Source organism: Lacerta agilis, chromosome 6, assembly GCF_009819535.1.
Source record: "Lacerta agilis isolate rLacAgi1 chromosome 6, rLacAgi1.pri, whole genome shotgun sequence".
In the NCBI taxonomy this organism is placed as follows: Eukaryota; Metazoa; Chordata; class Lepidosauria; order Squamata; family Lacertidae; genus Lacerta; species Lacerta agilis.
The window spans coordinates 81922228-82053540 of record NC_046317.1 but is presented as its reverse complement, the minus strand read 5'-3'; the positions used below and the strand labels follow the sequence as shown (position 1 = coordinate 82053540).

The 131313-nt window shown below is 42.8% G+C and overlaps 4 protein-coding genes across 6 annotated transcripts; 2 read left to right on the top strand and 2 right to left on the bottom strand.

The window, feature by feature from the left end:
* Window positions 1-9670: 9670 nt before the first annotated feature.
* On the bottom strand, window positions 9671-25156 carry RAB22A (RAB22A, member RAS oncogene family). Its single transcript, XM_033153621.1, has 7 exons — window positions 24746-25156; window positions 20484-20563; window positions 18652-18733; window positions 13861-13932; window positions 13672-13778; window positions 12267-12376; window positions 9671-11063 (listed from the first exon to the last, which is right to left on the bottom strand). The coding sequence occupies exons 1-7, from the start codon at window positions 24779-24781 to the stop codon at window positions 10966-10968; spliced, it is 585 nt and encodes a 194-aa protein (XP_033009512.1). The 5' UTR covers window positions 24782-25156; the 3' UTR covers window positions 9671-10965.
* Window positions 25157-25378: 222 nt separating this feature from the next.
* Window positions 25379-62377, top strand: LOC117049036 (serine/threonine-protein phosphatase 4 regulatory subunit 1-like). Of its 3 annotated transcripts, none has more exons than XM_033153619.1 (20): window positions 25379-25473; window positions 25851-25895; window positions 36928-37060; window positions 38081-38187; window positions 38550-38692; window positions 40418-40564; window positions 43880-43987; window positions 44767-44832; window positions 46179-46337; window positions 47859-48013; window positions 49053-49489; window positions 50767-50984; window positions 53072-53161; window positions 53802-53987; window positions 54443-54604; window positions 56226-56326; window positions 57680-57800; window positions 57941-58075; window positions 60294-60435; window positions 61188-62377. In XM_033153619.1, exons 1-20 carry the CDS (start codon window positions 25467-25469, stop codon window positions 61340-61342), a joined length of 2817 nt encoding a protein of 938 aa, XP_033009510.1. In that variant the 5' UTR covers window positions 25379-25466; the 3' UTR covers window positions 61343-62377. The 3 variants fall into 3 exon arrangements, with proteins under 3 accessions (XP_033009510.1, XP_033009509.1, XP_033009511.1); XM_033153618.1 differs by having other exon boundaries at window positions 38072-38187; XM_033153620.1 differs by lacking the exon at window positions 25851-25895 and having other exon boundaries at window positions 38072-38187.
* Window positions 62378-65843: 3466 nt separating this feature from the next.
* On the top strand, window positions 65844-75710 carry ANKRD60 (ankyrin repeat domain 60). The gene is made up of 4 exons (XM_033153986.1): window positions 65844-66120; window positions 69085-69215; window positions 72470-72635; window positions 75436-75710. Exons 1-4 carry the CDS (start codon window positions 65844-65846, stop codon window positions 75708-75710), a joined length of 849 nt encoding a protein of 282 aa, XP_033009877.1.
* A 28487-nt stretch (window positions 75711-104197) lies between these two features.
* C6H20orf85 (chromosome 6 C20orf85 homolog) lies at window positions 104198-122976 on the bottom strand. Its single transcript, XM_033151033.1, has 4 exons — window positions 122913-122976; window positions 119358-119439; window positions 114702-114800; window positions 104198-104541 (listed from the first exon to the last, which is right to left on the bottom strand). Exons 1-4 carry the CDS (start codon window positions 122957-122959, stop codon window positions 104386-104388), a joined length of 384 nt encoding a protein of 127 aa, XP_033006924.1. The 5' UTR covers window positions 122960-122976; the 3' UTR covers window positions 104198-104385.
* Window positions 122977-131313: the final 8337 nt, after the last annotated feature.

Here is a 131313-nt window from a genome sequence, read left to right as displayed (position 1 = left end):
TGTAACTGGAACAATAGGGACAATGAAATTGCACAGGTATTGGATGGAGGTGATGCAATGCAATGTCCTTAAATGTGTGTTGAGATTTACCAGTACTTTTTGCAACGCATTTATAGTGCACCATTATTTTTCTTGAATGCACAGGAATGGTGAGTTTCGTAGTCTTGTTTCTGAAAGGGGGAGGGAACAGCCCTTTGTTTCCCTGTGGAATGAAATAATGAACACAGGAAAGATCTTGCTAAGACAGAAGGCCAAGATACTAAATTCTGGCACCAAATCAATCACGATAAAGCCATTGGGAACAGAAATGCCACCTTCCAATTTTAGTTTTTGTTGCAAGGAAGCTTACAACAAGATAAAGAAAGTAAGTGATTTTGTTTAGTTTACTGGCCCATCATATCTTTTAAGACAAGATACCAACAGAACATAAAGCCACTTCAAATTGCAGTTTTAAATTCACTGAATAAAAGCCAGACCGAACAGTTCAGTGTTGCTGAGACTTAGATTTTCATTCATTCATTCATTCAATCAATCAATAACAGAGTTGAAATCTTTGATTTTCACTGGCAATGCAGCATGGAGCAGAAGGGCAAATTCATTTCACCTTCAGTTCTGATCAGATTTGGACCTCTCTGCAACCAAAATTAATTAAAAAAATCAAGTAAGAGAGTTGCTGTTCATAGATCTTCATGGCTTTTGGATACCTGAATACCTTTTCAGCAGTTAGTTTATTCTACAGGTCAGCCTTTCGCAATCTTGGGTCCCCAGATGTTGTCGTAGTACAATTCCCATCATCTCTAGCTAGCAGGACCAGTGGTCAGGAGTGATGGGAGTTGTAGTCCAACATCTGGGGACCCAAGGTTGATAAAGGCTGGCATATATTAACATGGAACATATACAGGTGGGTAGCCGTGCTGGTCTGCCATAGTCGAAACAAAATAGAAAATTCTTTCCAGTAGCACCTTAGAGACCAACTGAGTTTGTTCTTGGTATGAGCTTTCGTGTGCATGCACACTTCTTCAGATACACTGAAACAGAAGTCACCAGATCCTTAAATATAGTGAGGGAGTGGGGAGGGGTATTACTCAGAAGGGTGGTGGGAATGGGTGATCAGCTGATAGGTGTGGAAAACCTGTTGACGACTCTTAAAGGCTGCAATTAGTCTTGCAGGGAAAGGCCATTCCCACCACCCTTCTGAGTAATACCCCTCCCCACTCCCTCACTATATTTAAGGATCTGGTGACTTCTGTTTCAGTGTATCTAAAGAAGTGTGCATGCACACGAAAGCTCATACCAAGAACAAACTCAGTTGGTCTCTAAGGTGCTACTGGAAAGAATTTTCTATTTTGTATGGAACATATAGACTCTTGTGAATGGCACAATACTTGGTCTGATCATTGCCCACAATTTGTTAGGCAAGCTTGAGAAAATGTACAGTTAAGAGAGTTAAAATTAATTATAAAGACTCAAGTCTTTATATCTCTTGGGAATGCTAATGCAAGACAGAAAGTGGAAAAGGGTCATTTAAATATAAAATGTAACGCCAGCCTATGAAGCTTTCTAATTTGGTTTATTTACATACATTGGAAATGCAAATATTCATGTTAGTAATTGTGAAAATGGAAACTATTTCTGAATGTCTAAACAACAGAAAACACTGAAATCAAAGTGGCATGTGTTACAAACAGACAATTTATTAAATCAATTACACCTTTATTTTGCACAATATATCCAGCTTGTGATTTAGCATGTTGTTGTGCTGCAAGAGTACATTTGTTCACTGGAAGTAGCACAAATGGGCAAACAGGTATGGTTCAACAGGTGAAATGGTCAAATTATGTGAATTGACCCCTGCCTCCCCCAAAATGATGTCCTTTATTGTGTATTAGAACCATTTTGATTTCAAACAGCTAGATATATTTATGTATTTGAACAATTAAAAAACAACACAAAAAATTGTTTAAGCTGAAACAGGGCTGTTTACTATGTTAAAACAATGACTCCTTAACAAAAGTATAAGTACAAAAAGGAATGAACAAAACCCCTACAAATACCATGAGATTTAAGTTATGAAACCCCACAATATCAGCCTTTACAAACCAACAATACAGACACACTTTTCACATAATCTTAGGACCAGCCCAAGAGCATTTAAAAAAAAAAGAAAAGAAAAAGAAATCAAGTCTTCGGACTTTCATATGCTTGGCTAATAAAGATTATTGTTTTACCAGTTCTGTATCAGGCTACATTTCATGCAAAGAAGTAACAGGCACAATCCATTGCAATGTCCAATATGTTTGGTGCAAGCCTCACCCAAAGAAAATCTGGAATTCAGCACTTTAGGATTACAGCAGCCCCTGTGTGGAGCTCTGTTCATATTGTTCAGGCTCATCTTTGCATGCATTTATTTCTAGACGAGGCTGCCTTAACACCCTTGAATTAGGTTTATATTAATCTAAGTGGTGTTTACGCAGGAGACGAACCCAGTGACTTATAACCCTTCAAAAGTTTAGGAGTGCTAGGAATGCTGTCTGCAACCGAATGGTTGTTGCTGTTTTTTTTAAGAGTAAAGTAAGAACATTACAATCTGATTAATTTGTGCTTACCCGAAAGCAAAAGGTAAACTTAAAATAGGAGTTGGAATGGGACTATGCTGCAAGGTTATTTCAGGGATGGCAAAGCTCAGCCTTGCTTTGCTTTCTCCTTGAGTGTCTTTGCCAGGATGGAATGTGTCTTTCAATGTGTTTATATACAATTTGCTTGTCTGGATGGAACATGGAGGGGAGTGCGTGTCTGTAGAAATTTGTCTATTGTACTAAGGTAGAACTTACATCCATTGCTCTGTCCACTTTTGCCTCTGGCCCTGCTGACCACTGGCATGTGGTCCTCAGAACTGGCATGTGGTCCTCAAAAAGTTTGCCCTTCCTTGCTGAACCTGAATATACGTACAGTGTTCATTTTAGGAACACTTTAATGGTTCGCACCGCAATCAATTCAATTGCTCCACTGATCTTATGGTCCAGCTCACTGAGTCTTTGGATTTAGCTGCTAACTATACACTGCCATTGCCAACAGACACCCACCACAACCAGACAGCACATTAGACATTGGGGGGGGGGGGAGAAGAGCCTGAAGCCTATGGTGCACTCCTGCCTGCTTCTCCTGCTCTGTCCTGCTACCAGCTCCCCAGCTGAGCAAACGTGAAGCAAAAGTCACCCCCAAGACATAAGGGATGTATGTATCATGCACTGCAGTACATATTAGGACGGCACTGTTTCATATTTAGCATTTCAATGAAGTTTAAACACAATTGCTCCTTTCCCTACCCTCTACGGACTGATCAACAACTGCTTCTCTTCTTCCTGGTGTCTTTTAAGTTCTGAGAATTCTCACATATCCCCACAACCCACTTCCTTAAACGTCTCTTCTCCAAGTATACCCAGTTCCCTTCGCTTGTTTTATCTTCTAGAAGCTGATAGCTCTTCTCCAAATTCCTTTCCAGCTGCACAACTTTCTTTCTTTCTTTTTTTAAATAGAAATTTATTGGATTTTCCAAATCTTTCTTCCTGATCTGCAGTAACCAGAACTGAGCACCAAGGTTTCAGGTGAGATTAGAGCCAACACCAAGTTGATTGGTACTTCCTGATTATTTGAACCACTCATCAAGACAACCCAAAATGTCATTGTGCCTTCATATTACAGCACCACACTGGACACAACTGTTTTGTTTGATTCTTCCTGCAAGCCTGAGATATCACTGATGTGTTGCTGCCTCCAGATTTGTCTCCCATTTTATATATGCCCCCCACTACATAGGTTTTCCTGAAGGTAAGTCAGCCAAAATAAAGCAGGATTATTATTATTTTGTACCAGTATATCACCAACTATGCTTTCCTAGCAAACTGCCCCCACAAATGTTGGATAAATATAATCTCAGGTTTAATGGTCTAAAACAGAATATCCTCCACCTTGGATCCCCAGATGTGCTTGAACTACAACTCTCATCATCCCCGACTACTGGGACACATATAACAATGTATTAAGACTCTTTTACTCCTGTCCCCTACTAGAACGAACACAAACACACACACACACACACACACACACACAGTCAATTTATTCTACAGTACCTTAAAATGTTATACCTGCTACAGCCAGTTTTCAACACTGGGCATCTGAATTTGAAACAGTAAAGTTTGTCGTGGGAGACACACAAAACCTCCAAGACGACAGAAAATATGGTGAATATAGCATATTGCCTTCTCAAAGCTGAGAAAAGCATTGCATGTCAGGTCCAAACTTACATGTGGGCTTTTGCAGCTGTGTACATATGTCAGGCAACTACAACCAACCATGGCTTCCTAGCATGTGGTCATTAAGCGTACTAGGGAAGGTCCATAGCTCACGGGTGCTGGTTAGCTCAGTTGGTTAGAGTGTGGTGCTAATAAGGCCAAGGCCATAGCTTTGATTCTTGTATGGGTGCATATTCCTGCTTTGCAGGGTATTGGACCAGATGATCCAAGGGATCCCTTCCAACTCTAGGATTCTACCATTCTATCATACAGAACATGAATACTTTGAGACCCTGGAACTTCTAGCTAAAGGATCTTTGGAAATATCTCAGGCCTTGGGAAGGACCTCTGCCTGAGATTTTGGAGAGCTGCCAGTCACAGTAAGTAACAATGGGCAAGATTAGGGATGTGGTCCAACAGATGATTTTGGATTGCAACTACCAGTATGGCCATTGGTTCCCCATTTCTGGGCAAGATGGAGCAATAGTCCAGCAGAATAGCAGGAACATAAAAAGATGCTGCTTTTTACCAGTTGACTATTTGTCCATCTACCTCAGTAAAAAGGCATCACCTCCTTCCTACCTGATCACTTTGTTACCTGGAGCCTTTTGCGTGCATATATGGCTGGCATGTTTTGCAATCTTGGTGCATTCTTCAAATCCTATACAACAAACTTGAGCAGATTTTGTTTTCCTCCCCCCTCCCCCCAGCTACATTTCTATATGCAACAGTGCTTTTGCTATGTAGTCAGAAAACACGCAGGTGGGAATGAGATGTGAATATCAATATCATTATGTTATCTTCAGGGTATTTTATGCTCAGCTTTTAAATAGCTTGGTTCCGGATGCATGGTTCTATAGCATGAAAAATTGAATATAGTTATATATGGATCTAGGAAGAAAGAGAAAGAGAATGCCCTATTGGTGATTTCAGATGAGAAAAATCAATTGCAGGCATTTATTTAGTGCTCCGTTCTTGCTACTCCCAAGCAAAAAAATGAATTATGATCAAATTTTGGAAGTTTCTAAGCACAAGCAAGGACAGCTTGACATTACACAATAATATCAATACAAGGGAGATTTTTTTTTTAAGTGACCGCACAAAAGCCAGCCAGTTGACATATTATTTGCTGGGATATTTCCTAAATTTTGTTTAGCCCGGCTTGCTGCTATTTATAAAGTGAAACTACAGACAAGGGAGTGGCAGGTTGTGCAGTTCAAATGGCAGCACGCCTGCTGTAAATCAGCAGTTCCCCCTAGTTCATCTAGAGGAAGGCTTGCTGATCTAAGAGGCTAAAAATAAGACACCTCTCCTTAATACACAGGAGGGACACCACCCCCAAAGACCCTTACCTATTGACAATGCCAGTTTTCACCATTGCAATATCTATGAAGCTTTATTCCAAGCTGTGGTAGGGCATGTTTGCACTGGCCCTTAAAGTCCACCCATGCCTTGAGGATAGGTATTGGCCAAGCTCCCCTCCCCTGCCTTTGGACCTGGTCAATATCACATTTAACATAATAAAATGAATCATCATCATGAAAAGCCTTTGGAAGACAGTTTTCAAAGCATCTGAGACATGCACTTTTCAAACATCATCATATTAAAGAGGTCAAGAAGCCTGATGGGAACTGGCTTATGAATGCAAAACCTTTGGTCTCTCTACCTATATAAAGGAATTAAGCTTCTACTATCATGTGTGTGCTATTCCAGCATCTCTGTCCTTCCCACAACTGCATTACCTTAATGCTGATAAAACAGTGGTACTGTGGGAATTAAAGAAATGACATAGCAGCCTTGTTAGGCAAAGGCATACAGTATTCTTATTTTATACTTACACCCTGTTCTTTGACAGTGGCTTACATCTAGCAGTTGTGCTTGGTTTGTGTTTACAGGTTCAAATCTTATGCTCTCCCTGGGATCAGCTGGGGCCAACATTTTATAGGAAAAAAGACCATACATTAATAGTGGAGTACATTAGAAAGCCTCAGGTTTAACCCCTGATTCATGGACAGCAGGGCTAAGATAGAATTCTACTCAAAGCTTTGAGCATTAGAATAGCTAACACTGGGCTAAGATAGGCTAAAAGTTTGACTCAGTCTAAGGCAGCTCTTTATGTATCTTGTGTTGTTACAACAGCTGCAAGGGAGAAAATGGTATCTTTAAGTACAGTACATAGTTTAGGATTTGTCAAAGGACTAATAAAATAGCTCCTTGATCATGCATGTGGCACAAAGTTGGATCAACCCTGTGGATAAGGATTAAAAACAACAACAGCAAAACAAGAATCTATGTGTGTGTATTTATTTTCTTTAAACTGAATTAACCCAGCAGTTGGACAGAATGCAGAAACACCTTAAAGACCAATCACTAATCTGAATCACAACAGAAGGATGACTCACATGACATGAGAGGCAGCCTTCCATATGTCCCTGGGGTTGTGCTTATAAACTCCACCACCAAACAAACAAAAAATTCCAGCAAAATAATGATGATGATGATATTCGCATTTGGACTACAATTTGCAACAAGCTCAGTATTTCCCTTCTCCCCTCCATTCCTGTTTTTCAGCCCATGTTAGGCAACATAGCTTTTTCAAGTACAGTGCCTGGAATGTTTTAGATATTCTAATAAGCAATAAGCTCCCAAGATGCATTTACAAGTTGCTGCAATTTCTAATCTAAAGGGTCGTTTTGCACGAAGGTGGAAATATCCTGCTTATTGCTAGGGACCATTACTCTGTTCACTTACAGAAACCCCAGAGGCTTTGCATGCACACTTAAGGCTGCAGTACTGCAACACTTATATAAGTCCAATTGAACTCAATGGGGCTTGCTCTTGAGAAGGCATACATACATACAATTGCTCTGTTAAAATGGTCTCCACTCTGTAGGAGTATTTTTGAAGCTCACCACATTAGTCTTGGACAGAACACAAATTCCTGACCTCTTTCCAAACAGTTGTCGGTGTTTAGTAGAATATAACCAGCTGGGTAACTTTTGGTTTCACATTGATCTGCATGCCCTCATTCCCAATCTCCCACATCTAATTTACATCTTATTTTTCACTTTGGCCACGTGTCAAATCCTGCTGGGGTAATGGATTGTACTATGGGATAGGTGTTAAGTCCAAGAATGTCACCCTTCCAGTACCAGATGCCTTTTTTGTTTAAGCTCTTGCAAGTTCTTTCACAATACAGGTATGGTGTGGAATGCAATGAATGACAGACCATAAGGCACACAAGGACGGAACAAAGATAACCCACACATTCCGCAGACGGCAACTACTATGACACAGAATGAATGCAAGATTTTTGTTGGCACATATTTCATTCCAACAACTAAATGAAGTGGTATAATTTGAACTGTTTTAAACCAGAGACAGATTTAAGCACAATAGCCGAGAGGCTAAAAAGACCCCCAGATGTTTACAGAGCAGATGTTGAAGCTCAAATATCTATTAATTCGCACAATTTGAGATAAGGAGACAGCAGTGATGCATTGCAGACAAGCCCCTTTGCTTGAAAATCTGTTAGGATTTATATTTAAATGATTTTAATGCAAATATTTGATTAAACAAGTCCAGTGAACTCTTAACACACTGGCAACGTACCTGATAACTTGGATAGGGAGATGCTTTGAAACACTGCCAAGGCCAACAGCTTGTGAGTTGAAGTGTCACGTTGCATAACCATGTGGTAACAGAAGACAAGGATATAGTAACAACTTTAAAAAGATGCTACTGGATGTATGTAAAGATATTCTCCTTTGCACATTAGGTGAAACAAACAAACAAACAAAAACCTAGTTATGCATAATTGAAAGAAGGGAGCTATTTGGCATCACAATGAAACCAGTGAACTGTGAAAGCCACACTGGAGGACGGTGACAAGATGCTATCACTGTGCAGAGGTAAATTAGGCTGTAATATCGGGGGGGGGGGGGCAACAGCCTACTGCTTTTCTTTCTTTGTACAAAACTTACTTTGACTAAGCAGTCAAGCACAGAAAAGTACTTCAGCACAGCAAAGGAACCCTCCCTCCAATTGGAAAAAGGCCATATGAACACAAATATAAAGCTTTAACAGCCACCAGTCTAGACCAGCATTTTTACAACTCGGCACTGGCACACTTATCCTATATTTATGCGCTACCACACTGGGATGGAATGGTGTGTCCTAAAGTATCTCCAGAGGCAACCTGCTAATGAACTCAAGTTTCATAACCTGTTATAAAAAAAAAATTAAGCACACTAACTGGGGACTATTAAGTACTAACAAAGGACCTGCATGCCTGTACCAGAGATTCTCATTCTCCCCTTCACAACAGAAGCTCATTGCACTACTATACTGAATGAGGTATCAGAATTTCAAGGGTGGTTTCTAATGAATGCACTGTAAGATGCTATCAGAAGAGGGAACTCTGAAGCTCTTGCTGAAGTCCAATACAGCTGTTTGAAATGGAGCCATAAGGTTCTCACTTCACTGGACTACACTAGCCAAGCTGCCTTGACGATGGCTATGTAGAAAAGTTGTTACCATTACATCCCTGACACACTTCCTTTCAGTCTAGTTTGTGCTACTGAATTGGCTGGCAGAATTACCTTTGCCAGAACCTTGAATAATCAAGGGTACAGTGCCAGTAAGACACCCTGAATCAACTTGTGATATCAATCTGCTCCAAGCTGTATTTGCCCAACCCTAGATGCATTCTGCCAGCTCAGAACTCTTCACACCAGATTACAAAGCAGAGTCAGCTGATTCTTGAAATTAAAATGAAGAGAAGATAGAAGCTGCAAGCTACTTGAGGTATGGAGTGTGCTGCAAATTTCAATGTTAACATATATGCACATTTCATTTGGAATAAATGCCATGCTTCAAGCTGGATTTGTTGCAAACAAGACCTTTAACATGCAAATTAGTATTTGCTAGCACTGTGCAGTGATGTTTACGCAATGCAATATAACCTTAGAACTTTGAACGCTAGGGAGAAGTTTCACTTACACTCCAAACCTTAAAAAGTTAGCTTGCTTATTCGGACAGAATAATTCCACTCACACAAGTTAACTATAGTAGTTCAGTTGTGTTAAGAATTGGTCTGAATAATATGGTCTAGTATTTTGAAGTGCAAGCTGTTTCATTTCCTATGTATCCTTTGAAATTTCCTTCTCAGCTGAAAACACTTAAGATGGTAAAATGCCAAGCTAGAGTTTGGGAACAAGCCACCATAGATGCCTCTAGGAACATCAAAAATCAAAGCCTTATGGCTTATTTTACACATCATGAGTTTATTAAAGTGGTTATATTCTCAAGGGGGAGAACACACACCTTTGCACTGGCAGGCTGCAACAAAAATAAATAATGAGAAATAGTATAATAGGGCAAGATTAATTTATAGTTTAATATAAAATGGAAACACAATACAAGGCCAAAAGATAATCTGCTTAAAAACAAGGTTTAAAAAGAGTTAAATATTCAGGATAGGCCCAAGAGCAAGGAGGCAACGATCTACACTGCCCTACACAACTTGGCTTTGGATCCCCGTTTCTGTTTTTATCATGCAGAAGTGATTTGTTCTGTAAGCAAAACTCAAACTATACGCACAGCAACCTCTACTGGACAGAGAGAAGAGTGTTTTCCAGTACCGTACTAGTAACAAGAGGATGCCTGATAAGGCAAGGCCATCTGTGTACAGGCTGGAGTCCAAAGCAATTCTGACCTGTGGACTGTCGTCCCCCCCCCCCACAGGTGAGGGACTGAAAGGAAAAGAGGTCATCTAACATAATTTATAATACTTTAGGCATTGGTCTCATAAATAAGAGAGTATAAAAACTTGCTCATGCTAATCAATTAGGAGTGCCCCCTATCCAACATGCTTGTTCTAAAATGACTGACAGCAACTGATGCCTGCCAGTTGTACTCAAGTTCATTTTGGTCAATTTCATCTAGGATTTTTAATGAGAAGCCTACTAAAAAAGGTTTCTATCTATTTTCTTCTATAGTAATTAAGCATAAAATGGCAAGATTGTCTAAGCTCCCCCCCCAAACCCCTTTTCTGAACACATCTTCAATATTATCAGTAAATAATAAAAGTGCAATTAAGGTTGGTGACTGGATGGGTTGATTTGGTCTTTTTATCAGCTTCATTATTTTTGCAGTTGTCTATTAAATCAGCTGCTCATTCTGTACTTTGGAGAAGCAACCATGAAAACAGTAAGGCTTATTATAGCAACAATGACGAGGAGTGTAGAACTGCATTAAGATCAGAGCTAACATTTCTATCCACAGGGCTTGCCCACTCCCACAAAGTGCTAGTTTCCCTTCCCCCCCCCCCCACGAAAAAACATTGCAAAGTTTTGTTTATAAAAACTATGAAATATTAAGTCTTACAATCTGTATTTTGGAGTTCCTTTCTCATGAGGCTAAAGAAGAAACTGAAGATGAATTCCCTTTGAGTACAAGAGATAATCCAGATGTTGTATGCAAGGAAGCAGTCCAACAGCAGGATGACTGCGGTCTCCTCAGTCTGTAAAAGCACGCCAGAACTGGCCCATTTCAGGGTCTATGAACACCAGGCAGATAGGAATCCAATACGAGTACGATATACCCAAAATAAACCCATAACTTCCAAGGCCAAATACTTTATAAAAGCAAGTCTGGTATATGATAGTATCAGTCAACAACAGCTGCGTTTTGTCACTGAAGGCTGTCTTCTAAGTTTGAAGCCCTTACCACTAGATGGGGGGTTGGTATCTGTTGATGGAATTCTACGACCTACAGAGAGCAAAAAAGCAGTGTGTTATAAGAGAGACTCTGAAACACCTTTCCACATTCCCCAGAGTTCCCTGTAGTTTAGCCTTATGAGTAGGCACAACTCATCACTAACTAAAAGACTGACAAGCTATAACCACTTGAAAGAAATTTGGTTGGTGACAATGCTAAAAAGTTATTAGTGAAAACCATTTGCGAGCAGTTCTGAAATTTGTTTGTTAAGAAAGATACAGTTTATACTGGTAGAAAAATTGTGATTTTTTTGCCTTAGGATTAGCATCTAGTCACTGTAATCAGAATCACTAAATGGAGGGGAGAAGAGAAACCAGATGTTCTATTGCTCAAGGAGATTTCCATTGTGCCAGTGGTTGAATAGCACAGGATGCCAAACTAAGTTTGTACATTTTCTGAGCTAAGTAAAGAATACCAATAGATAACTCTGCAGTTCTTTTTTCAGCTGTTTGAAATTCATCTTTTAAGCTGCACAATCACTGAATGGTTATGGAGCACACTTTTTGCTTGGAAGAAAAAAAATCACCTTCCATACAGAGGATTTAAATGTGGCACAATCAAACACTGAAAAGCCCAATCATCTTAATTCTATTAAATTATAAATAGTATTGAGAGGGTGGTATAGAAATGTTTATCATACAATCATTACTTAAACACAGAGTTATTCAGTTAAACCGAGTGGCGGCACCTTAAATGCAAAATTGTCTTGTTGAATTTATTAACACAAGTGGTCTATCCAAATATATTAACCACAATAACTAAATCAAGCCTTCACTTACTGTATTCTCTGTCCATGACAATGTGGAATCTAACCTGATCTGTATCTTTCAGGATTGTATGAACTGCACATGGCATTAACCGTTAACAAAGTATTTCTCTATGAATTTCCAGGCCTTTCTCCCCTTGCTGATTTCAAATGAACAAACTTTTTTTTGGTATCAGTGTACTTCTTGCTATTGATCCACCAAGCACAATAGAAGAATCTAGAAGGTTAACACACAAGCATACAGAAACTCTGACATGAATGACCCAAATAATATCATGTTGCACTTTCAGTCCCTATCAAATGGTGACATACGTGACATCACGTACAACTGGTAGAAACAGAACTTCAAGCCAAAATAATTGTCAGGTTTCTTTTTGTTGTCATTTATTGGAGATTGGCTAGCGAAATCCCAGTGCTTTGATACTTACTAATTTCTATGAACAGTTCATTTATGTTTATTGCATTTTTTGCACTGGTCTCTACAAATATTGCGTGGATGGAATCTGCATAGTCTTTAGCATCTTTTTCCATGACTTCCCTAAGGAGAAGAGAGAGAATACTATAAACAAGCCACACCAATTTTTAGAAAAGAAAAAGTAGGTGCAATTCAATGCAGCATTAAAATCTTCGTCAACAACTACGGGTAATCTAAACCATGCTTAAGACAATGTACTTGGGAAACATGCTAATAAAACCAAAGATTTTAGTTTTTTAACTTTTCACATGTTTTTAACTATTGTAATCTTCTTGATTTTATTGTTCTATATTTTTGTAAATCACTTTGAGGTCCCCCCCTTACAATCAAGCAGAGTATTAATTTATGAAATGAGTAAAATTCCAATATAACTTAAGTCCAGGTGTGAGCAGTGCTGAGACACAGTCCCCCATTAACACTTTCCCCTCAAATTTCACACCTGGAGCATAAACTTTGTTTCCAACATTACCAAACCATTAGAGGAGTTAATTCAGAGGGAAGGCAGAATGGTTAGAGACATTGCAACCACCCACGATCGCACTGGGGCTCACAGCCAAGTTCTCTAACATAAGCTTTACATTGTTGTAGATATTCAAAGGCAACCCTATTCCATCAGCAACTTAGACAGTCTCCCCTTACCCAGTTAAATCAGTCCAGAGTTATTGTCCCAGGCAGCTTTGTTCTGCAGCCTCCCTCTCCCAAGAGATCTTAATATGGTGCATGACCCCTGCCACCCTAGCTTGTTCATTCTAGATGCAGCCCAAACAGCACCCACTCCAGGACTTCCATCTCTTGAGCCACAGGCGGCAAGAGTAAAATTCATGTTGTGAGCCAGTTTCGGCAAGAGTAAAATTCATGTTGTGAGCCAGTTTCCCTGGGTAGACATTAATGATCTTGAGAATGTACCTGGTGTCATGTGACAAAGACACATGCGTGCAGAAGCAGCAAAGCAGGCTGGGAAGTGCTGGGATTGCACAATCATTCGGGTCTACTAAAGTTATTCAGGCCTAACTGCTAACTGTTGAGTCACTCTGACATGTGACTCATTCTCCTTATAAGTAGCAGCCATTTTCTCTGTGTGTTCTCAGTAAGATTTCAGTCCGAGTCAGTCTGCCTCAGTTGTGAGCGGAGTCAGTATGTAATCTGTCAAACTGTTTGGAACCATGTTGTTTATGAAGAAGTTTACTTTAACTCAGTAAAGCTCTTATTCTTTCACTGAAAAACTCTGCGTTATTAATTTACGCTGTGCGACACCTGGTTCAATAGTCAGCAATTTATAAAACCCAATTTCTGAAAATTTCTAACTACAAAGAATGACCGCAATAAAAGGCAGCGAGATAAGATGAGGGTTAATTTACCTTACATCGTTAAGATCACATTTATTTCCAGCAATAGCAACAACAATATTGGGAGGTCCATGCTGTCGAAGTTCTTTCACCCAGTTCTTTAATGTTGAAAATGTTTCCTATAATTAAAGTGATGGAATTAGCAAGCATGTTGCTATTGCCAACAGATAACTTTTTTCCCCCAAAAAATACTTTGGTTACCTCTTTTGTGATGTCATAAACTATAATAGCTGCTGCAGAACCTCGGTAGTACATCGGCGCTAGAGCACGGAACTGCAAAGAGAAGAAATATGTAAAAATGGCTTCTGGGTCATATTAAAGGTCATACAGTAAAAAATAACCTGCGTCTGGGACAAAGGACATAAATGCCTCATAATGAATGAATCATTTTTATTGTCACATTTTTATTTTACCCTTCCTCCGAGCTCAGTGTAGTGTGCATGACTCTCCCTCCCATTGTAACTTTACAACAACACAGGGTAGGCAGAGAAAGAAAGTGACTGGCTCATGGTCATTCAGCAGGATTCAAAGCCAAGTGGTTATTCAAACTTAGATCTCTCTGGTCCTAGTAGATCACAACAGATGGTCAACCCACAGCCTGTACATGGCAGCGAAAAATTACTTAGCAGCATGAGGTTAGTGATTTTTCAGCCACCCAGCATATTGGGTAAGGTAGGAAGTAGATGTGTGTGTGTGAGTGAGAGAGAGCAAGAAATAAAAGGGTCCTGCCCACCACCAGTGCCACTGCCATGTGTGGGCCTTTGGGGCAATGAAAATGCCCAACTGTGCTCTACTCACTATGCGACATAACTCTGAGCCATAACAGACACCTCAGCCAGCATTTGTATACCGAGGAAGGTGCGTAGAGGATGGCAAGGAGTAGATCTCTGCCTTGTGTTATATCCAACTATGCCCTAATAAGCAAAACATGGATACTTTACACCATCTGCGATAGTGAAGTTAAATCAGGCTTCCTAAACCTCGGCCCTCCAGATATTTCTGGCCTACAACTCCCATGATCCCTAGCTAGCAGGACCAGTGGTCAGGGATGATGGGAATTGTAGTCTCAAAACACCTGGAGGGCCGAGGTTGAGGAAGCCTGAGTTAAACTATACAATGATAGTAAGCAGAACCATTTACTTTAAGGTTAAGAGCCCAGGAACAAAGGTTGGATACCATTTAAACAAAGGAGCTTTCCCCATCCATGTTTCAGATCATGTGATGATTTTTCAAGCTCTCACTTGTCATTTTGCAAATGTTCTTACCATTTTTGGAATCTGAACTTGGAAGTATCCAAGAACACACCTTTGAGCCATACTTACATTCCCCCACTGCCATCTTTTTGTATACTCCATCCAGAATACTGAAACGCCATCTCTGCAGCATGATCCATGACATGGAGTGCATAGGGTTGTGGGTTTTTTTAAATCAATCTGTGAAACTGCTCTCAATAAAGGAGTGCAGCCATGAAGCAACTGGTATCTTCACTAGAGTTGTATGAATAGTTGCTTTCTTACTATTTGTAAGCCTTCAACAGTGTATACACACACTGTGCATATGTGATGTATAAACTTCAAACACCATTTTGAAACCTTAAAAAATAGTTTACTACAGCACTGGCATTTGTAAGTAAAGGTGTTCTTTGTGAAACTCATGAAGCAAACCTAAGTTTTCCTGGTTATGAAAGCTCACATAACAACTGTCCATGTTGTTTGGTAAATCATATGTATTCTGACTCAGCAAGTGTGCAGAGCACCTATAGAGGGACAGCATAAAATAGGAGTACAAGATATTGCGTCAGGGCTCATCCTAGTTGGACACAGGATAGCACTCTTATAGCCAGGTATAGGTCCAAATGTCTGTCCCTGGTCCTCAGTATAACATTCACCATTAAATATATTGCATATTTCAGCATGAGCTTTCATAAGCCACCCACTCCAAGGGTTAAAAACAGAGTGCTGAATGTGGTGACAGAGATGTAGTAAAAGTCTGCTCTTCATTCCTAATGTAAGCCCTCCCCTCCACACACATACTGTCCATCACAATAATGGGCATTTCGCTAGTACAGTTAGGGAAACTGCTTATCACATTAACTGGAACATGGAAGATATTAATTTGCACTTCCCTTTGTGTTCTGGTAAATATAAACTCTAGGACAACAAGCTCTAGAATGCATTATTTAAATTGATGCTCAATTAACAGGAAGAAAGAGAAACGATTTCGTAACTAAATTCATGTTTCAGACTTACTGCGAGCATGGTGACTAATAGAAGTAGTCGATGGAAACAGCAAGCAACTATTTCACATCCCAGTAGCTAAACTACTTTGAGGGGAGGAGTCCTGGAATACTAGGCACAGGTGTTTTAGAGCATGACAGAAGACCACACAGAAAGACAGAAAGGCATACAGATAAGCAATTTTCAGATGCACCTTTTACTTAGAGAAAGAGGGAATACTCTTGTTTGAAAGGGATTACACTGGGTAGAAAATGAAGCTGGAAATTATTTTGAAAAATACAGTGGTGCCCCGCTAGACGAATGCCTCGCAAGACGAAAAACTAGATAGACGAAGGCATTCGTCTAGCGGAAGGCTGCCCCGCAAGACAAAAAAGTCTATGGGGCTGCCTCGCAAGACGGAAAAAAAATTTTTTTGGCGCGAAAACCTCCGCGCTCCATTGCCGCTTCGGTAGACAAAAAATTCGCTCTACGAAAAAACTCGTAGAATGAATTATTTTCGTCTAGCGGGGCACCACTGTAATTAGAAGCTCAGTGAAGGCAAGGCTTCATCCATGACAGACTAGCAAGAAATGCACGGGAAAGCAGATGAAGGAATAAACTCAAAATCTATAGCAAAGCAACTAAAGATGTACTTCACAGAGCCAGTACCAAGGATGGCCTTTCAGGAATGAGAGAAATTGATATTAATGTGGATTCACTTTGAAGCAATTGTTTCCTTGTTCTCTGATTTCCCTGTTGGAATTGGATTGACACGTAAGTCACCAGACACTTAAATATAGTGAGGGAGTGGGGAGGGGTATTACTCAGAAGGGTGGTGGGAATGGGTGATCAGCTGATAGGTGTGGAAAACCTGTTGGCAACTCTTAACGACTGCAATTGGTCTTACAGGGAACCGCAAGGGGTGAGATGGCTAAAGATAGCTTTGTCATGTATAATGAGATAAGAATCCAATGTCTTTGTTCAGACCAGGTTTCTCCATGGTTTTAAGTTTGGTGATTAGTTGCAATTCAGATCTGTATAGTTAAAGCTATGGTTTTCCCAGTAGTAATGTATGGAAGTGAGAGCTGGACCATAAAGAAGGCTGGTTGCCGAAGAATTGATGCTTTTGAATTATGGTGCTGGAGGAGACTCTTGAGAGTCCCGTGGACTGCAAGAAGATCAAACCTATCCATTCTTAAGGAAATCAGCCCTGAGTGTTCATTGGAAGGACAGATCCTGAAGCTGAGGCTCCAATACTTTGGCCACCTCATGAGAAGACTCCCTGGAAAAGACCCTGATGTTGTGAAAGATGGAGGGCACAAGGAGAAGGGGACGACAGAGGACGAGATGGTTGGACAGTGTTCTCGAAGCTACCAACATGAGTCTGACCAAACTGCGGGAGGCAGTGGAAGACAGGAGTGCCTGGCATGCTCTGGTCCATGGGGTCATAAAGAGTCGGACACGACTAAACAACTAAACAACAACAGCGTAAAGGGAGAAGACTGCAGTGCTGAGTCAGAGCACTGACAAAGGATCATGTTATTTCCATTGCAAAAGTTGCAAGTTTTACTCCAAGAGTAAAAATAGAAAAGAGGATCCTGCTTTTTCCTCTCTTGAAAGTACTGCACAATCCAAGACAATTAGTTAACAGTACAAAGCCTGTGTTCTTGTGCTGCTTAAAGAGAATAAAAACAAAACTGAAGATTTTCAGTATTAAATGAAAATCCTTTGCCAAGCTGCTATTGGCCAAATGTTTGATTCCCCCCCCCCCCCAGCCCCTGACTCCATATCCAGTCAGCTATTAGCTTTCTTAGGAACATAGGAAGCTGTCTTATACTGAGTCAGACTATTGGTTTTCAAGCATCTCGGAATCCAAACAATTCAGAACCCAAACGTCGAAACCCCCTTTTTGAACGCACCTCGGAATTCAAACGGCTTCCAAGGCACATTTTTCATTTTCCCCCATTGAGATTGCAGCCAGTTCATTGATCCTCAATTTTTGAACATTTCGGAAGTCAAACCGTCTTCCGGAACGGATTATGTTCGAACCAAGGTTGCACTGTACCTGAAACAAAATGTGTACTTCAGATATTGGGTGACTTCCTTTGAATGGTTTTTCTTTTTCTTTTTCTTTTGAGGATTCCGAGATGCTTGAAAACCAATAGTCTGACTCAGTATAAGACAGATTCCTATGTTCCTAAGAAAGCTAATAGCTGACTGGATATGGAGTCAGGGGCTGGGGGGGGGGGTTAAGATGCAGCATGTACTAGCAAGACAGGACGCCTTATGGCAGCAGGACAGCTTAAGGAGTGGGGACATGGTATTGCAGATCTTCAGCTGGATGTGGGGGGTGGTGGAAAGAATGTCCCATCTCTACCTTCCAGCCCAACAAAATAGTTTGTGAGAGGCTTATGCTTGTCCCCAACAACTGCCCTTGATTTTTAACACTTCCATGAAAATGAAAGCTCTACCAACAATGTGTCAAATGACAAAGCTTGAAATGCAGAACGTTCAAGCTCCTATTGTATGCAAAAATATACACCCTACATTACTTTCAAGCTCTCATCAGTGTCACAGAAAAATTTAAAAATATATAGTTACGCAAGTCGGAAAAGAAGTAGACAAATTTAAATCTAGAATGTACAATATATGACTCCAGGCTTGTTTGGGTAATCAGAGGAACATGTATTATGGCCATCCATGGCACATTAATAAAGGCTTTATAAGGTTTCATCACAACTTTTTGCAAATAAAAAGTAATGGGTTATCTACTTACTCGTTCTTGCCCGGCTGTATCCCATATTAGGAATTTATGCAACTCATTCTGATACTGCACTGTCTTTGTCATAAAAGATGCTCTGAAAAATATGTAATGCATGAACGTGTGAGAAAAACCACCACCTTATAACCTTCCCCATTCATAAATATTAAGGATCATATTAACTCCATTGTACAGAATCCAGATAGGTACAACCCTCATATACTGGCTATATAGATCCATTATTTTAGACATGGAAGGAATAAAGTTTGTACATTTTATCTTTTCTCTATCTATTGATAAAAAAGCATTTATTTAGACAGGAAAATGCTTCAGGCAACAACAATCCAATTGCATCTTAGAAGGGCTAGTGTAGGAAGATAAGCTAGCTTACTCTCTTTTGGATCGTTGAGACAAACAAAATCAATTTGGTTTCAACAAGAGCAGGTCACAAACTGTACAAGAAAGTGAATAGCTGTATGCTTAAAATGTAACCTCACTGTACAATTATGTGTTACTGTTTTTAGAAGGCTATTGAGACATGATTTGGCTAAAATTGGGGGGAGAGTCAGGGATCAAAGCTTGAGGATTTCCTTAACAGTCTTCTTAACTCCCCCCCCCCCCCAATTCAAGCACTACACATTGTGCACTGAAACTGTAAAGGCCCTTCTACACCTTTTGCCTACTAGGACAAAATGTTCATTTTATGAAATGTAAAATAGTTTATTTGCAAGATCAAGGTGGGCAGTCATCCTACATGAGTCAAGAACAACAGCCTAAGCTGTACAAACAGTTGGTTTCATGTTTAGGGGGGCCAACTTTTCTACATGACAAATCTACTTACACTGATCTAAGAGTGATATGTGAAATGAAAGGAGTCTCAAATAAAAAGTGTAGCTTTTTGAATTCATTGATGCTATCAAATGGAGGAAAATACAAACTGCTGTGAGCTCCATTCTTGATCTGCTCAGGATTGTTTACTATTTAGAAGCCACTTTGAAATTTAACCTTTTACTTGATACACTGGCCATTAAAAAAGAAAGAAAGAATGAAACTAAAAGTTGTAGTTCTACATGATTCAGGTTCTGCATATCTATGAAAACTGTGACACATTTACTCAGGGAGAATCTCAGTATTATTGGCTGCCAGCAAACAAGGCAAAGTATATAGCTTTAGAAATGGATGTGGATCCAACTGCCTTTGTGGAAATGCTAAAATCCAAGTAAACTGTGTGTTGCATGGCATATAAGTGGGAAAGTAGAAGTCAGTGATTTGGGACCAGTATTGATCTAATGCTGAACCCCTTTTCACCACAGTTAAGAGATTGAGAGTACAGTTCCAGTACTATTCCTATATAACTTACAGACATGCCTGAGACCATGGGGAAAATTTAGCAGCAGCCCAGTTGGGAGAAGATTAAGTATTTCTTTAAGCCACTTTGCCTTTTATTAAAAGAGTGTTGTCCACAATTAATTGTATAGATTTTTTTCAGTAGAATCAGCAGCTCTTTTCTTTGAACAACCCTGTGAGTTTTTTAGTTTGCAGCTGGGAAACAGGGGCGGGGGTGGCATCTGGCAATTCCATTTGCATTGAACTTTATACTCCTACATGAGATGTTTCTATGCACAAAGTTCCTACATTGAACTGAGCTGGGATAGGATAGCCCAGATGGCAGAGCACAAGACTCTTAATTTCAGGGTTGTGGGTTCAAGCCCTACATTGGGCAAAAGATTCCTGCATTGCAAGGGGTTGGACTAGATGACCCTTGAAGTCCCTTCCAACTCTACATTCTATGATTCTATGTTTAGTGCTATATCTCCCTAAGTTGTTAGTTTTGTTCACTGTCTCACCCAATTGTTGGATTGATGTTGGGATCAAAGCTGTCTTCTACAAAGCGCCATACAATGCTTGACTTGCCCACACCAGTGTCCTGAAAGTAAAATCAGACAGACAATTTAAAGACCATTTAGGCATTGATAGTAGAACGTAAGTGATTTTTGAAGCAACTGCAGTACAACCCTAAATTTTGATGAAATTGTAGTTTCCTTTCTCCTCAATGTTGATATTGCGAAAAATAAAATCTTTTAATTTTATTTACAACAAGCAAAAATATCTGTTTAAAACTAAACTAAGCTGTTATGATTGAAACATATATAGGAAATAATCAAGATCTCAATCTCACATTTTAGGGTAGTAAGGTAAAGGTAAAGGGACCCCTGAACATTAGGTCCGGTCGTGTCCAACTCTGGGGTTGCGGCACTCACCTCGCATTACTGGCCAAGGGAGCTGGCGTACAGCTTCCGGGTCATGTGGCCAGCATGACTAAGCCGCTTCTGGCGAACCAGAGCAGCGCACAGAAATCTGTTTACCTTCCCACTGGAGCGGTACCTATTTATCTACTTGCACTTTTTGACGTGCTTTCGAACTGCTAGGTGGGCAGGAGCTGGGACGGAGCAACAGGAGCTCACCCCATCGCGGGGTTTCGAACCGCCGACCTGATCAGCAAGCCCTAGGCTCTGTGGTTTAACCCACAGCGCCACTTGCGTCCCTTAGGGTAGTAGCTAGAAGTTATTTTCCTCTCCTGAACTATGGGGTATTATAACACTTTGTTTTAACACTTAGTTTTATTAGAATGAACAGGGCAGAACATTTCCTTCCAACTTATCATACAATTGTAACATGCCTGAATGGTTCCACGACCACTCCCTATAATATAAATGTGCCACAAACAGAAAGGAGTGAAGAACTTCCCTGCCTGATAGATGGTGTAGTTTGGGTAAAAGCTATGTAACTCAAGCAACTAAGCCAAACAACACATTGAAATGAAGGGTGATCCTTCTCCAATTAACTGTCTATATGAAGGAGGTAATGTGAAAAAGAAAATTAACCATAAGATAAATTATTATTTATACCCAGAGAATGAAACAAAACTTCAAGTATTGCTGACTTCCTGGCAAAAGAACTCCTCACCCACATTTGATTTTCAGCTGCATCAGTCTGAGATAGTCCATGGATCAGCAAATGGCAATCCCTGGTCCAAATCAAGCCAACTGAAATGTGCTACCTGGCCTCTCCACTTGCCAAGCTACCACAGTTAAAAAGTAGTGTGGAGAGACAGATCTTGCCAGAAAGTTCCCATCTCCTTTTCTCAAGTGGCCCACTGATAAAGACTAGGGCTGATAAAGACAAGGGCTTCAGAACAGAAATGGCAAACTTTGATATAAATCTGTTTAAGTGTCATACAACTGTTTTTCTGTTTGTTGTAACAAAAAGTTAGTCCTCTTGAATTTACCTATGTTAACTTTGCTTAATAAAATCCCCCCTTTTTACTTGACTGAACAGGCAGTGGCTTTTCAACCTATGATACAGTTAAACAGAGTATGGAAAAATGTCAGTTATTTTACAAAAACTTTTCTACCAGTGGAGAAGGGGAAAATGTATCTTAACTATGAACAAAGAACACACCTAAGCTTTCTAACAAAGCAAACTCAGTCAACCCCAGCCTGCAGCAAAGCAGAATAGCAGATCTAGAACCACATCTGCAACCCTGCAGCTTGCACCAGTCCGGGTAGGTGTTCTAGCTTTTTTTTTTTTTTTGGTAACTGAACTCTAGGCTGGTGCAGCTGAGAATCAAGCCCCTTGTGGGATTCCTGAGGCTTTGAATCCTAGGATCCAAAGCAGCTGTGCACTTGCCTTGTTTTAAAATACTTATTTATGCATTTTCAAAAGTTTGTGCTTGCCTTGTTTTGGGGCTTTCTGATTGCTAGTGGTAGCTTCCTTCCCTGCTGGGTACAGCAGAGACCTCAGTTCCAGCACTCTGCCAACTGCCTTACCCTAAGCCCCTTCAGCAGCACAGGTTCAAGGATTAGGACTGAACTGAAAACATAGCTTGTGAGATAAAGAACTCTATACCTATTGAAAACAGGTCCTCATAATTTTAGGGTTACTATTCTGCACCTAAGTTTAACACAATAAATTGTGAGCTACTTCAAAGTTAAGTTCCACTCACATCAGTGAGACTTTCTTCTAAGTGACAAGTATTGAGCTGTAAATATATGACCAGGTGGTCATTGCCTACTCCAGTCCAACCAATGGCAGTGCTGGATTTTTCTATCTAAGACTGGACAGTATTTTGTACATGGATGCAATACTCATGGATGTTCAACTGAACATATGGAAAAACTTTCTGACAGTAAGACGACTTTGGCAGTGGAATGGTCTCCCTCCGGAGGTTGTGGACTCTCCTTCCTTGGAGGTTTTAAAGCAGATGGTGGATGGTCATCTGTAATGGATGCTATAGCTGAGATTCCTGCATTGCAGGGAGTTGGACTAGATGACCCTTGGGTCCCTTCCAACTCTACGATTCTGATTCTATGATCATATTAAAAAGCCAGCATTAGATAATGCCACGATGCTTCCATGCTTTCAGTGAATGTGCACCACTGCAGCAACATTTGCATGTTTAGGAGAAGCTCTCATTCTCTACTCTATGATGTGTATAGCAAAAGGTGCTAAACTAGTTGGAGAGTTTCTGCAATGCCTCTTACTCATACAGCCCCACCCTATTTAATGAAAGGCCATACGTAGTTCCAGTAACACACCTGGAAGAATACTAAGCAGCTATGAACAGACCAAGTTTGGCCAAATTGCGAGAGGCAGTGAAGGACAGGCGTGCCTGGCATGCTCTGTTCCATGGGGTCATGAAGAGTTGGACATGACTGAACAACATGAACAGACTAGATAGTTTGATCTGTTTCTTCTTTAGTATAAATAAGGACAAAGCAATCAACTAGGTAAAACTCAATAGTTTAAAGCACCACAGCCATGTATGGATCTTAAGCACATGCTTATATGGTTTCAGTGTGACAAATGGCAAATTTTGAGAGGAAGTGGTTTAAGGCTTGTGGACAGCCTGTGCCTTATAAAAATCCAGTAACAAGTCTACACATTCAAGCTGCTTAGTAATTTTAAAGTAGCCAAAGATTCTGTGAATGCTACTGTCAGAAAACATATGAAGACTGTACCTTTTCCAACATTCTTAAATTTTAACACTAGTTTGACATATACTGTACTACCAACCACAGAATGGATTGAAGGGGGGGGGGGGTAGCAGATGCTAATGTTATCTCATCAAGCCTCTTTTCTCCATCATATACAGAACAAAGCCTATTTCTGCAGCAGCAGCAGCAACAACAACAAAAATTCAGGAAGAAGGGAAAAACACACCCCACATTTGATTCAATGCTGCAAAAAAGTATTGTGAAAAGGGAGAAGTCTCTGAAACTTTGGTTTCTATCCTTTCTCCTACTAAGAGAAAAAGTATTTTATAGAGCAATCCTATGCACACATACTCAGAAATAAACTGGAGTTAGTCGGATGGAACTTTCTCTCAGGTAAGCATCTAGGGTTAAAGACTTCCTCTCTGTTTTACAGTAAAGGATGTTGTTTATACTTAGAAGATGTCAATAGAGGCTGTTTCTGTTTGCTGCCTTATAGGATTCCTGTCCCTATGTTTTGAAACTCAATTTGTTTTTTTTTTTTTAAAAAAAAAAACAAACCCAAGAAGTTTCTTGGTTTTTAACAAGGGGTAGGCACGGAGACCATCCAGCGAGGAGGATAAAGGAGCAACAGTTTTCATAACTACAAGCAAAATACGTTGGCAGGAAAAACAACACACCCACACCCAACCAATGTGTACACCTACTTGGAAGTAAGTCCTACTGAAGGACGTGAGGCTTATTTATACCTGGCTCGGAAACTACGAGTGGAATCGCAGCAAACAAAACACGAATAGCTGCAACCGAGTTCCAACCGATTCAAGGCCACAATCCCATGGTAGTGGTGGGGGAACTCGTATCACATTTGGACTTAACTTCCGAGTAGACATGAATGGGATGGTAGATACCTCAAGCGACGACCCCCATCTCCCCCGACACCAACCCCCTGGTAACTATAAATCTACAGGCATGTAGGAAACCCGCATTTGAAAGCCCTTTTGTGGAAAGTGGTAGCTGATGGAAAGAAGAAAAGGCCAAACCCTCTCTATATGGGGGTGTGTTAAGGGAGACCCTCGCCACCTCTCCAGCCCCAACTTCCCTCCCCTGTTACTTACCCCCAGCAGGCAAACTTTGAGCTCCCTCAGAGCCATGGCTGGGGAAGGAGAGACGGCTCTCTCGTCAGGAGCTCAGCAGGCACAGCCCGGGTAGCCCCTCCTCGGAAAAAGGCGCACATCGGGGAATTAAACAAGGGGAAAAAACAAAACACCGCCTCCTCCTCCTCCTTTTCAAGTCTACCCTTCAGGCGAAAGTCTCCCAGGGATAAAACGAAGGCGTGGGAGGATTTGACCCAAAAATAAAAAAATAAAATCAACTCCGAACCTCCTCCTCCCTCAGCTCCAAGTCACAGGTAAAAAAAAAAACAACCCTCCTCTTCAGGCTCCACAAACCGGGCGCCATCTTGGACGGCCCATTGACAATCACCTGACCCAGACTCCCCACCCCTTTCGGTGACACTCGGGGGGAGGAGGAGGAGGAGGAGAAGGGGGCCTGGGCTGTCACACCTCCCCACACCGCCTCTCTCGCTATTCTGCCCACCCCCCCCCCCGGGGCGAAAGGGGGAGCCGCTGTGTGGGGCTGGCGGCTGGGCTTGGGGCCTGGGGCTGAGGTGGGCCCAAGGGCACCGCGCTGGTTCAGCGGCGGGTCGGGCTGGAGCGCTGAGGCGGCTGAGGCGGCGGGCCACTGCCGCTGCTGCTGCTGCTCCTCCTCCTCGGCCCGGTCCCTCCTCTCCCTCCTCCGCCGCTCTCCTCCCTCCTCCTCGCCCAGGACCATTTCAAAATGGCCGGTAAGTGGCTTTCGCTCCTGCTGCTCCTTCGTGCGGGGTGTGAGGCGCGCAAGGGCTTTCTCTGGTTTATGTCGTTTTTAAAAATGGTTTTTTTCTTTATTATTATTATTATTGTCGTGTTCCTTGTCTTTCTTCTTTAAAAACACACATCAGAGGGTGCTTAAGCGCGGCGCAAGCGTCGGCCCTCTATTGCTGGTTTGTTTGTGGATGATGATGATCGTGTATATTTACTTATTTTTAAAATGTGTGTGTATATATATATATTTCCGACTCATCTCCAAGGGAAAGAAAAAGCACCAACCCCCTGTGTCTTCTCTCTCTCTCTCTTCTCTCTCTCTCTCTCTTTCTCCATCTCTCTCTTTTGTTTTTGTTTGTAGGGATCCCTTTGTATTTTGTGGATTTGCAGGATGACTTAGATGATTGTGAGTACGGTAACTGCTTTCATTTTGGTTTTTTTTTTTAAAGAAAAGGGGGGGGAGTAGGAATGAAATCGCCACGTATCTTTATTATCTTCCTTTTGAAAGGTCCCTTATCTTCCTCCTCACGTCCTTCCCAAGATTATGGGTACCGGGGGGAAAGGATGGCAAAGATGGTGATTTCCCGGCCCCTGGGACACCCCTCCCCCGGCTTTCACCGTTAAGGGGATTTGTTATTTTTAGAAGAAAAAATAAAAATGCATTTAAAAATAGGGAGCTTTGATTCGGTTCTGTCTTGAACGCTACGATCTGAAGTAAGCGCCTTGGCTAGACCACATTGGCGGAGGCAGTGTAGCAGTTCTGACAGGTAGACTGTCAAGTGTGGTTTTGTTTTGTTTTGTTTTGACCACTCGGAGGAGATGCAGATATATATATATATATATATATATTTGCTTTAATTATAAGGCTGTTAAAGAATATTTTTTAAATATATGCATATATTTAAGACATGGTGAGAGTTTGGCGGAATATTGATAGGGGAGGAGATGCAGCCTCCCCTCCCCCTTTTTAATGGCTGGTTAAAAAGTGGAGTTGGTTGGGTTTTTTGCTGTTCATGGAAACAAATGACTCAGAATTTTATTTTATTTTTAATATACTTTGTTAAAATACTTAGCATTTAGTGTGTATGGTGGTGATTGTGAACATACTGTATTAGGATTTCTGGATTTGGGGTGGGGGAGTACGCATTCATTCAGGTCAGCATAAGCCAAATAAGCAACATCATTGGAGTATTTAAGAAAACAAAGCTGCATGCACACCTGGACATGTTAGCATTGTAAAATGTGTGACAGAAAAAAATTATGCAGTAGCAAATCTATTAGAAGCAAACATGCAGCTGCAGCTGTTATTTGAAGGAGCTGTTCTTTGATGAATGCAAACCTAGCATAGCTTTGTTCCATCTTATTTTGCAGAAACTTCAGTTGGGCAATGTATAGTCTAGATTTTTGCAAGGACACTTATTGCTTAGGTAAATCAGCAGACATGATACAAGGATGCATGTACACATAGCTCTGAACTTGGCATTGTTCACTTTGTTTCCATTTGCACATGACTTTTGTTCAGAAATAGCTAGTCCTTGAGATTATTGTGCTTCCTTATTGATCATGCTGAATTCGGGAAAGCTTTCCTGTATGCTGTACAAAAGCACGGACCAAAGGGGATGAACAACTTCTTAAACATAACTCATTGACCGCCCAGTGTGGCTGGGGCAACCCAGACAGATGGGCAGAGTATAAATAATAAAATGAAAAGAAAAGAAATTGACTTCCTGCTACTGAAACTTGGCAGAGGTAATAAATACTGTAATGGTGATCTGCAAATTCTCCAGGACTAGGAGCATTTCTAGCATTTTAAAAAAGCACACAGGACAGGCTATAAGTTTAATGCTAATGTTCCCTAATGATTGATTCTTACATGAGAGCTCTGTTTGATAGCTGTAAAGTTGGGAGCTGGTCAACACATGGATAGTCTCCAAGCAGCTTTGGCATGGAAATAATACACATTATGTGGGAAAAAGTCATGTACTGAGCTGCTTCATTACATGACTAGGAAGACATGGTGTCAAATTTTGGCTGTCAGGAAGTTTAATGTATGGCCTTAAAACAAGTCATTCATCCAAGCCTACCTCATAGGGTTGCTGAAACAAAACAAGAAAAATTTCCTTCCAGTAGCACCTTAGTGACCAACTAAGTTTGTATGAGCTTTCGTGTGCATGCACATTTCTTCAGATAAGGGTTGCTGTGAGGATAAAATGTTGAAAGCCCCAAGCACTCAATCCTCAGCTCCTTAGGATAATAAAAGCTGTAGTTTCTACTTGATGGTAGTTATGTGCGAATCCACTCTTTATGAGTCGTTTTAGAGTCAGATTTGTTGAGGAGACTATGACCTTTAATTATTGCATTGTAACATACATGCTTTTTACGTTTGTCATGCAATATGATGCTTTCAAATGACAGTATTTCCACTGCATGCAATTTGAGTCCTGAGGTATATGTGCTGTGGCTCTATTAAAATTGTTAATCAATTAATTGTATGAGTTTTAGATGAGAAAGTAATTAATCAATCAGTTACATGCCACATTGATTCCACCCCTTGTGTCTACATCTGGTCTTAGGGGAGAAGGTAGCAAATATTGAAATAAGACTGCTTAAGTGCTAGGTAGGTATAGAGTAAGAAGCCCTACTGGGAACAAGATGGTGATGGTTGACCCTCATCCCCGGAACTGCAAAAAATTGCTGCAAAAAATTGTCTCCATCCTTAGGCCAAACACATAGGTAGAAAATGGGGATCAAGAGAAATTTGGCAATTGTACATTAGCAGAGCTGAAAATTAATGTTTGGTGGTGTGCTAGATAAAAAGTCATCACAAGCCAAATTAAGTAGCTTTACCTAACATTCCACCTCATGAGAAGGGAAGCTTTACCTAACATTCCACCTCATGAGAAGGGAAGACTCCCTGGAAAAGACCCTGATGTTGGGAAAGGTGGAGGGCACAAGGAGAAGGGGACGACAGAGGATGAGATGGTTGGACAGTGTTCTCGAAGCTACTAACATGAGTTTGGCCAAACTGCGAGAGGCAGTGAAGGATAGGCGTGCCTGGCGTGCTCTGGTCCATGGGGTCACGAAGAGTCGGACACGACTGAACTACTGAACAACAACAACAACAACCTAACATTTAGAGGGGACGTTCTCTTGGGGAATCTCATATTTGTGGTAATAATAGTAATTTTATTATTTGTACCCCACCCATCTGACTGGGTTGCCTCAGCCACTTTGGACAGTATAAAAACCCTCTTGCAGTTCAATGACTACCGTACATTAAGTATCTTTCAAGGCAAGGTATCTGTGTTAGCTGATAATAAAATTTCCAGATTCCATCTTAAAAGATAGCAACCAACTCTGCCAGTCCCCAACTGCCCTGGTTTATAATCCAGCCTGATGAAGAGTTACAGAGAATTTGAAAGACAGCACACTATTTTGTGATATTTTGGTTTGGCCTAATAAAGATTTTGGAACTTGTTTTGTAGGCCAGCATGGATATCTTTACTTTTTGTATGTATTGGATTGCATTCTGTGTTGTTTTCACCATTGCAGGAGGTTGGCCTAGATAACCCTTGGGGTCCCTTGCAACTCTGTAATTCTATGATTCCTTAATTTCTCTTTTAATGTGCTTTTTGTCTTGTCCAAAATTGCCAGCTCTTAGTCATTTGGAAGGAGAACTTGATTGTGAAATAATTTTTTTATTCTTCTTGTTTCCATTTATAATGACATACTTACTTACAGCAGAAAAGCTGCTAACTCTAGCTATTTTCATGAGAGTCTTGTGACTTGAAAAGTAAAAATAGTAGAAATCCTGGCTCCTGTTTGTTTCAATAGCATTTATATCCCCTAGTTACAATCAAAAACTTGACTTCAGTGTGCCACAGCCGTCAAATCTGAAGTGCTAAAAAGAACCTATCATTTGTTTGTAACATCAGTTTGTAACTTTATTAGATGGATACTGAAAGAACTTCTAAATGCAATCTCAGAATCTCTGTTTGCAATTTTGGGAAATTCTTGGAGAACAGGTGAAGGTCTATGAGACTGAAAGCAGACAAATGTCCCCATCTTCAAGGTGGGATGTGTGAAGGATGCAGGCAGCTGCTGACTAGACAGTTTGACATTGATACCTGAAAAGGTTCCTGAGTGAATCATTTAAGTAGTTAGTCTGCTAACATTTGGATGCTATGATTGCAAAACACTACCAGGGGTTTCTCAAGAATACATCACAACATACCAAGCTTTTTTTTGTTTTTTTGTAATTGTTACTAGCTTGCTAGACAAGGGAATGCTGTGGATGAAATATTAGCAAGGTTTTCAATGAAGTACAATATGATACTCGTGCTGGCAGTGGCGGAGGAATCCTCCGCGGCACCCGGGGCGCCAAACCCGAAGGCACCCCCCGGGGGCAGCGGCGTGCATCATGATGCGCGACGCACGGGTGCTACGAAAGGAAAGCAGGCACTTGTTTGCTCGGCCGGTGGCTGCTTTCCTACCCCCCCCCTTTAAAGGGCTTTCAAGCACGTGCTTTGCTTTTCTTTTTTCCCCTTTTCAGGGCTTTTTTCGCCGCTGGGCTCCCTGGACGGAGCTGCGGCATGGAGGTGAGGGGCGGGCCATCGAGTGTCACCCCCCAGGGCGGTACCCGAGGCAGACCGCCCCCTACACCCCCCTCACTCCGCCCCTGCTTGTTGGCAAGCTGGTAAAATCTGGACTAGATGATGCTACAGTTAGATGGATTTGTAGCTAGTTGAGAACTACAGGTAACTGACCATTGAGTGTACAGTATAAGCAAATTCCCTGAAATGGGTCCTCTGCAAGGTGGAGGGTTACTTGTCTGGCTTTGAGAAGGCAGTAGGAGGGCTCTGATGGGGTCATGCTACCTTCCCAAAGCAAAGTAAGGCCAATATCACAACTTTGCACAGGTGTGTGTGTGTGTGTGTGTGTAAGTAAGTAAGTAAGTAAGTAAGTAAATAAAGAGTGGGTTTCCTCCGCACTGCATTTATTTATTCCTGCCCCACTCAAAGCTGTGATTGTGTAAGTAAAATAAGCAAAACTTGTGAGTTACCTGTACTGTATATTGAAAGAGTGCTCAGCAATGGCTCCTCATAAGCCTGGGCAGAAGTGACAAGTGGGGTACTGCAAGGTTTTGTCCTAGGCCCAGAGTTGTTTAATATATTTATAAATTGGATTGATATCAGGAAAATAGTTGACAAGTATCCTGCTATTGGGCAAGGGATGGGGAACTTGGTTCATGGAAAGAAAGGGTAAAAGAACAGAGAATTTTGAACCCAGAGCAAGGAAAGGATGCATGGGACATTTCATTTAAAATATTAGGGCAAGAATTGTTCACTCACTGTTCTTTACTGAGGACAGAAGGAGGCTTAAATACAGAAAGATAAAATCCGTTCTGCATAATGGTATGACCAATTCTGCACAACGAAAAGCCATATTCTGCAAGGTGTATAAATTATTCAAGCTAAATACACACACACACACACACACACACACACACACACTATTGCTTTTATTTTACAGAATAAGGTACTGGTGGAGGTTATGGAATATCCTTTTATATTCCACAACCTCTCTCAAGTGATGGTTGCTGATTATTCTACATAAAATGTTTTTCGGACTGTCTTGGTTTGTCCTCTTAACTCTCCTAAATCACTGTTTTACACCTTTTACATATTGAGAATTGAGACTAGGAGGTCACTTACTCGCCACCTATTAAGTTCAGATTTGCTAGACATGAGCTGAGGATGCTTTAGGGAAGGGATGGACAGATGCAGCCCTTGAAGCTTCTGAAGGTTCTAACAAATGTTAACCAAGATAAGGTAAAAATATTTTCATTTGTAAGAAAAGGGGGGTCCTTTCTCTTTTAAAGATACCTGTATATCTTTAAATCTTGTGTTGGATTTTCTGCATAATACTCTGGCAATGCATACACATATACAGTATGTTCTGTACCATGCAGTGCATAGATCTGAGGCCAGATCACAGCATAAAAATACAATATATTAACAAGATTACTCATTTATTTACTTCTAAATTTACAAAAATGAACTTTCTTTATGACTGGTTCCAGATGTCTCGAAAAAAGTCATGCAGTGCAATCATATGCACATTTATTCTGAAATATAGTATGTCCCACTGTATTCAGTTCGGCTTACTCCCAGATAAGACTGTATAGAATTGCGGCAGGAAAGATTTTTTTATCCCAAGAGAGCACTCAGTTCATTACAGTTCTTATTTTGCTCTAATGCGTCTTGTTCCTGCAAAGCTGTCATATTTGTAAATGTTACCATCATTCAGCCAGTATTTTAAAAAGGTTGCATGAATTCATTTTAGTAAAAGGGAAATTGTCAAAGGTTGATATTCTTCTGATTTAAAATCAGTTAAAACAGTTTACAATCTTGTATTTTTACATTGTTATAACCCACCCCTGGGACCTTCCTGCTTTATGTACAGCTTCCACCGGCTTAATGTTTGTTTTATTTTTCCTTGTTTCTGGCTGCTTTCACCTGTGCTTTGGTTGCATTTCAACTAAGTTGTGGTCAGTATTGTGGAGCATGGGATTGCTATAGGCAGCAGTATACTGCTGTTTCCTCTTGGAGCTCCTGCTCTCTTTTGCATGATACCAGCTTACTTTTTCAGATGTTAGTAACAAAAGTAGGCTAATTTCCTTTCTCGGGCTGCAATCATATACCCAGTTACCTGGGAGTATGTCCCATTCAACTTAATTGGACTTACTCCTGACTAGACATGTAGAGAAGGGAAAAAGAACCTCAGGGCTGGGTGCCAAATACGTCCCTTGAGGGCACTCTGCTTGTCCCTTGGGTCTCTCCCAAGCCATGCCCCTCATTAGTCCTGCTGTGGACCCTCCTTGGGAGTTTTTAACTAGGAAGTATCCCTGAACTCTGGTAATACTTCGGGGGGGGGGGTAGAGCAGAATGTGTGAGTGCGTACAGAAACAAATTTAATGTACAAAGTTGTTCCATCCACTTCTGCTTCTGGCTGTACTCACTACTAGCATGTGGGCCCCAGAAGATTGCATAGAAGGCTGGGAAAATTTCCTCACCCCTTGCTTAATGCCTAGGACCTTGGCAAAAAAGAAAAAGAAAAAAGAGCTATCCTAAAACGGGACTGCATTTGTCACAAGGTTCTCCAGATGTTCACCAATATTGTTGTTGTTGTTCAGTCGTTCAGTCGTGTCCGACTCTTCGTGACCCCATGGACCAGAGCACGCCAGGCACGCCTATCCTTCACTGCCTCTCGCAGTTTGGCCAAACTCATGTTAGTAGCTTCAAGAACACTGTCCAACCATCTCATCCTCTGTCGTCCCCTTCTCCTTGTGCCCTCCATCTTTCCCAACATCAGGGTCTTTTCTAGGGAGTCTTCTCTTCTCATGAGGTGGCCAAAGTACTGGAGCCAATATTACTCTTTTTATTTCTTTTTTTGCATACTAATACTGTAGTGGTAATTTAGCAGTGAGGGGCTGAAAGGTGGGATATGCACGTTTTCACATATTTAATAAATAAGTATTTGTAGACAGCAGCTGTAGCAGCACAGTGTAGTACTAAGGCACCTGCCCTTAGAGATGGATTGAAACTGCCCATGGTTCGGAGTTCTACTAGACTCTCATTTTCTGCAAGGACAGAAAGAATGTATTTCCTTTCCTAGAGTGAAAGAGGAAAGAGTGAGAATGCAGGCAGGAGTGCCACACAGCTCTGCTGTTTTCAGCAGATTGCTATTGCTGGTTGCATTTGCTCTCTGCTTCCAGAGGCGCTTCCCCTAACTGCATGGAGGTAGTTTTGGCAAGCCTTCAGTACTGAAGGGTGGCAGGGAAAACCAAAACAGTTCTGCAGGATTTGTATGTTAGATTCTGGTTTTTCAGATGTGACATATGCTTGTTCTCTCCTCCCCACGCCCAGATTTCTCCATTCTTTTCTTTAAGGGAAATTAATATCTAAGGTAGCTTTCACCTTGGTCAGCCATTTTGGCAATATAGTTTGCAAAGATGCTTAGCTGTTGCATTTCACTCCTTTGTCCAGAGACATGGCAAAATCTCTGCTTTTCCTTCATAATTTTGCCAACTAACAGCTTTTCCACTTGGTGCCTGCTTTGAAAAAGGTGACTCATTATCTTTCATTTTTTAAAAATCACATTGCAGTGTGTATATCATACTTATCTCTAGTGATTGTATTGTCTTCTCTCACATACAACACATATTTCTGGCTTTCAGATCACTTACTCATCTGATCCACCCATCCTGTTGGCTCCTATTTAATACAATAAATTGGGTTGGGTAAAATTGGTTTCCAGCTTCTTAGGTTAGTTTCAAGGCATTAATTGTGTGTAGCTAGTTAAAAGATGACATAAGTTTGGGAAATATTTTCATTATCTAACACTGTTTCTTGGCCTAATCTGGGAGTTGTATTTAAATAGTTCAGTTCCTCATTTTGTAACTAGTTGAAGGCTTTGTATATCACCTAACAGATGTATATCTTTTAAAGATCTGAATCCTTTCCATTGCATCTAAGTGTTCTTATCTGTGTGCCATTGTGAGAGAACATATAGGCAGACATACTCATACATTCCAAACAGTATAGCATATCTCTCTTGTTTGGGAATTGCAATAGAGCACACCGGCTGGTACATCTGCATCTGGAACTCATTTTTAACTCTCCAGAGATGACAAAACAAGCATCTTATTTATTACATAGTTAACCAGGTATAATTGGCTAGTTTTGCCCTTTACAACGTGCACCTTTTTTTTGGTCATACACAATAGAGATGTTTAAGTAATAATCATTTCATTAGCAGCAGGAAACACATTCTTTCCCTCCATTCTATACTTCAATTGACAGTTTTCCCTCCCCTCCCCATAAATCAAAGCAAGAATCATGATATTTGCCTTCGTGAAAACTTCTAATGCAATTACAATAAGCAAACTTAAGTTATACAAGAGGGTAGTGGCTGATCAGTTACAAACAAGTTTTAAATATGGAGACCAGCAAGCAGAAACCTATTGTTAAAAATGTCAGCCTGAAGTTTTTCATCTGGCAACTCCCAAATGCACCTGCCTGACCAGCTTCAGATTCCCTGTTCCCTATTCCATTATTAATTGAGGTTTGGGTGGTATAAAGAGCAAGGCCTTTTCAGTGGTGGCACCAAAACTTGGGAATGCCCTCACTGATTAGACGTATCAGGCTTCCTCTCTTCCATCATTTAGGTGGCTTCTGAAAATTTATTTTACACAGGTTTTCAGGGTTTGCTATTTAGTTTGCATTGGCCAAAGCATTTATTTATTTATTTTGCATTAGTTGTGGATTTTGAAATTCTGTGTTGAATTCCCCCCCCCCATTTATTGCTTTGTTTGTATCTTTTTAAGTGTCTGTGGAAATAAATAAATAATCACAAGTTTGCTTGAGTAGGGGAGTTTCTCAGACAGAAATATACCAGTCAGACAGAGGATCCTTTAAGTGAGGGAGTGCTAGCGAAAAATGTGATCAGATAAATTCCTGGGTCAGATTTCACTTTAGCCAGGAGTTTATTACTTATGCAAACCATTATCTCCATTCCACACCTGCTGAATGGAGATAAAAATGCTTGCAGGTTTGTTGTAAGGATAGCTGAGGTTGTATATAAACTCCCCTGAACAGTCAAAAAGTACTATGCAAATACTGTTCTTAGCTCTTATAGTTCAAATCTGATTTGTGAATCAGTGTTCATGAATAAGCAGTGTTAGAAGCTGAGATATGAAAGCTAGGAGCTAAATGGCATCTTAAACCTACATTATGGGAGCATCCACGGAATGTCTAGGCATGCTTTTTTATAAAAAGAATGCAAAGCTGAGAATGAATGAACTGCAGCTAAAATAGTATGTTCATTTTTCACATGGTCTAGTCCAGTGGTGGCGAACCTATGGCACGGGTGCCAGAGTGGACATGCAGAGCCCTCTCTGTTGGCACGCGCCATCACGCCAGCAGTGCCGTTGTTTGGGGTTTTCAAATTGGGCAGCAGCTTCCCCCCACGCCTCCTTGTGAGTAAACTGCTCCCACCCGGGCCGGCAGCAGCTTAGAGGCAGTTTATCTCCCCAAAGCAGCTATATTCCTGCCTCCCCGCACCCCGCCCATTGGTGGGATTTTTTTACAGCCAGCAGGCTGTAGTTCATGTGATTGGTGGCTTTGTCAAGGGTTTTCGTTGATTGGTTGCTGCCTGCGATCCTTGAGACTATGTGTTGTTTCTGCTCCTTGTGCCATAGGAAGCGTTTATAATTCGTGTGAGTGTTCTTCTCCCCCCCAAAAAACAACTGTGATCCAAGCCCCCCCCCCAAAGCTCTTCTAGTCTTGGCAACCCCCCCAAAAAAACTCTGGGCAATGCCCCCCCCCAGCTCTATGTGTTGTTTCTGCTCCGCGTTTATAATGCGTGTGAGTGTTTTTCTCCCCACGAAAAAAAACTACTGTGATCCAACCCCCCCCCCAAAAAAAACTCTGGCAATGTCCCCAAAACTCTATGTGTTGTTTCTGCTCCACGTGCCATAGGAAGCGTTTATAAGGCATGTGAGTGTTTTTCTCCCCCCCAAAAAAACAACTGTGTTCCAAGCCCCCCCTCAACAACTCAGGGAATTACGGTATATTAATTATTATCCCATATTAAATTGCCGTGTTGGCACTTTGCGATAAATTAGTAGGTTTTGGGTTGCAGTTTGGGCACTTGGTCTCCAAAAGGTTCGCCACCACTGGTCTAGTCCTTCCCCTTCCCAGCCCCCTAATATTCTTAAGAGGTTTTTTCCTCCGGTCTTCAGAGAGTAGCTGGAAGTGGGAAGGCAGAAAAAAGGTCCTCCTTTCCTTCCACTCTGCAGTTTTAATCTGAAATCTAAGGCGCAGTACTGCACCCAGAGCTCAGAAACTGTTCATGCTAATGAAATTCCCTGTCGCAAAATGTGCCTAGAATGATGGGAGTTTTGAACACTGTGAAGAAGCTTTGGATATGTTTGGTCCAAATAAAGATATAAAACAAATGTAATAAGATAAATCAGGAGGATATTATGGTATCAGTATATTAGTAACTGAAAATGTATATATCTTTTAGTGCCTCACTGAACAACTTTTCCAACTGTCTGACTTTAGAGAATCCCCTTAAATTCAGACTTTAAAAAAGTTGTAAATTGTGTGTTGACCGCTTTATTTCCAAGTTCATTCCAGTCTTACCAAGCCAGTCTCTACACTAATATGAGCTAGTTACAGTATGAATTCCTTCAAAGTTTAATCACAAATCTCATTAGTTTAGGCTTTAAGAAGTGCCAAAGGTTGTGAAAATTGGCAACCTTGTTATTTTTTGTGGATTAGATTTAAAGACTCAAGGTTTCCCCACTAGATATATTTGGTGCTGATAATTTATTTTTTCCTTGCTTACATGCTACTTTTCTTCCCTTCAAGTTGGGTTTGAAGACTATGGACCAGATTGTGATAGCATGAGGATAACTGCATTCTTGGACATTCCAGGACAGGATAACTTGGCTCCGCTTGCACGTCTGGAAAAATATGCTTTTAGTGATAATATATTTAACAGGTAACAATGCAAATAATTATGCAAATGTTGTCATGTTCATTTTTCTCTCCTTTTCATAGATGTTCAGTGCAGGTAATATTCATATTATAGGATTTAACCACATATATTTTTAAGAATAATATTTTAAATAATATGTTTGTGTTCAGTAGGTTAAACTCCCCACATTCTTAGAATGGGGTAGTAAGCTTCTGCCACAACCTCAAATAATTTTTCTTTCTCCACATCCCAGTCTGACTTCATTCTCTTCCTTTTAATTTCCTCTTTTTAGCTGTTTCCCTGTAATTTGCTTTTTATTTACTTCGTAAATTGTATGCACTGCTTGATTGTAAAGAAAAAACCCTCAGATAGGTGGGGAGGTAAAACCTTAATTAAATCCATAAGTGCCTCCCCCCCCCGACTTCTGCTATCTTGGCACATTGTGCCCACTAACCAATAGCTTTCTTTTTTAAAAAAATAGCTAAGCGGATGTACCCCTCTGGCTCTCATGCAATTTGAACTCTGATCCCTTGGTATAATTTGCTTAGCTTTTTGAACAGTGTAGCTTCAAACGTTTTCTGTGGTCAGAGTGGGCCAGAAACGGAGAAGGGAATCAGGGCATTCTTTAGGGTTGCCGTATTTCAAAGAGTGAAAATCCGGACACAAAAGTTGCTGAGCTTTTTTCCCTTTTTATTTAAGTGATTTCTGCCCAGACATATGGCAACCCTACCATTCTCCAAACTCCAGTAGTGCCAGAGCAAAGTACCAGCCACAACAAGATGTTTTAAGACGTAATTATTGGTTATACTATGACATGTTTTCATATTTTTCTGAACAGTGAACATTGTGGCCAACGTTTGCTTCTGTTATGTAAATCTTCAAGCTGCACTATGTTGCATTACATTGTAAATATTTAAAATGTCACCTTACGTCAGTAGACCACCCACACATGGAACTGATCAGATTCCACTGTTTTATATTGCTCACAATGCTTGGGTTACATATTTCTTATTATTATTTTTTTAAAAAACATTGCCTTTACAGGCAAATCATTGCCAGGGGTCTACTTGATGTCTTTCGAGATTTCAGTCACAATGAAGAAGATTACTTGACAGTAATGGCAATAGTGGTCCGACTGGCTGAAGATACAGGTGAGAGTTCCAGTTCTTTCTTGATATACTAATGCATATGGTTGTGTGCATGGTCCATTTAGATTAGCCATGTTTTGGCTGCCAGTGGCTCTCTGGAGTTGCGAACAGGAAACTCTCAGAGCTCTACTTGAAGATAGCTGGATTGAATCTATGAGCTTCTGCATGTGAAGTATGTTCTTTAGCACACTTTGCTAAAAATGAATTTATTGCTCTGTGCCACTATTAAGTTCTGTCATTCCAAAAGATTTTGCTGCTTATATAGAAGTTGCTATATTCAAATGCATGACATTCTGTTCATTGAATGCATATGTTTACCACCTTCAAATCAACTAACATTGTTACTTTATTCTCTAAATCCCCAGAGCCTACTGTACGGACAGAATTAATGGAGCAGATACCACCCATTGCTATTTTTCTACAGGAGAGTAGACAAAACTTTCCTACCTCCTTTTCTGAATACCTTATGCCTATTGTGGTGAGATATCTCACAGATCCAAATAACCAGGTAAAAAGTTCTGGACTTAAGATTGTTATTCAGTGACTTCAGTTGGAGACCCTTAATTAGACAGTGGCAAACTGTGATTTAACAAGAATGAGCTGTGGTGAGCCTTAGGCTCATACGCTCCCCTGTCCTCCTCCAGCATAGCAGCGAGGAGCAGTTAATCAATTTATTGTGACATCCAAACCTGGACAAACTGTGGTTAATCTTAACTATGGTTTGTTGTGAAGCTAACTTGTTTCAATAAACAATAGTTCAGAGTTTGGATTGCCGTTAATCAAAAACAAAAGTTAAAGTTTCCAAGCTCATCCTTTCTGTGCAATGGAAGGAGAGTGCACTAGCCCAAGACTTGCTGTGGCTTCTTCTCATAAACTAAGGCATAATTTTGTCTTAATGTTTACATTTTAAAAAATCAGCAACTAAGCAAAACCAATACAGTTTTCAATGTCTGCTTAAAGAGAATTTTAAAGAAATGGGGCTATCAATGAAAAGGCCCTGTGTCTGGTACGTGCTAGTCTGCTTGGTGGTAGGCAACAGAGCAGGGCCTCCAAGGATAATCTCAAAACCCAAGGAGGTTCACATGGGAGCTGATTCTGTAGCACCCCCTTAGGGATTTAAAAGTCAAAACCACCACTTTAAATTGAGCTGAGAAACAAATAGGCAGTCAGTGCAACTGGCACAGTATTAAATATATTAGCAAGTTGGAATTCCTTCTCAGGTGGCAGCTGTTTCTGCAGATGTGAGTAAGAGGCTTGTTTATATCATTAGAGTACAGTATATGAGATAGTTCTAGGGTGGATTGATTTAAGTTTGTTGCCATCATAATAAATAACAGTTACCGGTATATAGATAACTGAGGAAACCCCCAATTTTAGCCCTGCACTCTTGCTGTTTTCCTTGAGTCACATTCAGGTTCTTGCATTAGATTTGTTACATCTCCTACCCAAAGTAATAGCTTTTTTCTACCATCTTAAATTAAGTGATGATGTGACAAAAGCTCTTAATTTTTTTTATTAACTTGGTTTGTGTTAAATATGTATTTTGTAGTTGACCTCCTTTGTAATGTTTTATTTTGAAATCTTTAAGATAAAATTTTAGTTTTCTGTTAATTTTGTTGCTTTGACTGTATCCTCTATATTTGACTTTCTTCAGAAATGTTTGATTTGGGATTGCTTTATTGATGTTTTAATATGCTGTAAACTGCTTTGAGATTTTTCTTAAAAATATAAAGCGATATAGAAATGAAATTAATAATAACAATAATAATAAATTAGCATTGGGAGGAGGTCATTTGTAGCTCTGATATACTCTTTAAATCAAGTTTACAAATCTAAGATAGATGTGAGTTTGGAGGTTATCTTTCAATAACTGGTCAGGAAATGACTGTTCTTGAACATTTCCAATTTAATATATCCAAATGAGCATCTGTGAGGGCCACAATAAGCAATCTTTCTAGCCAGCAGAAAACCTTATCTAGCAGTTCTAGTGTATGGATGTAACTGGTGTTCACATGTATTCTGTGTGAGCTAGATTGAGTTGAATCTGAGATGACCTCTTTCACAGTGCCCTTAGAATAATACTTTTACAAACAAAAGGCAGTGATAAGTTATCAAATGCAGAAGAACATGAATTAGCTTTTCTGATTTTCAGTGCTGCTGCTGCGACATTTCTTGCAGATTGGGGGGAAATTCTTTCTTACTGGTTTTCATTTTCTCCTTTGTACATTGATAGGTTAGAAAAGCAAGCCAGGACTCACTGCTCATACTACTGGAACAAGGTCTTGTTGGTCAATATGATATTGAAAATAAAGTGTGTCCAATCCTGTTAGATCTTTCCGCTCCTGAGAGTGATGATGAATACAAAGTGGAAGCTGTAAACGTAAGTAGCAGTTGTCTTTCATTTGGAAATTCTTCTAAATCTGCAGTAGGGAACCAAGCCCTATATCTACCATCTTAACTTGTTTGTACAAAGTTAAATAACTGAAGACTATACAGGTGTAATTCCACCTTTGTTATTGACTTCTTATTCTTGACTGGCCTAGTTTTAAATTTGTTTTTTAAGTGACGATACAGTGAAGGAGAGAGAGAGGAGTAAAGGATGTGCCAGATGTGCTTGATAGTGTATTCAGTCGGTATGAGCCACATGACCAGGCTTCGCCCCTGTTGACCTTGCTCTACAGGTGAAGTGAGTTCTAAGGTGAATGTAATAAGGGAAGGGGGAGTGTGGCACTTGTAGGAGAACGTCTTTATTGGACTTTCTAAGTACAAGAGTGCTCATCCTTTTTAGCATTTGGGTGTCAAGCTGGTAATGTGAGGAGGGCCTTTGTGTAGGTGTACTAGAGCAGGGGTCAGGAAACTAAGGCCTGTGGGCCGGATCAGTCCCAATTGCCTTCAGGATCCGGCCCACAGACTGTCTGTGGATTGGCATGGGGATTCTGTTTGTTTGGGCTGTGCCATTTTTTCCCTGCTCCATTCCATCCTCCCCACACACATCGTGGTGATGCCTCCTCCCTGGCTTCTCCTCGCCCTGCCTAGAGGAGGAAGGGGGCTGGGCTGAGCTGGCTGAGCGCCATTTTAAGCAGCCCCTCTCCGGAGCCAGCCCTTTTGTGCCACTCATCTTCCCTCCGCCACCGCTACCGCCGCCCTGGTGCTCCTGTGGCCCAGAGAGCAGACCGGACAAGCTCGCTCTGCCTACCCATGAGAAGCAGCAGCAGCAGCGGTGGTGGTGGCGGCAGCCCCAATGAAGGTAAGTGCAGCGGTTGGGGGTGGGGGGTGGGGAGGAGGACTACTTGCCCCCCTTGCCTCTTCTTCCAGCTCCCCCCCACAATGCCACTTCTCCAGCCTGCCACAAGGTCTGAGGGACAGTGGACCGGCCCACGGCTAATTTTTTTTGCCAACCCCTGTACTAGAGGGACTGAAAATTACCTTTGACAGAGAGCTGTAGCTTAAAAACAAACACACAAAAACACATTTAAAAAAAAGCCTATGGAGGGCATTCCACAATGATGAGGCCACTGCTGAAGAGCCAATTTCTTTGCCTCCATATTGCTTACTAAAAGAACCCACTCATAAAAGTTATTTCTTGGAAGGATCTATCATTCTTTCTGATTAAAGGGTAAAGGGACCCCTGACCATTAGATCCAGTCATGGACGACTCTGGGGTGGCAGCGCTCATCTCACTTAACTGGCCGAGGGAGCCAGCTACAGCTTCCAGGTCATGTGGCCAGCATGACTAAGGGAGTCACAAATCAACTGTAGGAGCTTGAAGTATTTTTAAGTATTAGTATTTGTGTCTCCTCCTGCTTTCCTTTTAAAAAAGAGGAATCCTAAATTAGTATCAACAAAACACAGCTGTTCTGAAAGCACATTGAAATATGTTGTCAAATTTAAAAATTCTAAGTAAGTTCCAACATAATGGACACTGGCAGCCACAAAACAGACCACTTCTTCACATAAGAACTGTATATCAGCCTCAGTATTAGTTTTCAGTTGCTCTTGGGCTGCAGACATTTAAGAACTGGGCATGTTACGCTCTCTTTCCCTGGCTCTGAAGTCACTGCTGTGTAGTGTTATCTTAACCTGTTATCCATCAAAATTGTTATATTCCAGTTCAGTTAAACCCACAATGGACCAATAATATAACTGTTTGGAGGAAAAGGTCAAAATACAAAAAAGTGTTATTTTATTTTCCAGCTGCTGAAAGAATTAAACTGAAAGAAAATATAATCCTTCCAAGTAGTCACATATAGTCCTATTAATGGGTTATAAATTCCAGCGTTAAAATATTTGGCAATTTTCCCTAAAGGTACTATCTTAAAGCTATGGTGTCCAAAAATCTATAGCATCATTGCTTCTTTTAAATTTATACTTCCCTATAAATAGTTGCTTAAATTTTCTAATTCCCAAGTGTATTGAGTTCTTCAGATCATTTGCAAGAAATCCGTTGTGTCTTGACAAAATGTGAACATTCGTAATTTCATTTTACCATGGCTGTCTGACACTTCACCCATAAAATGACTTTACCAGCTAGGCTACAGTTTCTTGTTTGGGAGTTGCTTAGGCCAATTTCCAATGTAACATCTGAATGCCATATGTCTTTTTCAAGGACTGACAATTCCATTAAAGTCAGAATAGGATAATGTTCTCCAAGTTCTTTCTTTGCATTCAGTCACAGTGACTAAACCATTTGAGAAGTAAGCTGTTACTTTTAATAACCATATACTTTTTTAATATATTCTATAAACATACTGAGACTTAAAAAAAAAGAAAAACAACAACCAGCAAAGTTTAGGAGGCTTGTCCTTATAATATTTGAATGAACTTTTGTGGTATTGGCAATTTAATAATTTTACAAGAGCCTTGGGAAAGGTAGTACATTCATACTGTGTAACATTTTTTAAATGTTTATTTTTTAGAAACAGGTAGGTAGCCGTGTTGGTAGCCGTGTTGGTAGGTAGTCAAAACAAAATAAAAAAATAAATAAAAATTCCTTCCAGTAGCACCTTAGAGACCAACTAAGTTTGTTCTTGGTAATTTTTTTTTTAAGAAAACATTATAATTCTTAATGTTTGAGACAAAAACTCATTCTGCATTTGGAAAAGGTGTTATAGTCAAAGATGCACAGAAATTATCTGGTTTGCTCTTTGAGGGATGGGAGGCTTTTATGTTTGGAAAAAAGGGAACTGAATATTTACTGCAGGTAATGTCTGCTAAATTTATACCTTGGTTTTAAACAAACAGTGGTTGCTAAGCAGGGCCTTTCCATTGGCTGAGCTCAGAAACTAGCAACATTTGGCTCCTTTCCTTTTCTCCTTTGAACTCTTTCTAATCCAACTGGTTGTTACAAGAAATCTTTAACAAAGAACTAGCACCTGAGTTTGCTTTTTTCTCTCTCCCCACTTCCTGTCCCCTTTACTTCTGTGTCATGCTTTTTAGATTGTAAGCCTGAGGACAGGGGCTATCTTACTACTGATATTTGTAAACTGTTCTAGGAGCTTTTTCTTTTTTCTGAAAAGTGAGGGGAAATTGCTTTAACCAAATAAATAAGTAAATATCTGATTAATTTGATTTCTAAGCCATAAGAAGTTCATATACAGAAGTCACATTGTCTAACATAATTTTTGACAGAACTGCTAAGTTTCAAGAGGAGAACTTTAAATGGAGAGAAAGAATTGAGATATTTTTCCCTTATTAGATAATCTGCAAAATGGCTTCTATGGTGAACAAATCAACGGTTGAACAGTTGCTGCTTCCCCGATTCTGTGAACTCTGTGGTGATGGGAAACTCTTTCAAGTTCGGAAGGTTAGTGCTTATTATTTAAGACTTATTTGTGTATCTACATTGGAATTTATCTGTTCAAATTTGGAGGTTAAATTATCTTCATCTGTAAGTACCAGTAAAACTCAATGTGTTTGTGTGTGTGTGTGTGTGTGTGCGCGCGCGCACCATTAAAAAGCAACATTTTCTTTTTCATATATTGACCAAAACATAGTTCCAGCTTTAGTGAAATGTACAGGTAACTCACAACCTACACTTATTTAAAATAAGTTCTTGCATCTTTACAGCTGTTGCTGATAAATAATAATTGTGAGATTGCTGTTCTGGCTTTACATGGTTTTGCTTATATACACAATGACCAGGAATGTAACCCCACGTAAGTTGTGAGTTACCTGTACATAAAGTTAATCACGTACTTGTGCTTTCTTGAATAAGGGCCACAGAGTTGATTATCCTATATTTCCTTTCAGTCATTTCCTGCTTATCACACATTCTCTATGGAATGTGTTGAGCAGCTGTTAGTATGCATTAAAATATTTGAGTAGCATACCTTGTAGACCTTTATGCAGTTAATATGATTAATAATGCCTGCAAGTAGGAAACATACCATAAAAGTATATTTTCCGGGTTGGGAGAGTAGGCAGCAAGGTTCTTTCTAAAACAAATGCAGAAACAAATTCTTACTCTGTGAAGAACTGTAATTTGATCAGTATAAATGTAAGGTTCCCTGACAATAAAGAAAGACATACAGATTCAGAATTGATACATAAAAGCAAACAAAGTTTTTGTTTCTCTTGTTTTAGGTTTGTGCAGCAAACTTTGGAGATATTTGCAATGCTGTGGGGCAAGAAGCCACAGAAAAGAACTTGGTATGTTAAAGTTTCGGGTCTTGAAGCTATGCCATTTCGTTAAATTTATAGAGCAGTCCATCAATAATATATGCTGAGAGTCTTACATATTAAAGTATCTAAATACTAAAAATACAATAGATAATCAATAAAACCCACAATAAAAAACAGGGGGGAGACTTCTAACTGCACAGACAATATAATAAAACAATGTGCAGTCTGGGTGAATAAAAGCTTCTTTATCTAGCACTAAAAACACCATAGAGAAGTTGTCAGGCTATCCTCTCTGTGGAGGCTTTTCTGTAGCCCACATGCCACTCGTAAAAAGCCTGTCTTTCTCAGCTACATCTCTTCACTTGGTGAGGGCACCTGGACAGGACCTCTAAAGAATATATTTAGGGTCAGGTAGGCAAATGTGGGAAGAAGTGATTTTCAGGGAACCTAGTGTTTTTAATACATTTAAATACATTTAACACAGAACTGGTTTAAGCCAAACCTCTAAGGAAAAGAGAGAGAATCCAGAAGTGCATGCTTTCTTTTTTGATGAAGTGTGTCTGATGCACTGTCTCTGGACACCCTTGAAATCAAACCTTGGAGCAACTCCATCAAATGCACCAAGGCGCACACAGAATGCGGCTTATGAATATATGATACTGGGTGGGTGTTGGGTGGCTGAAGAATACATCAATGTTACTTAAAAACAACAATCCATGGCATGCTCATAGCAGCACTGCAACAAGAAGATCGTTTTGATCCCATGCTAGCAGCTTTCTTTCTTTCTTTCTCTCTCCTCCCCCCTGAGACTTGTAAAACTAACGTCTCAGAAATTCATCCATGTGTCAGATTTCTCCCTCAAGCTAAAACTGTTGTGCTTGATCTTTAGCTAGCCATGGTGGTTGCTATTGATAACTTCAATTTGCAAGGATAATCCTTCAGCATTAGCATTCCTTCTTAAGCCTTGTTGAAAGGACATTAATATTTGTAAAGGTATCTGACCCTGCTGTCAGCTTCTCTTCATGGATTGAAATAAATCAGATTGACAGTCTCAGGCAGCTTAGCTTTCTTCTGTGACGTAAGTATCTGTTTATGTGCAACTGCACGTAGTATTTGTAGCCAGAATTACCAAATTACCAAAATAAACCTGAATGCTTTAATTTATTTGTTAACAAGTCACTTGATACCATTTGCTGCTGTTCGCTAGAAACTGCTAGCCAAATGATGTTTTCAAAAGGGAAACCCTTACTTGAAACCTCAAATAATTATTTAGAAGTAAATGTCTTCACAGTAGATGTGTTGAGGGCTGCAGTGCAATTCAGTAAAATTGCTATTTTAGAACTATTTGATCTGATATGTCTTTATTTTGGTAGATTCCAAAGTTTTTTGAGCTCTGCTCTGATAGTGTTTGGGGTATGCGAAAAGCTTGTGCTGAATGCTTTATGGCTGTCTCCTACACCATTTCACCTGAAGTTCGGAGAAGCAAGCTGTCTCCCCTCTTTATTAGTCTCATCAGTGACCCTTGCAGATGGGTAAGTAGAGAGTGGATTAGTCCATCTTAAATTGCAGTTGTACTTTTCTGTCTTTTGATAAATGACCATGACTAGCTCAAGTGACAATTATTGAATGGTTTATTTGAGTTGCTCCTCTCAGCTAATTAATTGCAAGTCATTAAAGCTCTGTTTCTGTTAGCTGATGCATGATGGAAGCTTTTTAAGCAAGCAAATAGTAGTTCAGCTGTCAAAAGCAGACTTTAATCAACTCTTCATGATTGCATATTGATCAGCTTTCTTCTTTTGCTTCCATACAGAGATGACTTGTGACAGCCCTTTTAATTTAGAGTTTATTCTGTTGTAAATGTTCATGGTCCCGATGGACCGTCTTACTTTTTCAAAACACATCTCTTCAGTGAAGCCTTTGGCATAAGTCCTTAGTTCCCATATACTATTATAACTAAGCCTAAGCACACGTAGCAGAAATAAACAAATATTTCCTTGTCCTTTCTCTGTCTCCTATGTGCTGAATTTTAGATGGTTGACTGTTTGGAGCATGTGAATAATAATACAAATCTGGTCTGTTCCTTTGATTTCCCAAGGAGATTGATAGTTCTTGAATTTCCTGTATTAAGCCCCTCTGCCTTCATTCTGCAATCTAAATGGCAAAACATAAAAGTAATTCTGTTATGCTAAGGGTCAAAGGAAATTATGTTTGTATATTTTTTTGTTAAATCCGTACTTGTAATAATATCGTATGGTTTGCTCAAAAGTTGTTTTTATTCTTTAACATTAGGTTTTTAAGCACTACTAGTTGCCTCAAAGCATTATCTTATTTGTTAACAAGTAGCAATATGTCTCATATTGATTTTTTCCCCCTTTTGTTTTTTGTTTTGAACCAAAGTGTAGTAGTGTGTTTGATTTTTCTGCCGGTGTAACCTCCTTAACTTGAGATGAATGTAATGTCATTCTTGAAGTGTTGGCTATGAATTCTAGCACCCTGTTTAGTGAGGAAACTTCAGTCTCAGTGATCTCTTTCTGGACTGGCTCATTGACATGTACATAAATACCATGTGTGGTTTCTGTTGCTGAGTGTTCATAGCCCAGGCATCTGGGGCTGCATGTGCATTTTCTCCTGCTAGACTGGAGAGCTGTACATGAAGTGCCTAATAGCTGGTCAGTTGCTAGCTTTGAAAGCACAACAGACCACCTGCTTGGAGGAGAATGTGGACTTAATCCAGGCACCAATAACCTGTTTTGTTTCAGAAATGGATTCCCCTCCCTTCAATAAGTAACCCAAACAATGTGCAGCTACATTCTCATGATATTTTTTGATGCGTTACATCTAGCTGTTTGATGTTTGACATTGGTCCAGATCCTTGAAACAGTTAAAACTTGCCTCATTCTAGCAGTGAAATTATACTATTATCCTTGCCCTGGTGCTTTTCATTTAGTTGATTGGGATACTTTGGAATCATATTGGAACAGCAAAGTGTACACTTGTCTCCAGAAGTATAGTTATCAAGCCAATTGTGTCTTCTTACTTTTCCAATACTGTAGGTTCGTCAAGCTGCTTTCCAGTCCCTCGGGCCGTTTATTTCTACTTTTGCAAACCCTTCCAGTGCTGGTCTTTACATTCGGGAGGATGGGACACTTAGCATCCGGCCTTCCAGTCCATGCCCAACAGGCAACAATACAAATGACGTGCCATCCAGGTACAGTGATTTGGCTTAGTTTAGTTTATCGCTTGGTTCACATGTCATATTAAATCATGGTCTTCCTCCATCCCACTGCCGCTAGGAAACAAGCCAAGATCTGACTTGCTGTGACACCTGAACCCAGGTTCGTGGTCCCCCTCCTGCCCCCAATAAACCATATGCAGTAAGTCAAGAACAAATCTTGGTTACTGTCTGTGGCTCCCTTGGAGTGAAGCAAACCACGAGCCTGGGTTCAGATGTCGTAACAAGCCAGTAAGTTTGTGAGTTCACATTAAATTATAGTTTGCAGATTATATTAAACCAGACTTTTAAAAACAAACTGGCCCAACGGTGATTTGAACCTTGAACTCTATTCTTTGGTCCAAGACAATAATTGGTACACATATACACACCCATACCCTAAGTAGTAGGGTGTCTTTTACTTGTTTTTCAAATCAACTACAGTGGTACCTCTGGTTACGAACAGGATCTGTTCCGGAGCCCCATTTGTAACCCGTGACATGCGTAACCTGAAGCGCCGCGCTTGCGCATGTGCATGACGTGATTTGGGGCGTCTGCGCATGCACGTGATGTCATTTGACACGCCTGTGCATGCGCGAACCACCAAACCAGGAAGTAGTGTGTTTCGTTATTTTCGGGTTTGGCGTGTTCGTAACCCGTGTTGTACGCATCCTGAAGCATTTGTAACAAGAGGTACAACTGTAGTCTGTAGTTTCAATGCAATTCATATTTTTAAGTTCTTAAAATAAAGTGAGAGAGGGCTTCTGTCAGCTATGCAGATAAACTTCAAAATACACTGAAAAGTGTCCTTGTGATAAAAGCTGGTAGTTTCAGATGTCATATTTGCACACCTCAGTATCAGCTAAGGACGTCTTAGGAGGTCTGAAGTTAACTTCAGTTGATTTAATGAAGCATCTTTTAAAGCAAGATTTTAGAGAAAAGTTGCAATTATTGCAGTTAAAGTATTACCTAAGATACTATGTTTAAGTGAAATTTGTTTTTTCAATTTTTAAAAAAATGCTGCTTCTTTTTTCAGTCCAGAGGAGCAAGTGGGGGGGAAATTGGAATCACTGACAGACGGGCCTTCTGCTAGATGTGAGAATTCAAATTCAGGTGCAACAGAAGAAAGTTCAGCTACACAAGTAACCATTGGAGTAGATCAGACTATATTGACTCAGAGTGATAATGCTGATCCTTATGTGACCAAGGATATTAAGGAATGTCAAATCAACAGTTATCAGGAAGTGAACTCAAGGGTCCAATCAGCAGAGGATGTGTTCAATACCTTCTTATATTGGCGTCCTCCTCTTCCTGACATAAGTCAGGATCTAGAACTGCTTCAGTGCAAAACTGAGATACATGAAGAGAGCTGTCCGGCGTCGGAAGTTCTTTGTAATAATTGTGTTGCCAGCAGTGAAATAAAAAAAGTTCTGCAGAGTTTGCAGGAACACATGGATGACCCAGATGTTCAAGGTAAGATCTTACACTCTTGTGTTCTTAGACCCTTCTTCATAAGATTTTGCTCTGGGAAACATGTTGCTCACAATTGTTTTATTATATTCTGTTTTAGGATTGCATGCATTTCCCTTTAACCACAATAAATTCCAGCTACATCTCTCTATAGTTAACAAATGGGAAGTGCCGTCTGTCTCCAGCAGCATGTGATGAAAACTTCTTGCTGTTCTAAAAAGCATTTACTGCTTGAGTTGTCATAGACGGAAGGAGGGCAGTTGTGTTGGCATTTGAGTGCTGCCACAGTACAGCCTTCACTGAGGTCCTCAGCTGCTTCCTTTCTGTTTAGAATTGCATTCAAAAGTAGACTGCAGCCCTGGAAGAAAAAAAGAAAAAAGAGCCATTATGGTTTTGAAGGTTGACCTCAAGATTCCCAATATCAGCTCTGAATTCAACTAGTTAATGGTTTCTAGTGTAGTTTGTCTACAGATGCTAGATCAGGTGTCTGGTTGTTTGAACTTTAAATAAAAGCAGGATTTAAACACAGTCCTGTTTACTCAGAAGTCTTCAGTAGGGTTTACTCCTCAGTAAGCATACATAGGATTGCTGCCTTTCTCCTAGCTGATCACAAAGCCAAAACTAAGCCTGTCTTGTGTAGTAGTAGCTGTTGGTAAAACCAAGATGCATGGTATATATGATAACACAATAGGATCTAATAAATGAGGCATAAGAAATGAGAGCAGAGGGCAAAGCAGCCCAAAGTAGAAATGTGTTTATTAGGAGCAGTAAAGAGGTTTTAGTTATTGTACTAAAAATAGAAATAGTGGGGTTAGCTTGGGATCCAAAAAATCCTGGGCCAGTTCTACGTCTGTGAACTTTAAATTTCTGTATTGTCATCTTTGTGATGTTTTATGTATCTCACAGCAGAATCCCATATGCTTACTGAGAAGTAATCTTTTTGAATTCATGTAAATGCTTACAGGATTGCAGCTGAAAACCTCCTATACTTAATCTGTAAATAAATTATAATCTTTCAAAAATGCATCTGAATCTAGAGTTTCCGTATAGGCACAGAGGCATTGATAGGCAAATTTGTGAAGAATAGATCTTATTCCTTTCAAGAACTACTGTGTAATAAGTTAATATTAAAAGTTTTGCAGTTCTCAATCTCTTTCATTGTTCAATTTTCAAAGCTTTGTTCTGCTCCTTTTGAGAGGGGTTTTCTGACATAGGTTTTTAGGACTTGTAAAAGGAGATGCATGAAAAGAAACTTAATGGGACTTGTTGCATTTGATCAGCTCAGGTTCAAGTACTGTCTGCTGCACTTAGAGCTGCTCACCTTGATTCTGTCGGTTGCTATGAGATCAAGCAGAATGAAGAAGTCAATGGGAACTACCCAGAAGATACACCAGGTTTGGTCCTTGATCCCAATTCAGTGAATGACAGCACCTTATCATCATTGCCAAGCCAGGATGAGGCAATTAACCCATCCAGTCCAACTGTGATTAAAAATATGGTAAGTTTTGGTCATGGCAGGAAAAAATAAGTGTGTTTTTCGGGGGGGTTAATGGCTTGTCAGTCATTTTGTACTACTAAAGATTTCTACTTACTTATTTTGACTTGTAGCCTTCCACCTTGAAAATGCAGGGCACTGGGCCTAAACTTAAAATAGCAGCCAAATGTAACTAGCAGAGCGCACTAAATCATGCCTATGTATTTATCTAAACACAACTGAGTATGAGTACTGGCTTTATCCCAGCCCTGAAAACCAGTCCAAATACCAAGGCCTTGCAATGCTTCAAATAAATGCTTAGACTGGCAGATCCCCAGGAGAAAGGAGTCTGAGAATTATAGATTGGCCACTGAGAATGGCACCTTCAGTAGGATGTAGGAAATGTTGAAAGTACTATCATCATGGTAGATGGGGTAGAAGAACGAATGAACCTTTGAATTTTCTGCAATATGTACCAGAGCAAATTAAGCATACATTCTCAGAACCCGGCTCCATATATAGGAATAGAACCAGTGTAAAACTACCTCCAACCCAGAGCTGGTCCAGGGAGATACCATGATCAGTGCTATCAAAAGATGCTGGGATATTTGGTCCCTTTGCTAATAAAGGCTATCCTTCTGGCCGATCAAGTAGCCAAGCCAGACCTGGATCCAGATTGAAATGGACCCAGATGTTGCTGGATTGCAACTCCCATAATCCATAGCCTTTGACCACACTAGCTGGGGATGATGGGAGTTGTGAGTGTAGCAACATCTGGAGGACCACGTCCCCATCTGTGGCAATCATTTCCCTCCAAGTGTGCCTAGAGCTGAGCCACCACTACCCTCTCAAACACTTTGCTTAGGAAGGATATGTTTGCAACCAGGTAATAGTGGTTGTATATCTCTGTGACAAAGGTGGGTTTTTAAAAGGAGAGTTGCATTGCCCCTCTCATAAGGTTTCAGGCAACACCCCTCATGCAATTGTGCATTCTTCATACCCTGGAAAGCTGGTCATGTCCCCTGGCTACCTCAAATTAGCCATGGCTGACAAGGATTGAGAGGACACACAGTCAAATCACTGCAAGCACCTTGTCCACATCCTCAGGCCTCAGAAGCTGAAAATTATCCCCCCAAAAGTCTAGGTGGTGCATTGGACACTTCATCAGGACTGATCACAACAGTGGCATCTAAGACTTTGCAGAGGTAAGTAATTTTATCCTCATGGTGCTTGTTGCTGCAGGCTTTTGGGAATTGTAATAACCCATTCACCAGGTTAGAGTTTAATAAACTCCACACCACTCAGAGTCATGGCAGTGGGGGCAGTAAAGTAGACATTCACTGCCACCGAATAGGTATGATTATGTGCTATAACACATGCTCAGTCATCTTATTTTTATTTAAACATCAAATTTTTATCCCACCCTTCCTCCCAGAGTGCCAAACACATTTGTAATAAAATTAAAAGTAGAATAAACACATTTAAAAACATCTAAAAGAATGAAATACAATAAAACATGTAGCCAGTTATGTGTTTGAATAGGCCAGCGAAAACAGAAACAAGTGGCAAGTTCTTTGCAGAGTTCCATGTCATTTGTGCTCTAGCCGTGATCCAGCCTGCTCCATTGTCCACAACTCCTCATAATAACATGGGTTATTGATACGATTGAAAGAGATCACATCAATGGCCCATTGCATCTTGCCTTAGTGGAACTGCCAGCTCCGTCAGAAAATCCCCCAGAGCATTCATGAATTCATGGATTGCATAAGTCTCCAGTGAGGAACTGCTGCTGAGACCAGACCTCACCAGGAAATGGTTTCATCTGTCCCTATCTCCAGATCAACCCCCTCACACCTTGAGGCAAAAACTCACTGGGCTAGTAACAAACCAAGACAACCCCATGGGTGTCATGGAACCTTTGAAGTCTCATATGAATATAGCACCTTTTCTCTATGCTTACATCTTTGTATAGTTTGATTACATTTTTTAGCACTGCAGCATGGATTCAGTTTTTACATAGATGTTCACTGTTTGTGTTGTACTGAATTTTAATGCGGTGCCCCAGATACTGTTTTGTTCTTTCCATAAATGCATATTATGCACTTTTATAGGACTCAGAAGAGCAACACAGTGGGGACAACAAAGCTTTAGAGGCAGAAAAGAATGATCCACTTCATGAAGAAGATAAATCAAAATTACAGGTTGTTTCAACTATTTCTTAATGATGTGCTATAGGGAAGTTATTCTCCCATAAGTTAAACATTTTAGACCAATGTCTAGAAGCCAGCCTTAGTATTTTGGTTCTTACAGAATCTGAAGTATAAGCTTTTTTGTGAACTGCAATGAATATAGATTTAAAGGCTGATCAGACCTTCTTTTCTCAGCCTGGTTATGACCGTGGATCGTTCTTGGACATGCACCCATGTCCTGCTTTCTTCCTGCTCTGTCTCATTCACCAGCTTCAGAAAGTAACATTTGACCAGGCCCTAAATCAGGTTTATTATGGGTATAATTTGCATAGTTAAAATATACAAGCAAATTCTCTATATAATTTAATAATGCACACAAATTGCTATTTTCAGTTGTAATTTGTAATTCATAACCGTCTAAACTTCATGTGTATGAGCTATTTCCCATGATAGAGCTGACAAAGTTTGGCCTGCTGTGTATTCTGTAACTGCTGCTGTTCTGCACTTGCTTGTTTCTACTGTGCAGTTGCCATCTGGAGCGGGGAGATGGAATGCTATACTTGGACAGATGTCTTTCAGTGCTGATATGTTCTTTCTCTGGTTTAATTTATTATTATCATCAATAATTTAATTCTTCTTCTTTTGTCTCCAGGATATCATACCTCAGCCTTTATTGGACCAGTACTTATCTATGACGGACCCTGCTCGAGCACAGACTGTTGATACTGAAATTGCAAAACACTGTGCGTACAGCCTTCCTGGTGTGGCCTTAACACTTGGTAGGCAGAACTGGCATTGTTTGAAAGACACATACGAGACCTTGGCATCAGATGTACAGGTAAAGCACATGGCAGTCAAGTATCACTTAACGCCACATGTTTTACAGGTGTATGTGTCAGATTTGTAAGGAGCATGAGATATTTAGTGCACATTTGTCTGTGCTAGTTTGCCTAACAGAGCCCCAAAAGTTCCCATCAGCTGCGAGGACAGGGAGAAGGAGAAGCTTCATACAACTTAAACCTTTCAAATTCCATAAAGTGCTTGCTTTCCTCACTGGCCCATAATAAGATTACAGTTCATTTTAACTAATCCAGCTTCAGGCTGTCAGGATAGCAGGTTGAAGAGAGCATCTTGCCTTGCCAATATCGAGAGGTGCGCATATGCACAATGCAGTCAAAGAACAAAGTTCATTTTATGCTTAAAAATAATGTCCCATTTACTTTCCATTTTAAATTTGCTATATTTGCTCAGCAGAGTTCAGTCTTGTTTTCCATTTTTGTTAACTGTTTACAGTGGAAGGTGCGTCGGACACTTGCTTTCTCTATTCATGAACTGGCTGTTATTTTGGGAGATCAGTTAACAGCAGCGGATCTAGTGCCTATTTTCAACGGCTTCTTAAAAGATCTGGATGAAGTGCGAATTGGAATCCTTAAACATCTTTATGACTTCCTTAAGGTAGATGGAGCTAAGTCATTCATGTTTGCTCTGTTTCAGCTATATTTTTCTTAGAGGCATGCCCTGGTTTAGAGAGGAACATGGAAAAGCTAAAAAAGAGAAAAAAATGTTTCATTTCTGAAGATTAACTTCATGCTAACTCCTCACTCTCTAACTGCACCTTCAAAATCTGCTCCAGAGGATTGGGGGATCTTCCAGAGCTGATTTAGGGAGTGCATAAGAGCTGCTGGAGGAAGGAGAGGAAAGTGAAGTCCTGTTCCTTGAGCAGAAATTTGCTATCACAGCATTGGATGGCAACCCATTGTGTTGGTGTGCAATCCATATCTGCATTGTTATGTATTGCGTCATATGGTTGAAGAAGTGTCAAAAATGGATGTACCAATTGAATAGAGAGCTCAGATGTTAAATTTTTAAAGGGAAAAAATTGATGACTAATTCATAAACGTTTTCACCATCACAACCACCTGAAAATAAATTTCCCAATTTGCACTTTCATAGTGGGTATAATGGATGATTGACCATTGTTAATCGTACTTGGAGAAGTCCCACTGATATCACTGTGTGACTGAAGGCTCCCTAAGTCTGTGTACTAGCCCAAACCTCTGTAATATCTAACTGCAAATGCTATATATGTCCAATGCAAAGGTGACCCTGGTGTGTAGATAGTGTGCATACATAGGCCTTGCTTTTAAGTACTGTGCTGCACTGATACAGGTGAATGGCTTTGACAGCCACTGTACAGGGACTGTAATGTTTAAATTGGTCTTAAAATCATTAACACATTGCATAAAGAAGTTGAAGTTACGTGAAACAATAATTACTGGTCAGCATTATCAGGATCTGCTTCCTAATTGTAATATCTGCAAATGTTTTGACTACTTGAACCTTTGAAATTAACGACGAATGAAATGGGATACTTTATATTAGCCCTGTGCTTCCATTGTCAGAAACAAATTACTACTGAGATTTATTTCTTTGTTATATTATTGTCCTTCTGTTAGGGTAGTGTACATACCTCAGGGCACTGGGCGCGGTTTTCTCTCTCCCCATTTTATCCTAAGAGCCCTGTTTAGTAGCTTAGGTTGAGGTCTGGTTCTGACGTAATTGGAAGCCATGGTTTCCTACTGCATGAGCAGCCCTTGTTGGTCTTGGGTTTGTGGGCTTCCTTCTCTTTCTTCTTTCATGTACCAGAGGAGGAGATTGGAAGCTTATGCTTCATATTTCAAGGAAGCCACAGTTCTTCATTACATCACAGCTTAGGGAACTGTGGCTTGTTCCCTAAGCTGTGATGTAATGAAGAACTGTGGCTTCCTTGAAATAGGAAGGAAGCCCACAAACCCAAGACCAACAAGGGCTGCTCATGCACTAGGAAACCATGGCTTCCAATTACGTCAGTTAGCTTCATGGCAGGTTAGCTTCATGGCAGAGCAGGGTCTAAAGTCCAGTCCTGATCCAGCACTAAACTCTACAGCAGACTAGCATTTAACCTGAATAAGGAAAAGTTGTTGTTAGGAAAGAAATGTTTAATGCTTCAGAATTGTGCTAGATTAATATTTAATATGATCTACTAGGTTCAGTTGTGAGGTATTAATTCATTTTGGGTTTTGTTTTGCGGGGGTAGTTGCTTCACGCTGACAAAAGACGTGAGTACCTTTACCAGCTACAAGAATTTGTGGTTACGGATAACAGCAGGAATTGGCGGTTTCGTTATGAGCTTGCAGAGTAAGTGAAACTAGTTTCAGCTTTGTATGTATTTGCTATTTAGTGGTTTCCATTTGGCTTTGAATTACAGCAAGCGCCACTTAAAAGCAGGACTATAAATCTATGCAGCAGATCATTCTGTGTAATAACACTGACATCTAGTGTAGAACCTTGTAATTTCAGTACAAGGTTCTCAGTTCTAAGTGACAAGTAACATATCCGTTGATGTTTCTTATTGTGGTTGTAATATCGGCTGTGTGGATTCCAAAATATAAAGTGTATAATAAGACAGTAGTCATAGTTTGTACTTTGCTTTCAAAATTTGCTGATGTTCTAAACGCTGCTGCACGTTTGCTGATAGGAGTGAGACCCTGCCAGCATATAACACCTCTTCTCAGAGATCTGCACTGGTTTCCGATTTATTACTGGGCCAAGTTCAAGTCGTTATTGTTGCTATATAAAGCCCTTAATAGCTTACTTACAGGATCCTATTACCCCATATGTGCTCACTTGACAGCTTCAATTTGTGGAACTGGCACCATTACAGATACCACACAGCACTCGTTGTATACTTGTAAGAAATTGTTCTTTCGGTGTGGCGCAACCGACACTTTCACAACAGGCAGGTGCCTTCACTGTATGCTTTTTGATGCCTGCTTGAAGCATTTTTGTTTAGGCAAGCATATCCAGACATGTGCTGATCTCTCTTTAGTTTACAACTGGTTTTAATTGTTTTTAAAATAACTTGGTTTTTTACTGCTTTTATTTTAGGGTTTTTGTGTATAAACGTCTTAGATGTTTTGTAAGCAGGGTATAAAATATGTATTATTATTATTATTATTATTATTATTATTATTATTATTATTATTATTATTATTATTATTATTATTATATTACCATGCATTGTTAGTCATCCGAAACCCCCTCTTGAGCAAGAAGATAGCATGGCCATCCTAGTGGTGCAGCAATAAAACTGATAGCACATTTGCAAAGCTAAGCAGGGTCTGGTATGATTTTGGATGGAATTGAGATTCCTGCATTGCAGGGGTTGGACCAGCTGACCCCCCCCAGGGTCCCTTTACAACTGTTTTTCAACCTTTTTTGGGCAAAGGCACACTTATTTCATGAAAAAAATCACGAGGCACACCACCATTAGAAAATGTTAAAAAAATTAACTCTGTGCCTATATTGACTATATATAAAGTAATTCTCTTGAATTTTTCAATTTTTCCCACGGCACACCAGGCAACATTTCGCGGCACACTAGTGTGCCGCGGAACAGTGGTTGAAAAACACTGCTTTACAATTCTATAATTCTATGATCCTTTGACCAATAAGAGAGTGTTGTAAATTATTATTTCTCTTTTATTTTAGGCAACTCATTTTGATACTGGAGCTCTATAACCCCAATGACGTCTATGACTATTTGCGGCATATTGCACTAACACTCTGTTCAGATAAAGTTTCTGAAGTCAGGTGGATCTCCTTCAAGCTGGTAGGCTTTTGAACTTTCCCTGTGTCTACATTTGCTGTACATGTTATATTATTTAGCCATTTGTTGCACCAGCATTGTTGCACCTTTACTTGTTACTTTTCATGACCTGATTCTTTCCTTTTGTCATCCCCCCCCCCCAGGTTGTGGCAATATTACAGAAATTTTATGCAAACAGTGCAAACTCTCTGGGTTTAAATTTCATTAATGAGTTGATTGTGAGGTTCCGCCATTGTTCCAAGTGGGTTGGAAGACAAGCATTTGCCTTCATCTGCCAGGTGGGATTTTCTTTCTTTCTTTCTTTCTTTCTTTCTTTCTTTCTTTCTTTCTTTCTTTCTTTCTTTCATGGCTAGGGTGTGAATAAAGAACAGAATTGCCTTCACACAGTTATACTGCTGAAGCTAAGCAGGGCATGGAAGCTAACTGGATGGAAGACTACCTGGAAAACTGTATGCATGCTACTCTGAGTTGTGTGAAGTAAGAAAATGATAGGAGTTACGACATGAACATCTACAGGAGGAACATGTATAACGTTGAATTAATGTAAAGGAATCTGCTGTCTTTTAAATTTCTGCCTGTTTGAATAGATACTAAGACACTGTTTGCTTCTTATGATAAAGGATTTAGTTTGAATGGTTCCTGTTCAGAGGGGGCACCACTCATGACTGAGAGAACAAGTAGGAACACAATTAAAACCAGCCAAAGAGTTCTCAAATCCATTGGCAACAAGTCCTATCAAGACTCTCAGTGGAGGTTCTGCCATCCCACTTAACTACTACACGTTGTCCCCCCCCCTTTTTCCACTTTTCTCACCTGTTTTGATACAATTTACTTAGGTGTTCTGATGTAACACGGCCTATATTGCTGCTTAAAACTGTACCACAAGGGAAACTGAGGTGCCTCCTTGGAAAGAAATGTTGAGAATACTTCTTATTAATAAACACTTTGCATTCAAGTACCCCTTAGGGTGTTCCAAGTGCCTTGAAAACGTTATCTTCTTGTAATCATAAGATCGGACCAAATGCCCATGCAGTCTAGCACATTATTTTCACAGTGACCAACCAGATCCCTAGGGGAAGACCAAAAGACCCCTAGCAATTGGTGTTTGGAGACCTGTCACCTCCACTACAGGAAGTAGGACACAGTCGTGCTGGCAAGTATCCATTGCTAGCTTCATCCTCTATGAATTTGTCTGGCCACATTTTAAGGCCATCCAAGTTGGTAGCCATTGCTACAACTTGGAGTAACAAATTCTATCATATAACTATGCACTGTGTGAAGAAGCACTTCTTTAGTCTGTCCTGAATCTTTCAACACAGTTTCAATTGGATAACACTGGGTTCTAGGACTTATATGAGAAGGAGAACTTTTCTGTGCCCACTTACTTTGCCCCATGCGGTATTTTGTACATCTCTAGTGAGCCCTTTTTTCTAAACTAAAAAGCTGCAAATATTGCAATCGTTGCTTGTGATGGAGTTGCTCCATCTCCTTGAATCATCTTGGATACCATTTTCTGAACCTTTTCCAACCTGTCAGATCTGCTGGTGGTTGCTCACGAGTGACCAAGCATGAGTCCCAACTGTCTTTTAAACAGTTTATTGGTGCAGACTATTTACAGTGCAGAGAACAAGAAAACATGACCGTCTCAGTCACTTGCAGAATCCGGGAGTGTCTGTTTCCCGGCTGTGACCCCAACATAGGAATTTAGGCATACTGAGGTGCCTCCTCCCCTTGTCTCCCTTTGACCCCTCTGTGCAACTGGGGCGACAGAAGTGGCGCGCTCCCCTCAGAGCAAAACTCATGAGGCGTGCTGGGGCTCTCAGTAACATCCTCGAGCCCCTACCTCATCGGGCTGCCTGCCACTTGCTCCTCCCCGCTGGAGGAGGTACCGCTTTTCCCGCTTGACAAGGTGTCGCTACTGAGGAGGTGTCAGGGCTGTCTGTACATCAATGACACCTCCTGCCCTGCTAATGGCAGTTCCCTGACACAACCCTACAGCGGCTTTTATTTTTTTGAGGTGTGCTGATAAGAACTGTTTGCAGTATTGGCAGTTTTATTTTCAGTCCCTTTCCTAGTGATCACTTTTTCACAAATGCAGCACACTGAGTTGCCATTTCCCCCCCCCCCAAGCTCTCCACCATGATGCCAAGGTCTTCTTCCTAGCCAGTCACTGCCAGTTTAGACTTCATTGATGCTTATGTGAAATTAGGCATTTTTGCCCCAGTGTAAGGTTTATGTTTGTTTACACTGAATTACATTTTCCACTTTACTACTCCGTCCAGTTTGGAGAGATCCTTTTGGACCTCCTCGAAATCCCTGTTTGTTCTTAATCCTGTAAGGCATTATTATTATCTCCTTTCTGCAGATGGAAGCTGAAAGAATTTGTGGCTTTCCTAAGCTACTTAGTGCACAGCAGATGCCACCTCTTGATTATTGCTTTTATTGAAAATGATGCTTGCTGTTTTAGTATTTATGTGTGATTGGTTTCTTTTGCAGGCAGTCGTTGAAGAGGAGTGCATGCCTGCTGACCATTTTGTTGAACACTTGTTACCCAGCCTTCTAAGTCTGGCTTCTGATCCTGTGCCAAATGTAAGGGTTCTGCTTGCTAAAGCTCTGAGGCAAACATTGTTGGAGAAAGGTATGCTAATTCCTTCTATGCATAAACTGTTTTCTAGCAGTGTGATCTCCATAGTTATGTAACCGTGCTGTCTTTCGCTACTTGTTTCGGATTACAATTGTATTGTAATCTGAAAAACTTGAGCATTTCAATTGTTCATTCCTTTTCAACAAAGGCCTTTATAGAGATTGTTACTCACCAGACAAATACATCCTACTGTGGTTCACAGCTTTGATCCCTGAATTAATCAGTTGGACTTACGTCTTCCTGGTTTTGATGTCCCAGAAAACCCAGTGGAAATTGAGATATTATCATAAGGAGAACCCTGCTAAGTCAGACTGAATATCCTTCTAGTCTAGTCCAGTTTCCCAAGTGGATCCCATTTGGCCTTTTCCTTAATGGCCTTTCAGCAAGCTGTAATTTGTCTGTTTGTTTCTCCAGACTTTTGTCACTGTTGTGTTTCTTTCCCTTGCTGTACGTGGTTTTAGGCTGCAATCTTGTACCCATTCAGCTGGAAGCAAGTCCCATTGAAATTAAGGGGACTTGCTTCTGGTTGGCACTGTCAGTAATTTTAATATTTTGTATCTACTTTTTATTGGCTCTTTTTTAATAATTTGTGTGTTATTGTTTGTTTTAAGTTATTGTAAGATCCCTTGTGGGCTCATCTGGGCAAGAGAGCGTGTTAAAAGATTTCAGAAAAATAATAAATGAACAGCTAAGTGCTAAACAGTGTAGCTCAGACTAAAATGTTCTCTTTCACTCCCCTATTCTAGTATATTTTAGAAGTGTTGGCAACCCTCACCTTGAAGCCGTTGAAGAGACTGTCCTAGTTCTGCAGGCGGACAGGGACCAGGATGTTTCCTTTTTTGCCACCATCAAACCAAAACACAATAATATGCACATTACTTCACTTGAGAAGCAAAATTAACTTCATTTGTCCGTGTGGACCACAAAATGATGACTCAGCTAACAGGTTGCTGCTTTGGCAATGAACCTGGAGGAAGGACTGCATCAAGCAACCAATGTAACCGAAGGGGAAAGGGCTTGTTCTTAATACCGTCATTTAAACGAGGAACACGTTGACCTTTTTATCTACAGACTGGCAATACTGATATGGAATGCCCACCAATCATTCAGCTTTTGGTTTTTTGCCTTTCAAGGATGTGGGTGGGGACACTCCTCTCCACAGAAAGTATTTATGTATTGCTTGTGTGAAGTTGTACACATTCATTGCTTCATCGTCACCCCAGATAACAGGAATATGCCTTTTGAGCATGGTGACTCAGAGACAAGGGAAGGCTAATCACTTGACTTCCAATTCAGAATGGCGCACAGAGCTGTATCGTCAGTGAACATAGAAAATGTGGACTCTCACCCGTTTTGTTGTAGTGGACACTCACTGTTGCATTGCTAATGGCATCACATTTTATTATATAAATTCATCCAGAACGTTGGAAAAGAATTTGGAAAACTTGAATCCATATCTGTAAGCCATTTTTTTTTAAAAAAACAAACAAACAGCACAGTTGTTTTATTAGAGCAAAAGTAAATTTTCATTCCCCCTGGGTGGAGGTGGGGTGTGTGTGTGTGTGTGTGTGTGAGAGAGAGAGAGAGAGAGAGAGAGAGAGAGAGAGAGAGAGAGAGATTCATAGTGGTAGCTTGCCTTCATTCTTGCAGTTATCTCTCAATCTTTTTCTGATAAAGATGTTACATTAATATAAGCTGCAGTTCTCAAACAACTAACTTTGAAGTAGTTCTTGTATATTTGTTGGGCCTACTCCAAAGTAAGTGGTTTGAGGCTTGTGGATATAGACTGTTGGGCCTTCAATCCTGGGATATGGTTGGAATTTGTTCAAAAGTCTGGAGAACACACACAAGCTTTTGCTTGTTTATGAGTGCAAGGTCAGAGATCTGGGAATCTGGGTTTATCTACTTTGGGTCTTGAGAGTTGCTTCCCCCCCCCCCCCGGAAGATCGGTGGAAATTTTATTACAAATTGTGTCCTGCCCAAAGAGCTGTGTGTGACCTTCTCTTCCCACGTGGGGGCTTTTCAGCCGCCACCTTCCAACTGCATCCTCAAAAAGATTGCTCTGAAGATTAGGGGACTCTCTGGAGCAGCATTCCATTTGGTGTGGGGAACCACCACTAGAAGGGAAACCCTCTGTCTGTGTGTGGAATCATGTTGCATGTGTTGACAGACCTCTCTGGATTTCCCACTAATTCTGGCTTACGGTTGTAAACTCTAATTAGAGTAACACTGTCTTGGAAGGGATATAAATCATTGGAAATATAAATGGGAAAGGAAAAATGGAGGGGGATCAGAACAATCTGAACATTGCATAGTTAAGATACTATATTACATGCAAGAGTCCTGGAAAAGTAATAACAGCAACTAGTTGATTCACATTGTGTTCCCAGCTGTAGGGCCATTCTCATGAATTTCTATCTTTGGATACCCATAAAAATGTAGTCTTTAAATACATAATAAACAACTTCTCTAGGGACTGTGGAGTTCAGAAACCCAGATTATACTGTATGTACAGAAGCAAATTATGTATATGTTATAAGTCTTCACCAGGGATTATTCAGGGGAGTGATTGCTGCTGGAATTTAATATTTATTTTGATTTGGCCATAAGTAGAAAAGTTCTGCAGTAGACTCTTAACAGCTATGAAATAGTATCCTCTTCAAGTTTTCTTTACTTGAATATGCAAGCCTCACAGCGCAATTATACATAAACGCAACTTGGAAGTAAGTCCCGCTGAACTTTGTGATAATTACTTCCAAGTAGATAAGATATAAGATTGTGCTGTTTGGAATTTAAATGCAGAAAACCTCACAGGAAGCACGGTAACCTTTGGCTAAGCATAACTGAATCTCTCTCTCTTTTTAAAGGTATCTGACAAAATCACATTTAGCAGCAAGTAAATAGTTTCCGTTTAGCATTTGTCTGGTATCTAGATAGGGCATAACTATGGTCTCTCAAATATCTTTGCTTCATTAAGTGGTTGTACGGTCAGAATTGTCAGCTTGCTTCCTGGTATGTTTCTCAATTTGTTTATTTTATGGTTTAATTTGCCACAATTGCCTACTGAATTCTGGACATAATACTATGAAATATTGTGCTCCAGATCGCAATACAGTGTTTAACGTTTATAACAGCGTTTTGCTTTGCAAGATCCTAAAATGCTTTTAGAAATGTGTCCTTGCTATTTCAGTACAAAACGTTTAAACTCTGTGAATTCTGCAAGGTGGTTCTACACTTAAATGTTTTAATATGTTTAAAACAAAATGCCTCTTCAATGCAAATGATTTTTATGACTGCAGTTTTTCAGCAAAATGTCAGTTTTTTTGTAGTTTTAATATCTTTTTCTAATGCTAACATACAAGTATTTTTTAACAGTTCAGATTTTTCTAAAATTGTTCTAACCAGTTTTTGGTTGTGTTGACCATAACAGGTCGTTAAATTTTTTTTCAGCACTGATCATCTTTTTTTAAGTGTATATAGAAATGTTTGAAAAGAATTGTATATGGTCTGCTGTTTGGACATTAAAATTATCCAGTTTGGGCTGCCATGTTGTTAGATTTAGATTGATAGGTACCCTTTGCTACACTAGCCTAACTAAATAACCTAAGTATCCATGTGTCTTTAGAAAGTTGGAGTAGTTTTCATGAAGGTATTGTTTAGTTAGTTTCACTTATGCATGAGTAAGCTGTTAAACTTAATTTTGCAGAAGCAACAAATCAAAATTTTCATTAAAAAATAGCACCTTTTTTTCCTAAATCCAGGAGTTTTGACCCATTTTTAAAATGGGATTTTTGTTCTTAATTTTTTTAAAGGTGTTTAAAAATATAGAGTTGCATGCACTTGAGGAGAGAGAATTCTGGGCAGTTATTTTCGACTTTCCCCTCTCACCTCACCTTTCCAACATTGAAACCCTCCCCCCCCCCTTCCGATTTTGTGTGTTTTGCATTCCATTTCTTATTGGCAATAGGTGAGAGTAGCAAAGAACTTCACTGTCACAACCTCTATTCATTTCACAGTGGCTTGTTTGTCGCTTCTGCATAAGCATAACTGAAATGACTGAAAAGTGGGCAGCAACGGTTCTTGACTTGCTCCCCAATGTAATTTGTGCATGATGACAGCACCTTATAGATCACTCTCTGGGCAGATGGACATATGCTGTGGAGTAACATATTCATTCACTCTGTTTTAAATTATGTAAAAAGAAATTTGGTGGACCTCACAAGGAGCAAAAGTTGCCATCCCTCTCACACAAAAGTTGCAAGGATTTTGCTTTTAGATAAGGGATACGAAAAACATAAGTGGTGCAATACTGAAATATTGTAATCCAAAGCACGCTAGCCATTTTGCCTCAGAATCAAACCTGCTGTTATCTGCTGTATGTGGTTATAAATTTGGCGCCTCCTGGAATCCTGCCCAAGTGGCAGTTGTATGTCTGTAAAAGGTGATGTTTAGGACCCAGAATAGATGAAGACACTCTGGAAGTGCCGCTGATTTTGTCAAAACATAGAATCTATGTAACTTTTTATTCATATTTATCTCAATAAATCCAATGACTGTTTTCCCAAACTTCTTTTTCTTTTGTTGACTTGACTTGCACTATAACATAGCAAACCCTTCTAAGCCATTTAATAGGGCTACCTTCAAAATATCTTAGGCACCCCGTAATGTCAGGCTTCGGGGAAATGTCTCCCTCCCTCCATTTGGCCATGGATAAGCAGAACAAAGCAAAAATAGTCTCTTACCATTTAAAGAGATTTTAATGATCACAGCAAAAGAACAGAGAGTCCATTCTCAGAGTAAAGGTGCTCCTAATTAAGGTTTACACCCCCAGTCACCCTTGTCACTTCCTTGTCTTGCAACCTGATCTCGCAACCACTTTGCTTTCTGTGCTGCCACTTTATTTGCTCATCGTGACCCTGGGCTGGGCAGATGTAGGCTCTCCAGCGAGAGAGAGAGTCTGTTAACTCTTTCTCCCAGTTCTTCTAGCTATTCACCACCCAGTTCTTCCCAACTTTGTCTTCTGAACAATGTCCCTCTGCGAACCACTGTTCCAAATCTATACTGTCCCACTGCTCCTGGGAAGATTCAGGATCCTTATCAGGGGGAGGGGGCGGCTCCCACCATTCCTCATCTGTGCAGCCCTCCTCAGCACGGTCCCTGGTACCTAATATCTTATGTTTCCCAGCAGTGGGGGATACATAGTGATGGAAAGGAGATTTAAGTGTCTGTTATCTGCCGGGAGTTCCAATTGCAAGTTGTCAAAGGTGTGTCCTAGCTGCAACATGACATCACACTGGCTGTGCCCTGATGATCTGCCAGCCGTGCATTGTCCTGTGTCATGACATCATTGCTTTGATGTCCTAGAGGTTCAGATAGCAACAATCTGATGAGTGGTTCAGAGGATGCTGGCCAAGAAAAAAAAGCCAGTGAGCACATCCTCGCTCAGAGTGGGGAATTCTCGCGGCGGCATTTTCTCACGGCATCGGTCATTACGTCCAGGGGACTTTTCGCCTCCCCAGATCCGATATTTTAACATCAAGCTGCATCTGGTGGAGGCTGATGAGCTCTATACGGTGCCTGAGTGTCACCGCGACTTAACCATAAGAAATCTGAAGAACCGCCTGGAGCTCTTAGTTGGGATCCCTGTGAATTTCCAACGCCTCCACTACCTGGATAGAGGTGAGGTCCCTTTTCTGCAATCAGCAAAAGTGTTACGGGAAAAGAATCCACCTTTCAGAGTTAGACCAGCTAAGTTGGGAGTCTGCATCCAAAAGTTTCAAGAGCTGTCTTACAAAAAGGGTGACTTTGTATTGATGGTTACCTGTTTATTGCCAGCTTCAAGTATTGTAACATTCATGACTATATGATTCTATATATCACAGAGGCATCTACAACCTGGGTTGTATGTATTCTATGATTAAAATGTCATTCTGGACACAAGCAATCCAAATTCTGTGCTAAGCAAAGCTGAATTGTATTAATTATACCAATATACATAATTTCATTTAGCACAATTCCCTACTTTTTACTCTTTTGTATAATTCTGGTTCTTCTAGTTTTGAGAGGGACATAGATACTGAGGCCCTATCCTTAATCACTTAAATTTTTATTTAGTTGCCCCTTTCTGGCTTCTAAGATTTGTGCAGGCAGTGCCCACAAACTTTGAAGTGTCTTTTTCAGCCTCAAGAAACCGGAATTAATAACCCTTAGTGTCGGTTTCTAGCTTCTTTTCATCTTGCAGGTGGCAATTCTGTCACACTATATTGTTCCATAATGTTTGGCAAACGGAGCCGAAAAGCAGCGTAGTCTTTTTCATATAGGAATATTGGTTGTCATAACATGAAATATTTTATGTTTAGTAGCTTTAGGAGTCATCATTAGCTGTTTGCTTTTAATAATCGTCATAAAATACGTTTCGTGAATTTGTAGACTGTTTAGCAGTTGATCCAACTTGTTTTGCAGTTGATCCAGTACAACATTTGCAGTTCTACCTTCCTAAATATATCATTTTGAGATAGCTTAACTGTACATGGGTCGGTTAGTTTACTAAGCAAGTCATTATTTGACCAAGAAACAAATGTTCACGAGAAAAAGGAGATTATGGTATGAGACACAGACTTTTCATGCCGGTCATCTCCGCTGCCATTAAGCAATCACAGCAAACCCTAGCCCATATGGGTTTGAAGACAGGGTTGAAAGATTGTGGTCAGAACCTAGAACAATCAAAACGTTTCGGCTGTTCCTGCAGAGACTCTTGTCATGAATTGCTTTAAAGCAGGGGTCGGCAAGGTTTACCTTGCCTGGGCCGGTTCACTCGAGCGGAGATCCCTCTGTGGGCCGGATCGTGCACGCACGCCTGTGATTTCCAATATCTACATCTGCGCAGACGCAATTTCCAGTGTCTGTGTCTGTGCAGACACAATTTCCAGCACCGCAGAAGCAAGTCCCTGCGCTGCGCTGTGCCGATTTAGCACAGCACGCAGGGACTCGCCGAGCAGGCAGCTCTGTTCAGGGGCTGCTCCTGGGCTGGTTAAATTACCCCTGTGGGTCACTTGTGGCCCATGGACTTTAGGTTGCCTACCCCTGCTTTAAAGTTTGGCCAGAATTCTAGCTTTAAAAATACATTTTAATAATAAATTATAACCTTTTATATCCCACCATTCTGCCAACAAATCCTTGATGGTGTACATTGTTCTCTCTATCCCTGCCCCCCCTTACCCACACTAAAACAATCCTGTGAGATAAGGTAGACCTATAGGGAATGACTGGCCCAACACCACTCAATGAGTTGCATGACAGTTGGTTAGAGCAATGTGCTGCTGATAATGCCAAGGTTGCTGGTTCAATCCCTGTATGGGACAGTTGCACTGCAAGGGGTTTGGACTCTCAGGGTACTTTCCAACTTCAATGTTTTGATTTAAAAAACAAAAAGCAAAACAAAACATGATGACAATTAATTGCCTTTCTACAAGATACCCAGATTATTATTATTATTATTATTATTATTATTATTATTATTATTATTATTATATTAATACCCTGCCCATCTGGCTGGGTTTCTCCAGCCACTCTGGGCAGCTTCCAACAGAACATTAAAATGCAATAATCTATTAAACATTAAAAGCCTCCCTAAACAGGGCTGCCTTCAGATGTCTTCTAAAAGTCTGGTAGCTGTTTTTCTCTTTGACATCTGGTGGGAGGGCATTCCACAGGGCGGGTGCCACTACCGAGAAGGCCCTCTGCCTGGTTCCCTGTAACTTGGCTTCTCGTAGTGAGGGAACCGCCAGAAGACCCTCGTTGCTGGACCTCAGCGTCTGGGCAGAACGATGGGGGTGGAGACGCTCCTTCAGGTATACTGGACCAAGTCCATTTAGGGCTTTAAAGGTCAGCACCAATACTTTGAATTGTGCTCGGAAACTTACTGGGATTACACTGGGCTGTGTATAGATGGCTCAAAATTCAGGGCTGGCTTGTAAATGGCTGCTTTGTAGAGGCACAGGTGTTCCCTGTGCATATTACAGGAAATTATTATTGTGTGTTAAGGGTAGGGACTAGGGAGAAACCACAAATTCACGCCCTAAAATGCAGCTGTTAAATGTCAGTGCCTTTCAAGTCACCCTGAGACCTTCAAGTGGACTGATGTTTTCTCCCTCACCCCCCTCCAAAATATTGATCTTGGTCTTTCAACCCTCCTTTTTGTTGTGATATTCCCCTTCCAACTGAAGAGCAGACGTGAGGCTGTAGCATGTCACATGTCTGTGTAATATCCCGGTGCTTCTGGGAACTTCCATTTTGTATTTAGTACTTTTTTTCTCGCTTTTGGGCATGGAAGAGATTGCATGTGTTCATCTCTTTGTCCTGATGTTTGCTTAATAAAATGCTTGTTAATACCAGCCTCTGTCGTGCCACTTCTGCTGTGCAATGGACTATATAGTAGGCATGCCTAGCTTCCTGGAGGCCAGGCCCCTGATTTCTGCTCCAGGGATTGGAACTGGACTGGCAGTTCGGCTGGTGGTGAATGAGCCAACTGGGGCCTACCAGTTGCTCCGGTCTGCCTGGAAAATTACCGACACATTTCACATCTCAATCGTCATCTTTTGCCTTGCAACCTTCTGAAGTTTTCCAAATTATCTCCTCCCACAGTGGATCTTACTGACCACTCTACGTTCAAGCATAATGACATTATTCCCGGAGGAACCCTCACCATGCGAATATGGCCACAAGACTCCTGGGGGCAATTGGTGACTGCAGCTGTGACAGGACACAACAGAAAGGTTGGTTTTCTTTTCTTTTCTAAACGGGAGGATTCCTTCTACAGAAACTGCAGCGGGTGATTTGTGAGTGTGTCTTTATGTTGAGTAAATCAATGTTTCCATAGTAGGAGAGGGGATGTTAATGTTGTTCCCCATGTCGCACACTGCTGTTGTTTCATTCTCAGTTTCTCTTTTTGCACAAATGTTTTACCGTGTCATAAAAAGCCAGAGGATATATGTGCATTTTTGACATACACCCTCTGCCTAGTACCAAAGTCCACCTTGAATACTGCACAAGATCTCAAAATCATAAGGTGCTTAACAGAAACAGAGGAAGCTTAATACTTCTGGCACCTTGTTGCTTGAGACATAAAAAGCAGCCACATAATAATCTAAAGATACTACCTTGGTGCTTGTTTGTATCAGGCAGCACCAGTTTGGCTCCTTTCCTTAAAGGGTAGTGACATTTCTATAACTTCCTTTACTCACACTTGTCTCAGATACATAAGAGAGAGAGAATCTTCACTTACATTGTTCAGGGTCACCATTTTGCTTACTGCGCGAAGTTGAAATTAAGATCATGGCCACCGGTCCCATCACCTCCTGGCAAATAGAAGGGGAAGAAATGGAGGCAGTGAGAGATTTCACTTTCTTGGGTTCCATGATCACTGCAGATGGTGACACCAGTCATGAAATTAGAAGACGCCTGCTTCTTGGGAGAAAAGCAATGACAAGCCTAGACAGCATCTTAAAAAGCAGAGACATCACCTTGCCAACAAAGGTCCGTGTAGTTAAAGCTATGGTTTTCCCAGTAGTGATGTATGGAAGTGAGAGCTGGACCATAAAGAAGGCTGATCGCCGAAGAATTGATGCTTTTGAATTATGGTGCTGGAGGAGACTCTTGAAAGTCCCATGGACTGCAAGAAGATTAAACCTATCCTTTCTTAAAGAAATCAGCCCTGAGTGCTCACTAGAGGGACAGATCCTGAAGTTGAGGCTCCAGTACTTTGGCCACCTCATGAGACGAGAAGACTCCCTAGAAAAGACCCTGATGTTGGGAAAGATGGAGGGCACAAGGAGAAGGGGACGACAGAGGATGAGATGGTTGGATAGTGTTCTCGAGGCTACTAACATGAGTTTGGCCAAACTGCGAGAGGCAGTGAAGGATAGGCGTGCCTGGCGTGCTCTGGTCCATGGGGTCACGAAGAGTCGGACACGACTGAACAACAACAATTCGCTTTAGCTTAATATGTTGCCAAGTCTGATAAAACAGGAACAATATCAAACCAATAACCACTTAACCCTCCTAAAACACATTTAAAAGGGTGTCTGATGTAGTCATCCCAAGGCCTGGTTGAAAAGGGAACGTTTTTGCTTGGCACCTAAAGATGTATAATGAAGGCGCCAGCTGAACTTCCCCGGGGAGAGCATTCCACAAACGGAGCCACTGCAGAAAAGGCCTGTCATCATAAGAGGCCCAGATTCTCCATTGCCAACCTATAGCTCCCCAACCTCGCTGCTGCCCACCCCCATCTTGATGAGTGAAGCGGCCCGTCATTGTTGACCCCTGCTGAGACTATATAGGGGGAATTTTTTATTTTTTATTTTTTACTTACGGCATCAATAGCCAGGCTGCTTTCCCCCTACCCCTTCACAACTTGCTTAACATAGAATCATAGAATTGTAGAGTTGGAAGGGACCACGAGGGTCATCTAGTCCAACCCCCTGCAATACAGGAACCTTCCTAACATGGCTGCTCGAACCCCTGACCCTGAGATTAAGAGCGTCCTGCTCTACCGACTGAGCGCTGATGGAGTGTTCTGTTTGGACTTGAAGGCTTGCTCGCTGTTTTGTGACGTGCTCAGTTGCCATAGTAAATAAAAGGATTTTATTTTATGAATTGCCTTCTGAGACAAACGTTTTTGGCCTGCAGAGGGATTGGCAAACAGCACCCCGGGCGGTGACATCATTATCCTTGCTGTGAAATAAGCAAAGGAGCGTCATCCCTAGCCCAGTACATCACTGCTGGGAGGGAACGCCAAAAAAGAATGAGATAACTGAGTTCAATACCAGTTTGGGAGTGGCTGCTGAGACCATATAACACCGGTCCTGAAGGAACTACATTGGCTCCCAGTACGCTTCCAAGCAAAATTCAAAGTGTTGGTGCTGACCTTTAAAGCCCTAAATGGCTGTATACCAAAAGGAGCGTCTCCACCCCCGGCCAGATGGGCACGGTATAAAATAATAATAATAATAATAATTTTTGAACTCTCTATATAAGCTGCCCTGGGAAATTTGGGCTCTGAATGAATAAATACCATACCCTAACAATATCTCTGTCTCCCTGAAACCATCCAACCTTCACATTCACATTAAATCAGGCTTCCTCAACCTCGGCCCTCCAGATGTTTTTGGCCTACAACTCCCATGATCCCTAGCTAGCAGGACCAGTGGTCAGGGATGCTGGGAACTGTAGTCTCAAAACATCTGGAGGGCCGAGATTGAGGAAGCCTGCATTGAATAGCCTTTGCTAATCCGCATGCATTTGGGAAGGATATTAGCGGTTGCCATATTCCGAAGAGCGAAAAAAGAGAACACATTTGCCAACTTCTACTTTAAACTATGGATCGCTATGATGACTCTCATTTTACAAACCCATGAAGAAGAAGAAGAAGAAGAAGAAGAAGAAGAAGAAGAAGAGTAGGAGGAGGAGGAGGAGGAGGAGGAGGAGGAGGAGGAGTTTGGACTTTATATCCTGCTTTATCACTACCCGAAGGAGTCTCAAAGCGGCCAACAATCTCCTTTCCCTTCCTCCCCCACAACAAACACTCTGTGAGGTGAGTGGGGCTGAGAGACTTCAAAGAAGTGTGACTAGCCCAAGGTCACCCAGCAGCTGCATGTGGAGGAGCGGAGACACGAACTCGGTTCACCAGATTACGAGTCCATCGCTCTTAACCACTACACCACACTGGAAAGGATGTGTCCTGGAAAAAGAGGACATATGGCAACCCTAACCTTTCCAGCACATTGGCTTATTTTCTGCATTGCCCTTCCCACAATGATTCAATCCTCACATAATGACGAGTCTGGCAGAGAAGTCCAGAAGCCAAACGGAAGGCGATGCCACAAACCCGCTGACTAGATAAACAGGGAAAATGTTGCCCATCTTCTACTGCCATTCCAACAGCTTGGGATTTGTTCACAGCGTGCCATAGGTTTCCTCCGAGTCTGTTTAAATAATGAGTCAATACTTGTTCTGTGTCTTCCATTGCCAGATTGAAGTTGCAGGAGGTACGATGTCTTCCGAATTTTCTACGGCCTATTCCACATTCCTGGGACCAGCGGAGAGGAGCGAATGGTTAGCACACCGAACCTTTGTGGCTTTATTTATCAATGCGCGCAGGGGTCGTTTGGATGCAGTGGATTTCCTGATTCAAAATGGTAGCATCCCTATATTCTGAAGGGGCCCTTGTAGCTGTCTAAGGCTGATGTTTTCAATATTGCAAGTCTCAAAGTTTAAGGTGCTTAGGAAGAAATAAGTGAATTGCTTCCAAACTTTGTAGGAAAGTGAAAGACAATTTCAGTCGAACGTAAAAACCGGGGCCAAAATAGATAAAATTACAAAGATAATATACTAACAAATGGACTTGTTCTGTTGAGCTGAAACTTGACCAAAACCCTTATATTACCAATATAACCAAAATTTGTCCAAGACCAGATGCGTTTCAGCCCAGCTGGTCATCCTTAGTGGTCAGAAGAAAACTATTACATACAATTTGATCACAGAGCATTAGTCCAATAGGTTAATTTGTCTAAAATGATGTGGTGAGCTGGTTGTCATATAACACATGGCCATGAGATTACTATGCCCAAGTGGTACTAGCTTGTAGTATGAGAAGGTGCATTGTTCTGTTCATTGTGCCCAATAAACTACATACATCTTTTAGGTGTCTTCCAAAGCTTAGATACCCAATTGTCACTTACATTTTCCATATTGCAAAACTCGAGGAAATCGACCTGGTAACAGTAGGCCTAAGTCTATAGCAGTTACGCTTACTGGCAGTGGTGCAAACCCCTACCCATCAAATGAATTGAGAGTACAGCATGAAAACCTATCGCATTTATGTGCCTCCCTCAATCCTGCATAAATTGCTCTCCTTCCGAGACGAGGCTTTTCAGTAAATTGAGACTGGGATCCAAAGAACTGCACAGTGAATTTTATGGTCTGCTTATTTCAGAGAGCTCCACTTGCAATGAGCTCCCCTAGCATGTTATAAATGTGCACTAGAAGTCTGAAGTGGTGGAATGTATTGCACACCACTTCCAATTATAGGTGGGTAACTCCATTTCCCAGATGTCCCTCACATTAAAAAAAACCCACCCCAAAACCTTTCTGCAAGTTCAAAGCAAGCTAGCACATCAAGGGGAGAGGCTGTTGCCTGGCAGATACCCTGTGGTGCTGGTTTTCTACTTGTGGTGAATTGTTCATATCAGGGGAAGCATAAGCCTTTACAAAAAATGGAAAAGTCATCGTGCGACAAAGCCCAGAGGTGGAAAGAATGCACTGCACTGCGTCCTGTCCACCTCAGGACATTTGCCATATACCGGTAATTCCCACCTCATTCTGCTGCATTTACAGATCAACCCACAGATCTGCACTTATCTATGGATGAAACTGGCTTGGAAGGAGGGTTGAGGCATTAAAGTAAAAAGGCAATTAATTACACCCATAACAGGTCCCAATTTGGCCCATGAATCTCTTACAAAGCATGTCCCCCTGCGTCGCCAGCAAGGATGTGGTTACGAAGGGACAACTGAGAGTGCAGAGTGAGCTCCCAATTTTTCATTTGCAAGTGGGGCTCACTGGCAATGCTGATCAGCTGACCCTGGAGCCCGGTGGGGGATCTATTGCATCCACTCCCATTGATCTACCCGGACACTGAGGTCCAGCGCCGAGGGCCTTCTGGCAGTTCCCTTGCTGTGAGAAGCCAAGTTACAGGGAACCAGGCAGAGGGCCTTCTCGGTAGTGGCACCTGCCCTGTGGAACACCCTCCCACCAGATGTCAAAGAGAACAACAACTACCAGACTTTTAGAAGACATCTGAAGGCAGCCCTGTTTAGGGAAGCTTTTAATGTTTGATGGATTATTGTACTTTAATATTTTGTTGGAAGCCGCCCAGAGTGGCTGGGGAATCCCAGCCAGATGGGCGAGCTATAAATAAATAAATAAATATTATTATTAAGCAGAGATTTTCAACCTCTTTGCGTCCACGTCTCCCTTGACCAACTACATTATTTTTGCAGCTCCCCTTTAGGGAAACATGCTCCGAACCTCAGAAACCCAGTTGTGCCACCCCTTGCCTGCAGAGCCGGCAACCTCTCAACCCTTTTCAAACACTGCTCCTTCTGGAGTGTCCCCTCAGCCTCCTCTCCTTGGGAGTCCTCTGGGCAGCACCAGCTACCACCCCTGGTCTCTGAGCCACTGCCCCCCCAAAGAGAGGTGCCTCCTCATGCCATGCCCCCCAGCCTTAGCGGCCTGACGGAGACTGGCCAAAGGTGAATGTGAAGCCCGCACCTTACTCACCTTGGGAGGCAGCAATGGCAGCAGCAGGCACCGCCAGGCCTGTGTGGCAGAATAATAATAATAATAATAATAATATAATTTATTATTTATACCCCACCCATCTGGCTGGGTTTCCCCAGCCATTCCCCTTTGGCGCTCCTCTTTGGTGCTGGGCACGCAGCTCCCAGGCAGCCTTTGCACACAGCAAGCACAAGCAAGGCCAGTACGGTGCCTGTCTCCCTGCCCGGCCTCCCACTTGTCTATCCGTTCCCAATAGCAAGGGCTGGCGGACTGGCTGGCTGGGCTCCCTCACTCACTTGCTTGCTTACTCTGAGGCTGCCTCAGCTCCTGGCAACCAGCACCCCCTGGCTAACCTCAGAGGCACCATTCACCTGGGGAGCTTGTAGCCAGGGCTGCTGCAACAAACAGCCAAGCAATCCTTTGGGAGGCAGAGATGCGTGGGGGCATCAGAGGAGGGAGGGGAGGGAAGAGGGACAGAGGCCAGTGCTGCCCGCGGCACGCCTGACTATCATTCAAGGCACCCCGGGGTGCCAGGGCACACTGATTGAAGACCACTGCATTAGAGGGTTAAAGAGTTTATTGACGTGCAAAAGTTTTTTTGATATGTTAAACTCCGGTCTGTTAGATCCCTTGCTCTGTGTGCTTCCCCCTCTCCAGGTGCTGATCTGGCATATAAAACGCCACTGGGTAGGACAGCCCTCCACGTTGCCGTCACCTCGGGCCACTGCGACTGTATAGACCTGCTTCTTAGCTACGGGGCCAAGGTTAGCGATGAGGACAATGAGGGCCATAATGCTGTGATGCTGGCCCGCCTGTGGGGGCAGAAGGAATGTGAGCGGAGGCTCTTTCGGTATCAGTGGAAGATGCGGGTTGGCACAAGTGCTCAGCTCACTGCTGTCAAGACCAAATCGGTGGAGAAAGTGGAACCTTGATTCCGAGTCTAAGACCCAGTGGAGGGGCTTGATCACTTGCTGAGAAGCACCTGGTCTGAGCATCATCAAATGTTTCTCTGGGAAGAAGCGCAGCATGCCCTCTAAATTGTTCAGTGTAGGTTTTGTTTGTTTGTTTGTGTAAGTGATGGTTGCCCTTGTAAGTTAACACCGCCCTTCTCAAACACACAATTAATGGATGACACTTTCATCCCTGTGTGTGTGTTTGTGTGTGTGTGTTTAATGCAGGTTTATAAACTGCTTCACCACCCAAAGCTACCAAAGTGCTGTGCAGTGGAATGAATTATAAAGTTAAGAGCAATAAAATGAATTATACAAATGTGCAACTGATATTCCATAAAATGATTGGGTCACAAACAAACCAGTAGGTACTTGTCTAATTTCAGCTGGTAACTGATTCTAGAGGGCTGCAGCTACAATACTAAAAGCCTGGTTTCCAGGACATACTAAGAACACCTCTGGGATATGTGGAACTCACTGCCTATTGGCAATGAATGCAACTACCTTAGCGGATGTGTAATATGGAATAAACGGTGTTCTGCACCAGCTGCAGTTTCAGGACTAAGTCCAAGGGAAGCCCCATGTAAAGCACATTGCAGTAATCCAGCCTTGGATTTTATTGGATTTGGGGGGTACTTTTTCTCATTACTTCTATCTGCATGTCACGTTTATGGGTTATTACTGGCACAAGCCATGTGCTCATCTAATTCTCGGAGGACCCAGTCTTGGGAATGGCTAGAAGACAGCTCCTTTCCTTTCCAGTCCATGTCCCAGTTAATCTAAAACCTAACCTCGGGCAGCAAATTTGGCATGTAATATTTGGGCAGTAAACCATTGCCCCAAATTTGCTACCCTAGATCCGAATCTGGGCAGGGATGGGATGCTTCCAGTAGGGGTGGTGGTCACACACTTTATAGACAGGTTTTCTAGGATAAATAGAGATATTTCCTCCAATAATTTTAGAAAAATCACTCTAGTACGACACCAGCACATCCCAGTGCTATATCTCTATTGCTAGTGGTGGAAGAAGAAGGGAGCAGGAAATTCTTAACTGTTTTGACTGCCTTATGCTGAGTCAGGCCACTGATCTGCCTAGTCCAATATTGTCTATTCTAGCTGGCAGCAGCTCCCCAAGGTTCTCCGTGAGTCCTACCTGGAGACCATAGAATGGTAGAATTTTAGGGTTGGAAGAAACCCCAAGGACCATCTAGTCCAACCTCCTGCAATGCAGGAATCATTTGCCCAGCGTGGGGCTCGAACTCACAATCCTCAGACAAAACGTCTCATACTCTTCTGAATGAACTAGGCCTGAGAATCATGCGGCCTTCAGACCTGGGTCAATCCGTGAAGTGTCCATTCTTAGTTTTGATGGCCTTGGTGGAGAACTGCCTTATAAATCAAAAGCCCATCTCCATTCCACATTTTTTAAAAACATATTTTTATTAAAGATTTCTTGGTTTACAAAAGTATGTGCAATGTCTCTTTTTTTCAAGTTGCGTTTTCTACAGATCAGTTTCATTTGTTGTGAGACATCAGGGTTACATTAGGAAGAAAATCCTCATCCGTCTCCTGAGAAATCTCTATGTGGGACAAGAAGCTACAGTTAGAACTGGATATGGAATAACTGATTGGTTCAAAATTGGGAAAGGAGTACGACAAGGCTGTATATTGTCTCCCTGCTTATTTAACTTATATGCAGAATTCATCATGCAAAAGGCTGGACTGGATGAATCCCAAGCCGGAATTAAGATTGCCGGAAGAAATATCAACAACCTCAGATATGCTGATGACACAACCTTGATGGCAGATAGTGAGGAGGAATTAAAGAACCTTTTAATGAGGGTGAAAGAGGAGAGCACAAAATATGGTCTGAAGCTCAACATCAACAAAACTAAGGTCATGGCCACTGGTCTCATCACCTCCTGGCAAATAGAAGAGGAAGAAATGGAGGCAGTGAGAGATTTCACTTTCTTGGGTTCCATGATCACTGCAGATGGTGACAGCAGTCACGAAATTAGAAGATGCCTGCTTCTTGGGAGAAAAGCAATGACAAACCTAGACAGCATCTTAAAAAGCAGAGACATCACCTTGCCGACAAAGGTCTGTGTACTTAAAGCTATGGTTTTCCCAGTAGTAATGTACGGAAGTGAGAGCTGGACCATAAAGAAGGCTGATCGCCGAAGAATTGATGCTTTTGAATTATGGTGCTGGAGGAGACTCTTGAGAGTCCCATGAACTGCAAGAAGATCAAACCTATCCATTCTTAAGGAAATCAGCCCTGAGTGCTCACTGGAAGGGCAGATCCTGAAGCTGAGGCTCCAATACTTGGGCCACCTCATGAGAAGACTCCCTGGAAAAGACCCTGATGTTGGGAAAGATGGAGGGCACAAGGAGAAGGGGATGACAGAGGACAAGATGGTTGGACAGTGTTATCAAAGCTACTAACATGAGTCTGACCAAACTGCGGGAGGCAGTGGAAGACGAGTTCCTGGCACGCTTTGGTCCATAGGGTCACAAAGAGTCGGACACGACTAAACAACTAAAAAAAAAAACAAGGAAGAAAAGGGGGAAAGAGGTGGAGGTGGAGTGGTGAGTGGAGTGGGGTCAGGTGGCAATGCTTCTATTCTACCTAGTGTACATGTGGGGTTTTGTGTCAGCGTTGCTTGTGTGGGGTTCTCTTTACTATTCGCTTGTGTTCCTTTGGTGGTGAGAGAGGTTGGGGTTGCCTAGGGTGTAGTTATTTGTTTGTGATTGGCTGCGGTGAACTTTGTTTTCATGTGTGAGTGGGGTGTGTGTGTGTGTGTTTGAATCAGGTTAGCCAGATTGATTCGTATGCTGTTGGCAGATTATCAAATAGTATGGGAAACAGCCTTATTAGAAAAAAAGCTAACCAATAAACTGAAACTGACACGGGGACAAATAGAATGGCTCCCCTTTATCACAAAAAACACACAAAAGAACCAAGATCACAACTGACGTTATGCCAAACACACAAAAATCATGACCGGCTGAAAAATAATCACAACTCTTAACAATTGCACATATAAACAAATATAAATCTCAGACATAGTAATAGATAGGTACAACCATGCAACTGTAGATATATGCCTTCAACATGTGTCCATAAGTATCATGGGATTCACATATTATAGATCAAGGTCCCAAGAGGGATATAATGCAGGTCGTATTGGTTGGCGATGGTTCTGTAGTTACGCCATTCAAAAGATGCAGATGAAGTTGCCACGAAGATAAAGTTGAACAAAAAATAACTTTGCTGTATTGCCACTCCAAAATAGGATGAAGAAGTAATGAAGAAAACGTCAAACAAGGGGCAAGGTTACCCGGGTTTTAAGCCTTGTTTCGCCTAAATTCGGCTTTATCACATACACTGCCCAACAAGACAATGACAAGAACCCATTCCCCCGGTATTGAAATATGTCTCCACTGAAGAAACATTTTAGTTCTGTGCTGAATGCCTTCGTTGGGATGCCATTCTAACATTACGCGGTAGAGGGCACTCAAGGATCAGGCACCAAGCAGCTAATCGCTGTTGGGTCTTCCAGATTCCTCCGGAGACCAGGGAATACTCCAAAGACCAACCTGCAAAATTGAAGGTTGCCTGCAGGCAGGAGCATCCCGTACAGCCAGATGAATAAGGGTCAGTTTGGTATTTGCCTTGTGGCATGGGATTGTCATGCACATAAAAGGAGGGAGGACACAAAGCAGGGATGCTGCACAGCCTGCAGCTGTGTACACAGATTATCTTTTCACCAGAGCTATCCCAGGGGTGGTGGTGGAAATTATTAATTAATTAATTAACTAATTAATACCCCACTTTTCCCCCTGACTCAAGGCAGCTTACAGGTAAAATAGGAACAGCTAAAAACATTTTTTAAAAAACAATCATTAGAAAACAAGTAAACTTTCATAGAAATAAAACTACATGTAAATCTAAAAGACCCATTAAAGATGATTGCAATTAAAGCAGCACGGCAGCGGCCGTTTCATTAAAAGCAGCCTGTTCCCAAAAGCCTGTTGAAACAAGGAGGTCTTTACCAGTGGACAAAGAACAAGGAGGGAGCCCGTCTAGCTTCCCTAGAGAGGGAGTGCCAGAATCTTGGAGCAGCCACCGAGAAGGGCCTGTTGAGAAGGGCACAGGGCCCTGTGACCGTAGCTCAGATGCAGATAATCCATTGCACAGAGAAGGCTGCGAGTTAAATCCCAGCTGGTGCAGGGAGACCCTTTTCTGAAACCCTGATGAGCCAGTCAGAACAGACGTACTGAGCTAGGTGGACCGGTGATCTGAATCAGTGCAAGGCAATTTCCTATGTCCCACCCACCCCTGGCTTACTATTCATTGCTGTTTTGCAGCTACTTGCGGCTGTCAGCGCCAGGTATGCATCTCCCGAAAGCGCAAGCTCTGGGGCAGTTACCCCTATTCTCCTCACCCCACCCTAAGAGAGTCCTGCTTTTCACAATGCCCAAAGTGGAGTCCCTAAGACAGTTGGATGGTGCCTTGTATGCCTCCCGGAAGCTCCTGCAGCCAAGCTAGTGCCAAACATATCACTCTGCTTCCCCTTGGACCGAGAGCGGGGTTTCTTGTCTGGGTGGCCCAGGACCTCCATACGCACTGCAAGGCTTGCACCCCAGGGAGGCCACTTCATAGAATCGTAGAGTTGGAAGGGACCCTGAGGATCATCTAGTCCAAACCCCTGCAATGCAGGACTATGCTGCTGCCCCTTACAGAGATCGAATCTCCCTTGTCTCTTGAGACAGATGGATGGATGCCAGCAACAACAATTCTAGCCAAGCGAAAGCAGTCCAGGAGAGCTTGGAGTAGCATTTGTGAGTGGTGGTCTTGGTGGGAGGGACTGTCCTAAGGGATGAATGGAAAGAACTGGGTAGTCATATTTGATCCTCTGGAATTGGCACGCTGCACCCCTGCTTTACTGCTTCTCCGCTCAAAGTGATGCAAGAAGGTGTAAATAATAATAATAATAATAATAATAATAATAATAATAATAATAATAAAAAATTTATTACTTATACCTCATCCATCTGGCCGGGCCTCCCCAGCCACTCTGGGCAGCTCCCAACAGAATATTAAAAACACAATAAAACATAAAACATTAAAAACTTCCCTAAACAGGGCTGCCTGTTTTCTAAAAGTCAGGTACAGTGGAACCTTGGTTTTCTAGCATCTTGGAACATTTTGGTTTCCGAACACCAAAAACCCAGAAGTAAATGCTTCTGTTTTTGAACATGCCTCGTACGTCGAACTGCCTCCGCTGTGTGTTTTTCAATTTTCTCAACTGAACTTGCAGTCAGCCCTTTGCGCCTTGGTTTTCAAACGTTTCAGAAGTCGAATGGTCTTTTGGAACGGATTACGTTTGAGAACCGAGGTACCACAGTAGTTGTTTATTTCCTTGAGATCTGATGGGAGGGCGTTCCACAGGGCGGGCGCCACTACCGAGAAGGCCCTCTGCCTGGTTCCCTGTAACCTCACTTCTTGCAGGGAGGGAACCGCCAGAAGGCCCTCGGCGCTGGACCTCAGTGTCCGGGCTGAACGATGGGGGTGGAGACGCTCCTTCGGGTATACATTAGTTTTTAATCTGAAAAATTGCCTCAAAGTACAGAAATGCACTTTCACTCAATATTTACAAGCCATTATGCAGGTCAGCGTGTGTGAAGATGTCTTCTTATGATTTCCATGTATAGACCACTCGCTATGAGGACACCTCAGAGCAGTTTGCAGTGTGTGTATGTGTGTGTGTGTGTGTGTGTGTGTGTTCAGCCCCCATCATCTCGGCAAGTAAGGCTTGGAAATGTCCCCATCTGAAACCTTGGAGCGTTGCTGCCAGTCAGGGTAGACAATATTGAAATAGATGGACTAATGGTCTGACTTGACATAGGACTGCTGCCTATGTTGCTAAGACACCGTTTGTCATTAAACAGGCATGTTCTGCTGTGGAACAAGGGAACAGCACCCACCCAAATATAGAAAGAGACTCACGGCAGAACCAGGTTGTTGGAAACCTTTTCAGTTGATTACATGCCTATCGGATTCTGCCCCCCGCCAATTTCTGATTAGCATTTTATGCCTAGTTCAAGGGTGGGCTGGAGGAAGAGACTGTTGTTATCTCTTGATTCCCTTTTTACTTAATTTGTAAGCGATAACAAACAGGATAATCAGGCGAGAGTTAATGCAGGTGTGGGGCGGCGCGCCGAACCGAGGAGCGTTTTAAAATTCAGCACGATGACCTTGAGCGGGATGTAATTTCAAAAGTGACTTAAATGTGCTGAGGCTACAAAACAGCGCTGTGAGTGTGGGGCTGGAGAAGGAGCTCCTGAGAAGAGCAAACATATTGAAAATGATTTGGCTATATTGGGATTAGGGTCTGATAAGTGACTTATGGGGCTCGCAGCAGAGAGGAGAAGAACGAGGTAATGAGGCCAGGGACCGAAAGCAATAAGAGAGTGCGGTCTGAGCAAGAAGAATGTGGAATATAGATCAGTCCATCACCGGGAGAAATCACGAGCTGCATGAAAGCAACTACTAAATTGCACCCGATTGAGGCAACTGCCTCGGGACCACAAGCTACATTAGCAGGAGGGCCATGTGATGCTGCTTTGCGGGTGCAGGTTGGGCACCAAAACATTTTCAATGCACCCCCTCCCTGGTCTTGCATGCAGAAATCAAGCATGTCAAGGAGAAGTTGTAGTGTTAATTTTCTAAGTACGGAGAAACTTTTTATATGATGGCCAGCTTTGGCACCATCACTGCCCATTGGGAGCCGTCACCCTTTCATGTGTGTAGTGAGATGCATGTGCTACATTGCACACAGGAAGGAGGTGTGGGTGCTTTTGCTGCATAATTTATTTTATACTATTTATGTTTTATATTCTACTCTTCTTCGATCATGGAACTCAAGGCAGTGTACATGCATTTCCCAAGTGGTTATTGAATTAGGATTTGACCAGAACAAGACCTGCTTAGCTTTATAATGTGCCTTCAGACCATACCACAGGACCTATTTTTTTCCCTATTTTAACATAGCTGTAGGTTGCATTTCTAGGCAATGCTCATCTAAAGCTGCTTACAAGAATAATAAAAAACCCACCACGCAAAAAGAACATACAGTGGTGCCTCAGGTTACAGACGCTTCAGGTTACAGACTCCGCTAACCCAGAAATAGTACCTCAGGTAAAGAACATTGCTTCAGGATGAGAACAGAAATCGTGTGGTGGTGGTGCGGCGGCAGCGGGAGGCCCCAATAACTAAAGTGGTGCTTCAGGTTAAGAACGGTTTCAGGCTAAGAATGGATCTCTGGAATGAATTAAGTTTTTAACCAGAGGTACCACTGTGAGGGACGCAAGTGGCGCTGTGGGTTAAACCACAGAGCCTAGGGCTTGCTGATCAGAAGGTTGGCGGTTCGAATCCCTGCGACGGGGTGAGCTCCCGTTGCTCAGTCCCTGCTCCTGCCCACCTAGCAGTTTGAAAGCACGTCAAAAAGTGCAAGTAGATAAATAGGTACCACTCCAGCAGGAAGGTAAACGGCGTTTCTGTGCACTGCTCTGGCTCGCCAGAAGCGGCTTTGTCATGCTGGCCACATGACCTGGTAAACTGTACACCGGCTCCCTCGGCCAGTAACGCGAGATGAGCGCTGCAACCCCAGAGTCGGACATGGCTGTACCTAATGGTCAGGGGTCCCTTTACCTTTACCTTTACCACTGTAATTATGAAGAAAAGCCAAAGATTAAAACCCATTCAATTTGTTAGCAATCTGTAGGACAGTAAAACAACACAGTCAACTGTAACCCTAGTTCAGCTGGGGTGGTTAGTGGATCCAGAATTACTCAAGGGAAGACCAATTAAAACCATAGCTGTCAGTTTTCCCCTTTTTTCAAGGGAAATTCCCTTATTCCGAATAGGATTCCTCACAAGAAAAGGGAAAAGTTGACAACTATGATTAAAACAAGTCTTTAAGGCCCTATGAACTCTTGGGAATGTTAACAGCCTGCTGAGGGCCTTCTGGCAGTTCCCTGACAGCAAGAAGCGAAGTTACAGGGAACCAGGCAGAGGGCCTTCCTGGTAGTGGCGCCTGCCCTGTGGAATGCCCTCCCATCAGATGTCAAGGAAATAAACAACTATCTGACTTTTAGAAGACATCTGAAGGCAGCCCTGTTTAGGGATGTTTTTAATGTTTGAAGTTTTATTCTGTTTTAATGTTCTGTTAATTTTCTGTTGAAAGCCGCCCAGAGTGGCAGGGTAGAAAATGATGATGATGATGAAAGGTAACAAATGGCCCCTTTTCTCTTGTAGATAGGGATGTTGGGAATTTTGTCAGAAACAAAAATGGGAGTGGAAACTGCCACCATATGCACATTCCTCAGAGGCTGGAAATCACACAAGTGAACAGGAGCAGTATTCCAGATAGATATTATTTTTTCAGACCACAAATGTTACATAAAGAATTATGTTGTTTTCTCTGTTGCTTTTTGGTGTTTCCCTTCCATTGCAATGCATAGAAATCAACCTCATAATAATTAATTGCACACAGCGCATATCATGACGAATAAGGTAGGTTTCAGCAGAAGCCGAACTGTAGCAGAATAGGAACAGCGGTGATTGCGCCGAATGCAGGAGGGCATGGAAATCGCTGCCTCCTTACATGCCTACCTGCGGGGATTCGGTGCTGGAGCTTCCCGTGTGCGAGTCTAGGCCACCCACACACGGGATACCAGTTGCTGGGGAAATGCGGCCAGCGTTCCACGTGCGTATTGGCACAGGCGCCGGCCAAGCCTCATAACCTGAAGTTGCGTGAGTAAGTCGGAAATGATAGCGCCTCGGAAATAAATGAATGCCTCGGGAATAACTGGATGCCTCGAAAATAAATGGATGCCTCGAACTAACTTGAAGTTGCTTGTGACCTCCTGTTCTGTTACTGGTGTGAAAACAAATGAACTAAGGGCAAAGTTAAAGCACTAAGGTGAAACCGCTAACGTTATACAAAATTAAATTCTAAACCTTTACCTTTCCCCCAAATAAAGACAGACACCGAGATATCTTTTACGGCTTTGGCTGACCCGCATAGGCTCTTTTACACTTGCTGTTCCTAACCCTATGCTAAAGTTCCCTAAGCTCTCAGTCCCTGCACCGCCAAATCTTCCGCGATACTAAACTAAATAAAACTAAACCGATAAATCTTCCGCGATCTAACCCTATGCTAGATCTAGAAGCCTAACTAAAACCTTAACCGAAAGATCTTCCGCAAACTATACCCTGACTAAAGTAAAACCATCAAACCCGTCCAACCCGTCCAGCCCACTCCCAAAAGCCCTTAAACTAAACTTGACTGAACTGAAGATAAACTGCCCTGAGATCTAACGAACTAAGATTAACGAAACTGATCCTCCTAAGCGGGGAGCTTCAGCCTTTTATTGATCACCAGGAGTGACATCATAACCAATATATTAACCAATAAAACCACTGTTGCTGCCCTCCAAAAAGGCGGGAAGCAGAATAAACGTTCATTGATAACTTCAAAAACCTCTGGAACTATCCTTTTTGGGCGGAGTGATCTTCAGTGGCAAAGTGCTCACTGAGTTTACTTTTACTTTCACTTTAGAACGGAAGGACACTAAAAATAGTACTTAAATAAAGCATTAATACAAACAAATAACCGCGGATCTTAATGGATCCACGAAGTGTATTCCGACACCTACCTATGGGTATAATAACCTTGAGCCATCCACATTTCCTTGCCAGTAGGTGAGGAGGCCTCAGATCTGAGCAGATGTAGCCAGGCTCCTTTTTAATGTGAGCGCAATGGGTAGCCTGCCCCTCAGAAGCTGCGAGGAAGAGGTTTATGAGTTTCTTGTCTAGCAGTACTCAGTGATCATGATAAGCCAATCATCGGGGTGCTCAGAACTCCCACTTATAATCATGAGCCCTCCACGAGGGACGGTCCCGGCTTGTTGGATTTAACATAGTCCCAGTTCCGTTGTCATCTCTGTTGTCGCACACAAAAGCAAGTACCCTCTAGTAATTTTATTCCTTATTCACATGCACACTTAATGTCCTTAGTCATTAAGCTGAAAAATGTTAACCTTGTCATGGTTAGTGACTAGAAGCAGAAAAGTCCATTTAATTCCCAGGGGAATGAATTCTAATTTTCTGCCTGTCAGATGCTGACATTTTACATATTTTCCTCCGTCTCCCACCTCCACCCTCCACTTTGCTTAGTGCTAAATTTAAATATGTGTCATAAGAAAGGACCTTTTTATTTGCTCCAGAAACCCCCGGAGGCTTGGAGGGGAGCCAGCAGGAGCTCTTCTTGACCAATGGCTGTGGTCGGAGCTGATTTGTATTTTCTAAAGAGCAGGGAGAGAGGTGAGAACGCAAACTTGCAGACAGAAGGTCACAGCAAAGGACACATTAGTGCTTCATGTCAAAATAGATTTGGCCGCCCCCTTTGCAATCCCCTCCCCCACAACCCATGCACTTAAATGAGAGGGGAAACAACTGATCTGGAAGTAATTATATATATATATATGTATATATAAAAATCAGCTGCAGAAAGAAATTATGTTAATCAAACAGACCAGTGTCTAATGTTTGTCATTAAGATGTAGCACTTTCTATTTGACTTGCCTTTGGATATATATATATATATATATATATATATATATATATATATATATATATGGGATGAAATGGAAACGTGTCTGCAGAGATCTGCAGAGATGGCAAGTGTAATTGTTGGGGTGGAAGAAGATGGCCTGCGACTTGACAAGAATGGATGGCATTTACAGGGAAGAGGAAGTGCACAGAATAACAGAATTGCAGAATTGGAGGGGCTCCGAGGGTCATCTAGCCCACCCCCTGCAATAAAACGAAGAAATGCCGTGTCCCATTCAGCTGCACTCTCCACACTCAGTTCCAGCTACAGCAGGTTTGTTGAGTTTCCCAGCGGGGCCCAAAGGATGGGAAAAGTCCCTCCCTCCCCCCCTTCTTCTCCCTCTGTCCTCCTCCTCCAGCTGCTAACAGCTGTAACATTTGCAGAAGAAAACAGCTCATTTCCTACCCTTTGTGAGAGTGCCTCTGCCTCGTGTGATTAGATCACAAGTTCCCATAGTTGCTTTCAGGTGATCTGTTTGTTAAGCATTCATCCTTGCTTGCTAGATAGTTAAAACACCACCAGCTATTTGCCGAGCAAATATTCTGATGTCTTCATAGGGAGGCTAGATAACATGAAGTTATCTCATACAGTACTTTCAAGTATGTTTCCCCATTCCTTTCGTTATGAAAAGTTCGCTCTTTTGAGGAAGCAGGTTTTCAGACCCTCCAAGTGCCCCTATTTTCCAGGGACAATTTCCAGATTTACAGAAGCCGTCCCGGTTTCTGATTGGATATCGGAATGTCCCGCTTTTCCTTAGGACATCCCTGTTTTCATCGGAGAATGCTGGAAGGTATGGGTTTTCTGTGTGAGAGAGCCAATTCGTATTGGAATCCGCCAACCTGGATTTGCGGGTATGTGATTGAGCCCCACCAGAAGATAGTGGCAGCCTGGAATTGCCATTGTGTCTTGATAGTCACTATCAATTGGCTGTGGAGATGCAGGGAATGGAAGGTGCCCTGTGGTGACAGGAATTAGGGCCATTATAGGGAGGTTTGGGCCAGATCCCTCTTTCCTTGAATGAGGTCTAGTTGCGCAGAACAGGCCTAGCAGTGCCACACAGCACAATGGAGAACGCTTAGTTCTCTTCAGGCAGAGAAGTTGCGTGTCGAGGTCCCCAAACCACCCCTCAAATGAAACACACTTCACACAGAAATTTAAGTTTAAGGTTTTTTGGCATAATTTTGGCCACAACTTTATTAAAATACAAAATAATGTGAGTGGTTGCTTAGGCATTGGTTCAGACTATCTGTCCCACTGGGGACAGAACTGACACCCACCTGCCTTGCGGAAGTCAGTAAAGGGAAAACACTTTGGGGAGAGAATGGGATCCGGGGGCAGGGGCGTCGCTAGGGGGGTGCGGTGGGGGCGGTACGCCCCAGGTGACAGGGGCAACAAGCGACGGGTGGGGGTGACAAGCGGCGGCCCCTCCTGCCACTCCCCACGCTGCCGGTCACCTCGGGAGCAGCAGCGCTGCACGGACGGGGTGCTCCCTCGCCCGTGTGCTGTTGCTCCCGGGGCGACAGAGCGAGCGGCGGCGCGTGGGGGTGACAAGCGGCAGCCCCTCCCGCCATTCCCAAGCGCTGCCGCTCCCTCCGTCACCCCAGGAGCAACAGCGCACAGCCGAGCGAGCACCCCGTCTGTGCAGCGCTGCTGCTCCCGAGGTGACCGGCAGCGTGGGGAGTGGCAGGAGGGGCTACTGCTTGTCACCCCCACGTGCCACCACTCACTCAGTCGCCCCAGGAGCAGCAGCGCACGGCCGAGGAAGCACCCCGTCCGTGCAGCGCTGCTGCTCCCGGGGTGACCGGCCATGCGTGGGGAGTGGTGGGAGGGGCTGCCGCTTGTCACCCCCCACATGCCGCCACTCGCTCCATCCCCCCGGGAGCAGCAGCGCACGGTGTGTGTGGTGCTGCTGCTCCCGGGGCAACGGAGCGAACGGCAGCGCGTGGGGGTGACAAGTGGTAGCCCCTCCCACCATTCTCACGCACTGCCGCTCCCTCCGTCACCCTGGGAGCGGCAGCGCATGGCCCGACAACGGAGTGCACCTGCACGACATTTCACGCAGGTGCACTCTGTCGTCGGACCGCCGCTTCCACAGCCTCCTTTTGAGCCGCAGAGCTTAAAAGGGGGCTCTTCGGCTTAAAAGGGGGCTGCAGAAGCGGCGGCGGTACTCCCGGAAATGCCCCCGGGGCGTTTCCTTTGCCGCCCCGGGTACTGTGGGGCCTTACTCCGCCACCGGCCGGAGGTCTGACCCTTGCCTCTCCCCTAATGCTCCCAGGGGCTCTTGCGTGGGCCCTGGCCCCCGACCGGGGGATACAGACAAGCATGGCGAGCCCCTGGATTCCTTTACCGGAATTCCCCACGCAGCAGCAGCATTGGAGGGGCAGGCACAGCCAACCACTTCCTCTCCACCAACCAATTAATAACCAATGCTTAACCGCCAATCTTACAAGTTGTGACTAATTGCTACGCAGTAGGCGAAAACCAAATGGCAACAGCCAATCAGCCAAATGGAAAAATCCCTACCAGGCCCCTGCCCCAAAAGCAGATGACCCCGTGACAGGCATAGCAAGGTCATACGCAGAGGCCTAATAATAGGGAGGGGGGCGGGTGATCCGATGCACGCAGCAAAGAGGTATATCACGCTGCGAGCCAAGCAATATATAGTCGCTGGGTTGTCCATCAACAATTGCAACATAGAAATCCCCCCAACGACACCCAGAGCCCAATCACAGCAGTGGCCATCTAAACAATCCCATCCAGCAACAGAGGGGTGACTTGCTGGCCCCCACCACAACACGTGCTCTCCATGAAGGAGAACCCGCTTTGTGCTTCCATTGCATGATTTCACTTATTTTTCTATCTCTGTCTCTATCTCCCAGCTGGCTTTTAAGGCTGAGGCTGCACCAGCGGCTTCTAACTTGTGCCAATGCAAGAGGGAAGGAGATTCAGCTGGAGCAGCGGAACTCATCCTGCCTCCCCAGCCAGCGAGGAGCTTGAATGCACTAGCTGTTTCTCACTTTGGTGAGGAGATGAGAGGAGGAGGGTGTTTATAGACACAGAAAAAGGGGGAGACATTGTCAGCTGAGGTCAGGCTAAGGCGTGAGGCTGCTTGACTCTTTCTGCCAGCAGGGGAGAGGATTTGATTGTCAGATGGTAGCCTGGAGGAATTGCTGGGGTTTTGGGGGGGGGGAATTAAGCATGAAAGAGGGTGCCCATCCAGAAACAGGGCTGTGCAACGCTGATAATTGGCTCAATCCAGATGGGAAATGTAGACACCCCCCTTTGCCTCTACCAGGGGTGTGGGGGGGATATACAAATTTAATAAATTACAAATAATAATAATAAAATCATAGGCCTGTGCCAATTGCCCACTCTCCCCGCCCACCCCCATTGTTCTGGCTTGCCCTGAAGGAGGAGGAGGCGGCAGTGGAAGTGCAGAGGGCGGTCTGAGGTGGTGGGAAATGGCAGTGATCTTTCAGCGAAGCAGATTGAAGTGTTTCTGTTCCTCGGCCAAAAGACTCACACTGGAGGGAGCGGGCGACAGGAGGGATCTGACAGGAGGGATCCTCAAAGAGAGCATAGGTAGGAGGCTGTCTTGTGGGGCTGATCCACAAGCCATACATTTAAAGCACTTCCAACGCACATTTATACCACATGGTGCCCTCCAAAGAATCATGGGAACTGTAGTTTATCGAGGGGTGCTGGCAATCATAAAATTGTAGAGTTGGAAGGGACCCTGGGGGGGGGGGTCATCTAAGTCCACCCCCTGCAATGTAGGAATATGCAGCTGTCCCATACAGGGATTGAACCTGCTACCTTGGTGTTATCAGCAGCACGTTCTAACCAACTGAGCTATCCAGGCTGATGATAGCAGTATGGGGTGAACTACCAAGATTCTTTCAGGGGAAGCCATGTGCTTCCAATCAACCTCTTTATTCATCATCCATCCTGAGTTGTTTGTGGGAAGATTAGGCAACTATTTAAGGAGCATCCACTTTGATTTGTTTCCTGGGATGGGCACTGTGTCAAGGCAAGTGCCATTCCACCTTTCCCAGTGCATTTCCCCATCACTTTCCTTCTCACAAAAAAGTCTGATCTTCTGGGGAAACCGGTTTGCTGTGCAAAACCTCCCGATCAGCTTAGGCTGCGTACACACCACACATTCAAAGCACACGGCATTGCCCTAAAGCAGGCATGTCCAACAGGTAGGTCGTGATCTACCAGTAGATCACTGGACATCTCTGGTAGATCACCGGTAGATCAGTGGCTCCACCCAAAGAAGCTAAAAAACTTTGGCTCCCCTAAAAAAAACTCAACATCTGTGCCCTGCACCCCTAAAATGACCTGAACCACAAAAAACAGGGCTTTCTTTCCCAAAAAAAGTTTAGTGTCACTTTCCTCCTCCCTAAAGAAGCCCAACAAGTAGATCGCAGTCTCTTGGAAGTTGGCCACCCCTGCCCTAAAGGATCCCAAGGACCGCAGTTTGTTAAAGGGTGCTGGGAATGGCAGCTCTCTGAGGAGCAAACAACAAAGCTCTTTGGGGGAAGTCATGTGCTCGAAATATGCGGTGTGTACACAGCCTTCATTGCACAACCTGAATGGATGAGTGAATCCCACCCCAAACCAACGCCAGACTGGAAATATGTCTTCAAGTGTAAGCAGCTACCTGATCTCTCTTCCACTTTCTTCTGTTGGAGGTGCCAGGGATTGAACTTGGAGCCTTTCTGAACACAAAGGGTGGGAGCTTGTAGCCATACCTCAAAAAAAAAAAGCTCTGCAAGAGCGCCTCAAGTTCCCTCGAGCTCAGTATTTTGTTTTCCTCTGTGGGCCAGCTGGACGCATATGGCCTCGAAGGCCACAGCCCTCCCTTGTTTATCCTCAGCATCCAGTGATTACGCCATGCACAAAATAGCATTTTTGTAACTCCCGGCTCTTAAAAGCATTCTTTTGATAAAGTTCATCCTGCAACTGATAAATGTTGATCCTAATTGCAAGGGAGCTTGCTCATTACTGCAGTCCTGGCGGGCCAGGAAACATATGAAGGGACCCACGAGGTTCATTAAATACAACCCCCCTACAATGCAGGAATCTTTTGCTTGCCCAATGTGGGGCTCGAACCCATGACCCTGAGACTAAGAGTTTCATGATCTACAGACTGAGCTATGCTCCTGTGACATCCCCCCCCCCCTACACACAAACCTGTGCTGGTGTTGGATCAGACTTGTTTTGAGAATTGGGCTATTTGCAGTGCAGGATTCTGGCATTCTGTTGAATAAGCCCAGATAGCTCAAGACAGCAAATTGAGCCTTAATTGCAAGGGTAGGCAAATATTCCCTGCTCTTACTGGGTTCCCCAGACATTCTGACCAGGGGAAAAATCCTTCCTGTACCACATTTGTCAACCAGTTACACCCTGATCATGCAAGTGAAAAGCTCTATAATCTATTCTGTCTGCTACAGAGGAAGCCTCTAAGTCCTTTGTGACCAGCCTGAAGCCTGAATGTCAAAACTAGCTCCGCTTCATATGACCCAAATAATTCCACCCCCTCCCCTTCCACAAGGGTTTTATTTTACAGCTGTAAGCAGAATTCTTGCAGCTTCTTTTGTTGCTGTGGAAAGCTTTCTAGTCTTAGTTATAATATAGTCTTCCCATTGCGATTTCTCCTCCACTTACAGCGCAGTTCCTCAGTGAAATGAACTCAAGAAACGAGTCCGAAGCAGATATTGCTATTCACCTACAGAGCTGCTTCCAAGCACAATGGAGTGTCAAATCTACACTACAGCAGCATTTAATAAAGGAAGGCACAGAGAAAGACAGAGAGCAGGGTCTGTCAGGCATTTAAAGGAAAGCAGAAACGTACGGTGAAGACAGATGTAACTTTTCAAGAGTGTTGGAGGTAGTTTGTTAGCCGTGTAGTTGCTCTCCAAACATTTGCATATTTTTCTGTCTGCTGGGGAGCTCTGGAAAAACAACAACAGCCCTGATCCTACAGGTTTCTTCTAGTATGTTTCAGCTTAAACTGGAAAAGAGCTGGCTGTGACAGGCACCTATTGGCTAGCACCTGAGACATCACCTTCCTCATCATTCTTGAAGCTTAAATTTAAAATGTGCCTTAACATTTTTTTTGGGGGGGGCGGGGTGTAAGGTGAAGGATGAATACATATCTAATATATTTATTTGGCAGCACACTTTAATGCATGACGGGTGGAGCATGATTCGTTTGAACACTGCCTTAAAATGTCAAGCAATTTTCTGTTCAGCAGTCTGTCTGTCTGTCTGTCTGTCTGTCTATCTATCTATCTATCTATCTATCTATCTATCTATCTATCTATCTATCTATCATCTCAGACCAGGGGTAGGCAACCTAAGGCCCATCGCCTTCTCAATCCGGCCCACGGATGGTCTGGGAATCAGCGTGTTTTTACATGAGTAGAATGTGTCCCTTTATTTAAAATGCATCTATGGGTTATTTGTGGGGCATAGGAATATGTTCATTTTTTCTCCCAAAATATAGTCCAGCCCACCACATGGTCTGAGGGACGGTGGACCGGCCCACGGCTGAAAAAAGTTGCTGACCCCTAAAGAAAATATGATGAAAATGATGTATAGATGGTACTTAACACCTGTAAAATTAGCTAAAATGTATCATTCATATGATCATAAATGTTGGAAATGTAAAGAGAAAGAAGGAACATTTTACCATATGTGGTGGACTTGTCCAAAGGTAAAAGACTTTGGACTTCTGAGAAAAGATTTTTAATGAATTGAAAAAGGTATTAAAAAATACATTTATTAAAAAAACCAGAAGCCTTTTTACTTGGAATACTTGGTGAAGAATTGCCCAAAAAGATAAAAGATTCTTTTCGTATGCTACGACAGCTGCGAGATTACTGCTTGCCAAAAATTGGAAAACACAGGACATTCCGACGATAGAAGAATGGCAAATGAAGATGTTGGACTATATGGAACTGGCCGAGATGACTGGATGGGTCCGGGAACAGAAGGAGGAGACGGTGGAGGAAGATTGGAGTAAATTTAAACTATATATTTTAAAAAAAATTTGTAATATTTGAAAACTGGAAAGATTTTGGAAGTAAGTTGTGGCTTAGGTTTAAAATGAAAATTGGAGAATTGGAAAATCATGGTAATAAAGATTGTTGTTGTTGTTCAGTTGTTCAGTCGTGTCCGACTCTTCGTGACCCCATGGACCAGAGCACGCCAGGCACGCCTATCCTTCACTGCCTCTCGCAGTTTGGCCAAACTCATGCCAGTCACTTCAAGAACACTGTCCAACCATCTCATCCTCTGTCGTCCCCTTCTCCTTGTGCCCTCCATCTTTCCCAACATCAGGGTCTTTTCTAGGGAGTCTTCTCTTCTCATGAGGTGGCCAAAGTACTGGAGCCTCAACTTCAGGATCTGTCCTTCTAGTGAGCACTCAGGGCTGATTTCTTTAAGAATGGATAGGTTTGATCTTCTTGCAGTCCATGGGACTCTCAAGAGTCTCCTCCAGCACCATAATTCAAAAGCATCAATTCTTCGGCGATCAGTCTTCTTTATGGTCCAGCTCTCACTTCCGTACATTACTACTGGGAAAACCATAGCTTTAAGGATAGAAGATGTTAAAAAGAATGTTAATTTTCAGGATTTTTAAACTTTAATAATGAATTGGGAAAACTGCTAAAGATCTATTATAATGAAATTCAACAAAGAGGGATTTGAGGAAGTCATGTAAACATGTGAGGAAAGTTAGGAGTTTTAAATTTTTATTTGTGTTATAGGCTGTGATGATCAATTTTGTTAATGTAAGTATGTTGTAATTTTTTTTGGCGTGGAAAATGAATAAAAATATTCTTAAAAAGAAAAAGAAAAGAAAAAGGTTGCTGACCCCTGTCTCAGACTATGCTACGCCCATGATTAAGTTAGGTCTATTACCTTTAATAGGTCTACTCTGAGTAAAGCTTAATTATATACTACTCAATGTTTCAGTTCTTAGTAACTAAGCAAGGTTTCGCCAAGGCTTGTATTGCTGAAAGACCAACGCTGGAAAACTGCGATTTCTAAAACTGGGGCTCTTCTGATAATAGAAAAACATTCTCACTACTTAAAAGTCGCAAGACCTAAGGCTGGGCAAGAGGATGCTTGTGTCAATATATAATTCTCTTTTATGTCCTATGTTTCTAGCAACCTAGATGAATATAAACCGGAGCACTACCATTCTTTCAGCATTTTATGAATATAGTTTCAGCACTATAGTGGCTGTTCTTCATTAGATCTGATGAAGAACAACAGGAATAATCTCAGCGCTAGAGAACAGTTTTATTTATTTCTTATGAGCTTTGCTTTCTTTGCATTGCTTCCCTTTGCCAATGTTGTCTTTGCTGTGTATTGCTCTGCAAAAATTATGTGCAGTATAACGGGCTTCTAGAGAGTGTTACAAAATATAGTGTGCAAAAATGCTTAATAAAATATAAATTGCCTCCATACTAGCTGTTTACTCTGGAATTGTTCTCCTTCGTACACTAATGTTTTAACAGAATCCTGGCAATGCCACTGCCAGTTTATTGTATTCTAGTGTTTTTCTCTTATCTTATCTTTTTTTCAGATTTCTTTTGTGGCGATTTCCCCCCACTAGTAAATGGTGATTGAAACCACAATTGTAGTGCCAGTCTATTCAGTCTTGTCCGACAAAGAACTACTGAGGTTTTTCAGGGCTGCTGTGTCTTTAAGTAGAAGTTTCCTTCTTCAGCTTCTGCCTTTGGTTGCTTCCTCCTCAGTTTGGTCCAGCGTTACTGGTGATGAGTCACCCCTTACTTGAACTTTAATTCCCACAGATGATCATGGCTCCAGTGGGGTGGGAAAGAAAAAGAAATCCAGGCTGTGTCAAAGGAAGAAGTCTCAAGGAGGAAGCTTCTAATTAAATTTGCAGGAGACTTTTGCTGAGCCAGATATACTTCTGCATCAACATTAGAGAATGGTGTTGGCCATGGGGAAAACAAACAAACAAACAAACAAACAAACAAACAAACAAACAAACAAATTTTTATTTATACCCCACCCTCCCCAACCAGAACTGGGCTCAGGGCAGCTAACACCAAGAAAATTACAATAAAACGTAAAAGAAAGAAAAAATCAGTTAATTAAAATACGGGTTAAAATATAGTTTAAAATGCAGCCTCATTTTAGTAAAAGGTAAAGGAACCCCTGACCATTAGGTCCAGTCGTGTCCGACTCTGGGGTTGTGGTGCTCATCTCGCGTTACTGGCCGAGGAGCCAGCATACAGCTTCCGGGTCATGTGGCCAGCATGACAAAGCCGCTTGTGGCGAACCAGAGCAGAGCACAGAAACGCCGTTTACCTTCCCATATGGGGCAGTACCTATTTATCTACTTGCACTTTTGATGTGCTTTTGAACTGCTAGGTGGGCAGGAGCTGGGACTGAGCAACGGGAGCTCACCCCATTGCGGGGATTCGAACCGCCGACCTTAAATCAAAACCATAAGGGGAGGGAAACATAAGGGTCAGACTGAGTCCAACCCAAAGGCCAGGCGGAACAGCTCCGTCTTGCAGGCCCTGTGGAAAGATGTCAAATCCCACAGGGCCCTGGTCTTTTGTGACAGAGCGTTCCACCAAGTTGGGGCCAGTACTGAAAAAGCCCTGGCCCTAGTTGAGACCAATGTAACCACCTTGCGGCTCGGGACCTCCAAAGTGTTATTTGTGGACCTTAAGGTTCTCCGCGGGGCATACCAGGAGAGGTGGTCCCATAGGTACGAGGGTCCTAGGCTGCATAGGGCTTTAAAGGTCAAAACCAGCACCTTAAATCTTACCCTGTACTCCACTGAGAGCTGGCAAAGCACTGCATGAATGTGGTCCCGCAGCGAGGACCCCGTAAGGAGCCTCACTGCGGCATTCTGCACCCGCTGGAGTTTCTGGGTCAGCTTCAAGGGTAGCCCCGCGTAGAGCGAGTTACAATGATCAAGCCTGGAGGTGACCGTCACATGGATCACTGTGGCCAGATCAGGGCGAGAAAGGTAAGGGACCAACTGCTTGATACAGCGGAGATGGAAAAATACCACCTTTGCTGTGGCTGCAACCTGCGCCAGGGAGGCGTCGAAGGTTACACCCAAACTCTTGACAGAAGGCGCTGGCACTAATTGAGCCCCCGCAAGAGATGAGAGTTGGCGGATAATATACAAATTTATAGTGCAATCCTATACAGGTCTTCTCAGAAGTAAGTTGCATTGAGTTCAGTGGTCTTACTCCCAGGTATTGATGTTCAGATTTTGTTAGCTGACTTAGATTCCACCTAAACATTAGGAAGAACTTCCTGACAGTAAGATCTGTCCGACAGTGGAATTTGCTGCCAAGGAGTGTGGTGGAGTCTCCTTCTTTGGAGGTCTTTAAGCGGAGGCTTGACAGCCATCTGTCAGGAATGCTTTGATGGTGTTTCCTGCTTGGCAGGGGGTTGGACTGGATGGCCCTTGTGGTCTCTTCCAACTCTATGATTCTATGATTCTAGGTGTCATATAGAAAAAATGGGATACATTTAAATGATCAAACCTCCGATCCTTAACACACTATCATAAAACCCAAATAAATAAATAAGACTTAAGGGAATTTTAGGAGCTGGATGATAATAGTAATTAACCCTAATGATATAGATCAAGGCTTGTTTACGGATTGCAATTCTAGGAGTGCAGTTTCCACAGTCACTATTTGACTTTCATATCATCTTTATTCTACATTTCTCCCTCCCACATGCATTGGAACAACAAATATGTATCCAAACTCCATATGGTCCCAAGCGAATTAGTCCAAGTGTAAATTCAAAAATTGTGTTTGTGCATATTTTAACACCACAAACATTCTCATCAAGTGATGGGGTAGCATGTTGATTTTTTAATTCCTTCTCCAAATCTGGAGGGCATTTAACAACAATTGCCCATTGTCATTATAAACATCTCCAGATAGCCCCTTTGACTTTTATGGAACGACTCCAATCTTGTGCCACCTGGAAGCTGGGGGAAGAGCACTAGGTTCATTGGTTAAAAGTTGTTCCATGAGCTTTTATCTTCTACCTGCAAATAGGTGCCGCCTGGAAAATGGCAAGGGAATGAGAGACTATAGCGATCTATTCAACTGCTAGGATAAATATTGGCCTCCTGATGGTCAGTCTCAACAAATAACCAACAGGGGGAACTCTACCCAGTTTTGTGAGAACTTTCATTATTACTGCTTCTATATCATTCTTTCCCACAGTGGGTTACAGTTTTATTTAGGACATAAAACAATACCAACAAGTAAAAACATGTTTGCATTTGATAGTCCAAAACATTCATTGCATTTGGTTCTGCTGACCACGAAGGGCATGTCTGTACTACAGATGTCTAGCAGTTTAATTATCATGGCTTCCTGCAAAGGATCCTGGGAACTGTCATTTAGTGAGGACGGCTGACACCATTCCTTTTGACACTTTCCCCAGAGCAAATGGTAGCAGGAAGAGCAAACTTCCGTTAAGCTAGTTCAGCCTTCCCCAATCTTGGGCTCTTCCAACATTGTTGGACTACAACCAGGGCCGTCTTGTCCATAGGGGCTGGTGGCGCGCTGCGCCAGGGCGCTGGGCCCCCTAGGGGCGCCCCTGCGAGCCTACCGGCATACTGGGCACCCCTCCCCAACCTGCCCCTGCCCCCACGGGCGGGCGGGCTGAAAGCCAGCCACCCTCGCCTCCCGGAGCCCCAGCTGGAGCGCTGGAAGGGCGCGCAAACCCCTGCGCCGCTCCAGCGCCACGCCCCTCATACCCCGCTCGCCCACCCCCGCTCCCGAGGAGCGCCAGCACGGGAGGGAGACGGGTGGAGAGGCGGCACACTGGGGGCGCCGAGGGATCGCTGCGCCACAGCGACCGATCCCTCTAAGACGGCCCTGACTACAACTCTTATCATCCCTGACCATTGGCCACACTGGCTAGGCATAATGGTGCTGTAGTCCAGAACATCTGGAGAGGACCAAGTGGGAGGTAGCTGAGCTAGATGACGTCATCAGGAAGGGACAGCTTTTTTTGAAGTTAGCTGTAGGAAAGAATTGGAACAGGCCAGCTCTCCAAATAATAAACAAACACTGAGTCAGAGCCGTCTTTCCCATAGGGTTTAGTGGTGCATCGCGCCAGAGCACCGGCCTCTCAGGGGCGCCCAGTGAGTGGGGGAGCTGCGCGGCTTTGCCAGTGGCCTCCCCTTTCCCTGCATACCTGCCAGCTGTGCCCTGTCAACCATATGGCTGGCGGGTTTGCAGCTTCCTTCCCATGCCTCCGTGGGAGAAGAGTGATCCCTGTAGAGGCTTAGGATGGAAGCTGCGCCTCGCCAACCATATGGCTGGCTGGCACGCAGCTTCCCTCCCAAGCCTCTGCGGGGATTGCTCTCCCACAGCGGTATGGGGAGAGTTGCGCCCCCCCCCCATGGCTGGTAGTGCCCAGCTTCGCCCCCCCATCCGTGGTAATTTGGAGGCGCTGGGTGGATATTTGCACCCCGGCTCCACATCTGCTAAAGACGGCCCTGCACAGAGTACCCTTAAATGCACTGCAAATGGCCTTTCAGCCCTCAACTGGTGTCTCTACAGCTGCCTTTGAACTGGATGATGTGCTTGATGATAACAGTTGAGGCCGAGTCCTGACAAAAGCTGAAGTAATGACTCTTGGCAGGTCCAGTGAGCGTAGCTGAAGGGCATCCTATCACTCTCTGGCTTCAGCCTCCCAGGTCCGCAGCTTAGGATGACGGCTGCCTCCTCTGCCGCACCTGGAGTTCCACAATGCCTCAGTGGCCATGAGTACATTTTACCAATTACATCAAGTGAGGAAGCTCTGACAATGCCTGTCTGATCTGGATCTAGCAGCTGTCACCACCCATGCCTCCGTAAACCTTGATGAAAGATTATTGCCGTGTGCCGTGTGCGGAGGTGCCCATTAAATGTATTTGGGAGCTCCAGCTATTGAAGACTATGTCAGCTTGCCTGTGGGCCTATTGCAACCGTGTGTTGCGGCAGGAGTCCAATTCCGCTTGGACTGCTGGTATATACAAGGTGCCACACGCCTGCTCTCACAACCTGCCTGTGCAGCCATGACACGAGGTTCTTGGCAGGTGGGTCACAGTTGATTACCAGGTAGGGTGGTGGAGAGAGAGAGAGAGAGAGAGAGAGAGAGAGAGAGAGAGAGAGAGAGAGAGAAGCAGCAGTGAGGAGGTCAGTGCGGTGCAGATAAACTGGTGGAGCCATTCCAGTGCTCCTGCTGGTGCATTTGCACCATGCTGGCCTTCTTTCTACCTCTGCCTGTCCCACCTGGTGAGCAACCTATCTTCCAGGAAATGTATTTGCCCCAACCATTGAGTTGTTTCTGAGCTGTTTAGAACAGCCAGGAGACTGTTGTCAAAGATCGAGTGACAAACTTTTCGTTTTTGCTCAAAGTTTTAAATATGATCCTCAGACAAACAAACAAGCACACGGGAGAGTGTCTCTGTGCATGTCCCATAGGTATACATCAGATTTACTTACACTCTTGTGACCTTGGCAACCGCGTGGCATTTTAAAGCGCCGGTGACATTTATGTACCCAGTTGGATTCCAATAAGGAGGTTAATTTCCATAGATTAAATGCCAGGTTTCATACAGTGTGGAGTGATTTAATATCCTGATGTTGCCTGTTTGCAATTCACTAGCCAGTCCTTTTTATGACTTATTTGTAATTGCACCTGAAGGTTGTATATTTTTTTTAAACACACACCCCACAAGAAGGTCATGTTAGAAACTCTGGTTAGTGATGAAATATATTTGAAAGAGAATTGCTGCCAAATCCGGCTGGCTGGGGCAGGGGAGTCACTCAAAAGAAAATATCTCCCCCCAAAAGAGAGAGAGAGAGAGAGAGAGAGAGAGAGAGAGAGAGAGAGAGAGAAGAAAAACTGGAAAGGCTTACTTTTATTATTATTTTTTTCAGGAAACCCCCCAGAGGTTTAGGTTATGTGCAGCACAATCCTAAGCATATTTACTCAGAAGCAAGGCCAAAGTACATTTTCTAACTGAGATTATTCGTTATTCCTTAGCTGGGATGAGGGCTTGATCTAAATCAGGACTCTGGCAGGGGGCTGGTAGTGGGGCTTTAGCCCTTTGTCTGCCAGCTCCACTGTGGTCCTGCTTTAGAACAAGGCCCTTGTATTTGCAACTGGGAACCCTTTCCACCATGCAAGTTGCTGGTCTGACCCGCCTGTGGTTTCCAGCAACTGGTGTTCAGAGCATTACTGCCTCTGGTAAAGGTCTGCTCTCCTCAAAAAGGTCCATCATCTGCAGTGTGCGGGAAGAGGAGGGTTAATCTGCCACAATTGTGATGAACCCCACTCCAATAGGAGAAGGAGGGAAGCTTCGAAGGCCTTTCCCTGGCATGTCTCCCCATCTGAGGTTAGGCAGATAGCTACAGGGAGAGGGCCTTTTCAGTGACGGTGCCCACTATGTACCGCTTTCCCTAATGATGTACATCTAGCACCTTTTAAAATATATTTTAGGTGCCAGGCAAAATCCATTCTGTTGCCTCTCATTGCTTTTAGCAATGCGTTGGACCCCTTTTGCTGCTTATTACAGATTCATCTGTTTTTCACCAGCAGGTTTTTATGATTTTTTTTGCCTGTGGCTTGGTGGGGTTTCTTTGGTAGTTGTCCTAACTTCATTGTTTCATTTTCTGCTAAGTGGCTGCAAGGTTGTCAGCACTAAGGCAGGATGCAAATTTTATGCATAGCTAAAGAATAGCAAGCGTGCTTCCAGTTACAGCTTGTGCTTACAACTGCAGCCCTAAGCAACGGAAATCCTTTGTGGAGTTACTGATTTACTGAGCTAATGGACTCTATAACAGCATCATACTACCAAAGGGTAGATGAGGTTAAAGTTAGTTTGGGGCAAGTTAATCTACTCCAGTGTTAACAATCTGTACTCAGTGTTAACAAGTGTTTTGTCCAAATCCATAACTTTTAGTCCAATGTGCATGTGAGGTTCACCAGTCTGTTGGCAGTTTCTTGGATTTCATTGGAGACTCTGCATTGGGTAAGGGCTGTGTCCGTGGATCTGGGCCACTGCAAGTCCAAGTTGCTGATCTTAACATGCAACCAGCAAAGCACAAGCTGTGTTAGCAAAATATCGTTGGAATTGTATTGGCTTTGCAAAACCAAAAACTGAATATTGTGTAAAAAATAAAAAAATAAAAAAATCCTTCCAGTAGCACCTTAGAGACCAAAAAATCCTTCCAGTAGCACTTTAGAGACCAACTTTTTAATTTGATTTGACTATGGCAGACCAACACGGCTACCTACCTGTAACTGAATATTGTGTATTACTTATTTGTTGCCTCTGTATCCCACCTTTTCCTCCAAGGAGATCAAGGTTCCCTGCTCCTCATTTTATCCACACAACAACCCTGAGAGGTAGGGTAGGCTGAGAGAAGGTGACTGGCCCAAGGTCACCCAGTGAGCTTCATGGCTGAGTGGGGATTTGAAGCCTGCCTCTACCTTGTCAAGAAAGCCTGCCCCAAGACCTAGGTCAATGTTACCTCATTGTTACTCTGAACCCAGGGCCAAACTGATTCTTCAAGGTAGTAAGCTTCCGCCACTCCCGTTTCTGTCCACCCAACCTGAACCAGGAAATTCTCAGGGTACATATACAGTGGTACCTCGAGTTAAGAACTTAATTTGTTCTGGAGGTCCGTTCTTAACCTGAAACTGTTCTTAACCTGAGGTACCACTTTAGCTAATGGGGCCTGCCGCTGTTCCGCCACCGCACGATTTCTGTTCTCATCCTGAAGCAAAGTTCTTAACCCAAGGTACTATTTCTGGGTTAGCGGAATCTGTAACCTGAAGCATCTGTAACCTGAAGCATCTGTAACCCGAGGTACCACTGTAAATGTATCTAGAAGATCCATAGAAAATAAGTAGCCCCTAGTTAACAGACAAGATTAAACTGAATAGCAAAATTCTCCTGCCATTGATGTTGGCACCAGAAGCCCCCTTGATTTGACTCCTGAATCTATCCCTATGATAGATATAGGAAATCACAATGTAGGAACGGAGTCTTTAGTGTGGAGGCACCGAACCTTTGCAATTCCATCCCCTTGAGTATTAGACAATTGCTGCCTCTGCTGTCTTTTCAGTGGCTATTGTAGATCTTTCTTTCAACAAGGTTTTCTAGCCGAGATACTTGTTTTTAATTGACAGACTTTTTTTTTTTGCACAACTATGTTGCGTCTGCAGGGTTCAAATTTATGGGTGTGGCTGGCTATGCCATTGACCTGACCTTTCATAGGTTAGTTGTATGATGCTGTCATACTGCATAAATTGTGTTACTAGCTACACGGTGTCAGCACTGGGAGGCAGAGGGAGGGTCCCTTCTAACTGGCCAAAATGTTTTTGACCAAAATGTAACTTCGGGAACGTGGGTAGCCTTCCAAAGTTCTACCACAAAAATCTCCGCTGCATCCAATAAATATAGGATCATGTCTGATTGTTAACATATTATTCCCATTTTTCCTGAAGTAATGTTTAGCTCGCGTGCGGGGGGGAGGGGGAGAGCTGGTTTTCTGCGAGTGTTTTCATTCTTTGAGGGTTCTCTCCAAAGGCTCTGAATCATTTCTCAGTTATTCGGAAAGAATGTTGAGAAGGTCAGTTTGTTTTCGAGGGGTGCAGAACAAGATATTCAAATAAAGCGTTTGCAGGCAGGAAGAGGGAAATGGTTCGCTGCAACTTTTCTAGAAGGCACAAGTCACCAGCAACTGACCCCGACTCTGCTGCCACCGTGCAGGAGATTTTCTGCTGGGCTGATAATGCAATAATAACAGCCACAAGGAACCTTGGGATTATTGAGAAGGTGCTGCAGAAACAATTCGTAACTTGCTCGGTGAGAAGCATGGCTCAGTTTCTGTGTGTGCTTGGTCACGTGAGCAAGCTGAATGGAACAGGGGCAAGGCTCCTTCTGCCCCCCAGCTCTACCCCTGCCTTGCTACAGTATTTTGCAGGCGCAATTTGAGTGCATACCACAAATTTAGGGGCTCATCCACTTACCCTGCTGCTTTCCACAGTGAAAACCCACCATGGGAGCAAATGTCAATTGGGTTTTCTCTGGATTGACATGTGCTCTGATTTAGTGGTAAAAAGTGGGTTTCCAGGAGAAAGCAGCAGGGCAAAGGCAAAACTGCTGGGACCATGCCTAGACGGAATGGGACCAGTGAGGAACCACTCGGACCCATGCTTTCTAGGCACGGGGCAAAGAGGAAGTGTGCACAGTTTTTGCAGTTAAAGTGGATTAAAGTTCTCTGTTGCTCTAGTGCAACAAATCCACTTAAATGGGGTGGGGGGGGGGAGGAATGACTTTCTGCAGTTAGAAAAGTGGAAAGGAAATGCACTGAAAAGCTGGATGAATTAATAATTCCTAGGAAGACACAGAACACTCCACAAGCAAATCAGGATGAATGTAGAATGAGTGCTCAGCCTCCCTGCAAACAAATTGAAACAGGTGCTCAATAAGGACCTAAAGGTTGAACCAACGTGTAAGTTTTGAGCAAAGAAATCGGGATGAATTCTGAATAAACAGGATGGCTGAGCCAGGAATTACTCTTTGTTCTCAGAAGAAGACAATCAATTCTATTAGACTATTTTGAGATCCTAGATGCTTCTTCTTCTTCTTCTTCTTCTTCTTCTTCTTCTTCTTCTTCTTCTTCTTCTTCTTCTTCTTCCCAAAGAACCACCTGGGTTACAAATAAGCCCCAAAGAGCACTTGCCTGTTGTATACTGCTGATTTTAATAAAACACCCCTAAGCCATGCATAACCTCATCGTTAACCTTCTCTTAAAAGTACTGCTGAAATGGTAGACAAACACATTCTTAATACGTATGTTCTCCTACCCAGAAGGAACCTCTGAAAAGCTGGTGGAAATAAAAGTGAGGGAAGTTGACAGAGCTGGACGAAGTCAGTCGGTTGGTTCATTTGGCCACTGCACGTCTTTGTAAAAGGCACCTTTGGTGCTTATGATCTTAGAGTAACGTTCAAGTCCCAGACCTGGAACCGTGGATCTCCAGCCTATGAAGCCTTGTGTCGTCTGAGGGACAGGAGGAGATGGGTGAATCTGAAATGGACGAGCATGCAATTTATTTAGTAGACCCCATATCTCTATCTCTATCTCTATCTCTATCTCTATCTCTATCTCTATCTCTATCTCTATCTCTATCTCTGTCTCTGTCTCTGTCTCTGTCTCTCTCTATCTCTATTTCTATCTCTATCTCTCTATATCTACATCTACATCTACATCTGTCCCACCTTTCCTTTTTTATATAAATATTTTTATTAGGTTTTAAAGAGTATAAGCAAATAACAAAATCAATTAAGAATCCATATAAAGAGATTTCTCTGAATCTCCAGACTTCCCCCCATCCCCTCCATGGGTCCTAGTGACAATGTTTATAACTGCGTATCAGTTCGTTATCCAATTTTTTTTATCCATCTGAATTGTCCATAGTTTTTGTTACTTTCCAAGTGCAGTCAAAATCCTGCTAATGGTTTCATATGTTTACAATGGTCTCCTAAATAAATTATAAATTTATCCAATTCTTTTTTTTTTTAAAGTTCTTGTCCTCTTGGTTTCTGAGCTCCCCAGTTAATTGTGCCATTACTGCTTAGTCCATCAACTTGGTTTGCCATTCTTCCCTGGTCGGAATTGTTTCTTCCCTCCATCTCTCTGGGTATATATCCCAGCTTTCTGCACTACAAACCAAACTAAAGGCAGTTTCTGAGTGATGATAGGAAGCACTACAAAATTCAAACACTAGGAGAAATTTGATGCTGCACTTGGGGAAATCATTCCATCAGTGTAAGTATATCCACTTGTCATATGGAATGATTCCCTCCTCACCTCTCCCTGCGTGCTGTTCTGGGTGTCTTCCCAATCCCCCCCCCCCCAAAAAAAAACCAACTGAGGGTGAGTGAGGCTGCACGAGGAGAGGGGGAAGCCTTCTTGGGCTAGTGTAAGCCCTTGTGGGACCTGTTAGCTAAATCCAGCCCTATAAAACCAAACAAACTATGGCGAAACTAATGCATCGGTTTCTTAACTGCCTTTTCCATATGGTCCCAAGGGCAGGTTATGGACATAGATGCAACAGCCTGGCGCGGGGGGAAGTATCATCCCACACCAAAGAAGGCCTGCCACAATCAAATTTTCTGAAGAGCGTTCTTAAAAGCAAAGGAGGCCAGATCAATATCTCTTGGGAGGAGTTTCCAGAGTTTAGAAGGCATAGGCAAACTCAGCCCTCCAGATGTTTTGGGACTACAACTCCCATGATCCTTAGCTAACAGGACCAGTGGTCAGGGATGATGGGAATTGTAGTCCCAAAACATCTGGAGGGCCGAGTTTGCCTATGCCTGGTTTAGAAACACAATGGTGAAGGCTCTCTGTAGCGGTATACACGCAACATTATATTCTACATTCACTGCGCACTGAGGCTTTTGCTACCTAGACTGTAATGTTACTGGTTTAACCAACTCAGATGCTTTTAAAAGAGGGTTAGACAAATTCATGGAGGAGAAGACTGTTGATGGCTACTAGGCAAGATGGCTTTGCTCTGCCTCCAGCAATGCTTCTGAATTCAAGTTGCTGGAAACCATGGAAGGGGAGAGGGCCCTTGGGCTCAAGTGTGCTGCTTGCAGACTTCCCACAGGCGTCTGGCTGGCTACTGTGAGAACAGGATGCTGGACTAGATGAGCCACTGGCCTGATCCAGGGGGCTCTTCTTACATTCTTAATGATTAACAGGTAAGTGGAACCGAAGAGTAAATAGTTTTATTAAAGCTCTAGGCACAACAGGTCTTCCCTCACATAACCTGGACCTACTGCACATCTTATGCACCTGAAAAGCACTTTTTCACCAACTCGTTTCATTCTGAACACAAAAGCTCAGCACAGACTGATTCTGCATTCTTCCCCAGTGTGTCCATTTGAAAAGGGATGGAGATGGCCCCAACAATGAGGCCTGTGTCCACACCTGCCCAGTGCCATTGTAGGTGGGCATAGACCAAGATCACATTTACTGCTTCATTCGTTCAGGGAGGGAAAGTGTGGACAAACTAATCGAGGGAAGGGTTCTCAAATGCTTACCACCAGTGGCGGAGGAAGAGGAGTGTGGGGGGAGCGCACCGCCCCCGGCAGCATGATACCGGTGGGGTGCCATTGTGGCTGCTCCCCCGTCCACACTGTGCGCCACGCCCTCAGGATGCACGCCACACTCCCAGGATGTGCACCACGCCCCCAGGATGCACACCAGCCCCACCCCCACCTGCTCTCCGCCCCCTGGTGCCGGAGCATGAAGCTCCACCACTGCTTACCACGTCCACCTTTGTGGATGGGAGGCTCTGAAGTCTCACTGGACTGAAAGCAGCAGGTTGAGGATGTGCATTGTGCATGCACAATTCTGTATTGAGAAAAATGACTTATTTGTGCTACAAATGGGTAAGTGTGTCCACAGCCTCTCGTCCCCCATTCTTGTCCCTGCCAACCACACCTCTGTTGGCAAAGGGACATGGATGAGGTCAGGACTTGAGTACAAATCTCACACCACATATTTGTGTAGAACTCTGTCTACTTTTTGGTCCTTACCCCAACTACAGTGAACTCATTCTCCAAGTGTGGATTTTTCTGCAGCCAAAATGGCGGCTGCTCTCACACAAGATGGTGGGCATCGGCAGGTAGGGAATCTTAAGGTTTGCATTCTTACATATATATATATATATATATATATATATATATATATATATATATATATATATATATATATATATATATATATATATATATATATATATATATATAATGGAGGTGGTGGGGGAGGAAATCTCAAGGGAGGGACTATCCACAGAACAGCCCAAGGAAGGTTTGAGCATGTTCAGTGGTTGCAAAAGTCAGATGGATTGCTGAGATGAAGAAAACCAGAAAGCCAGGGGGGAGATGGAATGAGCGTTCCCCACATCAAAACGGGGTGCGCATATTGCGGGGTTGCGAGGGGTCCCTTTGGATCACGGAGGCAGCTCCTGGCAGTTGGATTGGCTTCACCTTCCCAGGTTGGGATACCTGTGGACTCCACCTATGCTAGCAGCCGCCCAATCCCGGCTGGGAGGTGTTGCCAAAGGGGGATTGGCCAGGTAGAGGAAGGGATTATGCACTACACACAATAGATTTTGAGTCATACCTGGGAAGCAGCCGTTGGAATCAGAGCTTCCCCACCCCCCACTCCCTCAACTGATGCTTACTTTGCAGGTTTAACCACCTTTTTCCACAGCCACACAGGCACGCAGGCGCTGCTATGACAAGGTCGCTGTTGAAGGGCCGGAAAGGAATTTTCCTGCATTGGCAGGTTTCGCCTTTCCCGTAGCAATTCGTCACAACTTTGGCGGTTGCAGGCCTTGGGCGGAATCCTTTAGTCATTTACAGGATTGGGGGGGCGTGGGGCGGTGACCCCAGCCCCCATTGTGGCGGCGATAACAGGGTTCCCGTTAAAGGGGTCTCAGGGGGAGGCATTGACCAAACGCCCAGGGTCGTCAATGCCCTCCCCTTCCAGCGGCAGCGAACATAGGGGGGTGGGCTATCTGCTTGAACATATGTTCTCCAGACTAGCCCACTTCCCAATCATGCTGGATAACCCTGAAGGTACCCAGAACCCCGGCTGGGGGGCTGGGAAGGATAAACGCCCAATGCCTGAGCCAAGGTCTTCCTACATCTGAAATATTAATAAAGTTGTGGCCAATTTAATCCCATAGAACGTTGTCACGAGTCTTTATTTCCCTCAGGGGCTGCCCCGGGGTGCGGGGGGACTTCGCCTGACCGCGCAATGAAATTCAGCTACCTGAAAGAAGACCCAGCTGGCTCTCTGGAACCCAAAATAGAAGCACCCCATGGTGCAAATTTTTGCTGCAGTTCCTACTAGTTTATACTCAAAACAAACTGTTTCACATAAATAAAAGAATAGCCTACTGACATCCCCCGAAGATTTAAATAAAAGTCCCTACAAAGCAGCTGAGACTATATTTCTGACAACGATGGAATTTAATTCTGCAAAGTGCTGAATTAATTGGAAGAGTGTTTAGTTTAATGCCACTTTTACAGAAGACACTTAAATCAATATGGATTTCCCATGTCTGCCTGCCTTATGCACACGTTAACACTTAAATGTTCTTGTGCTCTTTGGAATATACCATTGCAACTGTTTTCTTCTGCAAGATTAAAAGACTGGATACAGGGGTTTAGGGGGTGGGGGGAGTTAGGGAATGTGCAACCACCTCCGGATGATTCATATTTAATTGCTAACATTTCTAGGGGGACCACCATTAGAGTTAACTATGGCTCTTTCACACGGTATATGCTACATTAGGCAAAATCACAACTCCAAGTTCAAATACTCCCCGTGTGAGGAACAAAAAGGCCTCCTCAGTGCCACTTGTGAGAAGACGACACTTGGAAGCCACACACTTGCTGAGGAAGAGTATGTCCCACTGAGGACGGCAGCTGTTTTAAGGAATGCCAAGATGAAAAAAGTTTCTTTTGTAAGAGCGTGAAATGAAACGGTGGCCCCCTGATACAGAAATCTCACAAGCACAATATAATGCCTTCTCTTCAAGTCCAAACAAATACTAGATGGGTTTTTTTTACCCATTAACCCTTTGGAAATCTGTTTGTACAAGTCAGTTGACCCTCACGGGGATCAGAACAAGTGCTTAAAGAAGTAGAGAAACAGGGATGTGTTTAACCCTAAAAGTAAATATTTAACTAGTCTATGTATATATGAATAGGTAATGTATAACCCGCTCTTCATGAAGATCAATCCCATAAATATATGTAATACGTAAAAATATAACAATATGAAAAAGACCACACCAACAATAAATCAAATTTATATCACAGCACTATGAAGACTAACCTTTCAAAGGTTAAAACATTCTTCCTGACTCTTCAGGACAGCTGTTAACATTTATGTGGAAGCAAGAAGATAGTGGCTGCATCCGCACATTGTGGTAAGCCATGGTTAATTATTTACTGCGAAGAATGGCTTTGTGCCTCCCCCAGCATGTGCAACAAACCGCAAACATTGGCTTAGTGTGATGTATGAACCTGGGATTATGGTTTCTCCCTGGACAAACTACACCAGAAGCTAAGAAAATAATATAATACGCACACAAATAGCCTAGCTGAAACAGGTCAGTGGCCCATCTAGTCCAGCATCCTGTTCTTACAGTGGTCAACCAGATGCCCATAGAAAGCCCACAAGCAGGATCTCAGCACAGCAACACTGTTCTCTCCTAGGAATTCCAGCAAGTGCCTCCAACCACGGAGAAGGAGTAAAGCTAGGCTTGTTCTTCTATATGCTTGGCTATTTTATCTTTAACAATACTTTTCACCAATTTTCCCTGGGCAGATGACAAACCAAGTGGCCTGAAATTCCCAGGATCCCCTTTCAAACATTGGTGTTACATTGGCCACTTTCCTGTCCTCAAGTATGGAGGCTGGTTTTGGAGACAAGTCACATAATATATATATATTTTAAAAAGACCAGCAACTTCACATTTGAGGTCTTCAACAACTCTTGGGTGGAGGCCATTCAGACTCGGCAATTTGTGAATTTATATTTTGTCTACCTGTATTAGGTCTAGAGCAGGGGTCGGCAAGGTTTACCTCACCTGGGCCGGTTCACTCCAGTGGAGATCCCTCTGTGGACCGGATTGAGCATGCGCGCAAGCACGCATGTCTGCGATTTTTGGCATCTGCATCTGCACAGATGCAATTTTCGGCATTTGTGTATGCGCAGACACAATTTACGGCACTGTGGAAGTGAGTCCCTGCACTCTGCCAGTTTAGCGCAGTGCACAGGGACTCACTGAGCGGGAGGCTTGGTTCGTGGGCAGCTCGTGGGCCAGGTAACCGACCCCCATGGGCCGCTTGTGGCCCATGGGCCTTAAGGTTGCCTACCCCTGGTCTAGAGCATCCTCTTTCACCATCACTACCCGCCTCAGTTCCTCAGACTCCTGCCCTGCGAAAGTTAGTTTAGGCACAGAGATATGCACTTCAATGCTCTCCAACATTCCACTGCTGAAAATTGGGGTGCGTGTTCTGCGTTCTTACGTGAACGACTTGCACATGTGTCTCCGGGTGCCGTGCTCTCGTGGGAGCTAGCTGAGTCACATGCTAACACAACATTACTGCAAGCGCCCACAAGTGCTGGCTCATCCTTCTCCCCGAGCGCAGCATTGGTGGTGCTGGAGGGGGGAAATAGGACATTCTAGGATCAAATCCTAGGACATTCTAGGATCAAATCCATTCTAGGATGGAGGGCACAAGGAGAAGGGGACGACAGAGGATGAGATGGTTGGACAGTGTTCTCGAAGCTAGTAACATGAGTTTGGCCAAACTGCGGGAGGCAGTGAAGGATAGGCGTGCCTGGCATGCTCTGGTCCATGGGGTCACGAAGAGTCGGACACGACTGAACGACTGAACAACAACAACAAGGATCAAATCAGAAGCTGGGATAGCTTCTGTAGTTTCAGGATGTCCTGGGAAATCATGACACTTGAAGGATATGCTGTGAAGACAGATGCAAATAATTCACCCAACTTCTCTGCAGTCTCCTTATCCTTTTTGACTCCCTTGCAATCCAAGACCAGCAACAAAATAGTCTTTGAAAACATTTGTAGCAGGAAACAGGCTACAGGGGTTCAAATCTGTGTGTGCATACGCAGAGGGATGTCTCTGCGTGTGCATACGCAGAAGACATGCAGCCCTCCAAGGGTTGGCTAACCATCAATGTACCCCTTGGGCTAAAAAAGATGATCCACCTCTGTATTAAACACACATTATGTACACTGGGCTGGAGGAGGGGAAGAGTTTTCAAAAATGCAAGAAATATTAGTGACCAGGTTTGTTTGTTTTTTGCAGAAAGAAACATCAATTGCTTTCAATCTGTAATAAATAAAAAATTGTCCAGTAGCACGTTAGAGACCAACTAAGTTTGTTCTGGGTATCAGCTTCTGTGTGCATGCACACTTTTTCAGCTTATACCCAGAACAAACTTAGTTGGTCTCTAACGTGCTACCGGACAATTTTTTATTTACTTTGACTTCATCAGACCAACATGGCTACCTACCTGAATCTTTCAATCTGTAGTTGCTATAAATGAACCTGGTTAATAAGGAACTAATCTAGCTAGGGGAGGGGAGGGAAGAGACTGAAGCACAGTATCAGCCTTGGCTTCTGCACTTGCTTTGACTCAACCACCACCACAAGGCGCATTAAAAGGGCCCTCCATATATCCCTTTAACATCTGGGGGCTTATCCAGTGGAGAAATGCACAGCGAGAAAGCAATGTTTCTATTTCTGTTCTGTTGCCAGAGCCCTTTTACTTTGTTCCTCAGCCAAGACTGGGAAACATTTGTGATATCTAGGCAGAGGACATCCTTTGAACGACTGCCTCTTTTTTCTTTCCTTTCTTTCACGGCCATACGCACCACCCACAGAGCCAAACAAAGGAGGCAATTATATCCTCCTGCTTCCATGCTGCATGACAGACACACAGAGGCAGTGGGAAGAGGGTCAATGATTCCTTGCCCAACCCATTGGGAATAACAGCTAAGACAGCTCCCCTTTTCCGGGAGGGGGGGGGCTGCATTGCAGGAGGAGTTCCGGGACCTCAGTTACCCGGCAGTGGGCTGCCCATGTCACTAGGAAGCCCAGCCGCGTCACGCCCCCCCCCACTGACCAATCGGGTTAGCCAGGGGGAGTGGCCACTTGCCGTTTAAACCACGGCACGGCTGGGGGGCGGGCGGGCAGGCTCCTTTAGTTTACTTTGGCAGATCTCCCAACCCACCCACCCACCCTCTTTCTTGCGTTGCTTGACTATGGCCTTGTTATGACTAATGTCAGTCACCTGGTTGTTGGGGCCGGGTAGGAATTTTTCCACTTGGCAATTTGGCACCAGCCATTTGGTTTTCACCTACCTAGTAGCAATCGTCACAATAGGCATTGGGTAAGCCTTGTTATGGGAGGGGAGGTTGTTGCCTCCGCCTGCCCCTCCACACTAAGGGTATCCCATTAAAGGGATCCGAGGGTGTGGTTCCTTTCCGAAGCCTGGGCGTGGTCTAGGGCCATGCCACAACCCCATTGGTGACCCTGGGGCAGCTCTCACTTGATGTATATCGTAGGGCTCCCCCTATCAGTGGTTGACCCTTTCAAGACTTTCTGCACACAGGCAGGAGTCAGGATATAGTCTTGCTTCATCCAATTGCCTAAGCCAAAACCGTTCACACCTGTAACCAAAAAAGTTGTGGCCTAATTTATCCCATTAACCCAACATATTCGCGTCTGTGTGTTTATTTCTGAGGGAACTGCGGGGCCTGGGGCCTCACCATGCAAGTAGTTTTTCATTTTCAAGTGAGAGAGCAAACTGGAACTTCAAGCCCCAGGTGTTTAAATGCTTGTTTGCTTGTTAGCTTATTGATTGATTGATTGATTGCCTTTGTATCCCTCTTTTCCTCCAAAGTGCCCAAACAAGGCTCCATATTTCATCCTCACAACCACTCTGTGAGAGAAGTTAGGCTGAGAGGCAGCAATTGGCCCAAGGTCCCCTCAGCAGGCTTCATAGCTGAGTGGGGATCTGAACCCTGACCTCCCTGGTCCTAATCAGACACTAGCTACTTACACCAGAACTGGTTCTCCTCCACATGGTCACCAACTAACTTTTCTCTTGACGGGCAAGCCATGACTTGAAAGTAGCACACAGGCCAGGCTTAGTTCCCGACTTCCATATCTGACAGGCCCACAGTTCAGAGGTGCTGTAAAGCAGTGTGCTTACGGAGCAAAACAGGTTACATATAGAAACTTCCTGCACCACTGACTCAGCACTCTTTCAAGTTTGAGTCCTCGGACATTGTTGGGCTACGTTTCCAATCATCCTCAGCCAGCTTAGCCAATGGCCAGCAATGGTGCCCTACACCTGCAGATCCAAGATTGAAGAACACTGGGCTGGATGATTTAGCCAGCTGTACACATTTCTCTTGTCCTGTGAACGATGCAGTCATGAAGATGGAGATCACCAACCCATTCATCTACTATAGTACAGCCGATTTAATTAACAACTGGGGCTTCACAAACATATATGTAGCACATGGGGGCTTGGACATTACAAAGGGCATTGCATACAGACCCAAAGAGATGCCACGTTAATGTGTAGACTCTCTCACAACATCTAAATTATTATTTTTCACTTGCCAATCCAAATTCCTTTACCCAAACTAATTTTGTAGGAAGCTTACAGAGACTACGTAAAACTGGTCCACGTCAAGATTCTAAGACCTCCAGTTTGTTACCCTTGCCCCAGAATAATGTACCACCCGGATTCCCCTGCTACTGAAAGGGTCTAGCTTTTATTAGAAAACTGTAAGTATGTCTTCTCAAGATCATAAATCTTATGTGGTTGGCCTGATATCTGTATGGAAAGGCGGGGCTTTCAAAGTTTAAACATCTCTCATGAATGTGGTTTTTGTGTGCTCCTGGAACATAAGATAATTCTGTATTTTGATCTGTGCATTGAACACCTGCAGAGATGAGATAACTAACCTGATATATAACTTTCCTGTCCTGCAGCAGGGCCACCGTATTGCAAGACAACGAAACATTTGCTCAGCAGAACATCCAAAGAAGACTTCCTGTCTTAACTCATCCTTTCAAAGTAGCCCTCAGGATTCCAGCACCATTTACTCTCAACTTTATCGAAAGACCAGCCATTGTAGAAGGCAAAGGCAAAGGACCCCTGGACAGTTAAGTCCAGTCATAGGCGACTCTGGGGTTGCGGCGCTCATCTCGCTTTCAGGCCAAGGGAGCCGGCATTTGTCCACAGACAGCTTTCCGTGTCATGTGGCCAGCATGACTAAACCACTTCTGGTGCAATGGGACACTATGACGGAAGCCAAAGTGCATGGAAATGCCGTTTACCTTCCCGCAACAGTGGTACCTATTTATCTACTTGCACTGGCGTGCTTTTGAACTGGGGATTCGGGGATTCAAACCGCTGACCTTCTGATTGGCAAGCCCAAGAGACTCAGTGGTTTAGACCACAGCGCCACCTGCATCCCAAGTCATTGTAGAACATCTGATGAGGAACGTTCAAGGCTATCTACCACCACAGGTATTTTTTCTTTCTTTCAAAATAAATGTTTTGAAATTGTGGTGCCATTTAAGACTGTGCGACTATTGCCCAACCTTAATATATGTTTCCACCGGTGTCACAGGTCGGATTTGTAAGTGTTCTGGAAGTGGGATCTTAGGCTTGGCAGGTGGCTTCTTTTCATCTTTTAACAACTAAAAATAGAAGAAGAATGCAATGAAATAAATTGGTACTTCAGGCTGAGCGATGCATTGTGATAACATTGTAACAGCTCATATCTATCTAGATATTTATGCTGTTTCCATAATAGCAGTAGCTGATGACCTTGCACTTGACTTAAGATATAAGCCTATTTATTATGTAGCTTGGAATGCTTTTGAAATCCATTGTTCCATATGGAGAACTAATTCTCATTTTAAGGCTAGCAACTGAATCTGAAGGGCGGATAAGTGCTCTCAACTTATGGCAATCCCTTCCGAGAACAAATAATCAACAGCACTCCAGTCATTTGTTATGGACTGGAAATATCTTGTGGATTTTTTTTTTGCGAGAAAGAGAAACGGAACTTGAAATATCTGGATTTGAAGACTGAAAAAATGCTGGTTTGTAGAAGGGAGAATGGTTGGATGTTAAGGAATGAATATCACATGTAGCTGCAGGACAGAGAGCTGGAGATCCTTTTTTTTAGTTTTCTCCCCCTCTCTTTTCCTTTTCTCTCTCTTTCTCTCTCTTTAGGTTTCTCCTTTCCTTGTCTTTCCTTCCTTCTGGCTTTGTTCTCTTTTGGACTAAGTAGTCGATTGATCTCAGTACACTTTGTAGTGGGTATGCATTTTTGTAAATCTTTGAATACACACACACACACACACACACACACACACACTTACTTAAACTGTCCTCCCAACAACAAATAACTGATGAGACCTGGTCTGAACAAAGACATTGGATTCTTATCTCATTATACATGACAAAGCTATCTTTAGCCATCTCACCCCTTGCTTTTTCCTTTAGGACTAATTGCAGTAAGAACCATGAACCTTGGTAAGCTGGATGTGGTAAAAAATGAGATGGCAAGAATAAACATTGACATCATAGGCATCAGTGAACTAAAATGGACAGGAATGGGCGAATTCAGTTCGGATGACTATCATATCTACTACTGTGGGCAGGAATCCCATAAAAGAAATGGAGTGGCCCTCATAGTCAACAAGAGTGGCGAAAGCTGTACTGGGATGCAATTTCAAAAATGATAGAATGATCTCGATACGAATCCAAGCCAGACCTTTTAACATCACAGTAAAACGAATCCAAGGCAGACCTTTTAACATCACAGTTTATGCACCAACTACCAGTGCTGAAGAAACTGAAACTGATCAATTCTATGAAGACTTACAACACCTTATAGAAATGACACCAAAGAAGGATGTTCTTCTCATTATAGGGGATTGGAATGCTAAAGTAGGGAGTCAAGAGATAAAAGGAACAACTGGCAAGTTTGGCCTTGGAGTTCAAAATGAAGCAGGGCAAAGGCTAATAGAGTTCTGTCAAGAGAACAAGCTGGTCATCACAAACACTCTTTTCCAACAACACAAGAGACGACTCTACACATGGACATCACCAGATGGGCAACATCGAAATCAGATTGATTATATTCTCTGCAGCCAAAGATGGAGAAGCTCTATACACTCAGCAAAAACAAGACCTGGAGCTGACTGTGGCTCAGATCACCAGCTTCTTATAGCAAAATTCCAGCTTAAACCGAAGAAAGCAGGAAAAACCACTGGGCCAGTAAGATACAATCTAAATCAAATTCCTTATGAATACACAGTTGAAGTGAAGAACAGGTTTAAGGATTTAGATTTGGTGGATAGAGTGCCTGAAGAACTGTGGATGGAGGCTCGTAACATTATACAGGAGACAGCAACGAAAACCATCCCAATGAAAAAGAAATGCAAGAAAGCAAAGTGGCTGTCCAATGAGGCCTTACAAATAGCGGGGGAGAGAAGGCAAGCAAAATGCGAGGGAGATCGTGAAAGATACAGGAAACTGAATGCAGATTTCCAAAGAATAGCAAGGAGAGACAAGAGGGCATTTCTAAACAAGCAATGCAAAGAAATAGAGGAAAATAACAGAATGGGAAAAACCAGAGATTTGTTCAAGAAAATTGGAGATATGAAAGGAACATTTCATACAAAGATTACCACAATTAAGGACAAAAGTGGAAAGGACCTAACAGAAGCAGAAGACATCAAGAATAGGTGGCAAGAATACACAGAGGAATTATACCAGAAAGATATGGAGGTCTCATACACCCCAGGTAATGTGGTTGCTGACCTTGAGCCAGACATCCTGGAGAGTGAAGTCAAATGGGCCTTAGAAAGCCTTGCTAACAACAAGGCCAGTGGAAGTGATGATATTCCAGCTGAATTATTTAAAATTTTAAAAGATGATGCTGTTAAGGAGCTACACTCAATATGCCAGCAAGTTTGGAAAACTCAGCAGTGGCCAGAGGATTGGAGAAGATCAGTCTACATCCCAATCCCAAAGAAGGGCAGTGCCAAAGAATGCTCCAACTTCCGCACAATTGCACTCATTTCACACGCTAGAAAGGTTATGCTTAAAATTCTACAAGGCAGGCTTAAGCAGTATGTGGACCAAGAAATCCCAGAAGTGCAAGCTGGATTTCGAAGGGGCAGAGGAACCAGAGACCAAATTGCAAACATGCGCCGGATTATGCAGAAAGCTAGAGAGTTCCAGAAAAACATCTACTTCTGTTTCATTGACTACGCAAAAGCATTTGACTGTGTCGACCACAGCAAACTATGGCAAGTTCTTAAAGAAATGGGAGTGCCGGATCACCTCATCTGCCTCCTGAGAAATCTCTATGTGGGACAAGAAGCTACAGTTAGAACTGGATATGGAACAACTGATTGGTTCAAAATTGGGAAAGGAGTACGACAAGGCTGTATATTGTCTCCCTGCTTATTTAACTTATATGCAGAATTCATCATGCGAAAGGCTGGACTGGATGAATCCCAAACCGGAATTAAGATTGCCGGAAAAAATATCAACAACCTCAGATATGCTGATGATACTACCTTGATGGCAGAAAGTGAGGAGGAATTAAAGAACCTTTTAAAGAGGCTGAAAGAGGAGAGCGCAAAATATGGTCTGAAGCTCAACATCAAAAAAACTAAGATCATGGCCACTGGTCCCATCACCTCCTGGCAAATAGAAGGGGAAGAAATGGAGGCAGTGAGAGATTTCACTTTCTTGGGTTCCATGATCACTGCAGATGGTGACAGCAGTCACGAAATTCGAAGACGCCTGCTTCTTGGGAGAAAAGCAATGACAAACCTAGACAGCATCTTAAAAAGCAAAGACATCACCTTGCCGACAAAGGTCCGTATAGTTAAAGCTATGGTTTTCCCAGTAGTAATGGACGGAAGTGAGAGCTGGACCATAAAGAAGGCTGATCGCCGAAGAATTGATGCTTTTGAATTATGGTGCTGGAGGAGACTCTTGAGAGTCCCATGGACTGCAAGAAGATCAAACCTATCCATTCTCAAAGAAATCAGCCCTGAGTGCTCACTGGAAGGGCAGATCCTGAAGTTGAGGCTCCAGTACTTTGGCCACCTCATGAGAAGAGAAGATTCCCTAGAAAAGACCCTGATGTTGGGAAAGATGGAGGGCACAAGGAGAAGGGGACGACAGAGGATGAGATGGTTGGACAGTGTTCTCGAAGCTACTAACTTGAGTTTGGCCAAACTGCGAGAGGCAGTGAAGGATAGGCGTGCCTGGCGTGCTCTGGTCCATGGGGTCACGAAGAGTCAGACATGACTGAACGACTGAACAACGAACAACAACAACAACAGTTGTGGCGTTTGCCCTTCCTAGGGAATACATATGAGCAGGAGTGAGTAAGGGGTTAAGTGGCTGACCCTAGGCTGACCAATAAACAGAGGGGGGAGGAGCTAGGGGCAGCTGAACAGAGTCAGTTAGAGTTAGAGTTAGGCAGTTGATTAAGAGCAGTTGTTCGAAGGAGTTGGGTGGTGGGTGGTTGTTGATTGTGAGGGTTGGTGGTGAGGTAGAGTGGTGAGCGTAGGATTAGGACAGGGTTGTAACCAATATCTTAAGTTGTTGAAGTTTTTAAATAAACACTTGTTATTTTGTTTGCAATTGCACCCTGACTGTGACAGTTATTACCAGGGAGGGGATCCTGGTTGGTGGCAGCGAAGCGCCGTGGTGGCACAGGGATCAATAGTCCGTTAAACGACCGGGGACCCTGTGTGATCGCCACAACAGTCATCAACAGGTTTTCCACACCCATCAGCCAATCACCCATTCCCACCACCCTTCTGAGTAATACCCCTCCTCACTCTCTCACTATATTCAAAACAAAACAAAATAAAAAATTCCTTCCAGTAGCACCTTAGAGACCAACTGAGTTTGTTCTTGGTATGAGTCTGGTGACTTCTATTTCAGTGTATCTGAAGAAGTGTGCATGCACACAAAAGCTCATACCAAGAACAAACTGGAAGGATTTTGTTTTGTTTTGTTTTGTTTTAAATAATTGATAGTTAGGGTTTCTTTCTAGGGCCATAAGGAGAGATGTAGATGTTTTTGTGAAACAAGACTGTATCCTCATGTTTCTGCAAGAAGGTGATTCTTGTTCAATGAAGTGAGATTAAGAACTGAAACAAAACTCTCCTTCATGGATAAATGTCACACACACAAAAACACAATTTTTTTACCTCTTCCACTGGTGTTAATAGAAACCCCCACCGTTCGGGCCATCTTCTTGCCGCTATGTTTTCAGTTTCAACATGATCCTTCCTGATGTAGATACAAAAAGAAATGGTTTAAAAGGCTTTACGAAACAGTCTTAATCTTATCCACACTTCTGTTTGCTTCCACTTGCCCTGTGATTTCTAGGCATGGGTCTGAGAGCTGTTTCATTTGTCCCACTGCTTTACCCAGGAAAATCTGTGGTTTTTACCATTGAATTGGAACAAACACTAATCCACAGATCAGTAAACAGCGGAGCTTCCTGGGGAAAGTGGTGGGACAAAAGAAAAACCTCTCAGATCCATGCCTAAAAAAAATCACGGGACAAATCGAAGTGTGTGTAAGCCCTTAACATAAAAAAATCCAATAGCTTCCTGCATAAGGAGATCCACTGGTAGAAATATTTTAAATGAGCCTTTAATGACATAAAAACGCCCTAAACGGCCTCGGTCCTGTATACCTGAAGGAGTGTCTCCACCCCCATTGTTCAGCCCAGACACGAGGTCCAGCTCCGAGGGCCTTCTGGCGGTTCCCTCCTTGCAGGAAGTGAGGTTACAGGGAACCAGGCAGAGGGCCTTCTCAGTAGTGGCACCCGCCCTGTGGAACGCCCTCCCGTCAGATGTCAAGAAGATAAGCCTTTAGAAGACATCTGAAGGCAGCCCTGTAGAGGGAAGTGAATAATATTTAATGTTTCATTGTGCTTTTTGTATATGTTCGAAGCCACCTAGAGTGGCTTGGGCAACCCAGTCAGATGGGCAGCATATTATTATTATTATTATTATTATTATTATTATTATTATTATTATTATTATATTAATCAGTCTCTGAAAAGCAGTGGTAGCATCACAAAAATCATCCGGGGGAGGGGTGGAGGGAAGAATATTTGTAGATGGATGAGAAAGAATAATAACAGCATGTGCTTATGACAGGAGTGCAGCAATTGAGATAGTAGGGGGGAAACTCCTTATTTGTGGTGGGGCTACTACTTGCCCTCCTGCCCTCCTTTGGCACCTTCTATATCTATCTATCTATCTATCTATCTATCTATCTATCTATCTATCTATCTATCTAAAAATAGCCAATTCCCATCACATTCTAGCATTCCCAAAAGACTGAATCTAAGAGGGAAGCTATATGGTTATTTACTTTATTTATTGAGAAATATTTATAGACCGCTGAATCAGAAAACTCTCAAATCAGTGTACATAATAAAACTATCAACAGAACACAAATAAAATCAGCAAGAAGTTCAGAAGCACAGAGCAGCGTTCAGCTAAATAGTCACACTGCACGCACCTTTCCCCATTCCCCAAATCTGCTCCAGAGACTTGGGGGGGAACCCCTAAAACTGATGGACTGTGTGAGGGGGTGAGAGAGGGGGAGATTGTTCAATTGCGCAAGGAGAAATCTGAATAATTTGCATAACACGATGCTTAAGACAGCTCAAATCTACATAACTAAATCACTTGTCTGGGTACGCTTGCCGAAATGATCATTGGTGGGTTTTGAGGAAGGGTGCAGCTAGGACCAGAGAGGAAATACAGCCCCAGTCTAATTGTGCCCCTCGGGGCACTCCTTGACTCTCCTCCATAATCCTCTCATTCATCCCCATGGAGAGAAGTAAAATATTGAACAGCAGAGAGCAAAACCTGCCCCACACTTCTAACCTTAGGTGGACACAAAGGAACACAGTGTGTTTCTCTGCTCAGAGGCAGGTTGCCAGCTGGGTCCTTGAAACGTATAAGCTTTTTTTCTCTGTGCACACTCATCTCCACCCAACAGAATGATGGATTTTGCTAGCTGAAGGAACAAGTTGGCTTATTTCACTGAGTAAGTCCTTCTCAAGGACTTTTTAAAAATAAATAAATAAATAAATAAATAAAACAACTAAACCCCGCAGCAACCCACAACTTTATTTACTCTACTGTAATTATATCAAGCCATTGTTTTGGAATAAGTGATCTCCAGATTGTAACCTTGTCCTCTTAAGCTGTTAACAGAGTGACCCATGAGGCAGTTAAGATGAAGTACTTGGAGTGAGACTACCGTTGCCTTTAATGTACTTTCACTGAGCGGTGGACTGTACCGCAGATGGAGCTTAGACTGCAGTTTTAAGAGCCTTGTTATGAAGCAATTCTGATTACCGGTATCTGTGGAATGCAACACCTTGCTCCCCTTATTCCTTGGTTCAGTTTAGGATTACATTTTAGTTTTCGCCTTTCACACCCGAGAGAACACAAACGATATTGAACAAATAGAAGGGGCTGACCGCTTAATGGCTACCACTCCTCTTGTAAGCCAGTCTATAAACACATTGATTCTATCCCTTACTCTGTTTCGCCCGTCTGTTTGTGGTAAAGGACTGGCTTCCAGACGGTTTTTAAAAAAAGAAGTAGCCTGGTTTTTATCCTTAGTTAAAATCCTTACTTAAAACAGCTCTGATCCAGCACCCATGTATTGGATTGTGGTGGTGCTATAGCCAATTGCACACAACTTTTGCATGAGCAATTTGTTTATGTTTTTGCTCTGTCAACAGGGCCATTGAAAAAAGTTTTAAAATATTCCTGAAGGAGGTAGGGTGGCAGTAGTAGCTTTGTTGTTTAAGAAACAAAACAGAAGCACAACAGACTAAATACGGTACTGTAGAAGAGAGGAAATAGGACTTTAAAAGTTCACAAAAAAGGCACACCTGAGGCGTCAGGAGTGGTCATGTCACCATGACTTAAAATACAACAGGCAACAACCAGCAGGTCCCCATTAACACTTGTGCAACCACATTCCATGTAGAAACCACAACTGCGATAAGAGACACAAGCTTGAGGCTAGGAAGGAGGAAATGTCACATTTCCTGAGCTATGAACTATTATAGGACGGCGGCGGCGGCCCTATTGTTGAGGGCATATTGGCAACACATCCCATCCCACCGTTATAACAAGAAAATGGCTCTAGTGATTGATTTAAAATTTGGCACTGCGGGGCAGAAAAGTTTGCACGATAGCTTCAGTTGCCTAGACTCTGTTTGTCTATTCCAGGGGGGACAGACAAATGTGGGGCTTCAGTCCACCACTTCGCAACTGACAACCACCCAACTCAAAGTTGCTTAGAGTGTGGGGCTGATAATGCCAAGGTTGCTGGTTCAATCCCTGAATGGGACAGCTGTATATTCCTGCATTGCAGGGGGTTGGATTAGAAGATCTTCCAACTCTCTGATTCTATGACTCCTCTCTCTCTCTCTCTCTCTCTCTCTCTCTCTCTCTCATATTACAGCAATAGACAGTGGGAGTGATGGAAGGGTCTTGCAAGGCAAACAGGTGCCTTATTATTATTTTTAGGAATGCCTATAACTGGGTCCTCTCTCTCTCTCTCTCTCTCTCTCTCTCTGTGTGTGTGTGTGTGTGTGAGCTTTCAGCATTAGGAGCTAGACATCAGAGAGGTCATCATGTTGTTGGCTATCCCGGGCAGGGGGGATGGGTGGGTGGGGGGAGAGACGGTGGGGTAAGGTGAAGAAGCAAGGACTGTACCAGATCTGGTTTTCAGCCACGAAGTTGAGTTTGCTCTTCTGCGTCATCCCAGACTAGCTCTCCCTGGCGGCTGGGCAGAGGGCGGGCGCTGCTAGCAGCCGGGCTCCCTCCAGCCAGCGGCCAGGCAGGCGAGAGAGCCACCTCCGAGCCGGAGAGAACCCCGCTTGCTGCTGCGGCCGCAGCATCGCGTTGCTAGGAGACAGCTGAGGAATGCCGCGGGAGGGGCGGAGGGAGGAGGCGCTGCATCCGCCTTCCAGGGCAGAGATGGATGGTTTGCGCGCTCGGCCACCAAACGGGGTGGATACAGGATCCCGCGGAGTGCAAGAACGCTGAATCTCACAGCCAACATTATATTGCCCAGCGCTAAGGATGCCTGGCGGTGTACCCTTCACATTATGATGATAAGCTTTGCTCTCTCTCTATATTTTCTGCAGGTGCCCACATACATGGGCATTTGTTGTTGTTCAGTCGTTCAGTCGTGTCCGACTCTTCGTGACCCCATGGACCAGAGCACGCCAGGCACGCCTATCCTTCACTGCCTCTCGCAGTTTGGCCAAACTCATGTTAGTAGCTTCGAGAACACTGTCCAACCATCTCATCCTCTGTCGTCCCCTTCTCCTTGTGCCCTCCATCTTTCCCAACATCAGGGTCTTTTCTAGGGATTCTTCTCTTCTCATGAGGTGGCCAAAGTACTGGAGCCTCAACTTCAGGATCTGTCCTTCTAGTGAGTACTCAGGGCTGATTTCTTTGAGAATGGATAGGTTTGATCTTCTTGCAGTCCATGGGACTCTCAAGAGTCTCCTCCAGCACCATAAATACATGGGCATAGCCAGGATTTATGGCAAGGGAGGGCAGGAAACCAACCTCTGTTTGGCTCTGTCTAGCAGATTCAGAATGAAATATCTCAACAGCAGTTTTAAATTATTTTCTTTTGACCTCACCCAGAAAAAACCTGTTAAAACCTTTCTACAATTTCTGCTTCTAGTTAAGTATTTCTTTTTTCTTTTTTAGTTTATTGTTTCTGTATTGTACAATGTACATAGTGTATCCCACTTAGAGAGTCTTAAAACATTGAGTGGTTTAGAAATGCTTCCCCCCCCCCCCAACCCCATATATAAATAAGTTTTCCTAATTCAGATTACTAGCCTCTTTAGATCAGGGATGGTCCAAACAAAGCAAAAGTTTCCTGTACGGGCGGCGGCAGTTTTTGGCAGACACTGTTATTTTAAGGTACAGGAGTGCACATATAGTGCATTTGTGCTGCTTGTGGACATTTCCGCAATCAATTGGCTCCTTAAGCTCATTCGCAGTCGCAGTACGGAATGCAAGAAAAAACTGCTTTAGTGCTGTGTGCGAAAATACCCCTGTATTTGAGCCTTTTAACAGCCTTCAGGTTTCAAAATCTTCCAGTGAATATTGATATCTGAAAGTATATGATGTACAGTACTCGTTGCTTGGTCACAGGAAATCGCAGGTTCAGATCCCTCCTTAGTGGTGAACCTCAGTAGACAGCCATATGTCCAAATGAAATAACTATTTCTCAAATCACCTGGAAGTTTTGCCGCTTAAACTCCTAAGCGAAGAGCGATATTCAAATATAACACATAATAATAGCTTACAAGATGGTTTGTGGAGAAGGATGGGCTGTGTGTTAATCCACTTCTTCTAGATGATACAGGAGAGAAAAGCTGAACACACTTCCCGGCTATATTTGAGAGTCTGAGAAAATATTTACAGCATGCAAAAAGTTCACTGTGTTCTAGTATATTAATATTTTTGGCCTTCTGTCAACTTTCCAGTACATTTCACCCCCTTCTTCTTGCAGCGGCTTCATAAAACATTTCAACAACAAATGAAGCCAACTGTCTCTTTCACTTAAACGGTCCCTTTTTCAGCTGAGATGGCTCAGTCGGCAGAGCATGAGACTCTTAATCTCAGGGTTGTGGGCTTGAACCCCACACTGGGCAAAATATTCCTGCACTACATGGGGTTGGACTAGATGACCCTCGTGGTCCCTTCCAACTCTACGATTCTATGAGAGACATGCTCTCTCGCCTTGCCCCCCACAAGGCATCTGAGTGGCCACTGTTAAAACAGGATGTTAGACTAGATTCCTGATCCAACAGGGCTCTCCTTATATAGTATTCTTAAAACTGCCTGCCCACATCTGTGGAACCATAATAAGTACAAGCTTTAAAATGTTTGATTTTTGCTCAAAGTTTGTTGTAAACACATATTGCAGTGTCTAAGGTGTTGGTTTTTTCCCATTTAAGAAAAACCATAGGTATTTCTATCCACACTTGAGCCAACATAAATCCTCTGCTTCTTATCTGTGTTTTACGTTCACTGTCAGAGGCGATATGCTTTCTGGGAAACAGAAAGAAGATTTCTGGAAGTGCTTGTGTTTTTTTAAGGTTAAACACTGCAGTATACCTTTGACTATTACTTCCAATGCACAGTAGAATTTTATTTATAGCAAAATAATATGACCGTTTCCCACAGCTAAATAAGTGATAGAATTGTTATTTCACAGTTTCACAATACTTCAGACCACTCAGAAACGCAAGAGAATATCCTACAACCACCAGATTATGAATGGAGCTTTTTTTTACATTCGTTTGAGGTCACAATAATATTTACCAAAGTTTATCCATCGTCCTGTTTAATTAACTTCTGCTGCTCACACACTCTTTATGTCTCCTTAATACACCCTGCCAAATAGTATGGGAGGGAAATGATCGTTTAATTCCCTTTGATAGGGAATAAATCTTTGCACTGAGTTGGGAAAACAGGCATTATAAATATGTAACTCCATCTGCATGCTATAATTTATATAGTAGGTATGTATGTAAAACTCAAATACCTTAACCAGGAAACGTTCTTGGGTCACACACGGCATCCCCTGATCCCATGTCAGTCCTACTTGGATTTGGAATTTATTTGTTTGCAGCTCTTCCAGCATTTTTCCTGCCTTGTCCAAAATAATCCCCCCTTGCTCCGTCCTTTCCCTTACAATGGTGACATTATTTATGTTTGGTCTCAAAGATATGTATTCATATGCTTTTGCTTTTACAATTCTAGTGCTTTGGTTATTTCCTCTGAGCTACTTTGGGAGAAAGGGTGGGGTGTAAATTTAATAAATAAAATAATGATTCAGTATACATTTCTCCATAAACGTGCCTTGGGTATATTAATGATGCATTCACCATCTGATCCCATGGAAAGGAAACTCTCAATACATTCCATCCATATATCACCATGCTGCAGAGCATGCCAGTTTTCTGTTCACAATTGCTGTTGTGTGCACACTTGCCACTTAAAAATTATCCTGTACCAGACGATGTACTGACTGGCGTGTTTACTTTTTTTTTTTTGCTATGAACTCACCCAGAAGACAAACTCATATGATCAAGTTATTTCCTACAATCTCTTTTTCTCCCCCCCCCAATTTTTTTTATTGAGTTTTAACATAACACAAACACTACACCAAAAACTACATACAAAAAAGAAAAACAATACGACCAAACAAAAACACATATTTAAACCTATCTAATCTTCTAAATAACATTGTATATTGACTTCCTTTTGTCCTCTCTGGCTGCTTTCCTTGTAAATCATCTTTAGTAATTTCCTTGCCTTTTTCTATTCTAACTTAAAACTCTAATCCTCTTATCTTGTTTTATATACCTTATCATTACTTCCTCTATTACTAAATCTAATCTATCTTCTATATCTGTAGCCTACCTATTTCTACCTATCTGCATTTAGATACTAATTTTAGCATTTTCCTTCAAATATACTTTAAATTTAGTCCAATCTTTCTCCACCGCATCGTCCATCTGGTTTCGAAGTTTCCCGGTCAGTTCAGCGAGCTCCATATAGTCTATCATTTTCATCTGCCAATCTTGAATTGTAGGTATTTCTTCTGTCTTCCAATTTTTTGCCAGTAAGATTCTTGCTGCTGTTGTGGCATACATAAAAAACTATTCTATCTTCTCTTGAAATTTCTTGGTTTACAATACCCAGTAAAAAGGCTTCTGGTTTTTTACAAAACGTGTTTTTCAACACTTTTTTCAATTCATTATAAATCTTGTCCCAGAAATCTTTTACTTTCGGGCACGTCCACCACATATGAAAGAACGTCCCTTCTGCTTGTTTGCATTTCCAGCATTTGTTGCATTGTCCATAGTACATTTTAGCCAACTTAACTGGGGTTAAGTACTGTCTATACATCATCTTCATTACATTTTCTCTCAGACTATTACATGCTGAAAATTTTATACCTGTCTTCCACAACTTTTCCCAATCCTCCAACATAATATCCTACAATCTCTTTTTCAATCCCCATGATCGTAACCTGCGTTTGGAAGAATGGAGATAAACTTTGGTAAACCTCTAATGCTAATATCGTGGCCAGATGCAAAGGAGGGAAGCTGAGCCTTCATCAGTTGTGTAGGAGAAGACATTTTGGACAAAGCAGTCATCAACACCAAGTCCATTTCACAAGAGCAACTCCTTGGATGAAAACTCCATGAAACATACCTTCCCCAGTTGTAATCTGCACCACTAGATTGAGTAGCAGCCCGACAGTCTTTTTCTAGAGCAGTGGTGGCCAAACTTGGCCTTCCAGCTGTTTTGGGACTACAATTCCCATCATCCCTGACCACTGGTCCTGTTAGCTAGGGGTGATGGGAGTTGTAGTCCCCAAACAGCTGGAGGTCCAAGTTTGGCCATGCCTGTTCTAGAGTGATGATCTCAAAGGAACAGGAGGAGTCCATCAACATGGCTGGTAACCGTTTGCTACAGCCGGCAAATAATGTCATCTGCTCTATTGCAGGTTTTTACACTGGGATATTCATGACCATCATAGTTTCGCAATAATACTAGGCATCCGCAGAGCTCTTTTAGAGTGTTCTGAACACATGCCATAGATTAACCGAGGAACACAACTTGTCTGATAGGTCGGTAGTAACATGATCCCCACATTGTAGAGGAGAAAGTGGCTTGTGCAATGAGTTCATGATAGAGAACTGATGTTGTGGTTCACAGCATAGCCTCTTTGCCACTACACAACATTACTTACTTGTCAACAGGACCCAATGGAACCCAAAGGGCCATAACTCTTGAGTGTCAGAAATTTGGTGAATCCCGACTAGTGGGTGGAAATTTTGGGAATGCCCCAAACCTCAAGACATACTGCACCTGTGCAAGACTGCCAGCGTTCCCCAGAGAATGTCTAACCCGCGAGGACATACATCAGCAAATCTCGTCATTCACAACATTCCTCTGTGATGGTTGGGATTCACATAGTGCTGTTGGGATTAGGCGGTAAGAGTTTACATCTCCACTTTGCTAAGGTGCCGGTGGTGTTTTAATTATAATTTCCATCATTGTTGCAGTGGTAACTTTGTAGAAATAGGCTACCGATGCAAGAAATTCAAAGATAGGATTCTCTCACCAAATTTTGAAAAGAAACATACACAGTCCCAGCATCTTCCGGTTAGATGCCTTTGCTTCGCATTTGGGAGAGTTCCTGCCTTCCACCATATGCTTCAGCACCTCAACAAACAGCATGAATTAAAGATGCTTTTGGAAAACTTAACTTCCGATTTCATGGCTCCAACGAGTTGCAGTCAAACCCTTAATGCCATTCTAAAGTAGTTTTTCGTGTCTCGTACAGCATGCATTTCAAATCAGCAGAGAGATGCTTTTTCCCTCTTCTTTTGATGAAAAGCAGGAGGTCTAAGACATTTTAATGGCTTTCATACTTTACTTTCCAAATATATTATTGCAGCACAATAGTTTCTTTGCATGAGAATTGCTTAAATGATTCAAAATGGATTGGAAAAAAAATATTTCTAGTTTTAATTTTATGCGTGGAACATTAATGAGCAGTGCCCCTCAGAGGCTTGCTGTCAGTTTAACATATTCACAATAATCTCAACACAGATGTTATTCCATCTAAATCCTTTTAGAGGAAAGGGAACGGTAATCTTTTTTCCTTGGGAGATGTTAGAAAATATATTGTTGAAATTTCAGTTTGACTCCAGTATGCTATCTAAATATTTCCTGTAAAAATGAAGCCAAGTGTTTTTGTACAAATCTGAACCTTGGTAAGCTTAACAACAAACTATATTTTAATAGTTTCATGCTAGGCTATTCACCACATCTATAATTGCAAGCAGTGAAGGGCATCACTGGGTTTTTAGGGGGTCTCCCCTTTAAAACTTCAAATATCAAGTTCTAAGTACTACAAAACAACTGTACCATGATGAAAACGTTGCCATTACCCATAGAGAAATAGCCATACCTGAACAGGGATGTCAGAAAATTCCAGCAGAAACTGAAATGAGATAGGAAGTTGCCAATGCTCCCTTACTCATCCCATATCCAGAATGGAAATCCATCCAACAAAAATGATTGGTATTTGCTGCTGTTTTTAGTCTGCAAAAGATATGTAATTGAAGACTCCCCCCGCCCCCGATTTTGCATCACAATGAATGACCTTTACACTGTCTTTCTCTTTTTATAGGTCTCTCCTTTTCTTCTTTCCGACTGTTTTCTTTTTAAGACTAAGTAACCGTCTTATTATATTATAAATATATACTTTGTAATGGGCATGTATGCTAGTATACCTATGAATAAGTATAAATAAGTTAATTAAAAATAGATTACATTCGATTCTGACAGGAGGATGAATGCTGCAGCTTTTTGTCAGAAGCCAAACTGCAGCAGAAGGGAAACAGCTCTGCGTGTGATGAACAGAAAACCAAGCGGAAAGTTGGAGCGGAAATTGATGCCTTCTTTCATCCCTGTACTTGGGCGAGAAGTGTATGACAACCAAAAAGAGATGTCCCTAATGCAGATTTAAAATTCTAGTTGGTCTTATGAAGGCTGGAAAGATTTCAGATTGGCTTCTTTAATTGGTGATGGATTGATGGGAGCTTCAGTTTGCTTACAGTAGGAAGCTACATCTACCAAGTCCTGGACATCTCATCAAGAATACCTGGCGCTGAAGAAAGGCCCCCTTGACCCTTTCTCACATGGAGGCAGAGGCTATGGTGGAGAGCTTTGCCCCACTGGCTCGCCAATAATGAGGTGCGTGGGGTGGAGCAGGGTGGCAATTCATTGTCCCCCGTACCCACCACCTGAGATCTCAATCTAATTCCTGGGCTGGCCCTGAGGTTGTTTCTTCTGCTCCCTCACAAATGCTGCTTGAGGTGGTCTCCTTACCCTGCCCAATAGGAGAGCGTGTCCTGCCTCCAGCTCAGTCTCTCAGCCACAATGCCATACCAGCTTCTAAGGTGCTTCCAGATGACTTGTTTGTTGAGCATTCTTCCTGATTTGTTTGAGGGGAGCCTAGACGATGTTGTGTCAGAGCAAGTGAATTTCCCCATCACTTTCCTTCTTGCAAAAGCTCAGATGTTCAGGAGAAGCAGGATTGCTCTGTAAGGCCTCCCAGTCCACTATAATGGTGAGACCTGGATTTGCCAGAGTATGAGTCCCACCTGAAGATAGTGACAGTCTGGAAGCACCCCCTTTTTTTAGCTGAACCAGTTTGCCGTGGGGGGGGGGGGGGTTCTTGATTAGCCAGTGGGAATTTAGCTACTGTCCTTGTTTTTGTTTTTTTTTTTAAAAAAAGGAGTTACAAACCAAAGCTTATTGTCATATTTAACAGAGTTAAGATAGAAGCAACAGAATGCATTTTTTATTTTTTTTTAAAATCAGAGGAATCTATTTAAAGAGAGAAAGGGGAAAAGGTTATTTCTATCTTTTTTCCGTGCTTGTTTAGAAATACATACCTTATTTTAAAAACAGATATACTAAAGAAATGCACAAAGGTGGCTGGCCAGATGTAGGCAGTAGCTCCATGCAAAATACATTTCCTTTAACATTTAGGTGTTTCCGAGTTCTGCTCAAATTTGTATAACCCAGCCACTAAATTTTTCAAACCTCTGATGAATGTTTTATTATTTGAACTTGTAAATGTAATATTTTGACATGTAGTTAAATATTTAGAGAAATTTGTTCTAGATACTCAAGTATAAAATATTCCTTTGCATTTTATAAGGGGGAGAAGTGCGTAATAATCCGCAAGCTCCATGCAATTCCTGGGCTGGCTTTTGAGAGTGTGCTGTTGACCCGCAAGATTGACAGACACGTCTGAAGCATAAGGCTGCCAAATTTCTGAGCTTGCTAGGTGCTGCTGTTTGCATCCTCCGATCTTGCTGTTTACATGAAGAAGAAGAAGAAGAAGAAGAAGAAGAAGAGTTTGGATTTGATATCCCGCTTTTCACTACCCGAAGGAGTCTCAAAGCGGCTAACATTCTCCTTTCCCTTCCTCCCCCACAACAAACACTCTGTGAGGTGAGTGGGGCTGAGAGACTTCAGAGAAGTGTGA

Bases quoted from the DNA above. Each gene is read 5' to 3' on its own strand.
- RAB22A (XM_033153621.1), bottom strand. From the start codon at position 24,781: ATGGCTCTGAGGGAGCTCAAAGTTTGCCTGCTGGGG. The intron at 18,734-20,483 runs GTGAGACAGTGA...CATATTTTTCAG, and splicing joins AACATCAATCCAACAATTGG to AGCATCTTTTATGACAAAGA. The intron at 13,933-18,651 runs GTAAGTAGATAA...TTCTCTTTGCAG, and splicing joins ATACAGCCGGGCAAGAACGA to TTCCGTGCTCTAGCGCCGAT.
- LOC117049036 (XM_033153618.1), top strand. The intron at 38,188-38,549 runs GTGAGAGTTCCA...CTAAATCCCCAG, and splicing joins CCGACTGGCTGAAGATACAG to AGCCTACTGTACGGACAGAA. The intron at 53,988-54,442 runs GTAAAGCACATG...AACTGTTTACAG, and splicing joins CCTTGGCATCAGATGTACAG to TGGAAGGTGCGTCGGACACT.
- ANKRD60 (XM_033153986.1), top strand. From the start codon at position 65,844: ATGCTGGCCAAGAAAAAAAAGCCAGTGAGCACATCCTCGCTCAGAGTG. The intron at 66,121-69,084 runs GTGAGGTCCCTT...CTCCTCCCACAG, and splicing joins CCTCCACTACCTGGATAGAG to TGGATCTTACTGACCACTCT. The intron at 72,636-75,435 runs GTAGCATCCCTA...CCCCCTCTCCAG, and splicing joins GGATTTCCTGATTCAAAATG to GTGCTGATCTGGCATATAAA.
- C6H20orf85 (XM_033151033.1), bottom strand. From the start codon at position 122,959: ATGACGCAGAAGAGCAAACTCAACTTCGTGGCTGAAAACCAGATCTG. The intron at 119,440-122,912 runs GTACAGTCCTTG...TATCTACATCAG, and splicing joins GTGGCTGAAAACCAGATCTG to GAAGGATCATGTTGAAACTG. The intron at 114,801-119,357 runs GTAAAAAAATTG...TTCTATTTTTAG, and splicing joins TATTAACACCAGTGGAAGAG to TTGTTAAAAGATGAAAAGAA.